The sequence below is a fragment of the Oncorhynchus mykiss genome, chromosome 11, assembly GCF_013265735.2.
Source record: "Oncorhynchus mykiss isolate Arlee chromosome 11, USDA_OmykA_1.1, whole genome shotgun sequence".
In the NCBI taxonomy this organism is placed as follows: Eukaryota; Metazoa; Chordata; class Actinopteri; order Salmoniformes; family Salmonidae; genus Oncorhynchus; species Oncorhynchus mykiss.
In genome coordinates, this window is record NC_048575.1 from 33400335 (window position 1) to 33544513 (window position 144179).

General features: G+C 42.3%; 2 protein-coding genes across 6 annotated transcripts; one reads left to right on the plus strand and one right to left on the minus strand.

Moving 5' to 3' along the window:
* Nucleotides 1–961: 961 nt before the first annotated feature.
* Nucleotides 962–12227, minus strand: LOC110535005 (nucleolar MIF4G domain-containing protein 1-like). The gene is made up of 6 exons (XM_036935325.1): nucleotides 11772–12227; nucleotides 7546–7802; nucleotides 7216–7325; nucleotides 6377–6547; nucleotides 4923–5038; nucleotides 962–2122 (listed from the first exon to the last, which is right to left on the minus strand). The coding sequence occupies exons 3-6, from the start codon at nucleotides 7303–7305 to the stop codon at nucleotides 1954–1956; spliced, it is 546 nt and encodes a 181-aa protein (XP_036791220.1). The 5' UTR covers nucleotides 7306–7325; nucleotides 7546–7802; nucleotides 11772–12227; the 3' UTR covers nucleotides 962–1953.
* LOC110535592 (limb region 1 protein homolog) lies at nucleotides 11371–73556 on the plus strand. 5 transcript variants are annotated; one of them, XM_036935320.1, is made up of 17 exons: nucleotides 11373–11584; nucleotides 21772–21844; nucleotides 30225–30264; nucleotides 31884–32023; nucleotides 33289–33392; nucleotides 44118–44244; nucleotides 45142–45210; nucleotides 45490–45554; nucleotides 46033–46105; nucleotides 52531–52617; nucleotides 53915–53991; nucleotides 54849–54926; nucleotides 58377–58450; nucleotides 58828–58918; nucleotides 59509–59575; nucleotides 63966–64127; nucleotides 70334–73556. In XM_036935320.1, exons 1-17 carry the CDS (start codon nucleotides 11522–11524, stop codon nucleotides 70417–70419), a joined length of 1476 nt encoding a protein of 491 aa, XP_036791215.1. In that variant the 5' UTR covers nucleotides 11373–11521; the 3' UTR covers nucleotides 70420–73556. The 5 variants fall into 5 exon arrangements, with proteins under 5 accessions (XP_036791218.1, XP_036791216.1, XP_036791215.1 ...); XM_036935321.1 differs by lacking the exon at nucleotides 54849–54926 and having other exon boundaries at nucleotides 11372–11584; XM_036935322.1 differs by lacking the exon at nucleotides 31884–32023.
* Nucleotides 73557–144179: the final 70623 nt, after the last annotated feature.

Here is a 144179-nt window from a genome sequence, read left to right on the forward strand (position 1 = left end):
CCCGATGTCACAGGAAGGCCAAAAAGATCATCAAGGACAACAACCACCAGAGCCACTGCCTGTTCACACCGCTACCATCCAGAAGGTGAGGTCAGTACAGGTGCATCAAAGCTGGGACTGAAAAACAGCTTCTATCTCAAGGCCATCAGACTGTTAAACAGCAATCACCAACACAGAGAGGCAGCTGCCTACATAGAGACTCATATCACTGGTCACTTTAATAAATTAATCACTAGTCACTTTAAACAATGTCACTTTAGTAATGTTAACATATCTTACATTACTCATATCATACGTATATACTAAACATTATACCATCTATTGCACCATGCCTATGCCGCTCATCCATATATTTATATGTATACATTCTTATTCCTCCCTTTAGAATTGTGTATTAGGTAGTTGTTGGGGAATTGTTAGATTACTTGTTAGATATTACTGCACTGTCGGAACTAGAAGCACAAGCATTTCACTACACTCGCATTAACATCTGCTAACCATGTGTATGTTACCAATAAAACTTGATTTGAATAAAAACCCAGAGTCATTTCATTCCGATGTGTTAGCCTACACAGAATGTGAATGAACATGATGTTGGGTCTCTTTTACACTGTTGATACATTCAAGGGTAAAAACTTGAAAAGATTGAATAGTGATTCAGTTGGCACTTCTGATAAAAGGTCGTAAACATGGAAGCTTGCTCATGGGAAGAGGTCAACAATGTCACAGAGCGATGCTAATGACGCCGACAACAGATTAGAAAGTGACGTATAAAGTTAGCTATGGACAATCAGATGCCAATGGCATAGCCAAAGCAATTAATTTTGTCCTCAGTCAACAACCTCCTCCTCAAACACAATTCATATCTAAGGTCGTACACAAAGTAAAAGATTAAGACTTACACGACTTATAATTTAATATAGTGAGTACACAATGTCATGCAATTGAGAGGAAGCTGGTTTATCAACTAGGGATTCAAATGTAAAACTTGAATAGACTGCTTTGGTAAAAATGTAACATCAGTATGACCACACACAACTAGTACTTTATTAGGATCCCAATTAGCAGCTGCGAAAGCAGCAGCTACTCTTCCTCAGGTCCACACAAAACGTGACATAATACAGAACATTAGTAGACAAGGTCAGGACTACATAAGTTTAATCCAAATTTCATATGCAGTGGTGATGACGGTCATGTACATTCTGTATGAACTTTGAGACACTGTTTCACACTGCCGCCAGAGAGGATTATTTCATATAACCATTGCGTCCGCCCGGAAAGTGAGCTCGGTTTATTGACATTATGCAAATAAGCTTTCACGAATTCCAGAGACATAACATACAGGAAACACATTCACATGTATCAAGACCCATCAAATCAGATGAATTCAGTATGCAAATGTTCATTATTTCCCCTTATGCACATCTCAAATGTTCACATGATTAATCCTCTATTCATCTGAAACATGCATTTTAGTAGACTGCATACCATTGCTACATGGCAAAAACAGAATAACTTGGCATTCTGTACAAATATATAGACAAAGGCAATTTCCATTACGACAATGAATTCAACTTGATGCATCAGTGTTAACTACACTGGAAATATAATTGTCCACAACGGCATGGCCATTATCATTGCCACTTGATGAAGCCTCTACTTAACGTTGATATTTATAATGTCATAAAAACCATCTCTGTCGTTGTCAATACTGCAATTCATTAAAAAAAAGATGACTTATATGATGACTAAGACCTCCCAGAGGAGCCATTTCCATTGACCTTGGGGCAACAAAAAAAATCACAGTTTAAAAACCCCATAACAAAACAGCATTGCTTCAGTCTTGAAATTAAATTGATGGGTTTGTTCTTTGTAATAAAGACAATTTTCTCCAAACAGGTTGCTTTTGTTCTCCTGGCATTCTCCCAGAGTCCGAATGTGTCTGTGTGTGTTTTACAGTTTGAGTTTGGTTTCTTTGGCCTCGGGGGTGACCTCGGCTTGCTCTGACAGAAGGCCTGTTTGCTCAGCTGGTCCCTGGGGCTGGGCAATCTTCAGTAGGAAGTGACTGATGAACAGCTTCAAGCCCTCCCACAGCATTCCTAGCTTGGGAATTCCCGAAATCCTGACAAGACACAACACAACGGCAGATATTGAGACCAGACTTTTCACATTGTCAACCCTCAGCGGTGTAGTTTTACAGGAGAGCCAAAGGACTCTGGCCAAATATGCTTCATGACTAGGTGAAAGGAGGAGGAATCTGACCCTGATAAAATGTATTCTAAACCAGGGTTCGTCAACAATTGTTTTTCTGGGCTAATAGTCGGCGGGCCAGAACATAATTAGCATATAATATTACCACAACTAATTGGCCTACTTTACAAATTGAACACAATTGAACACATCTGATTATCACATAATAAATTCAGTGAAAATAACTATTTTGATTTGATTATGCTCATAAAATGACCATTGTCTCTATTCAATTATTATTTTTATCTCTTTCTCTGTGCGTTGATTGGTGGGATAACCAGGTCTACGTAGCCTACTTTAGGCTACACTACTCTTCTTAGCGTCAACATTCGCTCAGAACAATTAGCTTCATTGCAAGAGAAAATGTCGCTCTCAAAAAGTATCAAAAGAAAGGTGGATCATAAAAATCGAGGATATGGTAAGATGAACGCATATCTCTGTCCATTTCAGGGAAGAAATATTTTCCCAATGCCAAGCCAGTGTGTCTTATTTGCAATGAAAATGTCACTGCGTGCAAATCATTTAAATCTCAGACGTCATTATGAATCTAAGCATGGAACTGTCGAAGTGGCCTTCCGCCCCAGACGGAGGCCTGACGCAGAAACATTGAAGAGTTAACTGCAAGCTGCACACAAAGCTTTTTTTGGCTGACATTCTGTCATTTAAACGGGTTAAATCTGCAGTTACAAGGAAGAGAGAAAAAAGTGGACATGATGGAAAAACTTGAGGCCTTTACTAGGAAGCTTGAGTTGTTCCATTTGGACTTGTCATCTGGAAGGCTACTGCACCTCAGCACATGAAGAAACGACAGGCAGAGGGACCAGGCCGCAGCATTGTCAAATAGGTGATGGACAATTTCATCAAGCAGCCGAGGGACAACTTCTCCACCAGATTTGAAGAATACAGCATGCCCAAGGGTATCATTGAGTTTGTACTTGATCCTCTCACAGTCCACCCAGGTGGAGAATTCTCCTCCCTTGCTAAGAAAAATTATACCCTTGCTCCCTCCATTGCTAAGAAAACTGACCCTTGTGCCCAAGGAAGCAAAGGTAACCTGCCTAAATGATTACTGCCCTGTGGCACTCACGTCGGTAGCCATGAAGTGCTTTGAAAGGCTGGTCATGTCTCACATCAACAGCATCCTCCCAGACCCATTCCAATTTGCATACTGCCCTAACAGATCCACAGATGATGCAATCTCAATCGCACTCCACACCGCCCTTTCTCACCTGGACAAAAGGAACACCTATGTGAGAATGCTGTTCATCGACTACAGCTCAGCGTTCAACACCATAGTGTCCACGAAGCTCACCACTAAGCTAAGGATTCTGGGACTAAACACCTCCCTCTGCAAATGGATCCTGAACTTCCTGACGGGCCACCCCCAGGTGGTAAGAGAATCAACAACACGTCTGCCACGCTGATCCTCAACACTAGGGGCCCCGCAGGGGTTTGTACTTAGTCCCCTGCTGTATTCCCTGTTCACCCACGACTGTGTGGCCAAACATGACTCCAACACCATCATTAAGTTTGCTGACGACACAACAGTGGTAGGCCTGATCACCGACAACGATGAGACGGCCTATAGGAAGGAGGTCAGAGAACTGGATGTGTGGTGCCAGGACAACAACCTCTCCCTCAATGTGAGCAAGACAATGGAGATGATCGTGGACTACAGCAAAAGGCAGGCCGAACAGGCTTCCATTAACATTGACGAGGCTGTAGTGGAGCGGGTCGAGAGTTTCAAGTTCCTTGGTGTCCACATCACCAACGAACTATCATGGTCCAAACATACCAAGACAGTCGTGAAGAGGGCACGACAAAACCTTTTACCCCTCAGGAGACTGAAAAGATTTGGCATGTGTCCCCAGATCCCCAAAAGGTTCTACAGCTGTAGAACAACATCACCGCCTGTTATGGCAACTGCTCGGCATCTGACCGTAAGGCGCTACAGAGGGTAGTGCAAACGGCCCAGTACATCACTGGGGCCAAGCTTCCTGCCATCCAGGACCTATATAGGCGGTAGGAAGGGCCATTTTTCAATAAGATCTTAATTGGGGGGGGGGGGGGGGGGGGGGATTTACAGGTACAATATACAAGGAAAAGAAACAAAAATAAGTGATCCTCCACCCCCAACCTCCCATCCTATTCCCCCAACCCCACATCCACCCTCCTGGCGACCAGAGAAACCCTCTCCATACCATCCCATACCACCCCTTCCCTGTGGGGCTAATATGAGGTAAAATGTTCAGGTTTCAAACAATTAAGTAGGGCTATATGTTTTCAAAATGTATAAGCCTACTGCCTCCGGCTCAGATTGCAAAGTGGAAGGTGACGTGCTGATAGCCTGCCTACCTTTGCCTATGCACTTGAATGGCGAATGGAGGCACGCTTCAATATGAGTTGAGAAATAGCCGCAATAGAAAGCTGGGATCCTTCTCTATTTAATCGTGGCCATCAAAACTGTTTTTAAACACACGATTGCATTAGCATTGTTGCGCAATGACTGGGCTTATAAAAGCACGTTTCCCTCCAGTAGCAACCAGCTGCTAGGCCCATCCTGTACACAGAAAATAATGTAGTGTCACATACTGAAATTTGTGGCAACGTCTAGCTTTGGTATGAGAGCATATCAGCAGTGCAGAAGGGTAGGGACACAAAACACACCGTACCAGCTTCTCAAAAGGCATCCAGGTAATCCTCGCTGGTCCTGATGACGCAGAAGAGATTTCTCCTTAGGTCTGTTCATTCTCCGTTTCCAGGCCAGGTCTAAGATCTTTAAGCTGAACTGAGTAGACAGGTGAAGGAAAAACGGCATTATGATCAGTAAAACACATTGAAAATGTTATCTAGTTCAGCTCAAATGTAGTGATATACAGTCAGGGTAGGTAGTGCATAAAAAAAGTATAATAATCATTTAAAAACGCTGTTATGAGAAAAGAAAATAACAAATTGTCATTATTTTTTTGATATTTTTTTTTTTTTATAGTTTTTTTTCTGATGGGTGTCCCTATACTGGGATGGTTGAGCTAACGTGCGCTAATGTGATGACATGACAGTTGTAAGTAACAGTCAACTTGTTTGTCTAACGGAGCAAAATCCGTTAGACAAACAATTTCAGCACCCCCACCGCAAAACATCTTCCCGGGGCCATGCCTTAAAATGCACCTCAAACAATTTTCCAAGTTGGATTTTCAAGGAAAATTCAGAGGGAGACCAACAGCTGAGCTGCCTAACCTTCATCAGAGGAAGGGATAGAAAATCATCCGATCGAATGCACCACACTTGGCCTGACAGACACAGCATCCTGGAGCACACAACCGATCAGAGACGAGAGGAATGTTTTACAACCTTTTGGACAATATCAGTGTTAAAATAAAAGCCATGTTTGATCCTTTTGTCAGCCTTGGCCCTACAGCACTGTCACCCGAGAGGTTTACCCTAAAGGACAGATGAATGGACTAAAATCACAAGTAAATGCATTTTCCTTTGCAATTTGCGGTTTAGGCTACTGTTCAATGAACATGAGCATAGACAACACCCCTTTGATGCATTTCATTTATCAAGCTAGAATTTTGTATTGAAGAAACACTTTCCAGTCGTTTCAATTTCAATTGTCATTTCAATTGTTGATATGGGATTTCCTTCAGAACCGTATTCATCACGTGTGTAATAATATTTCACATAATAATATGATTGTGTGCGTGCGTGCATTTGCGCATTTCACTCGCGGTGCATTGGAAGAATTGTAAATCCATTGTGAAAGGCTAGGGAGTTTTGGATGAAATGTAACTGTGGATGCTACACTGGTCTATGGCCGAGCTGAGTTGAGCAGTGTGCCATTTTGTCGGGTGATATGAAATATGTCGCCATCTGAGGCTATCGCTTTTGTATCTTGGCTGCAATGGTTTTTACATCTGGTGAAAATTGTTTGTTAATTTCAGTTAATAGTCTATGTCACTGGTTGTTGGAGCATCACGGTTTATTTGTCAGTAAATCAGGCTTTGATAATAGCCAGTGCCTAGCCAGCCACAGACCTCAACGCACTTCACTTCTCAAATGTTCATATGAAAGAGTTGCAGTAATGATTTGGTGGATCTTTTATGATCTTTTATGGTTCTAGTACCTTTCCTTCTGCAGTTGTCTGTTTTGATGTCATGTTGCCCTGGTCACCTATCATGGGTGCTCTGCTCCACGATGAGCCCACGATCCACCAGCGGCCCACCTGCTCTGCAGCCAAGAGGCTCTCGAAAGAGACCCTCAGCTTCACATCACTGGCCCCTGAACTCTGGTGGATCTGAACACAGCAGTTAAAACATTATTCACATAATGCTCTGGGGTGAAGTTTCACCTAATTACAGATCTAGGCACAGCTTCCCCTTCCCCAATCCCAACCTTAAATGTAAGTGAGGTATATGCTAAACTGACCCTAGATCAGCGTCTAGGGGCAACCTCACCTTACTCCTTCACACTCCACTCATCTGGGTGCTAAAACCTATATTATAAACTGGGTGGTTCAATCCCTGAATGCAGATTGGCTGACAGCCGTGGTATATCAGACCGTATACCACAGGTATGACAAAACCTTTATTTTTACTGCTCTAATTACATTGGTAACCAGTTTATAATAGCAATAAGGCACCTCATGGGTTTGTGGTATATGGCCAATATACCATGGCTAAGGGCTGTATCTAGGCACTCAGCATTGCGTCGTGCATAAGAACAGCCCTTAGCAGTGGAATATTGGCCATTTACCTCACCCCCGTGCCTTATTGCTTAAACATTAACTGTTATGTGAGATTATAGCGCCCCCTGGTGGTTTTAGCTAAAATGTGCAAGTGATATATTCTTGAGGTTGAAACATCAACAATGGATGAATATTTCTTGGCTGAGCAAATAATGGTTTTGAGGTTATGATATGACAGTTTGTTAGTAAGTATTAAGTTAATCAGATCCATATCCCACCAGAGTTCTCTGTAGCTTTTGCAGTCTCTCAACAGGCTCTGGGTCATGGACTGGGACCTTCCTCATATCGTTGTTCTTCAGAGCCATCATGGTCTGCAGCTGAAGCGCACCTAAAGACAGAGATGATATTCAGAAGAGAGTTGGCTTGTTATTCATTTTTGACTGCTAAGGAATGCTAATTGCGAGTTGGTCTGGATAAGAGCTGCTAAATGAGCAAAATGTTAAAAACGACCATGTTCGAAAGCAATACCACCAATAAGGTGCATTTCAGAGTATAGACAGAGGGTGGTGTTGAGAGTGGTGTTGTGTGGTAGCTGTGACAGAGCGTACCCTGTTTTGCGCTGGGCCCCAGAGATGAGCTCTTTCAGAGCCAGGGCATCATCCTTCCGCAGGGCGAAGCCTACATTTTTCAGCATGAACAGAACCAGCTCAATGTCCTTTTTCGGTGAAAGCCCCAACCAGCATCTTCAGGATGTCAAAGGTGAGGAGGGCGTGCTCCACCTGGAAGTTGTAGAGATGTGCCACCATGGCCACCGGGCTCTTCCGTCAAACTTCCACACCACTCTCTCCAAGAAATTAGCCCCCACCTGCAAAATGGTACATTGTGTCAAAGAACAGAAAATAAAGCAAGTCATTGGAACCTTGAATTGCTAGAGGGTATGTGAACATGTGTGTTTCAAGTTTGATTGAGTGTGGTCATTTACTGACAGGTGGGGAGTAAACCTGACTGAAAGAGATAATGCTAATAGAAGGCCAAGGTGTGAACTGCCACTTTCCCATTAATCAAACAGAGGGGTGGTGGGGGGGGGGGGGTAGCTTATAAAGGAACTGGTGACAAGTCACCACTGAGCACGTAAATCAAACAAACCACAAGCTAATGATCATTCACAGGTTAATGGTTACTCCTTTTCTCACACAGACTGTGTTGTTACAAAATACTGTTTTCTTCTTTCTGTGCCCTTGTCAGGGGAGCATACAGGGGTGAACTAAAGGTAAACTAAAGGTCACCAAGAGAGAACAGAGTTCTGGACAACTACACCTGCTACATATCCATTAGGATTCAATCGTAATTCTTAGTTGACTGTAACTAGCTCCCTTATCCCAAATGTCACCTTATTCCCTATATAAGTGCCCTATTTTTGACCAGGGCTCATAGGGCCCACATGTGGTGCTATCCAGCACCTGACACCAACGTAGTTAATTAGGGGAGTTTTGCGGTGGGGGTGCTGAAATCAATACACACTCAACAACGAAAAGGAAACACAAATATCAAACGTTTTAATCAAAATGAAAACGAATTTATTTACAAGTTAAATGTAATGCATATTAACCAGGCTATTAAGACACAGCATAATCACACTTTCTGAACAGCAATGGAGATGATTTACAAGTTTTAGTCTGATATGTGCTTCTTATCTATCAAGGTTTTCAGTATACAGTAAAGGCCTATTACCTAGTTTAAACGAATAATAACAGAGAGAAGATTATTTACAAGCTATATTGTCATGATTATCGATCAAGGTCAGTAAACCCACATTTTGCAGAGTTGAACACGTATTACAAGAGCCAACAAGGCTGATAGGCTAACAATACACAGCATAATCAAGCTTACAGAACAACAATGGAGAACATTATTTACAAGTTATTGGCCTTTATGTGTTGCTTTTCTATCAAGGTTAGCAGTATAGTAGTAGACTGTGAAGGCAATGTGACTGGGAATATGGTTGAGTACAAACACTGTAGTCATTCCCTCAGTAAACCAATCAAACAGGGAAAACGTCAGTACAGAGACAAAGTGGATTCGCAATTCAATGGCTCAGACACAAGATGTATGTGGCAGGGTCGACAGGCAATCACTGATTACAAAGAGAAAACCAGCCATGTCACGGACACCGGCGTCTTGCTCCCGGACAAGCTAAACACCTTCTTCGCCCGCTTTGAGGATAACACAATGCCACCATCCCAAAAACTGCGGGCTCTCGTTCTCCGTGGCCGACGTAAGACATTTAAACGTGTAAACCCTCGCAAGGCTGCTGACCCAGACGGCATCCCTAGCCGCGTCCTCAGAGCATGCGCAGACCAGCTGGCTGGAGCGTTTATGGACAGATTCAGTCTCCCCCTATCTCAGTTTGCTGTCCCTGCTTCAAGATGCCCACCATTGTTCCTGTACCCAAGACAGCAAAGGTAACTGAACTAAATTATTTCTGCCCTGTAGCACTCACTTCTGTCATCATGAAGAGGGAGAGGCTAGTTTGAGAGGCTAGTTAAGGATCATATCACCTCTACCTTACCTTACCTGACACCCTAAACTCCCTTCAATTTGCATACCGCACCAATAGATCCACAGGCGATGCAATCGCCATGGCACCGCACACTGCCCTATCCCATCTGGACCAGAGGATTTCCTATGTAAGAATGCTTTTCATTGACTATAGCTCAGCCTTCAACACCATAGTACCCTCCAAGCTCATCATTAAGCTTGGGCCCTGGATCTGAACCACGCCCTATGCAACTGGGTCCTGGACTTCCTGATGGGCCGCCCCCAGGTGGTGAAGGTAGGAAACAACACCTCCTCTTTGCTGATCCTCAACACAGGGGCCCCACATGGGTGAGTGCTCAGCCCCCTCCTGTACTCCCTGTTCACCCATGACTGCGTGGCCGCAATGACTAGACAGCCTACAGGGAGGAGGTGAGGGCCCTGGCGAAGTGGTGCCAGGAAAATAACCTCTCCCTCAATGTCAACAAAACGAAGGAGCTGATAGTGGATTTCAGGAAACAGCAGAGGGAGCATGCCCCTATCCACATCGAAGGGATCGCATATTTTCTCAAAAATATTTAATTTGTCAGGCCAAGTGATTGACTTGATGCATTTTATGGCATATGTCAAGGCTGGCCTTAGGCTGATTTAAATATGTAAAGGTACAACCATTATCAGCACCATTTGGTTAACATAGGTCTTTAACAGGTATGCCATTCCATCATTGTTTACATTGTGTCTTTGTTTACATTTTATTTCACACAGGAAGCAAACAGGGTAAGCCCCAAAAAACGGTTAAAATGTTTTGTCTTTACAACTGATATTCAACACAACAACAGTACATTAATGTATCATTTTGGAATTAACATGCAGGGCTAAATGCATGTGCCTATAAAACAGTCGCCCTCCAAAACAAACTATATTTGGTTAGTAGAGAGAGACCCTACTGAGTATTTTCCACACAACTTTTCTACCTGTCTCAGCTAGTGTTCTTTCTATAGCCTAACATACCAGTGTCAACATTGTATTTTTTCATTATTGGTGTTATAAAATGTGTTTTATTTGTTATGTTTATGTCTAGCCAAACACCTAGGTACTTATAGATGTCCACATATTCTAGGTCGGAACCATCCAGGGTGGTGATGCTAGTCGGGCATGCGGGTGCAGGCAGCGAACGTTTGAAAAGCATGCATTTGGTTTTACTAGCGTTTAAGAGCAGTTGGAGGCCACGGAAGGAGTGTTGTATGGCATTGAAGCTCGTTTGGAGGTTAGATAGCACAGTGTCCAAGGAAGGGCCAGAGGTATACAAAATGGTGTCGTCTGCGTAGAGGTGGATCAGGGAATCGCCCGCAGCAAGAGCAACATCATTGATATATACAGAGAAAAGAGTCGGCCCGAGAATTGAACGAGTTATCCACATTGTGGTTCTTTGTAGCTCAATTGGTAGAGCATGGCGCTTGTAACACTGGGGCAGTGGTTTCGATTCCTGGGACCACGATACATAAAATTCATTCACGCATTACTGTAAGTCGCTTTGGATAAAAGCGTCTGCTAAATGGCATTTATAAACTGGGTGTTTTGAGCCCTGAATGCTGATTGGCTGACAGCAGTGGTATATCAGACCATATAGCACAGGTATGTCTTTTTACTGCTCTAATTACGTTCGCAACTAGTTTGTAATAGCAATAAGGCACCTCAGGGGTTGTGGTATATGGCCAATATACCACGGCTAAGGCCTGTATCCAGGCACTCCACGTTCCGTCGTGCTTAAGAACAGCCTTTAGCCATGGTATATTGGCCTTATACCACACCACCTCGGACATTATTGCTTAAATATATTATTGCAATGTTTTGAAATGCCGGATTTTATTTTGAAATTTTTGTTACCATACAAAGTGACGTCATCGTTTGTGCTGCTGGCAGAATACTAGTCACAGAAGTGTATGTAGCCTGAGCCGTTTCTTCTGTTGACCATAGACAGGTTTTATGGACGTCAGTTGTACGACTAGCATTCAGTGGGGCAATTGATTTGCATTTGCAATATGAAGAATGGAAGAAGACGATGTTACTATCAGAGAGCAGAATTTCCACAGCCAAGTTCGAGAGTACATTGTAAGTTAATCTCTAGCTAGCTTGCTAGCCAACATTTGATATGTGGCGATGCTGCTTACATTAGGTCAGTCAAACGCAAAGCTAACGTTATTTTGCTAGCAGGCAAGTTGCATATAGCTAGCTACCAATGATAACTAGCGAACGTTCCTCACGTGTAACTGTAATAGTAGCTTTCTGATTAGCTCACCTTTTATTGTAGCTCCACAACAAGGGATAGCCACGTAAAGGGGGGAAAGCTGCGATTTCTGCATCCATTTTGGGTCTTTAAAATTCTTGAAGAGTCAAACTTATGAATACCTCCATGAGTTCATGTGTCTTACCCTCATCAGAACCCCGAACATAAGCTTGTTTTACTCATTTGTTTTGTAAACAAACACTACCATTGTATTCTCAAAACATGCTTACAAGTAAACTATATATATCGGTCAGTCTTAACATCTATATGAATTTGAGTTGTTACATTTCTACAGTCCAATCCATCTATTTACCAAGTCAGTGTCGGGATAGCTGCCTTGCTATTGTTCGAACGACAAATTGCGCCTTTATGTCTCCAAAAAGTTAGCTTGCCTCTGTTGTCATCTTTCTCCTTCCTTCCTTGTTCAGTATTTTTTATTTTATTTAATCTTTATTTAACTAGGCAAGTCAGTTATGAACGAATATTTATTATCTATATTTGTTATTTATTTATTATCTTATTTACAATGACGGCCTAGGAACAGTGGGTTAACTGCCTTGTTCAGGGGCAGAACGACAGATTTGTGCCTTGTCAGCTCAGGATTTGATGCAGTATGCTGGTAGTGGCTACCCAATTAGCTATAGGCAATTCCATGGTAAAGAGTATTTTTCCTTCTAAATGTTACCAAACAAAAATGTAATTTAAAAAGTATATTAACTCTATGCACAAGGCCTAATTTGAACAATTTCTGCTGATAATTTTACAAAAACAAAAACTGCAAGAAAAGTGCAGATGCTCAGTTTGATAACAGAATTTTTGTCAAATCTCCCTCTTTTTTTTTATGTGGCCACGTTTTCCAAACACTCTGTTTGAAATATCTGCTCTGAATTAAGATTCAAAGATGTCTGCAGAAAGAATGGGGTGTCAGCTATGACATGACACCTTGACTTTTGGTTATTGAACTACAGTAAGTGAAGTGGATTTACATCACGGAATTACATCATGGGTTCCTGATCTGTACCCTACAAAAACATGCATAATTATGAATATCATTCTCTTCATGGTGATGTATCCTGAAAGGTAGAAATATTCAATATCCTCCTTTGTATATTTGGGTATTATTCTACACACGGGTTATTATTCTTATTCCCCAAAACAAGACTACATTTGGTTCGTCCGGACCAGACCAAATCTGAACCAATCATCTACATCACAGTACAGCACAATAGAGTTCAGTAAAGTAAATAAGTACAGTACATTATACTGTACTCTAGAGTTCTCTACTGTAATGTACTTTACTCTAATTTTCTTTACTTTACTGTACGGTGCTGTCCAAATGTATGAAACATAGACGCCTATGATTGGTTCAGATTTGGTCTGGCCAGGGCGGACTGACCAAATGTCAACTACTTTTCAACGTCTATGGACGTCCGGTGTTGGTCGGTGTCCAGAGGTTGAGGATACTTGTGACAGTAAATGGAAAGAGGGTAGGTGGTAGGTGTCTGTAAGAGCCGGGAGAGGTGATGAGCTGAGCATAACAGTATGACAGTGGAAGGGAGGACAGTAGCAGGTGACCCAACTGTGGTTTGTGACTACTATGAATTCCCATTCTAGCCAATTAAATTACAGTAATTCCTTGACTGATAAATTGGTAACAGAATTATGAGTTTTGAACACTTAAAGTTGATATCAGTAAAAACACTAACTAATTGGTAGGGCTACCTTTACTTGTTATTTTTATGAACTTTCATTATCCTCCCTCTCTCATGAGAGAGAGAGAGAAATGACAAAATATCTTAAAGATATGTGGGTTTTTGGTAACAGAATGACTAGGCACAAGGGGTTGTTTTCTTTTTGTGTGATTTATTATTTTTCATCAATTTGACATTACACCATTACATAACACTGATAAAAACAGAAACCTAACACCCAACAAGACAGCATCTTTCAACTGTACAGTACCAATCAAAAGTTTTGACAAACCTACTCATTCCAGGGTTTTTCTTAATTTTAATATTTTCTACTTTCATTAGAGGAAACTACTTCCTAACTGAATACTCCGCTACATTACCAGTTTATGTAAGTGACATTACCACATTGTAGAATAATAGTGAGATATCAACACTATGAAATAACACATACGGAATCATTTAGTAACCAAAAAAGTGTTAAACAAATCCAAATTTTCTTCAAAGTAGCCACCCTTTACCTTGATGACAGGTTTGCACACTCTTGGCATTCTCTCAACCAGCTTCATGAGGTAGTCACCTGGAATGCATTTCAATTAACACATGTGCCTTTTAAAAAGTCAATTAGTGGAATTTCTTTCCTTAATGCGTTTAATCCAATCAGTTGTGTTGTGACAAGGTAGAGGTGGTATACAGAAGATAGCCCTATTTGGTAAAATACCATTTTATTATGGCAAGAACAGCTCAAATAAGCAAAGAGAAACGACAGTCCATCATTACTTTAAGACATGAAGATCAGTCAATGCGGAAAATATCAAGAGCGTTGAAAGTTTCTTCAAGTGCAGTTGCAAAAAACATCAGGCGCTATGATGAAACTGGCTCTCATGAGGACCGCCACAGGAAAGGAAGACCCAGAGTTACCTCTGCTGCAGAGGATAAGTTAATTATAGTTAACTGCACCTCAGATTGCAGCCCAAATAAATGCTTCAGAGTTCAAGTAACAGACACATCTCAACATCAACTGTTCGGAGGAGACAGTCAATCAGGCCTTCATGGTCAAAGTGCCGCAAAGAAACCACTGCTAAAGGACACCAAGAATAAGAAGAGACTTGCTTGGGCCAAGGAACACGAGCAATGGACATTAGGCCGGTGGAAATCTGTCCTTTGGTCTGATGAGTCCAAATTTGAGCTTTTTGGTTCCAACCGCCGTGTCTGTGAGATGCAGAGTAGGTGAACGGATAATCTCCGCATGTGTAGTTCCCACTGTGAAGCATGGAGGAGGAGGGGGGGGGGGGGTGTTGTGTTATTTCATCGTTTTTGATGTCTTTACTATTATTCTACAATGTAAAGAAAATAGTAAAAAATAAAGAAAAACCCTTGAATGAGTAGGTGTGTCCAAACTTTTTACTGGTACTGTATATCAGTTGTTTGAATATTAAACAGCAAGTAAAAAATGATATAAAAAAAAGTAACACAACTACACAGCTCCCATAACCCATACATTTGTACTAACTTATACCCTATCTTCTCACACTTCCAGTCCCATATAGTTAAAAAATAAAATTATGTACAAAGCTAAATGTGTTGATATTAGTTGACAGGTGTCTTTACTTCAACATTAATGTGTTTCAACTTATTTCTAATATCTTTCAAGACTTTATGGTAGATGTTGTCGAACACCCCTTTTCTATCGGTTTGACCAGAAAGCCAAGCATTTGCTTATTCCACGTTTTTATGATGGGAAAATGGTTGAGAAATTTCTGCGTAGTTTTTATTTATTTTTATAGACTTTCATTTGACACCGAATTTGACATGCTCCTATGAACTTCCCATGCCGGCGCTCATGGGGCTTTTTACATGGAAATGCCACTATCCACGTTGGCATTCCAATGCTCCCTCCTCCCTTCTAGCACATAGTGCCTAAGTGATTCTACTATGGAATGTGACCACCATTTGTGACCCACATTTTGTTGCTGTCACCGGAGTTATAGCATAGCCTAAACTTTACACAACTAGTGCTGTAGCAGCATATGTACCTTAACATGAGGGATCATAGCTCTGGTCCAGGGCATTAGTTTGCGTTCCTCCACTGCACATTCCTTAGTGGATTAACGCGCAGTAATGCCCTGGACCAGAGCTAGTAGGATGAAGGTTTTTTTTTTCTTAAAAAAAAAAGGTGTGGTCACTATAGTGTCCCCTGTGTTGTGTGAGGTCAAATATCATAGAAGTGTACAATGCTATTTGAGGTGCCGGCAGTGCCCTGCACTCACTCTAAACTAGTCTATGTCATGGGTTGTCTCTGCTGCGATGTCTAACAACATTGACCCTCAAGCAGAAATGAATGCATATTGAAAACGCCTTGACTGTTAAGCTTTATCAGTACATCCACTGAGTCATGCGTATGATGGTAGTAAATGCATGAATCATGCAAAACATCGACCTGGTAGAAGCCGGGCAACAATGCGCTGCCTGTCACGAGGGAATGTGTGTAGAAAGGGGATGTAGGCTAGGATAGTTGGGTTTAAATTATGAGCCTACTGTTAAATAAGTGAGGATTCTAAGGGAGAAAAATAAGAAATAGGCCTAGATACAGTGGAGCAATTTGACGATAAGCAAAGTAGAGTATACTGTTGTCAGTTGATCACCATCAGCCAGCTCAGGGTTCTCCCTCGGTGTCCTGTCACTCCTGGGCACAGTCAGGTATCCACCCAACCTCATATCTGAAGTTTTGTCTGAGGGGGTTAGCTGTGTTGCTGCTGATCAGAGCACTGACCTTTCAGCCGTTTTTCTGGTCTGTTGTCATGTGGTGGCGAAATTGAGTTTTCTTTGTGAAGGGTTTTGAGAGCCAACCTTTGTCTATCATACTTTATAATGATATACAAAGATGTGTCTTGTCTGCCTGTTACTCCTGCTGACTCATGTCTCCTCGTGTTGTATAATGTGGAAACCGGAGATAGGCGAGGGCAAGGTGTTGTTGAATATACGTAGCAAAAGTATCGGCACCCACCCAGGCTATTCTTTCCCTGTAGGAGTGAATCACCTAGACTTGAGAGAGGCCTTTGGGGGGAGGTCTGCCTGTAACCTGATCAAGGCTACATGCATAACTGGTATCCATCCAGCCAGGCCATCCCAACTTCCATCAATCATAGCTGTCTTATGGAAATAACTCTACGTATACAGTACAGTGCCTTGCGAAAGTATTCGGCCCCCTTGAACTTTGCGACCTTTTGCCACATTTCAGGCTTCAAACATAAAGATATAAAACTGTATTTTTTTGTGAAGAATCAACAACAAGTGGGACACAATCATGAAGTGGAACGACATTTATTGGATATTTCAAACATTTTTAACAAATCAAAAACTGAAAAATTGGGCGTGCAAAATTATTCAGCCCCTTTACTTTCAGTGCAGCAAACTCTCTCCAGAAGTTCAGTGAGGATCTCTGAATGATCCAATGTTGACCTAAATGACTAATGATGATAAATACAATCCACCTGTGTGTCAAGTAATCAAGTCTCCGTATAAATGCACCTGCACTGTGATAGTCTCAGAGGTCCGTCAAAAGCGCAGAGAGCATCATGAAGAACAAGGAACACACCAGGCAGGTCCGAGATACTGTTGTGAAGAAGTTTAAAGCCGGATTTGGATACAGAAAGATTTCCCAAGCTTTAAACATCCCAAGGAGCACTGTGCAAGCGATTTAATATTGAAATGGAAGGAGTATCAGACCACTGCAAATCTACCAAGACCTGGCCGTCCCTCTAAACTTTATACACTCATACAAGGAGAAGACTGATCAGAGATGCAGCCAAGAGGCCCATGATCACTCTGGATGAACTGCAGAGATCTACAGCTGAGGTGGGAGACTCTGTCCATAGGACAACAATCAGTTGTATATTGCACAAATCTGGCCTTTATGGAAGAGTGGCAAGAAGAAAGCCATTTCTTAAAGATATCCATAAAAAGTGTTGTTTAAAGTTTGCCACAAGCCACCTGGGAGACACACCAAACATGTGGAAGAAGGTGCTCTGGTCAGATGAAACCAAAATTGAACTTTTTGGCAACAATGCAAAACGTTATGTTTGGCGTAAAAGCAACACAGCTCATCACACCATCCCCACTGTCAAACATGGTGGTGGCAGCATCATGGTTTGGGCCTGCTTTTCTTCAGCAGGGACAGGGAAGATGGTTAAAATTGATGGGAAGATGGATGGAGCCAAATACAGGACCATTCTGGAAGAAAACCTGATGGAGTCTGCAAAAGACCTGAGACTGGGACGGAGATTTGTCTTCCAACAAGACAATGATCCAAAACATAAAGCAAAATCTACAATGGAATGGTTCAAAAATAAACATATCCAGGTGTTAGAATGGCCAAGTCAAAGTCCAGACCTGAATCCAATCGAGAATCTGTGGAAAGAACTGAAAACTGCTGTTCACAAATGCTCTCCATCCAGCCTCACTGAGCTCGAGCTGTTTTGCAAGGAGGAATGGGAAAAAATGTCAGTCTCTCGATGTGCAAAACTGATAGAGACGTACCCCAAGCGATTTACAGCTGTAATCACAGCAAAAGGTGGCGCTACAAAGTATTAACTTAAGGGGGCTGAATAATTTTGCACGCCGAATTTTTCAGTTTTTGATTTGTTAAAGAAGTTTGAAATATCCAATAAATGTCGTTCCACTTCATGATTGTGTCCCACTTGTTGTTGATTCTTCACAAAAAAATACAGTTTTATATCTTTATGTTTGAAACCTGAAATGTGGCAAAAGGTCGCAAAGTTCAAGGGGGCCGAATACTTTCGCAAGGCACTGTACATGATATGCAGTGATGCATATCCCAGCAAACTTGCTGTCATAGACCATGTATCGCATGTCCATAAATTACCAGTGATGCACCGATAAGACATTTTTGACCGATATAAAAAAAATTGCGGGGTTTTAAGCATTCTAGTACAGTTAAATACTTAAACCGCTGCGTCCATGTGTGTGTGTTAAGGCACTGCATCTCAGTGCAAGAGGCGTCACTACAGTCCCTGGTTCAAATCCAGGCTGTATCACATCCGGTCGTGATTGGGAGTTCGATAGTGCGGTGCACAATTGACCCAGCGTTGTCCGGGCCGTCATTGTAAAGAATTTGTTCTTAACTGACTTGCCTAGTTAAATAAAGGTTACACACACCACATTAGAGGTCGGCCGATTAATCAGAATGGCCGATTAATTGGGGCCGATTTCAAGTTTTCACAACAATCGGAAATCGGTATTTTTGGGCGCCGATTTGTATTTTATTTATTTTTAACACCTTTTATTTAATCTTTATTTAACTAGGCAAGTCAGTTAAGAACACATACTTATTTTCAATGACGGCCTAGGAACGGTGGGTTAACTGCCTCGTTCAGGGGCAGAAAGACAAATTTTCACCTTGTCAGCTCGGGGGATCCAATCTTGCAACCTTACAGTTAACTAGTCCAACGCAATAACGACCTGCCTCTCTCTCGTTGCACTCCACAAGGAGACTGCCTGTTACGCAAATGCAGTAAGCCAAGGTAAGTTGCTAGCTAGCATTATACTTATCTTATAAAAAACAATCAATCATAATCACTAGTTAACTACACATGGTTGATGATATTACTAGATATTATCTAGCGTGTCCTGTGTTGCATATAATCTGACTGAGCATACAAGTATCTAAGTATCTGACTGAGCGGTGGTAGGCAGAAGCAGGCGCGTAAAAAATTCATTCAAACAGCACTTTTGTGTGTTTTGCCAGCAGCTCTTCGTTGTACATCAAGCATTGTGCTGTTTATGACTTCAAACCTATCAACTCCCGAGATGAGGCTGGTGTGACCGAAGTGAAATGGCTGGCTAGTTAGCACGCGCTAATAGCGTTTCAAACTTCACTCGCTCTGAGCCTTGGGGTGGTTGTTTCCCTTGCTCTGCATGGGTAACGCTGCTTCGATGTGGTGGCTGTTGTCGTTGTGTTGCTGGTTCGAGCCCAGGGAGGAGCGAGGAGAGGGACGGAAGTTATACTGTTACACTGGCAATACTAAAGTTCCTATAAAAACATCCAATAGTCAACGGTTAATGAAATACAAATGGTATAGAGGGAAATGGTCCTATAATAACTACAACCTAAAACTTCTTACCTGGCAATATTGAAGACTCATGTTAAAAGGAACCACCAGCTTTTCTATGTTCTGAGCAAGGAACTGAAACGTTAGCTTTTTACATGGCACATATTGCACTTTTACGTTCTTCTCCAACACTTTGTTTTTGCATTATTTAAACCAAATTGAACATGTTTCATTATCTACTTGAGGCTAAATTGATTTTATTGATGTATTATATTAAGTTAAAATAGTTGTCATTTACAAATACATTTTTATTTATTTTTTAAATCGGCCGATTAATCGGTATCGGGTCTTTTGGTCCTCCAATAATCGGTATCGGTATCAGCGTTGAAAAATCATAATCGGTCAACCTCTACACCACACTGACCAAAAAATAATTTTGTTGGCATTTACGTATGTCCCGATTACCAGTAAAACATCATCAAAACCTATTTCTTTCACTTACTTGATGTGCTGTTTTGTTTTTCATTTGTTCAGTCGTTTCATTCTCAACCAGGATTTCTATGGAACTCCGTTTGCGTCTTTGCGTGTCAAAAAAGATGCATGTTAAATAACACTATTTGACGTGTCAAATAAGCTTGTTGACCAATCGGGACCTGAATATGACTGCATGTCACATAATAATTTAATGCGTGCATTAATTTTTTTATGTAGTTATTACACATTGATTACACTTTCACTCGTATTTCATATGTCACAACGATTCATCGATACGTATGCTATGATGCTGGTAAAGTTGTCTTGCGCACATACAGTGCTGGTCATAAAAAAAGCTAGCTGGCTAATGGATGCATACAATGTTCTCCCCAAAAACCTAGCAAACGACATCTGTTTCAGTAGTTATATAGTTAGCTAGCTATCATCTAAAATAACCCTAATTTACAAGACCAACAGTTCTTATTTGATTAATGATGGTCGGACCCATCTATGTGAAGCAAGCTATAATGAGGATTAGCCACAATAGTGCACTTCGCGGTTAGCCTTCAAAATAAAAGGATGACATTCTACTATTTGCATTCATTTGCATCCTGTCAATGACATACTTTTATTTGGAAGGCTAACCGCAAAGTCCACTATTGTGGCTAGTCCTTATTGTGGCTAGCTTCACAACATATAACCCGGTCCGGTCGAGCATCACTAGCCAGATTGAGCTAGCTGGCTGCTTATAACGTTAGTTTTGGGTAACAGGGTTAAGTAGCTGGCTAGCAATTTATTTTCATGAACCAAAGTTTAATTTCAATAGGCGAACAACAAGTGGCAAATTAGCTTATACTTATTCACAAGAATTCCTAAATCATTGTTAAGAATAATGAAAATGACTGCAGTGTCTGCTGGTCATTGTTTTCAGGCTGGTTGTATTGGTGCTAGCTAGGTACCAAGCTAAAGCTAGCTAGCTACTCCAGAAGTTGCGGTCAAACAAATTATGCTTTATTACCAACGCGGTATTGTAAATACATCGTTCGTGGCCGGTGTTTGCTTGTTTGCAGACCTTTTTTGTACAGCTTTGACAATCCTTCTGTATATTTTTTGACACGCAAAGACCTAAATGGCGTTCCATAGTATGTATGTATGTCGTGAAGCTAGTAGCAGTGACGCTATTACTGTGTAACTCCGGTAGGGCAACATCTGAAAAATAGCACACTTCATAGTGTGTACGGGTGCCCGACCAGTTGGCGAAAGCGAACATCACCCAGGACAGAGAACGGTTGATTGTCAAGGGCAATGAATTCCATTGTCTTGGCGTTAATGGATTTCGCCTATGAGTTGTCTCGCTGAAATTGTATTACTTGTTCAAGTGGCTGCTCGACTTGACTGCTTGATCCAAACAGCAGACATTGTGGGCTAGGTTAGGAATGCTGTGTAGCGCAAAATTCCGATATGTTCACAGATATATCGTGCATCCCTATAAACTACTGTGGTAATGTCACAGTACCATATCTGTGTCCGGAATGCCACCATATTGCCTATGTAGTGTACTACTTTTAACCTGAGCCCTATGTGCCGTGGTCAAAAGTAGTGCACTAAAAAGGGAATAGGGTGCCATTTGGGATGCAGACCATGTCTACGGGAGGCTAATACATATATATCAAAATGTGTTATGCGTTCACATCAGTATAATGCTAGATATTGTAACATTGATAATTTACATAACACTTCAGCAGTTTTATAATTGTTTCATTATTTTTGCCTTTTCAGATTTGTTTCCTACTGTTTGCAGCACTCTACATTGTGTCGTACTGCATCATCACCAGGTACAAGAGGAAAACAGGTAAGGAGTCTTGTTCTGTTTTTATGGTGGTTGTACTGAAACTACCAACACATATTGTGCTACCAACTTCAAAAACAGTTTCTATGTAATACTTGCACACCTGAGATGCGCACACAGTCCCAGAGTTTTCACAGCAATTATTGCCAAGCTCGACCTTTTGTTCACAGTATGTTTGCACACAGAGGGACCATCACATTGTTTCAAGACAGTTTAGTGGCCAGAGCATGTGAGCGGAGTTGATCGGTTGGAAATCACCCTCATGTTGCTTGCGCTCTGCTTAAAAAAGGGCTCCGCGCTAACACAAAAAAACTGCTGCTTCAAATTCGCTCCATTGATTAAAATCACAATTTAACCAACACTCATTTATTTTTGTGACTACATGAACCTACCATTTGGTATTGAAACCAAACCATATGGATTTGAATGACAAGTATTTGAATAAACATGAAAAGGTGAATGTAAGAAGCGTACATCATTTTCAAATAGGCTACATATCATATTAAACAGCATATAAACACTCTAAATAGGTTTAGGTGTCAAAGGGAACCTAAGAAGGGATGGAAATGAATTATTTAGGCTAGATTATAAAAATTATTTCAAGGCTATAGCCTACAAAGAAATACAAGCATTTGCGAGTGCGACACAATGGGCTGGTAGGGACATAAAGCGCAGAGCATGTAAACAACATTTTGTTGTATTAAATCATTATAGTCTATAAATTGTGCATATAGGCAGTGATTTACTTAGAATTAATACAAATGAAATGAAAAAGGACTTAGTGCCTTTAGAATTCATTTTTGAAAACACAAGTTTGGCCAGTCTGTGGATTCAGGCTCATGCGATGGTGCCTGGAGAGCAGGCCAACAGCAGAGAATATCATCTCCACACTTGCAGAGCCGCTGGGGAAGTTAAACACCCTTTTGGCCACTATTGCCAGGTTGGGCAGAGTTATTTAAAAAAAAATATATATATATATATATATATTCTATAGGTAGGCCTAAAGGTTTGTAGGTAAAATTACCCAAGCAAAACGGAAAGCTCCTGTAACTTGGGAATATGCCAGGCCCATTGGTCCGAAATATATTATGGCCTATTGTGTAGATAATAGAACAAAAACGAAGGTAACGTGTAAGAAGAGGTATTATTATTTGTAGTTTTATAACTAAGTGTGTAATTGTAGCAACGTATTTATCTACCCGCCTCGTTCCTTTTCTTTCGGGATACTTGTCTTTTCAGATTCCACAATGATTCTTTAGTTGTGGACACTACTGTACATCACCACTATCCCGGTCTTGCTCCTGGTCCTCATCTTTGTTTGTCACCTTGATTTAGAACCTGTGTGTTTTATCAGTTTCTGTATGAAAATGACAGTATCTAAAGCAAGGGGCTATAGATAGTAGCATACAAGTGAACAACAAATGCATGCTGGGCCAGGTATGCCCTGAGCACGTGAAATGAGCGCTACTGGAGCGGGCGAGGAGGCCTGCGCTACAGCAATTGGGAATCTCGCTCCAGTCAAATATTAGCCCATATCAGAGGATGTGAGCAGAGCCTCAATTAGTTGGGGTATGGACTCTACAAGGTGTCAAAACGTTCCACAGAGATGCTTGCCCATGTTGACTCCAATGCTTCACACAGTTGTCAAGTTGACTGGATGTCCTTTGGGTGGGAACCTGTTGCGCGTGAAAAACCCCTGCCCAAATGCGAAGTGCCAACGGTAAAGTTTGGTGGAGAAGGAATAATGGTCTGGGGCTGTTTTTCATGGTTCGGGCTAGGCCCCTTAGTTCCAGTGAAGGGAAATCTTAACACTAAAGCATACAGTGACATTCCAGACGATTCTGTTTCTAACTTTAGCAACATTTTGGGTAATTACCTTTCCTGTTTCAGCATGACAATTCCCCCTTGAACAAAACGACGTCCATACACAAGTGGTTTGTCGAGATCAGTGTGGAAGAACTTGACTGGCCTGCACAGAGCCCTGACCTCAACCCCAGGCCTAATGAGCCAGGCCTAATTGCCCAACATCCGTGCCTTACCTCACTAATGCTCTTGTGGCTGAATGGAAGCAAGTACCCACAGCAATGTTCTGGCATCTAGTGGAAAGCCTTCCCAGAAGAATGGAGGCTCTTATAGCGGCAAAGGGGGGACCAAATCCCTATTATTACCCATGATTTTGGATTGAGATGTTCAACGAGCAGGTGTCCACTAGAGGTCGACCGATTATGATTTTTCAACGCCGATACCGATTATTGGAGGACCAAAACAAGCCGATACCGATTAATCGGACGATTTTTATTTATTTATTTGTAATAGTGACAATTGCAACACTGCTGAATGAACACTTATTTTAACTTAATATAATACATCAATAAAATCAACTTAGCCTCAAATAAATAATGAAACATGTTTAAATAATGCAAAAACAAAGTGTTGGAGAAGAAAGTAAAAGTGCGATATGTTCCATATGTTCCATGTAAAATATGTGCCATGTAAGAAAGCTAACGTTTAAGTTCCTTGCTCAGAACATGAGAACATATGAAAGCTGGTGGTTCCTTTTAACTTGAGTCTTCAATGTTCCCAGATAAGAAGTTTTAGATTGTAGTTATTATATGAATTATAGGACTATTTCTCTCTATACCATTTGTATTTCATTAACCTTTGACTATTGGATGTTCTTATAGGCACTATAGTATTGCCAGTTTAACAGTATAGCTTTCTTCCCTCTCCTCGCTCCTACCTGGGCTCGAACCAGGAACACAACGACAACGGCCACCCTCGAAGCATCGTTACCCATCGCTCCACAAAAGCCGCGCGGCCCTTGCAGAGTAAGGGGAACAACCACTCCAAGTCTCAGAGTGAGTGACGTTTGAAAGGCTATTAGCGCGGACCTCGCTAACTAGCTAGCCATTTCACATCGGTTACACGAGCCTAATCTCGGGAGTTGCTGGTAACAGCAACACTCCCGAGTGTGGTAACACACAGAAATACGAGCCTTTGGTCATTAATATGGTCGAATCCGGAAACTATCATCTCGAAAACAAGACGTTTATTCTTTCAGTGAAATGCAGAACCGTTCCGTATTTTATCTAACGGGTGGCATCCATAAGTCTAAATATTCCTGTTACATTGCACAACCTTCAATGTTATGTCATAATTACGTAAAATTCTGGCAAATTAGGCGGCCCAAACTGTTGCATATACACTGACTCTGCGTGCAATGAACGCAAGAGAAGTGACACAATTTCACCTGGTTAATATTGCCTGCTAACCTGGATTTCTTTTAGCTAAATACGCAGGTTTAAAAATATATACTTCTGTCTATTGATTTTAAGAAAGGCATTGATGTTTATGGTTAGGTACACATTGGAGCAACGATACGCACCGCATCGATTTATATGCAACGCAGGACACGCTAGATAAACTAGTAATATCATCGACCATGTGTAGTTAACTAGTGATTATGATTGATTGTTTTTTATAAGATAAGTTTAATGCTAGCTAGCAACTTACCTTGGCTTACTGCATTCGCGTAACAGGCAGTCTTTTCGTGGAGTGCAATGAGGCAGGTGGTTAGTGCATTGGACTAGGTAACTGTAAGGTTGCAGGATTGAATCCCCCGAGCTGACAAGGTAAAAATCTGTCGTTCTGCCCCTGAACGAGGCAGTTAACCAACCGTTCCTAGGCCGTCATTGAAAATAAGAATGTGTTCTTAACTGACTTGCCTAGTTAAATAAAGATGTAAAATAATATTATTTTTAAATTGGCCAAGTCAGTGTCCAAAAACCGATTTCCGATTGTTATGAAAACTTGAAATTTACAGTAATTAATCGTCCGACCTCTAGTGTCCACGTAGTTTTGCTCATGTACCGGTAGTCTATATTAGTGTTTTATTTTACATAAAGTTTTTACAAATATTAGAATTAGACAGAAATAGACAATTAAACTGACCAAAAAAAATTGTTAGATTTAAAGTCGTGTGTTCTTTTGACCAATCAATTGCTCTACATTTTCTAAATGTGTATTTTCCATATATAGACACACCCTGTGTTTTAATAAAACCAACTATATGCATTGAGCTTGTCTGATGCTTTAAGTTTACGGTTTGATGCCGTAAGAGGGTGCCAGAGATCTAGATAACCATAAGAAAGAACTTAACCTGACCCAACTTCTCCTCCCACTCCTGTTGGCTTTTGCAGATTCTGCCAGTACTCTCCTGAAGTTGCCGGTAATAGGCTACACGAGGAGTCGGCAACCCTTTCTCATGTGGAATGCCAATTTATATTTTCTACCGATCTGTATGCCAGTTACGGATTTCATATGCACATTTTTGTGAAATGGTTGCATTTAATGTATTATTTAGTGGGGGCTGTTTTGTTAGTCTTCTTTGCATCTGTTGACATTATTGATCATAGTCTGCTGTTCGAAAAACATATGTGTAATCGCTTTACACCCCTTGCTATATTGTGTGTAAAGAGTTACCTGTCTAAGAGAACACAGAGGGTGTTCTTTAATGAAAGCCTCCAACATAATCCAGGTAGAATCAGGAATTCCCCAGGGCAGCTGTCTAGGCCCCTTACTTTTTTCAATCTTTACCAACATCATGCTGCTGGCGTTGAGTAAAGCAAGTGTGTCTATGTATGCGGATGACTCAACACTATACATGTCAGCTTGCACAGCGACTGAAATGACTGCAACACTTAACAAAGAGCTGCAGTTAGTTTCAATGTGTGGCGAGGAATACATTTGTCCTAAATATTTCAAAAACTAAAAGCATGGGACAAATCATTCACTAAACCCTAAACCTCAAGTAAATCTTGTAATGAATAATGTGGTAATTGAGCAAGTTGAGGAGACTAAACTGCTTGGAGTAACCCTGGATTGAAAACTGTCATGGTCAAAACATATTGATACAACAGTAGTTAGGATGGGGAGAAGTCTGTCCATAAAAGCATTGCTCTGCATTCTTAACAACACTATCAACAAGGCAGGTCCTACAGGCCCTTGTTTTGTCACACCTGGACTGCTGTTCAGTCGTGGGATCAGGTGCCACAAAGAGGGATTTAGGAAAATTGCAATTGGCTCAGAACACGGCAGCATGGCTGGCCCTTAGATGTACACAGAGCTAACATTAATAATATGCATGTCAGCCTCTCCTGGCTCAAATTGGAGAAGAGCTTGACTTCATCACTGCTTGTATTTATGATAGGTACACGTTGAATGTCCCAAGCTGTCAGTTGGAACTACTGGCACACAGCTCAGACACCCATGCATACCCCACAAGACATGCCACCAGAGGTCTCTTCACATTCCCCAAGTCCAGAACAGACTACTGGAGGCGCACAGTACTACATAGAGCCATGACGACATGGAACTCAAGAACTCATGCAAGCACTAAAATTTGATTTAAAAAACAGATAAAAATACACCTTATGGAACAGCAGGGACTGTGAAGCAACACATAGGCACAGACACATGCATACTAACACACAATAACATACTCACTATACACACGTACAAATGGATTTTGTACAGTAGATATGTGGTAGTAGAATAGGGGCCTGAGAGCACACACTTAGTGTGTTGTGAATGTATTGTAATGTTTTTATAATTGTTTTACTGCCTTAATTTAGCTGGACCCCAGGAAGAGTAGCTGCTGCCTTGGCAGCAACTAATGGGGATCCATAATAAATACAGAAAATAACATCTTCATATCCAAATCTATATGATACAAACCTAAAAAGTAATCTCTTTTGCCCCAAAATTGTCTACATAAAGCCAACAAATAAAAACGTTGCAGCCTGCAGGTAGACAATATCCAGATAAATATAAATATCCTATAAATCACATTGGCTTCACATGGCCTGTCTGCAACGAACTTGAAACATTGTATCTACTATTAACTTGGGTCCAGCCATAAAATATTCTGGGCCCTCAGTTTCCAGCGCTAGTGAGCTCCAGACAGACACAGCTCTAGGCTATTTGCGCAAGGGATAAGAAGCAGTGCTTGACTTTGGCAGGAGCTGAGTACCGGCACCTCAAAGTGAAAACAGGTTTTTAGAAATTTTAGCAAATTTATAACTGAAATACTTTATTTACATAAGAATTCAGACCCTTTGATATGAGAGTTGAAATTGAGCTGTTTCCATGGATCATCCTTGATCTTTCTACAACTTGATTGGAGTCCTCCTAAGGTAAATTCAATTGATTGAATACACACCTGTCTGCAGTGCATTTGGGAAGTATTCAGACCCCTTGACTTTTTCCAAATTGAAGCGATTACAGCCTCAAATATTCTTGGGTATGACGCTACAAGCCTGTCACACCTGTGTTTGGGGAGTGTCTCCCAGTCTTCTGTGCGGGATCCTCTCAAGCTCTGTCAGTTTGAATGGATGAGTGTTGCTGCCCAGCTATTTTCAGGTCTCTCCAGAGATGTTCGGGCTCTGGCTGGGCCACTCAAGGACTTTGAGACTTGTCCCGAAGCCACTCCTGCGTTGTCTTGGCTGTGTGCTTAGGGACATTGTCCTGTTGGAAGGTGATCCTTTGCCCCAGCCTGAGGTCCTGAGCGCTTTGGAGCAGGTTTTCATCAAGGATATCTCTGTCCCTTGCTCCGTTCATCTTTCCCTTGATCCTGACTAGTCTCCCAGTCCCTAACGCTGAATAACATCCCCACAGCATGATGCAGCCACCACCATTCTTCACCGTAGGGATGGTGCCAGGTTTCCTCCAGACGTGACTCTTGGCATTCAGGCCAAAGAGCTTAATCTTGGTCCGATAGTCTTTAGGTGACTTTTGGCAAACTCCAGTGGCTGTCATGTGCCTTTTACTGAGGAGTGACTTCCGTTTGGTCACTCTACCATAAATGCCTGATTGGTGGAGTGCTGCAGAGATGGTTGTCCTTCTGGAAGGTTCTTCCTTCTCCACAGAGGAACTCTGGAGCTCTGTCACTATGACCGTCAGGTTCTTAGTCACCTCCCTGACCAAGGCCCTTCTCCCCCGATTGCTCAGTTTGGCCATGCGGCCAGCTCAAGGAAGAGTCTTGGTGGTTCCTAACTTCTTCCATTTAAGAATGATTGAGGCCACTGTGTTCTTGGGGACATTCAATTCTGCAGACATCTTTTTGGTACCCTTCCCCAGATCTGTGCCTCGACACAATCCATTCGTGGAGATCTATGGACAATTCCTTCGACCTCGTGGCTTGGTTTTGCTCTGACATGCACTGTCAACTGTGGGACCTTTATATATAAAATCATTTCCTATCAATTGAATTTACCACAGGTGGACTTCAATCAAGTTGTAAAAACATCTCAAGGATGATCAATGGAAACAGAATGCAACTGAGCTCAATTTCTAGGTATTTCTGTCTTATTTTTAGAAGTCTGCTACAATTTCATTATAGGGTGTTGTGTATAGATTACTTGTGAATACTTTTTGAAGGCCCTCTACCTAGTGAAAATGTATACTGACACAATAAGTATACATTTTGGCCATATACCACAAACCCCCAAGGTGCCTTATTGCTATTATAAACTGGTTACCAACGTAATTACAGCTGGAAATTGAAATGTTCCGTCATGCTCGTGGTATACGGTCTGATATACCACGACTGTCAGCCAATCATCATTCAAGGCTCGAACCACCCAGTTTATACATTTAAATAAACTTCAGATGCATTTTCTGTCCAGCACTGGAAATGCAATCACTCATTTTGATATTTATTCAGAGGGAAAGGTTTCTCTCAAGATCAAAAGTATATGGCTTTCTATGTAATGTTCCCTACGATGAAACTAATATGACCCCCACCCCCACATGAAGTGTGTTGATAGTATAAACAGATGGTTCATGGCCATGGATAGGAATGGGCCTATAGCCAGCCTAACTGCAAGTTTGACTATGTGTAGAATCAAAGTAAAATAATCAGATGTAGTTACGATGAACTCTCTTCCACACCCATTGTTCTTGGACAAGAATAGAACGTCCAGGTCACGCTGGTTTCTCGAAGCTCCTTTTTAAAAGTAGACCACTCCACGTCAAAGATCCTCCTGTGAAATTTTGTGCTCAGAAAATCTAGGCTGTTCTTTTCTCTGCACCCAGGTGGCTACAGTACAGTAGGTACATGTATCACTCCCGAATGGCACCCTATTCCCTACATAGGCCCTATGGACCCTGGTCAAAAGTAGTGCACTGTATAGAGAATAATGTGCCATTTGGGACACGCCCGTAGGAAAAAGGGACTCGCCTAAGCCAAGTGCATTGACGCCTTAACAGTAGTCCAACCCAGGATTTGAACCCGGGCAACATGTATTCCCAAGAGGCCCTTGCTTGTCTCTGTAGGGTTCACTTGCTGTACCTGCTGTGACTTAAGTGGTTTTCTCTCCCTCAGATGACCAGGAGGATGAAGACGCCATCGTCAACAGAATATCGTGAGTGGAACTACTTTCAATAAAGCTGTTAAGAAATAGCCCTACTTCTAGTATCTCATTGTTTCCCGAACCGATCCTCATGCCTCTCAGCCTTTCCACATATTTGTTCTATTCCAACACTAGCACACCTGCATCAACTAGCCAACTAATCAGCAAGTACTGATTAGGTGAATCAGGTGTGCTTGTGTTGGAATAGAACAAATATGTGGAACGGCTGAGCGTCACGCGGACCGCTTTGGGAAACACAGGTGTAGCCTACGTCTTGGTTCGAATGGTTGATGTGGCTTGTCTTTCACATAGCACACACCACTGCACACCGGGCCTAACCAACACAACTCTGGTAGTAAAGCAGAAACAGTAGACCATATGTTTGTGACCCACTTTGTCACTTGTCCTCTTGGGTACAGCTAATGGTGATATTGCAAGGGGGAACAGCTCAGCAAAGTAAATGATGTAGCATTCCACATGAATTTAATTCTCAAGCTATATATCAAAGTGGTGACCTTGTCCACATCCCACGGGGGACAGGAACAGAAGTAGTCCTCTGGCCAGCAGAATCTGGCAAGCTCCACATGCAGGCTAAAGCCCAGGCCCCTGCGCTGCTGGGATGCCAGGTTGGAGGGGAGGGAGGGATATAGATTGACATACAGCTCATAGACATTGAAGTGGCCATCTGCTCCACTAGTATTTAAGTGAAGTGGTCGACTGTCGTGCATCCCAAATGGAACCCTATTCCCCATGTAGTGCGCTACTTTTGACCAGAGCCCCTTTTGACCAGGGCCCGTAGTGCACTATATAGGAGATGGGGTGCCATTTGGGGAGCAGCCTGCTGCACTAAACAACTTAATTCCGTTATTATTAATCCCTGTGACACTGTATAAGAAGATTCTCCATTAATGTGACTTGTATTTGAACACTAATCCTTTAATGACCATTGGACTACAGTTCTACTTGAGTAATCAAATGTATTCAAACGATTCCTAGCCTGCATGAATGTGGGCACTGTATGTGTGGACACAGCTCATGTAGATGCATTTGAATGCTGATGTGTAGAGCTGCGACACTGCCATTCTTATATGAATTAATACTGTAAGACGGGGGTAGGCAACTAGATTCAGCCTCGGGATGATTTTTGTCAGAGCGACGGGTCGGGGGGCCGGAACATAATTATAACAATTTGATCACTGCAAATTGACCACAACTAAGCCCAAAAAGTGATTTTTGTATTTGAAAAGAACAATAATTTAATGCCTTGATTACATTGAGACACGATCACATAAGTGTATTTTTTATTTTATTTATGGAAATACTTTTAGATTTCCTAAATTAAACTCATTTTAGCTGGTGATTTAAAACATATATTTTTATTGTATTTTCCCAAATAAAATATATATTTTTTTAAATCACTCGGGTGCTGGTTTTGGCCCGCGGGCCACCTGTTGCCGACACTGCCTGTAAGATACTGTATGTGTGTAAGTTCTTAACAATTCCTTAACAAGGCTGTGTGATTTCACAGAAAACTGTAGACTTTATTACTAATTCCTCTCTTTCACTGTCTGTGTGTGTGTGTGTGTGTGTGTGTGTGCGCTCTTGCACGTGTGTGTGTGGCTTCCCCACAGACTGTACCTGTGCACCTTCACCCTGGCCATGTCGGGTGGGGCTGTTCTCCTCCTGCCTTTCTCTATCATTAGCAATGAGATCCTGCTCTCCTTCCCCAAAAACTACTACATTCAGTGGCTCAATGGCTCCCTCATCCATGGTCAGTAGTGTCATTCACATTTCACATCTTGTTTGTTTGGTTGAATCCCAGATGGCACCCTTTCCCCTATATAGCGTCCTACTTTTGACCAGGGCCCATAGGGGTCTTGTTGAAAGTAGTGTGCTGTGTAGGGTGTCAATTGGGATGCAAACTGTATGTGGATTTGGTTTTGTTTTGAGTGCTTTCGATGTTGTAGTTCCAGCTTTAGATAAGTAAGTAAGTCTCTTTGGATTTGGTCCACTGACCACACATAACAGAATCACTCCTTTTATACATCCACTCACAAAGATATGTTTCCATCAGACCTGTGCTTCCCAAATGGCACCCTATTCCCTATAAATTGCACCACTTTCAACCAGAGCCCTATGGGCCCTCGTCAAAAGAAGTAAAGGGAATAGGACACAACCTGGTGGTTTGTCAGAGAGTGTTACATTAGTCAAGACCTGATTTTCTATTTGTGAGCATGACTGCAAAGCATGCCTAAACCATCCCAACAGCAGTAGCCACCAGCCCTAGTCCCGGAGGTCTGCAGGGGGTTGTAGGCTTTTGTTCTAGCACTGCACCTGATTCTACACACCTGACTCATGTAATCAACTTATCATTAGCGGAAACGGACGTGGCGTGCTGGCCTGGGACAAAAGTCTTCACACCCATAGCTCTTCAGGAACAGGGTATCAGTAAGCTAACGCCGGAAACTAGATCCCCTAATACTGGTCTTGACAAGAAGGGGGGGGGTTCTCTTCTGCGTTGTTCAACCAAACCCAGTAAATGTGGAGGAGGAGTTAAGCTGGCGTGTCGCCTTGTTAGCATCCAAAAGTGGAAGTCGCGTTGTGTCACAGACTCTCTTTCCATTTCCCTGAAACCTGGAACATCCAGTTGTTGGGGATTCCGCAGAGGATAGGGTATTACAAACATCTTAATTTGCTGTCACAAGGGGGCATCAGAGTCCATGGTTTAGCAGTTGACTGCAGGAATACATGGTGGCCAGTGGGAACAACTGTGCTGTCTATCTATCCAAAGCAACGCTTTCTCGTGAGACAAGACATGTGTCCCAAAATGGCACCCTATTCCCTATATAGCGCACTACCCAGTGCACTATTTTGGGTAGTAGTGCATTTACGTAGGGAATAATGTGGCATTTAGGATGCCTCCTGAGGATAATGTTTTATTGTAAGGTGTGATTTCTGTCATGTTGTATTTTGCTTGGTGACAATCTTGAAAGATTGATTAATTGATCAGGACTAGCTGTAATGTTGCCCTTACAGGCCTGTGGAATCTGGTATCGCTCTTCTCCAATCTCTGCCTCTTCGTCCTGATGCCGTTTGCCTATTTCTTCCTGGAGTCCGAGGGATTTGCTGGATCAAAAAAGGTACAAAACGCATTGGTTTGCTAACAACTTGCTAAAACCTGTGCATTTTTGTTTTACATGCTCTTGTAGTATTGATGAACTCTTGATCTTTCTTGATTTACATCTCCATGTTTTCACACAGCTGTTTATTTAAAATTGTCCACTGTGCCATAGCAGAACTACACCATCTTCATCAATCATTAATCCTAATGATTATGGCTATTGAGTCGATTGTCATAAGCAAAGCATGTTGCAGAGTAGATAGTTTGTCTCTTTTGTTTCTCCGCCTTTCGTTGTCTAAGAATATCTATTCATTCCTGTTTACGTTGTCTGTGTGAGAGTATGTCTAGTGACAACAGCAGGTGCCTGGTCCTTGCCCTCTCTCTGACTCTCATCAGTTGACCGTAACTGCGACCGCAAAAACCTCATTAACCATGAAACAACGACAATCTGGTCTTCGGCATCCGCCACATCCTGACAAGCCGTTCCAATAAGCCAGACGCTGCAAACAGTTCAACACCACGGCATCGGCTGGCGTGATTTAGGGCCTGATCCCCCCCTCTGCTCTAAAATAAAACTTCAAACGGACAACCTAATAATCGAGTTGTAAGCCTCTGCAAACTTCCTCTTTTAATTAATTACCTCTGAAAAGAGGCCGGGGCCCGTGTTTCGCGGGTCCATAAAGACAGAACAACGTGATGGCACAATGGAGCTGAAAAAGCACGGGGAAAGATTTACTTTTAATACACCTCTATCCTGTGTCACAGTTTGAAACCCCTCTGGTTTATGTCCCTCCTGGAAAACTTACATAAAAATGTGTCTGTTACTGTAGTTTACAGCCCCGTTTTTTTTGGGGGGGGGGGGGGGGGGGGTTCAGGCTGCTAATTTGTTTCGTTTGGATTTCTTGTAATGAAGTCCAGGATGGCTAGGAAGTGGAACACACTGGCCTCTATCACTTTAGGCTTTTGTACCCTTTCTTGCTACTGATCATCTATAAATTTGCCGAGAGGAAGCACTGCTTAATGTTGGCTACACATCCCGGTATAGTTGTGTGTATTTGTGGAGAACAGAGGAAAGCACCCTGCCGAGTCACTCAACAGACCGACCACAGGATGACATTTAAAAGCTTGATTTAAGTTTTTATAATGTGATATTATCCCTCGCCCAATAAAAGTATTAAGAGACTTGAGTATTAGATTTCAGGGGTTTATGTGGCCATAATGTTACGCCACTGAAAAGTCCCTTTGACTGCGGAAATGAAGTGAATGATGAATTTAACTGGTAACGGTTTAAGTCAGGCTTTTCATGTGGCTCTGTTTACTTTTGACGAGGGCACTAAAGCTCTCCGAGTTGAATCGAGATTGAAATGTTCTATGCTTTTTTTTATTTTTTATTAGCTCACTCAGACGTTGTGTTGTCCACATGATTAACAGTCTTTCAAATTGTCCAAATTGTGGATGAATCGGAATTACGGCCCAAATGTGGGTATGAACTAACTTTGTTCACCGGCATAAAACACCCCACAATAACCTTACTCTCTCTGACTTTCTTAGCTGAAAAAGATTGATTACTAATGGTTGCAAAATGCTTTTAAAATCATTGCGGAGAAGTGGCAGATTTTAAATGTCATCTTAACGTTGAACGGTTTTGGCTCCTGGTCTTGTTCCAGAAACCCATTTATGCTGCAGACTGTGTGCCAGCCAGTCATCATCTCATGCTTATACAGAGATACTAGACTAGATCTACTTTGTGATGAACGCACCGCCTTTTAGGGCTGGTTGATTTTAGGCTATAGATGGGCCACTGGCCTATCCCTGGCCCATGGTTACATTTTTTGGGGACTCCGTCAGGGTCTGAATTACTGTTGAGTTAGAATAGTAGAATACTACTAATAATTTTCTAAATATGGTAGTGCATCAGTAGTTTTTCTCTTATGTCAGTCACTGACAGTCACTCAATTAGCCCATGTCAGCAAAAAAATGTTTTAGTTTGGTAAGTTAGTCTAGCAGCCAGCTATCTAAACTTATAGTATTTCTAGTCTAATTATCGAAACGGGTGGCCCCAATTGATTTTGTTAGTCACTTTCACTCCGGTTTCATATTAAAAACTGCAAACATTTTCCTCCACCAGTCCACCCTATGGCAAAATTGTGGAATTGCAGGAAATTAGCTGTAAAATGGCAACTTTTTCTCTCCGTCCCATGGCAAAATGTAGAATTGCTGCAAACTTGCTTTACAACTGCTACTTTTTCTCTACGCCCCATGCCAAAATGTGTCGAATTACAGGAAATTAACTCAAATTCAAGTTTCATTCTCTCCGTTGTCAAGAAGGGGGCGTCTTGATGTGTTCAAAAAAAAAATGTGGCCCCCACCCCCATCAAAGCTACCTATCGCTGATTTAAGCTATAATTCAAACCAGGCTTTTTTTCTTCACATTTAGTTTTTTTTGTTTTTATATATTAACTATCAATGATCTATTCATTATCTTTAACGATGAATTATTTTGGTTTTAGCGTATATTAGCATATCCCTCTGTGGAGGGTGAAGGCCCTGTTGTGTATTCACCACCAGTAGATGGCGTGTTTATGATGATGGTCGGTCAGTATCTGTATGATGGACTAGTGGCCTAGGGTCTCTCCTCTGCCTTGGCCTCGCAGCTATCCCAGTCCACCCAGACAACCTCATTTCGAAGGCTTCCAAAAAAAGGACTTCCTCTCCCATTGTGGGCCTAATTCCTCATACATCCCCTCGGCATGAGAAGTCTCCAGTTCATATGGGATAGAAACATCACGTCAACAAAGCTGTTATGAAGTATAGAGTGGCATGCCTTTTTTTGTCTTCCAACCAATATTGAGTACTCTGCGGATCCTCTCCTTTCGCTAGGTTGCGTTCCAAATAGCATCCTATTTCCCATAAAGTGCACTACTGTTTTTTTTTTTTGGTCAAAATTAGTGCACTATATAGGGGACAGGGTGCCATTTGGGACACAAACTTTGTCTGACCCAGAAAATGACCCAGCTATGGGCCAGCAGTTTTCATCTGTTGCTAAAAGAAGCTCCTCATCAATCTAACGCCCTAGGCCAAACCCTTTAATGAAGAAAAGTGTGTGTGTTTATTGTGGAGGGGAAACGTCTGAGCTGAGTAAACCGCCTTGTGTTACTAAGATACTGTTCTTTGTTGGCGCTCCACAATGGAGCCTGGATGTTTATTTCAAATCTCCCTGCACATGTAGACATTTTTCCCAGGCCTTTGCTCTTGCAGGGGTGGCCGGAGAATATAAAGTGGTGTTTACATACCTTCCTTTAAGGTCAGAATGTCTCCATCGAAAGCCCCTCTGTTACAATGTCCATCGCTATGGTAACATATTAGTTTGAGCTGAGAATTTCTTATTTACCTCTGTCTTTCAAATGAATTGATCAGCTCCTAGAGGGACTGCGTTTACATTTTTTTGGATGAAATTGCCTGTTTATTTTATAGCTTGTGTTGTCTTTTGTGGTATTAGACCTCTTTCTGTCGGTTTGGAAAAAAATATGTTATCCCTATACAAGCCTGAGATTGAAGTCCAATGTTAATAGTTTCAAGATAAGTCTTATTCTTTGGTTTGATCCCGGATTTTGGCACAAACATTTTTTAATTCAAGATTTAAAGCTGCAATGTAGAACTTTTTGGGCGACCCGACCAAATCCGTATAGAAATGTGAGTTATAGATCTGTCTTTCTCATTGAAGGCATGTCTAAGAAGCCGTAGATCTGTTCTTTGTGCGCTGCTTCTACGCTTCCTGTTCTTACGTTTCGCTTTGAGTCTTTTAAGTTTTGTTTTTTTTGTACACCAGCTTCAAACAGCTGAAAATATCATATTTTTCTGTTATGGAAAATATATTTCACAGCAGTTTAGATTCTACAATGAATATCTACACAATGATTGCTTGTTTTGTCACATAAATTGAAGTTAGGCGGTATATTCTAATTGCAACCAGGATATGGTGGAGTGATTTCTGCATATTGCACCTTTTTTAAGGGATCCCAACCGGCCGCCAGATAACACTAATATTACTTTTACTTAGTTTGTCGTATGCGTCCGACTTTAATGTATCCAGCCGGCAGTGCCTATTCACACACCTGGACGTATTCCACATTGTGTTGTTACACCCTGAATTAAAAATTGATTACATTGCGTTTTATTTCAATTCTTTGTCAATTGGCCCACACACAATACCGCATAATGTCAAAGTGGATTTATGTTCATTGAATTTTTTTATAAATGAAAAGCTGAAATATCAATAAGTATTCAACCCCTTTGTTGTCGTAAGCCTAAATAAGTTCAGGAGTAAAAATGTGCTTAACAAGTCACATAAGTTGCATGGACTCACTTTGTGTGCAATAATAGTGTTTAATATGATTTTTGAATGACTCCAGCATCTCTGTACCCCACACATACAATTTATATGTAAGGTCCCTCAGTCGAGCAGTGAATTTCAAGCAGAGATTCAACCACGAAGACCAGGGAGGTTTTCCAATGCCTCGCAGAGAAGGGCACCTGGTAAAAAAAAATATTTTGAATATCGCTTTGAGCATGGTGAAGTTATGGTGTATCAATACATCTAGTCACTACAAAGGTACAGGTGTCCTTCCTAATTCGGTTGCAGGAGAGGAAGGAAACCGCTCAGGGATTTCACCATGAGACCAATGGTGACTTTAAAACAATTACAGAGTTTAATGGTTGTGATAGGAGAAAACAACTAAGGATGGACTAACAACATTGTAGTTACTCCACAATACTAGCCTAAATGACAGAGTGAAAGGAAGGAAAGGAAGGAAGTCTTGATGCAACATTTTGAACAGAAATGCAATGGTTCATTGGATCAGTCTAAAACGTTGCACGTACACTGCTGCCATCTAGTGGCCAAAATCTAAATTGCACCTGGGCTGGAATAGTACATTATGGCCTTTCTCTTGCATTTCAAAGATGGTACCGTAAAAATACAAAATAATGTTTTTTTTCTTCTTTGTATTATCTTTTGCCAGATCTATTGTATTCTCCTACATTCCTTTCCACAAACTTCAAAATGTTTCCTCTCAAATGGTACCAAGAATATGCATATCCTTGCTTCAGGGTCTGAGCTACAGACCGTTAGATTTGGGTATGTCATTTTAGGTGAAATTAAATTTAAAAAAGGGGTGGATCCTTGATTTAATGGCCAGCCGGCCTCCAAAAAAGGGAAAATATGCATAGTGTCTAAATAAAACACAATTTTCCACCACCATGCTAGAGTGGCCAATGCTGCTTCCTGATCTTGCGCACCGCGTTCAGCCAGGGGAAACAACCGACTGCTGCAACCTGATTGGCTGACATCCAAAAATTGTGATTTTATTAACACAGGTGACGGTCATTTCCTCTTTGAGGACTTATCAGCCTGACACCTCTTGGTAATGACAACGATATGGAGTCCTTGCAGGGGGACCTCTATACCAGGCGGTGTCAGAGGAAGGCCCTAATAATAAGGCTCCAGCCACCCTAGTCATAGACCTCTTTTCTCTCTGCTACCGCACAGTTAGCAGTACCGGAGCGCCAAGTCTAGGTCCAAAATGCTTCGTAACAGCTTCTACCCCCAAGCCATAAGACTCCTGAACAGGTAATCAAATGGCTACCCAGACTATTTGTGTTGCCCCCCTATTTTTACACTGCTGCTACTCTGTTTATTATCTATCCATAGTCACTAATTCTACCTACATGTACATAATACCTCAACCAACCTGTTCCCCCGCATATTGACTCTGTATCGGTACCACCTGTATATAGCATCGCTTCTGTTATTTTACTGCTGCTCTTTAATTATTAGTATTTTTTACTTATTTAGTTTTTACTATACACTTGTTTTTCTTAACTGCATTGTTGGTTAAGGGTTTGTAAGTAAGCATTTCACTGTATGGTCTGTTGCATTCGGCGCATGTGACAAATACATTTTTATTTGAATAAACTCGAGGAAAACATCAAAAGTAGCATCTGAATCCTCTTCCTCCCTGTAAATCCCCTTTTCTGACTCGTGTCTAATGTTTTGGCCATGGGAGCTTGGGAGCGAATGGCTCAGGTTAATTTAAAGGCTTTACATTTAAAACTTAAAAAGGGGAGTGCTAGTGAAGCATAAGTTTCACGGCATTGTTTTTTTCCTCTCGTCGTACAAGGCGGACGTAAATCGAATGATTGGGCTATGACGTGAAGCAAACGGTTTCCCACGCGCCCACTGCTGTGTCGTTGGGGCGAATCTTTAGAAGTTTAGTTTGCGGCAGCTTTACAGGGGGAAGCTTTCCAGTCCCCTCCAGACCAGCGACTCCCTCTCTGTTTTCTGTCTCTGACACGGCCGGGGCTGAAGGACGGGACTGAAGGGTACGCTAATAAGGGCCCTTTGCATCTGGCGTCTCTTTAGCAAGCATAGGCAGGGAAGTGGACTGGCTGGGAGTGGTGGATTGGGGTCGGCCCCCTCCCTCCATCCCTCTATCCCTCTGTCCCTCCATCCCACACGCTCCTGTCGGGGAGGGGAGCGATGGGCAGTGGGATGATCTCTGCCACTGTGCGCTGACCTGCTGCAGATTAATGGGGCTGGAGGGAAGGAAGCGCTCCCCCCCGCTACAGAGACCCCATGTCTGGTTCTCTGTGGCGCTCAACCTCTCCCATGCATCCCATGCTATTCTTTATTCTATCCATCACTATAGTCCCTATCCTCCTTCCTTATTCTATTCCTCTCCTGTCCCCCTCTCTCTGTCTCTCTGCAACTCTGCCCCGCCCCTTCTTTACCTTCCTCTGTTTTCTCCCTCTCCTCACTCGTTTGCTCATACCTCGTTTTCTCCCTCTCGCTGTCCCATCTCATTTCCCATCACTCTCTCTTTCTCTTTTCCCCTCTCTCTTTCTCTGCCCTGGGGATGCGAAGGGAATAGCACACCATGCCACAATGACATTCAGCACTGATGAAACACTGCATGTGCACCCCTTTTGGGCCCTGGTCAAAGTAGTGCACTATGTAAGGAATAGGGGGCCATTGGAGATGCTGACGCTGTCTAGCTCTGCTTCCCCAAGGACACGCATGGGGATGCATGTATCCATCCAGATATTTAGTTTCTGATCCTACAGAGTAAGAGGGTGGCATTGCGCCATTCAGTGTTGGTATTAGGGCAACCAGTGATTCAGTGTAGAGGTCTTCACAGGTCCAAAAAGTTGGATCCGAAAGGAACTGACCTCTGGATTTCCTACAAGAACCCTAAACGGACCCGGTAAAAAATTTAAAAAAAAAGAGACAATAAAATATATCAGCTAAGTTTCCCTCTGGTTAATGTATTGGTTTAGGCATGCTATAAGTCAGCAACTTCCTCTAACCTAAAAGCTATAGTCTTTATGCAGAGCCGTGGTCAGGTCCACTAGGGTATATCCACTGTAAGGTAGTTAGACCTGTAAGGCAGCTAGCAGCTAGCCCCACGCTCGACAGCGGTGCGGTGTGAGGATCTGGGAAGCTGAATAGTGGTGTACACATTTAGAATGGCAAGAATAGAAACATTCAGCTCGGGCTGGCGCTCTGCTCTGGATGCCATGGCGCTCTCCCTTGCCTATTTTTAAACGAGTTTTAACTACGTTTTCCACGTTTTGATGATTGTGGCGACTGTCTGCAGTGCTTACCATTCTAATGAAAAAACACATCTTCAGTACTTAAGAAAATAATTATGCTAATTTGTTATGAAAGAGCAACAAGGAGAATGCAGTGTATAAGTAATGGAATATGTTATGTGATACTTGATTAATTGAAAGCTTGCAATTCAGACCCTCTGCTTTCCATCACTTGGTCAACCTTTGTCTGACACTCCACATAAATAATATTAGGGGAGGTGACAGGCATTGCCTTTGCCCTAAATGATCTGAATGGGTAATGATTTGAGTCTTATAAATGATCGAGAGGCCTGGCCTAGAGGGAATACACCTTCAGCATGGCATGGGCTGCTGGTTAAGGTGGACCGAGGCACCCTAGCAGAGCCACCTCCTGCAGCAGGCCATGCAAGGTTCTATCCATCCCAGAGCCTCCTTAAGAGTGTGTGTGTGTGTGGGGGATGTGACAGAAGTCCCTGAAAGCATTCCTCTCTCACCTCTTTCGAGATGCGTTCAGACATTCAACTGCTCTCCTCTTCTCCTCCACCATCTATCTCTCCCCCTCCCTCTCTCCATCTCTCTCTGCATTGAGAGCTCCCTATTGGCCAGTTCAGCTCTGATGTGAGCTGCTAGACTGCAGCATCACAGTAGTTATGTACTCAGGATGAACTGAACACATTGGAGGATAGAGGTTTCAGTAAGCAGGTCAGGATAAAGGGCCTGTCATTAAACCATTTTAGAGCCGTGCACTATTTAGGGAATAGGGTGCCATTTGAGACGAAGACATATTCCCTCAGTATACCACATGAGATGCTTCTCTAGATATGAGGTTTTATAAGGTCTACTGAGGGAATGTCTTTGTCTCAAATGGCACCCTATTCCCAAAATAGTGTACAACTTTTTTTTGCCAGGGTCCATAGGGCTATATAGAGATTAGGGTGCCATTTGGGATGCAGACTACGTACAGTATATTCAAAACTCCTTTCCTCACTTTAGAGAATCAGTAGGCCTGCCTGCTGAGGTGCAGCAGATCGTACCAGACATGGCCACAATGGGGCGCTCTAGACTACTCCCACTGCTGTGCTAGAAAATTCTACACCGGTACCTTCTATCTAACCTACATGTGGGGGGGGATACGTCAGTAATATGACAGTCTGTGTGTCCCCCAAATGGCTCCCTATGTTGTGCAGTGCTTTTGACATAGTGCACTATATAGGGAATGCGCTGCCATTTGGGACACGAGCTTAGATTCAACAGCTCCACTGTATGTGTGGAGAGATTGTGTGTTTGCAGAATGTGATTGATGATGGCGTTTGAGATCATTGGTAAGTTAAGTGTTCAGTGTGTGAGATGTGGGCTCAATGTTGAGTTCAGACTTTTAAAAAGCAGTTACATTACATGAGGATCACTTTCAAACAGAGGATCACTGCACTATGTATTTATTTGATTGAACCTTTATTTAACTAGGCTAGTCAGTTAGGAACAATTTCTTACTTACAATTACAGCCTACTAGCAACCTTTTGGTTACTGGCCAAGCGCTCTAACCACTAGGCTACCTGCAGCCCCATATATATATATATATATATATATATATATATACATACACACCTGGCCATAAACAAATTCCACACACCAGTTAGCGGATCACCATTTACCTAGTAACAAATTGATCATAGATGCCCAATTTGAGGCTAACCCACAAGCCCTGTGTAAGTCATGCTCTGCAGCCTATTCCTATAGTGCCAGACAGTATCTCCTCTACAGTGTTGTAAAACAGAGGTTGCGTCCCAAATGGCACCCTATCCCCTTTAAACGACACTACTTTTGACCAGACCCCTATAGGCCCTGGTCAAAAGTAGTGCACTAGATAAGGAATATGGTGCCATTTGGAAGGCAGCCACTGTTTTCGCGTTCGTGTAGAGCCTGTCCGCCTCCACTGGCGGCGCGGGGGGTAAATGGACTCTTGTGTGAACAGGTAGAGAAGACTTTATTAACCACTCAGCAGTCTGTGACCCGGAAAACCCAAATTACCACAACTCCTGTCTGCGCTGGGCCGCAGGGCCATGGGCGCGTTAAGAGCCCCCTAATCGTCCCCAGATGTAACGGGAGGCCTGCTCTTAATCTACACACAGGAGCGAGGCTTCACTTCAACTTGTTTTTTTATTTAACCGGACCCGACTCTGAGTCTGGATAGGCCCCTTTTAATATACTGTTGTAGAAGGTGCTTTAACATGGTCTTCTCTGGGATCAGTTAAGTATGCGTGGGGCTGTAAATATGGATCTGGGGATGCGTCCCAAACAGCCCCCTATTCCCTGAATGGTGCACTACTTTTGATCAGGCACCTATGAGCCCTGGTCAAAAGTAGTGCACTACATAGGGGTTATGGTGCCATTTTGGGACGTTCCCTGAATGTAAAGCAATGGCGTTTTATTAAAAGTAGAGTGCAGCATTAGTTTGGGTGATTTTATAGAGAAGGCACTGTAGTAGCTACATTTTGATATTTGAAGTAACGTATTGAGGCTGCAGCAACACTGGTTGTGGGGAGACTGCAGTGTCTGTGGTTTCACTTTATGAACCAAGATTGCATCCCAAATGGCACCCTATTCAATAGTGCACCGCTTTTGACCAGGGCCCATACCAGCTCAGTGGCCTTGTGGGTAGTGTCTGACCTGAGATTGCAGGGTTGGGGTTTTGACCCCAGTCAAGTCATACCACAGACCCCAAAAATGGGACCCCAATGCCTCTCTGCTTGGCACTCAGCATTAAGGTTAAGGATTGGGGTACCAATCTGTCGAACGCTACAGAAACAGGAGATTGGCCCATAGGGCAGGACGAGCCTTTCTAGCTCGTGCAAGGCTACCTACTTGTTTAACATAGGACTCTGGTCATGGGCTCTGGCCATTTGGAACTGGGCCCAAGTGATTCATTCAACTGATGTCATTTTTTTAGAATGAGCTTGTTTTGCTGACCCTTCTTAGCCTTACTCAATTCCTAGGCAGTGTGAATAGCCTTAGGAGAACTTGGCAAAAATCACAGCTTTGTATGAATAAAAACGGTAACATGGCTCTTTTTGTTCATCACTTCTCTCTCCTCCATCTGTGTGTGTTTTCTCACAGGGCATTAAGTCACGGGTTCTAGAGACCTTTGTGATGCTCTTCCTCCTCGGACTGCTCATCCTAGGAATAGTCTGGGTGGCGTCCGCGCTCATCGACAATGACGCAGCCAGTATGGAGTCACTCTATGGTAAGGCTATGGGGATTTTGTGTGTCACAAATGGCACGCTATTCCCTATTTAGTGCACTACATTTGACCAGAGCTATATGGGCCTTAGTCAAAAGTAGTGGACTATGTAGGGAATAGGGTGGCATTTTGGATGCAACCTCTGTTTTCTAGCTGTGTGGTTTGGTGTACTGTACCAATCAAAAGTTTGGTCACAGCTAATTATTCATGGGTTTTTCTTTATTTTTATTTTTACAATTTTCTACATTGTAGAATAATAGTGAAGACATCAAAACTGTGAAATAACACATGGAGTTATGTAGTAACCAAAAGTGTTAAACAAATCAAAATATATTTTATATTTGAGATTCTTCAAAGTAGCCACCCTTTGGTGATATACAGAAGATAGCCCTATTTGGTCAAATGACAAGAACAGCTCAAATAAGCAAAGAAAAATGACAGTCTATCATTACTTTAAGACATGAAGGTCAGTCAATCTGGAAAATGACAAGAACTTCCACTCAACCTTAACCCAAATGAGATCGTTTGGTATGAGTTGGACTGCAAAGTGAAGGAAAAGCAGCCAACAAGTGCTCAGCATATGTGGCTCTCCTTCAAGACTGTTCGAAAAGCATTCCAGGTGAAGGTGGTTGAGAGAATGTCATGAGTGTGCAAAGCTGTCATCATGGCAAACGGTGGCTACTTTGAAGAATCTAAAATATATTTAGATTTGTTTAACACTTTTTGTGGTTACTACATGATTCCGTATGTGTTATTTCAAACTGTTGATGTCTTCACTATTCTACAATGTAGAAAATAGTAAAAATAAAGAAAAACCCTTGAATGGGTAGGTGTGTCCGAACTTTTGACTGATACTGTATTTGTTCAGCTTTAACTAACATTTCATCCCTTTTCCTTCAGATCTCTGGGAGTTCTACTTACCATACCTCTACTCCTGTATATCTCTGATGGGGGGACTGCTCCTCCTGAGTGAGTATTGTTGTTGAATCAATAGGAGCATAATCAATGGAATATGTGCAAATTGAATATTATCTTGATTGATGTGCGGCAGGTTCAGTAACACTTTTGATAGGGGCCTAAACTGTACAAGTGTACCAAGTTTCATGCTTTTAAGAAAAAGTGTATGGGGTGGGGGTGGGGGGATCACATATGGCTTGGACTGGGTCATTTGTGTTGTAATCCCTAGGTCCCTAATATGCTGGAACTGTTTTGGTTGTGTCTCGCCACTTGTAACTTCTTCATCCCCAGTGTGTACTCCTGTGGGCCTGTCCAGAATGTTCACAGTCATGGGCCAGTTACTAGTCAAACCAACCGTGAGTGCTAACTTCCATTCCATGCTCTACCTCAAACGCCTTCATTGTGTTTTATAAGCGCCAGATGCCAGCCAAATAGCTGGCATACTAACCCTCATATGACTGGCTACCTAATTGACTTTAGCAAATTGCAGTACAGCAGATGCCACATTCAATTTTAAAGTGCACAAATGTTTTTGGGGGAGCATGCCCCTCCACTGCCTGGCTCCTTTTTTTTTATTACGCTGGCTACTTCAGATTTTTGGGAACACATTGCTACATGTATTTATGTGTACTGTAAATATTTTAGTGACTTTATACGTTTGACCGACATGGACTTCTAGCTTCTCCTCTGTCTGACTCTGAAATGGGTCATTTCTGCTATTAACATGTGCGACTTGTGGACACGAGGACTACAAACATGTCACCAACTCATCCACCCATCTGTTACTCTCCGGCCCCACTTCGGACCTTATTATAACCCATTTTGTCCCCTCAGATCCTGGAGGACCTAGATGAGCAGATTTACTGCGTTACTTTGCAAGAGGAAGGCCTTCAGAGGAGATTGAACGGTACGTTGTCAGTAGATCCTCGGCCAAAATTGTGCCCTATTTATATTTAGTGCGCTACTTTTGACCAGAGCTAGGGCTGTGAGGAAGCCAAATGACAACGTTCACTGTAATGACCGTTTGAATAGCGAAAACGACACACATTTTCTCTTATCAGCTCCTGACTACATGTGCTGCCATAGAAATGGAATGAATAGAAGTTCAATGTTTCCCCTATATGCATTTAGAATGCGCATCGCCGCTGCACACACACATTTTTTTTAAAATTAATTTTCCGGTTTGGAAAAGGCTTTCAGTGTAACCTTAAATGACTAAAACCATACTGAAAGTATGTAAAATAGATACTTTAACATTTTTATTTAACCTTTAGTCATGTAAGATCAAATTCTAACTTACCATGACTGCCTATTGGGGAACAGTGGGTTAACTGCCTTGTTCAGGGGCAGAACGACAGATTTTTACCTTGTCAGCTCGGGGATTCGATCCAGCAACCTTTCGGTTACTGGCCCAAAGCCCTAACCACTAGGCTACCTGCCGCCCCTTTACCCATATATTTTTTTATAATATAATCTTTGAGAACTACAAAACCTAATAAATGCAAGCTAGCCAGTCAAGGAGAGGAAAAAAATAAGAATTTAGGAGTGTTTTTGGCATGGCTGGATTACTGACGCAGGGCACATGCCCAGAGGACCCGATTGGGGGCCAAAGGGGTTTTGTTATAATGTTTGAGCATAAGAACACAATGGCAAAACACGCCCATTACCCGACCCCAACAGGACCATCATCTATCCCTCTTTTCGATCCAGAAAAACCTTCTCTGTTGGCTAAAACAAGCAGACGACATCAAAATTTGAAAAAGGGCGAGATTTGGCTGTGAGCCAATGGGGTAACCGAAGTAACCACAAGTTGTTTTCCTCACAGGCGGGCAGGGCCGAGATGTTCTATTTTTGTACCGACTGGGACTATGAGTTTACCTGTCAAATTACCAGAGTTAGAGGTTCCAAGCCTGTTCTATTCATTCTATTTCTATGGGTGCTACTGCTATAGGGTGGGGTGCGTTGCCTAGGCAACCAAAGACTTGTTTGCTACAACGCCTTGTTTGTTTTAGCAAGGAGCAATAAAGTTTCATCACGTTGTTAAGAGTCCATGTTACCACAGAAAGGGACTCAACCGCACAAATGCCCGGCCATCCTAGCTTCAGTCATCTGTTCGTCCCCCCCATGACCGTCTGTTATACGGTAATTGTGCCAGCCCTAACCAGAGTTCTATGGTAATGCGCTATAGGGAATAGAGTGCCATTTCGGACACAGACCAGGAAATGTGTTGGCACATTACAAGGAGATGACTGCACAATAGCAGAGGTGCATAAAGATGGCGGCCCCCATGCACTTACCACAAACTCCTAGTTTTTGCTCAGTGCACTATATTGTACGTTGCTCTCCATTACTCTTTTTTTGTATGGTCGTTAGCAAAGCTCAACTTCAAGACGCCGGCAATTTGGCATTTATTGGCACATTGAACCATATCGCACACTATAGTTTTAAAACTCAGTAGATAGTGCTAAAACTGATGTCCTGTCGTCTTTATGCACGTTCGCCATTGGGTCGTGATGGAGCGCTCCTGCACTGGAACCAATTAGCATTGACAAATCAGCCTCCCCACTCCACTCCACCCCTCTTTTTCTCGTTCTCATTTGCTCCCTTCTCTCTCTCGTCCCCTCTCTCCCTCTCTTCCCCCAACAACTCTCTCTCTTTCCCTGTCCTCTCTCTCTCCCCCTCTTTTTCTCTCTCGCTTTTTCTCTCTCGTTCTCTTTTTCTCTTTCTTTCCCTCCCTCGCTTTCTTTCCCTCCCTCGCTCGCTCTCTCTTTCACTTTTTCTAAAGGACAAGCTGCAGCTGCCATTGTCAGAGACCATAAATTACATTGGTGGAGAGTTTTAGAGTCAATTTAAGAACACGGCACACTGCCTTCCACTGGCACTACTGGCCAGGCGATTTCCTCATTTGATCTCTGGCCCCAGACTAGTAATGACAGGCCCCTCATTAGGAGGGAATTGAAATGGTCTTGAAGAGTAGCTATGTCTCAAATGGAACATAGGGCTCTGGTCAAAAACAGTGCACTGTGTAGGGAACAGGGTGCCATTTGGGACGCAGACTGTATTTATTTCTGATGGTGGTGTAGTAGATGTTGGTGAAACATGTTGATAGACTACTACTAACTTGGCCAGGGATGGGCAACTGGTGGCGGCCCCCCTTTTTTGTAGGCCCGTGGATCAATTTCCCAAGACCCCAGAAAATGGTTTTTAAAAAATAATAATTTTGGCACTCAGTCGGGATCTCAACTTATTGTTGAATGTTAGAATAGTAGAATACACAAGGTGCCATTTCGAAATTTGGTTGTGCATCAGCAGTTTTTCACTCAATTAGCCCATGTCAGCTAAACATTTTTAGATTGGTAAATTAGTCTAGCAGCCAGCTATCTAAACGTACATTACCGACAGGGTTATCATTGATTTCGTTAGTCGCTCTCACTCATATCATGCTAGAGACTGCAAACATGTCTCTCCACCAAATGTGTAGAACTGCAGGAAATAAGCTGTAAAATTGCACATTTTTTCTCTCCACCCCATGTCAAAATGTGTAGATGTGCAGCATTATTGCTTTACAACTGCAAAATCTTCTCTACTCCCCATGGTTAAAAGGAAATTAAATCAAACTAAAAATAAATGTTATTTGCTATCAAGAGGGCCACTAAAATGTTTTACTTGCAACATACACTATTTGTCAACCTTTTATCTACCTACGGTCACTGTTCCCAAATTCCTTCTTTTAGTGTTGAAGAATCCCACAAAGCAGGAAGTATTTGGGGCGCCCGCCAAACATACTTTAATATCAAGTGAAGCACGCAACAAAGTGTACAGATGCAAGTAAATAAAGAGGATGAGTGTCTTTACAAACCAGGGAGGTACGGAAGATTGCTTGTGCTGATAGCGCTGTTTTCAAACGCTACGCCGGTGCTCCTCTCAATAGGTCTGCTATTGAGCTGTTTGGTTTCCTAGGGCTTATGCCAAATGCTGGTGCTTTGAACACCTGATAAAATAAGTGTAATCTGTTCCTTATCACCGGGACGAGGGTTTGATGTCGCCGTGAGTTGAACACAATAACCCCACTCCACGACTTCTCCAGTCCACCGGGGCGGCGCGGCCTAACTCCACCGCTCTCCCGTGGTGGAGAGAGCGAGAGCTGGGGAGAATAGCTATCGCTCAGACGCTAAGTAGCGAGATCCGTGTCGCCTTATCGGGAATCCCAGGAATGTTTTTTTTTTTTCTTTTCACCACACACACACTTGGGTGTAACTCGAAGAGTATGAGTGGAGGGTGAGGTTCCCTCTGATCTTTTCGAGAAGGAGGAAGAGGTTCAGGGATAGTTCACACGACACACTCCACAAGCGCCCAATGTCCTCCTCGCTTGGCTTGTGTCCTCTGCATCCCTCGCCTGCCCGGCCGTAGATTAGACCTGTCTCATTACGCTTTGTTTATGTTTGCTGTTTTGGATTAACGAGACCGATCAATGGATTGGACTGATGTATATTTACTTTTCAGGGTTTTGAGTTTGCATCTCTTCTCTGTGCAATTACATCCCAAATAGCATTTAGGATTTGGTTGTTTGCTTTAGATGAGCAGGAGCGGTGGGTTATTCCGGCTGAGTGGCCGTGTGTGTGTGTGTGTGTGTGTTTACTCTGCGAGAGGTTTGATAGGACCATATGAACCGCAAGGAGACGCGCAGTGACACGCTCATTACAATATCAGTTCTGGCTACACTAGCCAGTGATGGGGAGCAAGCTTGTCCTTTTGAAAATGCACAGTGTTGCATGATTCATCTGCATATGTAATTCGCGTCAGGAGAATTGACATTATGCATAGTTTTACATTGGCCTGACAGAATGTGTCCTGAGCCCCCTCCACCAGGTGTCCCTGTTTGTTTGCTATGCTGTAGCCTATTTCATTGAAAGTCTAGCTATGTCCCCGTTGTCTCTCCTTCCTCCCAAAGTATGCACTTGTTCACATCCCTTGACTGAAAGGAAATGACTGGTATAAGAAATATGGCCGAAACATTTAGCCCATGCCTCCACCAATCCAATGATTTTAGATTTGTGGGAAGGAGTGAACAAATGCACACTTCAGGAGAAAAGGAGATATTATTGGGACGTGTTCTTTTGTTAAGTTACTGCAGTTTGGTGCATTGAGATAAATTTAAGTGTGTTGGTCATTTTAGGAAACGGATTATGCAAAGTTAGGCTCCATTTGATATTGTCCAATGTCACAAAATGTCTTCATAATGGATTAAGATATCCAATTATCTCTCTTTTGACGTTTTTTTCCCCCCTATACTTCTGGCCTTTTCTGAAAAGTGTCAATGCCTGGGTCTCTGTAGTTCACGGCGTTCTATAGTGAGTGACAGGGATGGTTTCGATTTTTGACCTTATGCCACATCTTCAGACGCAGTAGCTAATTAGGTGAGAGGGCAACGTAACAATGGCCCTATGCTAAAGGCCTTGCACCAGAGCTAGTCCAGTATTCCAACTCCAGTCCAGGGTTGTGTCCAAAAGCAGGAGCTCTGGATGAAAAAAGTGCACTATATAGGGAATAGGGTGCCATTTGGGATGCAGCTCAGACATGAGCTAAGCTGCTGTCTTAATTGAGGCTCGCTAGCCCCTCTGGTTCCCTCTGTGTGTTTCGCGGCAGCAGCAGCGTGCTCTGGTCCAGATGCTATGCGGCACGATGACCTTGCCAACGCCTCCGTCCGTCGCCTCCGCATGCTGCTTAGCATAATGTTAGGTGACGTAATCGCTAAACTATGGTGAAGGTTGGAGAGGAGAAGTTTCATTATTTTCGGCAGCAGTAGCAGCGTCGGTACGTGCAGGAACTCTGGAACTTTTTGGGGGACTGCTGTCTCCTCTGCTGCCAGTACCTTAATATATCTTGCTTTTGCTTGAAGGATGTCACTTCTTCAAATGCTATTGTTCACTTTTCCTTTATCGTCTGCATTGTTGTTGTTTTTTATCATGTAATGATTTTGTTCTTGGTTGGTGGTCAGATAATTTGATGTTCCTAATAATAGTCATGGCTAGTTGGATCTTTTTGTAAATATTATTTTTATTTCACCTTTATTTGACCAGGTAGGCCAGTTGAGAACAAGTTCTCATTTACAACTGCGACCTGGCTTGAAATTGATTTAGAGTCGGTGTCATAATAGGATTACTGTGATAAGGTGATGGCTGAGGATTTTGTTTTGCATACGTTCTCCAGATAGATGAGATGTCTTGTGGCTGAACAGTCACGGTGCCCCTCAGGACTCGATGTTGGGTCCGACTCAATTCTCAAATCACGTCCTGTTGAACTGCTCGTGACATTTCCTGTTGCATTGCGACTGCATTTGGTTTGAGGGTTCAAAGTTTCCCCAACTGCGTTCCTGGGACAGGTATTAGGCAGGGCACAGACAGGATCCACTCTGGTTTTTTTTTCCCCTAAACCTACTCTATCCTTTTTTTCTCTTTCTCGTTGTATCCCAAAGCCCATCCAGACAGGGTGTGTCATAATAGTTGGGGGGGGGGGGGAGAAATATTTGATCAAAGTGATTGGTTCTTCACCCCTGTAACAAAGATGAAAGATCATCTTTTTATTGCACGCTAGTAACAGTGTGACACTGAACTAATTAGTCTTGATCTGCCAATCACCCCAGGGGATGCAAATGGATACTCTTCCACTTGGCTTTGAGGGCTCCAACCTGTACGTCAAGGCTGGAAGGAAAACAGAGTAAAACAGATCAATTAGCCTTAAATGAGCTGCCCTTGTGGTTTTCCTGGAGAATCCCTCGCTGTCTTCTCCCTAGCCCCGGGAACCAGTTGGAGCATGCACCCGTTCGCTCACTAGACAGCATTGACACAGGAGATTATTTTTTACTTGTTTGAGAGACCACATTGTTATGTACAAAGCAGGATTACCCGTTCAGATGGGATTTCTTAATAAAATAGGAGAAATGCCATAAAGGTTGAGGGTTGAAAATACAGAGGTAGTCATGCTTTTTTATTAGAGGCTTTAGTGCAACCTTTCTGGAGAAAGAACTGCACCTACGTGAGCAGTGACTGAAAATGCTTTATTTACCTGTTAAAGGGAGACTTGCCATGACTATTAATTATTGTTGAACATTAATCATGTGTAGCTAATCGAACTGTCTGTTTAGCCTCCCTGTTTTTACCGAATTAACAAATATACCTTTTCAGTTATTTGGCAGATACTTGGCAGTCGAATCACAATGACTACGTGGTGCGAGAGTGAGTGAGTAAAGTGTAAAGGTAAGTTAAAAGCTTGATAAAATGCCATTCCTGAGACCCTTATTTGATGTTTCCCCCCCCCCCCTCTTGTCCGCAGGGTCGACATCTCACTCTCATTCCCAAGGAAGTGCTCATCGACTCAACAAAGAATTGGACATCGTCCGAGATCAGAGGAATAAACTGGGTGAGTTGTTGGTGCCGCATTATGCTTTCTCGAATTATAATATGTATGGACAGATGCTGTCTTTCGGGACTTTGAATTTTCCATTGAAACATATGCAAAGAGGTAGGCTTTTCAGATATTGCTGAGAGCCAGCGAGCCTTTCTTTTCCCCCTCGGTCTTATTTCTTAATTTGGACACGTCCCAAAGCATTTCTGCCCGATAATTATTATTTTCCATCCTTTTTAGGATATTATAAATGAGGTACAATGGGTGCGCGCCAAGGCTTCTGGGGGTTGGGAGGGGGAGATGAGGCCACAAAGGCACTTAGGATATTGGACAAGATGCAAACTTTATATTGTGCCCAGCCTTTTAGTGATGTCATTAATTTAGCAGGAGGGTGCATATAGAGTGCGCCTTGGCAAACGTCACAGGCCGCCCAGCCTGGCACAAAGGGAGGGAGAGAGATGGGGGGGGGGGTGAGAGAAGGATGGAGGGCGAGAGAGAAGGATGGAGGGCAAGTCAGTCAAGCTAGTCGTAAGGACACTGGACCACATTATTGTAATGTCCTTTCTGAAATCCCTTTATATCACATGTCCTTTACTGTCCTTGGCCCATGCTGTGGTGTACTCTTCCGTCAGTCTTCAGAAGCTATCAATGCTGACATAATACTATTATAAGGCAGATTCTCAATGTGTAGAACGATTTAAACGATAGAGACCTATTCTCTGCAACCACCTATTTGTGTCAGAGCAAGAAGGCAGATCGGTAGCGGCACTGTCTGTCATCCTTTAACAGGTAGACCTATAAATCAAGTTGTTCATTTTAATCTCAGTTTTCTGTTTCATCTGTTCTCCGTTATTGTTTCTATATAGCGAAGATAGACTAATTAAAGAGGAAGACTGATTTATGGTCTCTCTGATGAGAGAGCAGATAATGTTGGTGCCCACACTCACGATATGTTTTACCAAACCAAGTTGTACTAACTCTAGAAATAAACCCTGAAGCCATGAGGTTTCACGACTCACTTTTGATATACTAATGAAACAGTTTAGGAAAACAGTCTTTAATATCGTAAGTGATTCACTCTATTGATTTGAGGTATTGGTCGTATTTGCCTAAATGGTTAGAATCCCAAACTCAATGAATGTGGTGGTTTCCCAACTCAGACCTCTCTCCCCATCTCTTTCTTTGTCTTTCTTTCTCATCCCCTCTTTCTCGCTCTGTCCCCCTACCCACCCTCTCTCTCTCTCTCTCTCTCTCTCTCTCTCTCTCTCTCTCTCTCTCTCTCTCTCCTACCTTCCCTTCTTCCCTCCCCTAGAGAGGAGGAAGAAAGCCTCTGCATGGGAAAAGAACCTGCTCTACCCCATTGTGATGTTAATACTACTCACAGGGACGGTGAGTATTCAGATTGATACTACTGCAGCCAGTCACTCCCACTAAAGCCCCCCCCCCCCTGTTTCCCAATGGCATATGAAGCATAAAGCCTTGGTGGCTGCTGGGGAGTTTTCCCTGGTCAGCTTAGTTTGTAATCTCAAATAGCACCCTATTCTCTATGTAGTGCACTCCTTTTGTCCATGGCACCCTATCGTTTGTCCGGCCATGTTAATGTTAAGACTTCTATGAATGGTGGGTGGAGGAGTCGAGCGCAGAGAGCAGGTAGTTCCGTACGTGGGATCTTTTATTCCAATGACAGCGGAAAAACGGACATGCAAAACACAAGGGCGCATGAAACAACCCGTCCAAACAAACAGGACTAAAACTGTCCGGAAAAATGGAGATCACAATAATCAACCAACACCATTAAACAGAGAACAAGCCCGCGGGCCTAGTGCTCTTAAATAGCCTACAAACAAAACTAAACTCAAAACAGGTGTAACCAATTAGACCCAACTAACTGAAACAAAAGGAAAGGGAATCGATGGCAGCTAGTAGAGTAGGCGACGACGGGCGACGATGAGCCCCGCCCGAACAGGAAGAGGCACCATCTTCGGCGGGATTCGTGACAGTTAAAGAAAAGGCTCCGCTAAATAGTCACACCGCTGAAGCAGTTGGTCTTTCGATTGAATCCATCCATGTGGAGTAATCTGCCTCTTTTAACATGCTCCTGTTGTACAGCTGCAGTGTGGAACTGCTTACAGAATACGTTTGCAGAGTACAGAGAAACAAACCCATGATTAGTTCCGTCTTGTCTTTGATTTGATCTTTTTAGCTAAATCCCTCTGTTTCTCAACTCTCCTCCTCCTCCTCTCTAGACCATCTCAGTCCTACTGGTGGCGCTGAATATCCTCTATCTGCTGGTGGATGAGACTGCCATGCCAAAGGGATCAGAGGTAGGCTATAATGGCGAGAGAGACTTACTTCCTGTTCCCCTTATGAACAGATTCACATCAGAGGCCGTTTCTTTTTTATACAAGCCCTAACGCACGCACACACAGGTAAATCCGGAGCGAGGCAGCTACTGAACTAGACCGCTGCGAAGGTGCTTGGCAGTCGTCGGGGATATAAATCAAATTCCGGATATGCTCAGGTGCATGTTGGAAAGAAAGCTCTGGGCCAGATGTTTATCATAGCAGAGCTGGCCTGGATGCCTTTTTTGTCGTGCTGCTGCTCATTGAAAGTCATTTCACAGCGGCATGCAGATGAAGTGTGTGATGTCCGCAGCAGGTGAAATAAGCTGCTTTACCCTCTGTGTGTGTGGGGGGGGGGGGGGGGGGGTTCAGTCAGTAGCTCTGTGTGGACCAGGCAGACCAGGTGAACTCCTGTTATGAGTCTGACTGGAGAACCTAATACTCTTGCATGTAATGTACTTCCTTAATCTCTTTATCTCGTTTCATCTGCTACAACCGAAGTGTGTGTGTGTGTACGCGCGTTCGCTCGTCTCTTGTGTGTTTGTGTGTGTTTTCCTTTCGTATGACTAAGGCAACAAAAGGTATCTTCTTTCTGCCTAATTTCTCAGCTCGTCTTACGGGCGACCGTCCGCCCTCCTTCTCGACATTCCAATTGAGGAGATATTTTCTTTGGCATGACGCATTGCAGAAAATCCCCCAAATTATGCTTGTCATGCAGCTTGATTCCTGCCTCCCGCCTCCCCCTGACAGCCACAGCCCAGCTAAATGGTTTACGCGTTTGATGAGCTGGAAGGATGCCACGCCTCTGATCTCACATTGCTAAGGCGACTGGGGGGGGGGGGGGCATTCGTGTGTCCTAACAGTCAATCATTACGGATATCATACCCATCTAACCAACTTAACAGGGATGGCTGGTGCATCGCAATGCCCTCTCAGCTACTATGCACTCTCTGAGAGAGGAGCGAGGGGGCCGAGAGAGAGGGGGAGAGGAGAGGGAGCAAGGGAGGGAGGGATGACTGGGCCAGGTAGGTGAGAAAGGGAGAGAGAAGGGAAAGCGAGGGAGAGGGCCAATGGGCTCCAGACTGTGGGGAAAGTCAAATGAGGCCCATTCCAGATAGAGCTGTAGGGCTGGGAGCAGAACAGAGCAATGGAGAGGAACTGTAGATGTTTGTTTATCCCTCCCTCCCACACAACACTGCATGGCACTCAGCATACTCAGTACTACAGGGCTACTGCTGCTCCAACCTCCAGCCTCCTCCATCTCTCTCTCTCTGACTCACAGCCAGACAGGAGGGGAGGAGAGGAGGTGCACCAGTCAGAGGACAGGGCTTTTTACAGCTTGATGAACAGGCGTTAAGAGGACTTACAACCGTGTTATTGCCAGCTCATCCCCTGTAGGTGCTGATCTTGGGTCAATTTGGCATTTTACCCCGCTAATGGTTAAGGTTAGGATTGGAGGATGGGAAGCTGATCCTAGATCTGTACCTAGGGGATCCTCTGCACCTTTGACTGATGACATTCGGTTCCTTCTCAATCTGTGGCTTTGCAAAACAAAGAAATGATAAGGGGGGGGGGGATCCACGGTGAGTATTTTTTTTCTTCTGTTATTATCCGTCACTGAAACTATGTGAGGTACATCAAAGCGTGACGGAGGAGGACGGGACACGCCTGAAGGGCCTGGCTGGGTGTGACGCTCTCCACACGATCCCAGAAGCAACAGACACGGTGTGTCTGAATGAGCCAGGCTGCGAGGAACACCAACCCTAGCAGCCCTCCACCCCGCCACTGGAATGAAAAGGAGACCAGATTGAAAGGTGGCTTAATGAGAAAGCTGCCACACGCCCACCCACCTGTCACTTTAACATGTTAATATCTTCCCAAAATGGCAGAAACGTAACACTGAAGAGTTGACCTTTCCCATGACATGGACACATGCATTACACAACCCCTCCCACTCCAGTATTAATAAATGGCATCAGATGCTGTGTGCTAATTCGCTGAGAGAGAGGGCTCTACAGAGACCGTTGCAGAAAAAGGTGTGAAACTATACTTTCCTTTTTAGTTTCTCTTTCTTTGCCGTGTGTGTGTGTTTGTGCAAAGTGACCTGTACAAGTGTGTTTTTGTCAGTATTAATGCAGCTGGAGCTAGCTCCTAGATATTGACGACCGGTGCCGTTTTTTAACTTGACAGAAGTGCAACCCTCTGTACAACGTGTCCCTGTGCTGCTGTGCCATAGCATGGATCTCTCCAACAGAGAGCATGCGTCCCAAATGGCATCCTGTTCCCTTTTCTAGCGCTCCACTTTTGAACAGGGCCAATGGGGCCTGGCTCAAAAGTAGTGCACTGTATAGGGAATACCGGGTGCCGTTTGGGACGCGGGCCTACGTCTTCCTCTGCTGCGAGTCGCTCCAACACAGAGCAAGCAGGTCACTGATCCTCTTTTGGATTGAAGTGAAAAGTAGTTCATGTAAACAGCTAGGGTGCCAAGTCTTACAAAAGCAAATGTTTATCACTCAAACAAAACACAGATGCCGAGACTATTGGCGTAATATATAGATGTCTCTTTTCCCCGCACGAACTTCAATTGGGCAGGGCAGAAAACATCTGGCGTGTTTGCCGAAGCGTTTTTTAATTTATTTTTATTTGTTATTGGCATGCATTCACGTTCTCCACTTTTTACCGTAAGCACTTCTGTGCCTTGCTGCTTGTCTCAACACCTGTTTGCATATGGTGTGATGGACAGTGATTTGAAAAGGGAGTCTTTTCTCTCTTTCATCTCTTTCCATCCATTACTGAGCCGGTTGGAGTCTGTGTTGAAAGGGAAACTTCGACTTGTGCCGAGTTTTAGGTAGGCTAGTGGTTAAGAGTGTTGGGCAAGTAACTGAAAGGTTGCTGGTTCGAATCCCAGGGCCGATTTTAGGTGAAAATCTGTTGATGTGCCCATGAGCAAGGCACTTAACCCTAATTGCTCCTGTAAGTCACTCTGGATAAGAGCGTCTGCTAAATGACCAACCTGTAATGTAAATGTTTTAACTTTTCTTTCTGTAATCACATACTTACAGATTACAGAACCTAGCTAAGTTTTTAACTTTTGTCATATAAAATCATTATATTCAGGATTTATTGGCACTGTTAAAAAAACAAACTCTTTTGGTGTTCTTCTGATGACACATAGACAAATGAGAGATCCTCTTTTTGAATGTTGATTTGATTTGTGGTCTAGCCTTTTGGCCTCTGGAACACATACCACTGCAGAATGGGGTTGAATCGAGCCCACTGCTATTTCAGCACACTCTGTCTCCTCCTATATTTCCTCTCCTTGTCTCCTTTCCTGTCCTGGTCTCTATCCACAATAAATCAAGAGGAGTGCGACTGCCCCCCTTCCTTAACAAGACAACAACCACAAAACCCCCTCTTCCTCTGTCATTCCAGGATCGGGGGCTTGGGAACACCTCGCTGTCCACGTTTGGACTGGTCCAGGCTGTCGTCGACATCATCCTCATGTTGTATCCTTTCAATGATCCCTCTGCTCTGGGGCCATATGAAGTGTCTGAGTAGGAGTTACCGATCTAGGATCAAGTCCTCTGTCCATGTATTATTTTTTTATTGGGATAAAAAAAAATGCAAGACTGATCCTATTTCAGCAGTCCTACTCTGTGACATTTGATACATATGGCCCTTGCTCCATGGTGATACGAATGACATTCCCAGGGCCAGTGGTGTTTACTTACTTAAGACCTTGCTTAGTCTGACATTTTCCGGGACATTCTGTTATGTTTCGTCACATTCTTCCTTGGTGAAAAGGTGCCAACTGGCCACTTAAAATGTCAACAAATGTCCGAATCAAGACGCTTTGGATTTCCTGTCCTTGATTCCGCACCAGCTACTTGATGGTGTCCTCAGTTGTCGGCTTCTACAGCTTGCGAGTGTTTGAAGGCCTCACTCCCAGGAAAGACGACACGACCATGACAACGGTAAATGCACACACACAGCGGTGATGATATATTGAGACCTTGTGTTTCATCCTCTTCCGCCCCCCGCCTCAGTCCTCCGTCTGAATGGTTCAGTTCATCTCCCACCCAATATTTGTTTGTGAGTTGCGTAAACATGGACGTTGCGTAAACAAGCGCTTCTTTTCTTGTACATCAGTGAGGGGTGGGTGGGGGTGGTTGTGTGGGGAGGGGGGGGGGGGCTGGTTGTGTGCTCTGTTTGGCTCACGGGGGCAGCCATTCACTTAGTAATGAGCGGGGGGAACGGTGAGGCTTGTTAACGAGCCATGGCGACTCAGTGAAAGGACTTGAAAGCCACAAAAGAGCAGAATCTGGTAATGAGCATCTTCAGAACTACTAATTGCACAATATGTGTGGAATCCATTTACTGTGAAGAGGTATGTGCGCGTGCACATCTGTGTGTGTGTGTGTACACACAGTGTCTTGTTAAGGTAATCACGCCCTCAGTTCTCACACTCAATGGTTTCATCATGGCCTATCTATATGTTAATGGTTTTCATCAGTTAAGGTTCTATACCTGCTGACTCTAACTCTCTGCGACTCCCTCCATGTAGATCATTGGTTGCTGTGTGTCCATCCTGGTGCTGAGTTCAGCCCTGCCAGTCATGTCCAGAACACTTGGTGAGTCTCTCCTAGCTTTTATCCATATTTTATAATTTTCTGTCCCAAATGGCACTCTATTCCCTATGAGCCCTGGTCAAAGTAGTGCACTACATAGGGAATATGGTGCCATTTTAGATGCTACCTTTGTGAAATTCATAGATGTCAAAATCAATCTATTGGATTGAACATGTAGTAGATGGAATGAATAGGTGAGCACTGATGTTCGGTGAACATTTCGGGAGTGCTTTTGTGAGAAACTAGTTGGAGGGCAGAGATGGAGGGAGGCAAGGTGAAGCCCCCCCCCCCCCCCCCCCCCCCCACTCACAGACCGTTAAGGTTAACAAGTTAAATTCCTTCATAGTTTGCCATAGCGATTTAAGAAGAGAATGGAGCAAGAGTGGGAGAAAATGACATGATAGCAGCGGCATAACAATGGCACTAATAAACACGCAGGGAGCAGACACAGCTGTTCAAATAGCACCATCGTGTGTGTGTGTGTGTGTGTGTGTGTGTGTGTGTGTTGGCTTACAGTGAGTCATAGAGAGCTTTACAAAATACCACAGGTTCTGCTCTGTGACACTGAATAGATGAAAAGGAATAAATGAATGCCCCCCCCCTCAGCCAAAGGAGAAAGACGTGGGGAGAGGGAGTGTGTATGCTTGTGTAATGTGTGTGTCAATGTTATGGGAGAGGTAAACTCTTTTAGTGTTACCGTTCTGCTATTTTGTGAAGATATTAACATGGCAAACATTGTGTGTGTGTGTGTAAACCAGAGAGCATGATTGATGTAGCAAAATAAGTCAGATTACTTGGGTTTCAACTGTTTGAAAAATAATTTAAAATACTTTATATGTACCTGTTTGTGCTTGCCTGGCTTAATAAACCAATAGAAAAACTGTAAACCCTGCCCATCTTGCACTCAAGCAAATGCTCAAAGTATTTGAACGCATGTCTGAGAGAAATAAACTGCACAGAGTTGAGGGAATGTAGGAGATTCTGGGGTTAATGTTACCCGCTGCTTGTACAGTAGTCCTGTCGGCCATGTTTTATTTAAGCTTCTCTTGAAGGAGGGCCATGGGACCTGTAATGCTACTGAAATGGGAGTGCTCGTTTCTCAGTGGCAGCAACGTCGGGGTTAGTTAGGGTGCAGACAAGGGTAAAAGTCCAATGAACACACTTTATTTGGGGGGGCTAAAAGAGGCTAGGCTTTACAGGTGGACCAGTTATCGAAGTGTGTGTGTTTTGAAAGCATCAGAGTGGTATAGGATGCATCCCAAATGGCACCGTATTCCCTACATAGTGCACTACTTTAAACCATGGGGGACATTTGGGGGACCCCACCCCCATCGCTCCCACCGAGAAGTTATTTTTCTCCCCTGCATGTTTGCGTAAATTTCGTCTGCAGTGTCCCCAAAAAACACAGTAAGATACTGCAGCAGAGAGGACTTGGGTCACTACTGTCAGCCTGGCTGCTGTTCCTGGGATAATACACGGTGGCTGGGCTCTGCTCAAATGTAGTGCTCTATATAGGGTATAGGGTGCCATTTGGGATACACTCTATCAGAGTATAAACCATCTCAGAAAATGATCATTTATTACATAGATGCAATTCTAGATAGTCATTTATCGTTCCTTATCTGAAGTTGAATTAATACATAGGCCACCATTCTCGCAAATTAGTGGATGAATGATCAGAATGAATCAGCAAATGTAATCACCCACAACGGCTTCCATCTTACTTGGAATGGATTGTGAGACATGTTGGATATCACTTGGCCCACATACACACAGTGATACATAATGATACATTCTGCAAATGGTGATGAGAAAAACTGGCTGAAGTGAATCGGGTGATCGGAGGAAGACAGGTTCTTCTATGAAAGGTTACGTCATCTCTAGACACACGACATATAGGCAGCATCCCAAATGGCACCGTATTCCCTACAAAGTGCACTTCCTTTGACCAGAGCCCTATGGGCCCTTGGGACATAAGCATAGTTTCCCCTTCTGCTAACGGAGCCATTCCAAAGGCCCCCAAAAACTTTACTTCCCAACAGCTCCAAAAACCAAACCAAGATCAAAATGTTTTGCATTAGAAATTAATTAGGCTTGACCGGTGTGGCAAGGTGTATTGACTGCCATCTCTCCAACCTCTCTGCCTCTCTTTTACAAGCAACTTGTTTCAAGGCCCTTGATGCTTGCCAACTGCTTAGAGGCTGTAAATACATATTTCCAGACACCAAATTGATTGCCACGCAGCAGTTTCGCAGGCATTACCGAAGGGGGGGGGGGGGGGGGGAATCCAAGAACATTACCTCACACTGTGAGCTATGCCAGTTTATGAATTGCGAAATTTGATCAAGACCGCTGAAGTGACTGGTTGGTTCATGTATTGATATTGGGTAGGCTTGTCGTGGTTTTACTTCGAAAGGTGGGCTGCATGCACTGTTATTTAGTTCACACGGGTAGAGAACATTGAAAGCACAGGAACGAATGAGTTCCACTGCTTCGGACTATAAGAGTGAAGACTATTTACTACTGACGTGTTTTAATCCACCTCAGGGTAGGTTATCCTGTCACTTTTTTGAGAACATTTCTTTTGACGGCAGCAAAACCCTCGACTACTGAGATGAGTCTGGGTTTGCGTCCCAAATGGCACCCTATTCCCTTGCGTAGTGCACTTCTTCTGGCCAGGGCTCTAGTCAAAAGTAGTGCACTATGTAGGGAATAAGGTGCCATTCGGGAACGAGATGTTATTGTACTGGCCGGGGCTGGTGGAACATTCTGGAAGGTTCTAGAAGAAGCAGCAGCCCATGGTAAATAAATAGGAAAACAATAGGGTGTTGACGCCTCTGCATGCAGCGTGTGATCTGCCATGACAGATGCTTTGAAATTGGAAAACCCGCTCAGGTCTGGCGGAGTCCCAGCGTGGCTGTAAAAGGCTCTGGCCCCACTAGAGAAACGAGGGATTAGCAACTCTGTTCCGTCTCTGTCAATGCTAGAGAGATGGATAGGTGGAGCAGTGGAGACAACCTCCCAATGCATTGAAACTGTTTGCAGCACGTCTCCGCATTAGTTCCTCCTCAGTAACTGCAGAAGTGTGCGTAGCTAAATAGAGGACAGGATGAGGTGGCTACTGGGCCATATTGAAGTAGCTTTTGTGAAGTTCTGATGAATTTCCGACATTGTTTTGTTTACGATGTGTGTGATTCATACGAAGCATACACTGAGACAAGACATGGAGTGAATGGCTCTGACTGGCCTGAAACTGAGGATTCCCTTGTTTCTGCTTGTTTACTGTACTTCAGAACAGTTGACTCAGGTGTATGTGCAGGTGACTATGGTCCCATTGATACCCATGTTGCCTGGGGGTGTGGCTCATTTCTGTATTTTTTTTTGTTCCACTCGATTTTTGCACGCTAACAAATTGTCTATACAGTCCCACTAACAAAACACTTTCCTATGAAAGGAATATTAGTAATCTGCCAAATGTCAGACAATGAAGATGACTTTATCTCAGGAAGAGCGGCATTGGCCGCTAAATCATTTATATAAAGGGTTCGGCTATTTTGGTTTTATTTTCCGTCCGTCCTGGATCCGGCAATGCCTGAGCATCTTAGAATACAGTGTACATCAAATGGTTTTTGGGTATAAGCGCTTCTTTCAATTTGGCCTTTCTTGCCTGTTGAAAGAGTCAGGCTATTGAAGAGACGCTTTTCAAAGTGCCTCAACTGCCGACAGAACAGACATTCTTAAATAGTTAATTCACTGAAGCAGTAGTGGAAAGGGAAGGGTTTGTGATTATTAACACAACTCTTGTCTTGCCAAAGGTGTTTGGAAAAAGGAACTTGTAGACTTAGTGCCTGTCATTGGGAAATAATCCAAGCTCACTTTTTCTCTCCAGGTTTTTTGTAACATTTTTGTGCCCCATGTTTGTATCGATTGCTCTTGGTTTTCAGTCCACAGTGTCAGATCATGTAATGCTGCTGGTCACTGCCTCAATGGCAATCAGAGAATATTGATATGCCTACATTACTTAGACCACGGGGGCTGCTGAGGGGCTCATAATAATGGCTGGAATGGAGTAAATGGAATGGTATCAAACCCAAGGAAACCATGTGTTTGAGTTCGTTATCGTTGCATCGATTCCGTTCCAGCCATTCCTATGAGGCCATCCTGCCCAATTAAATTGCCACCAAACTCCCATGACTTAGATAATTCAACCAGGGGTTAGAGCTGGTGTCAGTGTTGTGAAATGATCCGTGCTTGAAGTAAAATAAAAACATAATAAACTATGGTCCGGTATTTCTAAATGATCATGATATAGTTCTATTCATTGTTTTGTGTTGTAATCCACTCAAATAGCAAAATATTGAATCTGCTGTTCTTTTATTTAACATCTTCACAGGTATCACCAGGTTTGACCTTCTCGGAGACTTCGGCAGATTCAATTGGCTGGGAAACTTCTATATCGTCCTATCGTACAACTTGCTGTTTGCCGTGGTAACTACTCTCTGCCTAGTCCGGAAGTTTACCTCAGCGGTCCGAGAGGAACTCTTGAAAGCATTAGGTAACATTTTTATATTCACATACTCATGTTCATTTCAAACAAAGCTGGAAATGACGTTATTACTGGTTCATTGAGTTACCGACATTCTTAAAGAATGCATTGCTATATACAATAATAAAGCCTTATCATAGATTACTACAGACAACGAGGACAATCAGAGAATATTGTTTTCAACAATTGATGAAAGCGCACTCTGTGCGTTTGAAATCCTCCACCTGTACAGTCTTTTAGATTTGAGTACTGCTTTTAATACCTTTGACTATAAGATATTGGTCAAACTGGCATTTAATATGGAGTTGGTCCCCCCTTTGCTGCTATAACAGCCACCTCTATTCTGGGAAGGCTTTCCACTATATGTTGGAACATTGCTGCGGGGACTTGCTTCCATTCAGCCACGAGCATTAGTAAGGTTGTGCATTGATGTTGGGCGTTTAGGCCTGGCTCGCAATCGGCGGTTTAATTCATCCCAAAGGTGTTCGATGGGGTTGAGGTTAGGGGTCTGTGCAGGCCAGTCAAGTTCTTCCACACCGACTTCCACACCGATCTCGACAAACCATTTCTGTATGGTATAATAATGCTAATATCGGTGTCATGACGTGAATGGGATTTGTTCCACAAATGCTAAAACTTTAGTGCCAGAGAAATTAAACCAAAGCATCTATTGCAGTCATACCTCATATATTGTAAGCAAACCCAATATGTAATTTGGGTGAACTATCCCTTTAAAGCCAGGTAATCAAATCAAATTAAATTGTATTGGTCACATACACAAGTTTAGTAGATGTTATTGCAGGTGTAGTGAAATGCTTGTGTTTCTAGCTCCAACAGTGCAGTAATATCTAACAAGTTCACAACAATAGACACAATACACACAAATCTAAAGTAAAGGAATGGAATTAAGAATCTATAAATATTTGGATGAGCAATGTCGGAGCGGCATAGACTAATACACTTTAGAATAGAATACAGTATATACAGTGGGGCAAAAAAGTATTTAGTCAGCCACCAATTGTGCAAGTTCTCCCACTTAAAAGGCCTGTAATTTACATCATAGGTACACTTCAACTATGACAGACAAAATGAAAAAAAAAAATACCAGAAAATCACATTGTAGGATTTTTAATGAATTTATTTGCAAATTATGGTGGAAAATAAGTATTTGGTCAATAACAAAAGTTTATCTCAATACTTTGTTATATACCCTTTGTTGGCAATGACAGAGGTCATGGGCGGAGCACTCACCCTTGTGGGGCCCCTGCAAATTTGAAGTGGGTCTAGAGTGTCAGGTAAGGTAGAGGTGATATGTTCCTTGACTCTCAAAGCACTTCATGATGACAGAAGTGAGTGCTACAGGGCAATAGTAATTTAGTTCAGTTACCTTTGCCTTCTTGGGTACAGGAAAAATGGTGGCCATCTTGATGAAGCATGTGGGGACAGCAGACTGGGATAGGGAGATATTGAATATGTCCGTAAACACTCCAGCCAGCTGGTCTGCACATGCTCTGAGGACGCGGATAGGAATGTCGTCTGGGCCGGCAGCCTTGCTGTTACGTGTGCTCCCTCTCCGTCCTCTAGGTCACCAGGCTGCTCGTTAGGCCGCACACCTGTCACCAGCGTTACGCGCAAAATGACACTCACCTGGACTCCATCACCTCCTTGATTACCTGCCCTTTGTATGTCACTCCCTTTGGTTTCTTCCCCAGTCGTCAATGTTCCTGTTTCTTGTCTGTGCGCTGTTCATGTTTCTTGTTTTGTTCATTTATTAATTAAATGTATTCACTCCCTGAACTTGCTTCCCGACTCTCAGCGTACATCGTTACACTTGCGAGGGTTAACACGCTTCAATGTCTTACTCAAGTCGGCCACGGAGAAGGAGAGCCCACAATCCTTGGGAGTGGCCGCGTCGGTGGCACTGTGTTTTCTGGAAAGCTGCTGAAAAAGGTGTTTTAGCTTATCTGGAAGCAAGACGTCGGGTGTCCGCGACGTGGCTGGTTTTCCCTTTGTAGTCCGTAATTGTCTGTAGCTCCTGCCACATACATCTCGTGTCTGAGTTGTTGAATTGCGAGTCTACTTTGTCTCTGTACTGTTGTTTTGCCTGTTTGATTGCCTTACTGAGGGAATAACTACACCTTGCCATGGTTAAATGTGGTGGTTCGCGCTTTCAGTTTTGCGTGAATGCTGCCATGGTTTCTGGTTTGGGCAGGTTTTAATAGTCACAGTGGGTACAACATCTCCTATACATTTCCTGAAAAACTCAGTCACCTTTTCCATGTATTCGTTGATATTATTCTGCGGCCACCTGGAACATTTCCCAGTCCACACGATCAAAACAATCTTGAAGCATGGGATTCCGATTGGTCAGACCAGCGTTGAATAGTCCGTAGCACGAGTACTTCTTGTTTGAGATTCTGCCTATAGGAAGGGAGGAGCAAAATGGAGTTGTGATCAGATTTGCCGAAGGGAGGGCATTGGAGGGCTTTGTAGGCATTGCGAAAAGTTGAGTAGCAGTTGTCCGACGTTTTTTCTGAGTTAGTGCAACATAAACATTGGTAAACTTCAGTAGCGTTATTCTCAGATTAGTTTTGTTAAAATCCCCGGCTACAATAAATGCGGCCTCAGGATAAGCGGTTTCCAATTGGCATAGAGTCCAGTGTAGTTATTTGAGAGCCGTCGTGGTATCGGCTTGAGGGGGAATATACACGGCTGTGACTATAACCGAAGACCATTATCTTGGGGGGTAATATTGTTGGTATTTGATTGAGGTGTTCTAGGTCGGGTGAACAAAAGGAATTGAGTTTCTGTATGTTATCACAATCACACCATGAGTAGTTAATTTTGAAACATACACACCCGCCCTTCCTTTTCTGTCTGCGCGATGAACTGAGAACCCAACTGGCTGAACGGACTCAGACAGTATGTCCCGAGAGAGCTATGTTTCCATGAAACAGAGTATGTTACAATCCTTGATATATCTCTGGAAGGAGATCCTCGCCCTGAGCTCGTCTACTTTATTATACAGAGACTGAACATTAGCGAGTAATATATTCGGAAGCGCTGGGTGGTGTGCGCACCTCCTGAGTCGGACTAGGAGTTCGTTCCGAATACTACTTCTTTGCCTGCTGTGTTTTCGATCAGCCTCTGGAATCAGATAAATTGCCCTGGGGGGTATGAACAAAGGACCAATTCGGGAATGTCGTATTCCTGGTGGTAATGCTGGTGACTTACATACGGGTGTATGTAATAACACAAAACTAATTCTGGGCTATTAATGTAAGAAATAACACATAAATAAACTAAATACACCAAAGTTGCTTTGGCGCTAGAAGCACGGCTGCCCTATCTATCGGCGCCATCTCATCTCAAGGCTTTTCACCCAGTGCTGCCAACTCTCACGCATTGAGACACACATTTGACCCTCTTCACACAACACACCTTTTATTTCTCACACATTGAAAAAAATCTACTGCTTTTCTTTTCTAATTAATCCACTCCATTCATTGTGGTTTCTTTTCAACTGTGCCTCCAAATCATTTTGAAATCAGAGCATATGCGCCTGCAATTCTATATCATGAGCATTGGGACCACGTCAGCTTCACTCGGGAGATCCATAATTTTCCTGCCACACTGTGAACCGTAGCAGATTGAAGCTTGTGATTGGTTTAGTAAGGTTCCGGACCCAAGGAGATTGGATGCGTGTTTGTAAAGAAACTCCCCTCAAGATTAGAGTGGAGCAGGCAGCCCTGGCAGACTGGACAGGCACGTTCGTTCTCCGTTTAACAAAGTTCATGAACTCAATTGTCAAAACTGGAACTTGTAGCGTTATTCTGTATACAATTGTCAACAAATGAATTTGCTGTCACTCCTCTCCCACTCACAGAATGCTTCCTTTTGACAGCATGTGATAAAGTCATCTACTACTAGTGATTGAATCCACCAATTGCAGCCCCAGGTCTATAGGCTACGTTATTCACCTCGTTTGGTCATTGGTAATTCAGCACTAGGTTCATTAGGCTGTAACAATGAAAAGGCAGCATTCAGCAGGAAGTTTGGTGGAGTGACCTGATACAACTGTATTATGAACCATATTTTGCCCCAACAGATTGTGAACCCAAATGTGTAACTGGTTCTAGTGGGAGGACAATATATTAAAATATCATTTGAGTTGGGTGTAGGGGAAGATTTAAGTGATGTCATCTTGTCTTCAGGCGATTTTATCTGTTTTAATTTATTTGGTCTTTCACATTAGCTGATGTGAATTGTTCTAATGATTTACATCTCCTATAATGGGCTAATATATAGACTAATTAGTGAGCTATGTGAAAATATGTAGAATTGCCGGAAATTAGCTTTAAAACGTTTTGTAGTACAGCAGACTAAAGACTGGGCATTCAGGTCAAAAAGCCAAGCTGCTTGGTTGCAGGTCTCTAAAGTGCAACAAAATATTTTGCTGTGACCAGGAATTTCATTTTTGGACCACTGTGCGACTATGAAAAATATATCCCAGATAATTGTTGTAATGAAAAGGTTTCGCTGTGTGGTTGTTTCCGAGTGCACTAGAGCACTATACGCTTTTTGTATGTATGGAACTTTTCTGGGATCTTTTTATTTCAGCTCATGAAACACTTTACATGTTGCGTTTTTCTATTTTTGTTCAGTATAGTTTCTAGCGCACAACATGTGCTTCAAAAGTAGCTCGAATTCATATAGGCCCAATATAGGCTGCATCTCAATCAATTAAAAAAATATATACCGATATTTTCCAAAATGTCTCCTTCCTTTAAAAAATAAAACAATTGTGTTAGTTGGGAGCACCAGTGCTACCAATGAAAAATGTTACTTTGGAGCCCTGCTCGGTCGAGACCGTTTCCCGCGGTAGAGGTGCCTCTTTACAATGACGTGATAAAACGTTGAAACAAAGTTACCACTGGTTGTAGCAAGGGTTTGTAGTAAACGGCTATCATGAAATACATGCACCAGAAACAGGGAAGTACTGTATCAGCAAGCTAAGTTGGCTATTAACTGCAGCAGTATAGCTAGCTAGCTAGCCCCTTGGCAGAAGACCGAACGTCTGCATACTTATGATTGGCAAAGATTTCACCATGTTGAATCTTGGAATCTTCAGCAGCCGACATGAGACCTTCTAATAAAACCAGACCATTCAGATCACCAAGCTGCTTCGAATGTTTGATCTCGATATTGAGTTCATTTTACCGGCCAAATGCATTGTATGCAGCCGGCAATACACTCGTGGACCGGTTCGTGCCGAAAACATTCTCCATTCAGGCTGCAAAGGCTTCGATTTCCTCAATTTTATTTAACGACGAGAAGGGGGAAAATATGCGTACTTTCTTTATGAAACACTTATTTTCCTCCACCATGCTAGAGTGGCTAATGCCTAGGAATGCTACTTCCTGATGTTGCACCTCGCGTTCAGCCAATGGTAAACAACAGACTGCTGCAACCTGATTGGCTGAACGCGATACACAATATCTGGGATTAGCATTTAGCTGCTCTAGCATATTACATCGATCTACCAGCCTTTGGGATGCATATTGCTTTGTCTTTTTATCTATTTTGTGTTATTTTATTATGTACAGCGCATTGAGTCACTGTATTTGTATGAATTGTCCCAAATGAATAGTTGTATTATAATAATTACATTATTATTACGCTTTATGCTCCGATTGAACCAAATGAATGCTGTATGATTGAATATCGTCAAATTTTTACCATAGTTATTTGCACTGACGAGAAGTAAACTTTGAGGTTTTTGTTCATTTCAGTAATAATCAACACTAATTACAAAGAAGTCAGTCTCCCTATGACTTATTATCATAACTCTTAGCCCCTGCAGACTTGGAACCGGTTATCTGGGTCTTTGCTCCAACTCAGGCAGTAAGACTACTGTGGCTGCAGCCAGAGAGATGTATAGCCTAGTGTTGATTCCTGTCACACACACACCTCGAGTGACAAAGTGGGGAAATGACGGCAAAATCCAATGTGCCTTAGGACTGATATGTGACAGTGAATATTATGAGGCGAAGGGGGGACGTCTCTCAAGCTTGTTGTGACAGACCCAGGATGTCTGATGTAGAAAATGTCAGACGAAGGCAGTGGGAGGCAGTTTATTTTTTCCCATTCCTCGTCTTGAAGGTTAACTGTGTTTATTTTAATTACATTTCTGCCCCTTATCTCTTCCTGGCCAGGTCTGGATAAATTACAACTGTCAAACAGCCCCACAGACCCGGAGTCTGGGAAGCTCTCGGCCAACGGGCATCAGAAGACTCTGTAAAAGAGACAACCGACACACACACACACCTAACGGCAGCCAAAGGGAGATTTTGATAGTACCGAACTCCACAGCAGAAGGTGAAAGGGATTGAGTCTGTGGAAGCGACTTAGTATACTCCCACAGTGTCTGACGGGCTTTGCGAACTGAGAAGAAACTGCAATTTAGCTTCGTGACATTCCTTCCTCGTGGATGGATGGATGCAGGACAGGGACTGATTTGAGCCCTCTGACAGACTGCCGTCTTCACAACAGTGACCTTGATGTTGACCTCAACAGTGACTGTGACCATGGGCCATAGCCGATTTCTTTTCCCTCAGCACCAACTTTCTTCTCTCTCTTTGTCTATTCTTATCTCATTCTACCCTCTACCCTTTTGTGGAGCACTCCCGTCCTGTAGGTTTTCACTCCAACTCTAATCTATCACACTTGATTCTAATAATTAGCTGGTTGATAAGCTGAATAAGGTTAGTTACAACTGGGGTTGGAGCGAAAGGGTAGCTCTCCAGGAACAGGGTTGGAGAGCTCTGCTCTAACCAATCTCATTCTAACCTCTTGTGTTTCGCGCTTGCCTAATCACTTCTTATCTGTTATTTTCTCCCCCATAACCTAACCATTGCACTATGCCGTATTGTCTTGGAAGATGCAATGTAACCTTTTGACTTGTGGCCATTTTTACACTTACGTCTACACCCTGTTCTATTTCCAACACAGTTTAAAATACATGTTAGTTATAAAATGCAGCTCAGGGTTATTTGGAGAGAGAGAGAGAGAAAAAATGCCGTCTCACCAAAGTATAATGAGAAGACAATTCCATTTCAGAATTAGAAAGTACATGTGATGTGGCCGTGGGGGCATTCACAATGGATTACCTGTATTGTGGTGGTCTCCAACAGTCATCTATTTCAGTTTGTCATGTAATGTATGTTATATGTGTGAAGTATGGATGGCTACTGGTTTAATAAGTGGACATTTTTATTTGTTAATGTCAGAAGATATGTGAAAGATGACGCCGTTCTATGATAGACTTGCTTTGAAAGCACCTTGCATGGAAAATAAATCGTACTTATTTTTATTTTTTTTTTACCTTTATTTAACTAGGCAAGTCAGTTAAGAACAAATTCTTATTTTCAATGACGGCCTAGGAACAGTGGGTTAACTGCCTGTTCAGGGGCAGAACGACAGATTTGTACCTTGTCAGCTCGGGGGTTTGAACTTGCAACCTTCCGGTTAGTAGTCCAACGCTCTAACCACTAGGTTACCCTGTTGCCCCGCCTCTTAGCCATTTGACACGTCATACCCAGTTGCTTTGCTTGTCCTCACAGGTGCCTGTGTATTACCACTTCTTTGCCGGTACATTTAGTACCCGTTCACCACAGTGGCCACACCGGAGCTCCATTGACACAGAAAGAATGGGGTGGCACTGTGGAGGCGTGACTAGCCAAGCCTTCCATCTTTCTGGTTGTCGCAGGCCAGTTGTGAATGTGTAACAATGTGCTCTTTTTTATTTCCCTTTACTCGTAGTCTGTAGGCCTACTGTGCTTTTTAATTTCATAAAAGATGTAGTTAATTATTTTGTATTGATTTAATGAATGTTGTTTTCGGTGCTGTCGATTTCGATCACTCTAGAGATGGGAAAAATGATGTCTTTTTTTGGGGTCCCAAAGAGCAAAGATCGCAGCTTTCAGAGTTTGATCCTGTGGGTGAATGTCCTAAAAAGGTTGTGTGTTGGTAAACTTGATCTCGATCTCCCCAAATAACTATTAAGCTATTTTAAAATGTATCTTATTTCACCTGGCATGAAGCTTTGTTGAACTTCTTCCTATGGTTAATGTTGTATTTGTACATACCATTTATGTTTCATACCTCTCTTGCATTATTTGGATGTAAATAGTGGGCTGCCGTTAAGCCTCAAGTATTTGTTGTAAATAAGTCTACAGAAGCTCTTTTTGGACTGTGACACTACTTGTCACTAGAAGCACCTTTTTATGCCTTAGCTAGCAGGAGGAATTCACCACTGTCTTTATAGGAGGCTCCTATTTGTGTGTGTGCTCACGTGTAGGTATGTTTGTTTAAAAAAAAAGACAACTTTACTGTGAACACCTTGTCTCTGGATTTCAATTGCAAACCAGTTTGAACTTCTTCATTGTCCTTTGCGGTGAATGTAGTATATAATCTCCCCTTAACACAAATAGCCATAGTGGGCTTCCAAAAATTACCAGATAACCTGAGCACTTGTGAAAAGGGAAGGTGATGGGCCCCAATAATTAATGTGTCATAGACTGTTTTTATGATGTGTTTGATGTGTTTTCATTGTGACTTGTCATGATGCAAATGGCAGGAGATACGATTAACATATTTTATTAAAATATGCATTTGAGACTTGTTTTTTACAGGGACTGTTTTATTTTTAAAAAGGAATGTATATTATACAGTAATAGTTTGGATGAAATTTAGGCTCACCTTAGGTTCTGGAGTTCGCAGTGCCAAGCCTTGTACTGTGTTCTGTCCCCTCATTAAAATGCAAGATTATGAGTGATCCAATTTCACATCTCAGGTTGATTTGGTAATGCTGATGATAAATGATACTGTGAAAATCCAGAATTGAAAAAAAAAATCACTAACCAAAACCCATTACTACTGTGGCTAATAACGTCTGTTTTGTGTTTCCTTGATGACTGTGACCCCCTTTGTGTTCCTCTCACCCTCAACTATCAGTTTTATTAATTTAATAAATATATATTTTTATTGCTATTTCAGACAATGTTTATGCTGCATGTATTATTGGTTGAAGAAGTACACCAGTGATCACAATCTATTACAATCTGACTTTTCCATTTAGTTTCTGTGGAGGACACAGTCGAGGCTCGTTCCAACCTAAGGGAACACTTTTGATTGCCTTGCAGTTTTTTTTCTCCACTCGCAGAGGGTTTGAAATGTTGAGGGGTGGCCTGTACTGTCGGTGGAGTAGCTGGTAGTTTTGTCTGTCTGTTTGATTTTCTGTGTCTGCATGTAATTTCCTGCCCATTTATGTGAATGTATATATATTTTTTTACCTTGTTCTTTTCTGAGTTGCTATATATGTATGTGTGTTGTTGTTTTACGATGTTGGTTTGTTTGCAAATAAAACAATGAAAATCATGTTTATGTTGACGTTTTGCTTTTTAATTTCACATTTACATTTGTGGCGTACGTCACAGGCTTCTTTTTGAGATGTAAGGGCACACTTGGCAAAAGTAAGCTTGCTGTTACCATGGCACTATCTGGCTGTATGAACTCCTGGCAAGTCACAGTGGTAACACAGTATTCCGGGTTTGAACCGCCAGAGGAATGGGAACTTGAGTAATAAATGCACTTTATTGGTGTGGATGCCTGAAAGAGATACTTGCATTTGTCTTTTGATGATGCATTTAAAGTATTTTAATAAAACAACAGGAATAACTTACTGTTTTACTGCACATTTGATTCCTTGTGTCCTTTACAGTCGACAAACGCAACATGTAAGGCCTGCTGGAAGCGCTCAATTTAAACCATTTTGAGAAATTATACGATTTCTGTGAAAATGCTTTTAATTTAGATTCTGGAGGTGCTGTAGAAACATCTTCACTACATATACACTGAGTATTCAAAACATTAAGACCACCTGCTCTTTCAATGACTGACCAGGTGAATACAGGTGAAAGCTATGATCCCTTATTGATGTCACCTGTTAAATAAATAAGTGTAGATGAAGGGGAGAAGACCGGTTAAAAAATAGTTTTTAAGTCTTGAGACAATTGTGACATCGATTGTGTATTTGTGCTATTCAGAGGGTGAATGGGAAAGACAAAATATTTAAGTGCCTTTTGAATGGGGTATGGTAGTAGGTGCCAGGCACACCAGTTTGTGTCAAGAACTGCAACACAGCTAGTTTTTCCAGCTCACTGTTTCCCATGTGTATCAAGAATGATCCACCACCCAAAGGACATCCAGAAAACTTGACTCAACTGTGGGCAGCACTGAAGTCAACATGGGCCACCATCCCTGAGCCTGTTCTGAGGGAGGGTGCAGCTCAATATAAGGAAGGTGTTCTTAATTTTTTGTGCGTTCAGTATGTACAGTCGTGGCCAAAGGATATATAAATAAATAATAGAAATGTACATTTTCACAAAGTCTACTACCTCAGTTCGTATGATGGCAATTTGCATATACTCCAGAATGTTATGAAGATTGATCAGATGAATTGCAATTAATTGCAAAGTCCCTCTTTGCCATGCAAATGAACTGAATCGCCAAAAAACATTTCCACTGCATTTCAGCCCTGCCACAAAAGGACCAGCTGACATGTCAGTGATTCTCTCGTTAACACAGGTGTGAGTGTTGACGAGGACAAGGCTAGAGATCACTCTGTCATGCTGACTGAGTTCGAATAACAGACTGGAAGCTTCAAAAGGAGGGTGGTGCTTGGAATCATTATTCTTCCTCTGTCAATCATGGTTACCTGCAAGGAAACATGTGCCGTCATCATTGCTTTGCACAAAAAGGGCTTCATAGGCGAGGATATTGCTGCCAGTAAGATTGCACCTAAATCAACCATTTATCGGATCATCAAGAACTTCAAGGAGAGCGGTTCAATTGTTGTGAAGAAGGCTTCAGGGCGCCCAAGAAAGTCCTGCAAGCGCCAGGACCGTCTCCTAAAGTTGATTCAGCTGCGGGATCTAGGGCACCACCAGTATAGAGCTTGCTCAGGAATGGCAGCAGGCAGGTGTGAGTGCATCTGCACGCACAGTGAGGCGAAGACTTTTGGAGGATGCCCTGGTGTCAAGAAGGGCAGCAAAGAAGCCACTTCTCTCCAGGAAAAACACCAAGGACAGACTGATATTCTGCAAAAGGTACAGGGATTGGACTGCTGAGGACTGGGGCAAAGTCATTTTCTCTGATGAATGCCCTTTCCAATTGTTTGGGGCATGAAATAGTAGAGATAATTATTAATTTCAGCTTTTATTTCTTACATTACATTCCCAGTGGGTCGGAAGTTTACATACACTCAATAAGTATTTGGGAGCATTGCCTTTAAATTGTTTAACTTGGGTCAAACGTTTCGGGTAGCCTTCTACAAGCTTCCCACAATAATTTGGGTGAATTTTGGCCCATTCCTCCTGACAGAGCTTGTGTGACTCAGGTTTGTAGGCCTCCTTGCTTGCATACGCTTTTTCAGTTCTGCTGTTGCAGTTATACCGATGCAGTTTCAAACCATAGTCTTGATTTTTTTATGTCGGTTTTGGAGCAGTAGCTTCTTCCTTGCTGAGCGGCCTTTCAGGTTATGTCGATATAGGACTCGTTTTACTGTGCATATAGATACTTTTGTACCTGTTTCCTCCAGCATCTCAAGGTCCTTAGCTGTTGTTCTGGGATTGATTTGCACTTTTCGCACCAAAGTACGTTCATCTCTAGGAGACAGAACGCGTCCTTCCTGAGCAGTATGACGGCTGCGTGGTCCCATTGTGTTTATACTTGCGTACTATTGTTTGTACAGATGAACGTGGTACCTTCAGACGTTTTGAAATTGATCCCAAGGATGAACCAGACTTTTGGAGGTCTCCAATTTTGTTCCTGAGGTCTTAGCTGATTTCTTTGGATTTTTCCATGATGTCAAGCAAAGAGGCACTGAGTTTGAAGGTAGGCCTTGAAATACATCCACAGGTACACCTCCAATTGACTCAGATGATGTCAATTAGCCTATCAGAAGCTTCTAAAGCCATGACATCATTTTCTGGAATTTTCCAATCTGTTTACAGGCACAGTCAACTTAGTGTATGTAAACTTCTGACCCACTGTAATTGTGATACAGTGAATTATAAGTAAAATAATCTGTCTGTAAACAATTGCTGGAAAAATTACTCGTGTCATGCACAAAGTAGATGTCCTAACCGACTTGCCAAAACTATAGTTTGTTTACAAGAACTTTGTGGAGTGGTTGAAAAACGATTTTGAATGACTCAAACCTAAGTATATGTAAACTAATGACTTCAACTGTAGGTGTTCCTTTTGTTCTGGTGTGAAAGGGCAGTGTGGAGTGCAATAGAGATTGCATCATCTGTGGATCTGTTGGGGCGGTATGCAAATTGGAGTGAGTCTAGGGTTTCTGGGATAATAGTGATGTGAGCCATGACCATCCTTTCAAAGCGCTTTATGGCTACAGGTGTGAATGCTACAGGTCAGTAGTCGTTTAGGTAGGTTACCTTAATGTTCATGGGCACAGGGACTATGGTGGTCTTTTAGCTCATCTGGTAGGCTCGTGTCACTGGGCACCTCTCGGCTGTGCTTCCCTTTGTAGTCTGTAATAGTTTGCAAGCCCTGCCACATCCGATGAGGGTCAGAGCCAGTGTAGTACGATTCAATCTTAGTCCTGTATTGACGCTTTGCCTGTTTGATGGTTCGTCGGAGGGCATAGCGGGATTTCTTATAAGCTTCTGGGTTAGAGTCCCCCTCCATGAAAGCAGCAGCTCTACCCTTTAGCTCAGTGCAGTTGTTGGCTGTAATCCATGGCATCTGGTTCGGGTATGTATGTACAGTCACCGTGGGGACGATGTCATCGATGCACTTATTGATGAAGCCAGTGACTGATGTGGTGTACTCATCAATGCCATCAGACGAATCCTGGAACATGTTCCAGTCTGTGCTAGAAAAACAGTCTTTTGTCTTAGCATCTGCTTCATCTGACCCCTTTTTTATTGAATGGGTCACTGGTGCTTCCTGCTTTCATTTTTGCTTGTAAGCAGGAATCAGGAGGATAGAATTATGGTCATATTTGCCCAATGGCAATGGCATATCGCTCCAGAATGCTGTGTTAGCTATGCTGGTTAAGTGTGCCTTGAATTCTAAATAAATCACAGACAGTGTCACCAGCAAAGCACCCCCACACCATAACACCTCCTCCTTCGTGCTTCATGGTGGGAACCACACATGCAGAGATACTCCGTTCACCTTCTCTGCGTCTCACAAAGACGCAGCGTTTGGAACCAAAGATCTCAAATTTGGACTCATCAGACCATAGGACATATTTTCACTGGTCTAATGTTGAATGCTCGTGTTTCTTGGCCCAAGCAAATATCTTCTTATAATTGTTGAAGGCATGATCCATACAGTCTCATCTGAACAGTGGATGTTAAGATGTGCCACAATAAAGGTGGTTCAGACGGGGCGATGAAAGCCCTAGCGTGCATTATAAGACTCACTCAGTTTTTTGTAAACACAGAGAATTATTAGCCCAAGCAAGTCTCTTCTTATTATTGGTGTCCTTTAGAAGTGATTTCTTTTCAGCAATTCGACCATGAAGGCCTGATTCATACAGTCTCCTCTGAACAGTTGATGTTGAGATGTGTCTGTTACTCAAACTCTGTGAAGCATTTATTTGGGCTGCAATTTCTGAGGCTGGTAACTGATCCTCTGCAGCAGAGGTAACTCTGGGTCTTCCTTTCCTCTGGCGGTCCTCGTGAGAGCCAGTTTCATTATAGGGCTTGATGGTTTTTAAGACTGCACTTGAAGAAGTTCTTGAAATTTTCTGAATTGACTGACCTTCATGCCTTAAAGTAATGATGGACTGTCGTTTCTCTTTGCTTATTTGAGCTGTTTAGGGCCATCTTCTGTATACCACCCCTACCTTATCACAACACAACTGATTGGCTCAAATGCATTAAGGAAATAAATTCCTCAAATTAACTTTTAACATGGCACACCTGTTAATTGAAATGCATTCCAGGTCATGAAGTCGTTTGCGAGAATGCCAAGAGAATGCAAAGCTGTCATCAAGGCAAAGGGTGACTACTTTGAAGAATCCCAAATATAAAATATATTTTGATTTGGTTACTACATGATTCCATATGTGTTATTTCATAGTTTTGATGTCTTCACTATTATTCTACAATGTAGAAAATACTCCAAATAAAGACAAACCCTTGAATGAGTAGGTGTGTCCAAACTTTTGGTTGGTACTGTGTGTGCGTGCGTGTGCGTGTTGAAGTTACATCCAACCAGTATTTTGTTCTATCCTCCCTGCGTCTGTCCCTAGTCTGGGGATGCGGTGAGGCAAATGGGACACTCCCGTGTCACTCTCTGGATGACCTGTGCCAGACAGGGCTGTTACCTGAAGGGACGGACCAGCATTCCAAAATAAGACTTCAAGTCTTCAATAAATTCCCACAACACGTTACCACACCACCACATACTGTTGGGGTCAATTCCATGTCGATTAAGGAAGGGAACTCACATTTTCCTCAAAGCCTAGGAACATTTTGGGGAATTAGAATGTCAGTCTACTTCCTGAATTGACAATGGCGAATGTGAATAAAAATGTCTGAATTCAGATATCACAAACTACGTTGTGTTACATGGTTCAATGTGCCTATAAATCAGCACAAGCTACTTTTCCCATTATTCAATTAAGAGTAACGGAGAGCAATGTACAATATGTCAAACTTAACAAAACGAGGAATTTGTGTTAAGTGCAAGGGGGCCACCATATTAATGCACCTCCGCTATTGAAATGGAATTGACCCCAACCTTGCTACCACACATTTATAAGGGTTATCTTCTCTCACAAAAGCCTCTTTACACAGCCCTGTTCAGTGGACATTATCTGGTTTAGTGCGTCACACAAGCTTGATTATTTGGCCGTGTGTCTCTGGGATACCGTTGGGGGACAGGTGTCTGCTGCAACTCCACCAATGATTAACTCTGAGACGGCTTCCTTTATTCAGAAACGGTCAACACTCCCGAGGCTTAAGCGCTTGATAATGAGCTTTGCGACATTTATAGTGTTTACCTTCATGAGGAAGGTGCACTGTGTGCGATTAACACCCCGAGTTCACCGTTTGATTCTCTCTGTGCAGAGTCAAGGTTGAGCAACACCTGTTGCCCTGCGCACAACCTTTTAACACAAGATAAAGAAACATACCCTTTTTTACCTTCTGTGGGATTGTGGGAAACTACATTGGCTGGCATTAAAAATACCTATATACAACAGAGCCTATGGAAGAGCAAGTCTAGATCTCTTTCCATTTCGAACCACAGTGCAGATGGTACAGACGAGGCGACGAATGCATTATAAGACTCAGTTTTTTGTAAACACAGAATTATTTCCATCATTCACTTGGAAAAGTGAATGATCATATCTCTGGGAGATTTGACTTTGTAGCAGCTGCCTCTCCTGGACAAGCGTTAGCATGTTGAATGAATGGCATGGCTACAGGGAGAATTAGACCAGGTTTAGAACTTTATGAGATTCTCTTTGATGGCGCACTATGGTATTTGTATGGTGAGTTTTCCCACAGTAGGGTTTGCACAATTCCTGTAACTTTCCCAAGATTCCCAGGTTTTCCAGAAATCCCGCTTGGAGATTTTCCCGGAAAACCTGGGAATTTTGGGAATGTTCCAGGAATTTTGCAACACTTTTCCACATTCAGGGCCCAAATCTTATCCTGTATTTTATTCGAGTCATCCATCTGCGGCTCTGAGATGTGCTCTCTCTTAAACTGATGGAACACTCTTCAGCTCGATGACACAACTCGTCGATATCCTTCAGGAAAGCCTCCACATCTGTGTGGCGGTATTGGACAAAGCTGTCATTCAACTCCTGCAACTAATTGGAAACCATTTAGTTGTACCAAGGGGCGTCCTTCAATTGGACACCAAATAGAGTTCTGTTTTTATCTCAGATTTGATTGCTGCTATATTGTAATGCTTGAAGCCTGCTGACAAAGTCAAGTTGCTAAACAGGCCAGATTAACACCGGCACGTCTCAGACTTACATGGAACATTTATGGAAACCAGTAATAGGATAGCTGGTGTTGGGAAACGGACACACACAAGCCATCCCTCAGGCTGCCCCACCGAGCTCGCTCATGTCACAGTGACATCACAAGTGCTTTATTGCTGGGCTTTTAGCACGAGTTAAACAACTGTTAACCATTCAGATGAGGTTTTATGAGCTGACTTTTCTACATCGAATCCAAAAAACATGGACCCTGGTGAACTTTGCCTTGTCTCACCACAGAGGACAGGAAAAGGGATGGAGCGAGGGGGGGAGAGAAAGGGGCTAGAGGGTGCCGCGTTATCTCACTGCAATCCATTTTTGATGTCACCAGTTATCCTCCTTAATGTGTTGACTTAGGGTCGTACGTCAAAAAGGTACAAATGGAAAGCTGGTCATCGCAGTCGGCTGATAAGAATGTGAAAACTGGTAGAACGTCTTAAAGGCTTTGCTGCCTTGGAGCAACTGGGCCTATAGGGCTCTGGTCAAAAGTAGTGCACTAAATAGGGAATAGGGTGCCATTTGGGACTCGACCTGTCTCTGTGTGATGGAGGATGCCCTACTCTATCTCAGAATCTTCTAGGAGCCGCCAATCCCCATCCTTGACGTGGCCGTCACTGGCACCAGGATGGGACCCTGGACGGGGCAAATGAGTTCCAACAGAGTTAATGAGACCAATATAAGGTCTGCTCGGTGTTTAAGTGACATTCTAAGGCAGGGTTTATAGGTGATGGACCTCTCCGAGTGCATTACAAGTTGGGCGTAATCAACGGGTCTCTCCGAATCCATAGAGGCACGCTGATTGATTACATAGAGCCCTAGAGAGAGAAGTGATTGGCGGCTCCTAGAGGATTCTAGGATAGAGTAGGACATCCTACATCCCACAGAGACACTTTTGACCAGAGCCCTATTTTATTTTATTTGTATTATATATATATTTTTTTACCTTTATTTAACTAGGCAAGTCAGTTAAGAACAAATTATTTTTTACAATGACGGCCTACCTCAGTATATTTGCTACTCAAGTTTTAACTTGTATGTTTGATGGAAATATGGCATAACTAGTGAACAACTGTGCCGACCGGTAAAGGTAGAACCAAATGTAGTGAAAAGCTCAAAAGTAGCCGTGGTCAGTGTTTTCTATTCAGCCATGTCTCTGCAAACCTCTGCAAACCTGCACTCCAGTCAGAGGTAAGTAAGTAAAATGGAGGGGGAGATTTCAGTCTCACTAGGTGGCAATCTTCCCTTTTCCAGGGAGCCACAGACTAGAGAAGGCAGAGTGGCCTTAATGTCGGTAGGCCCCCTTCCAGTTGCTAGATCCCGCAACCAGCCAGCCAAAGCTGAAAGGACTAACCCTTTAGAATGTGTATTCTTTCCTCAGATCAAAGTGAAATCCAATGGAATATTTTCCTTCTTAAAGTGGGACAGTGAAAAAAGCCAATGCAAATGACAACCAGGGAACCTGCCCCCGATGTGCAAAAAAACAAACAATGGGGGCAAAACACACAGACAAACACTTGCTTTTGTATTGACCCTGGAATGTCCAGACTGTTTGACCAAAACACACACTCTCCATAATTAGTTTACAAACAGTGTATGATTCACACGGCATCAAAGGCTCTCTGGAGCTGCTTAGAGAGTTCAGTTCCCCCTTACTCTGCCCTCCACCTCCACTGAGGCCCATGTCCACTCCACACTGACCTGTGATCAGATCGGCTGTCTGTCCATCAATCACAGCAACCTAAAGTCCACCACTGCTAAATAGGTGAGGAATGTCTGGCGGGTGAGTTTCAGGGAGAATGCTGACTTAGGACACATCCCAAATGGCACCCTATTACCTTTATAGGGCACTACTTTTGACCAGGACCCATAGAGCTCTGATCAAAAGCAGTGCACTACATAGGGAATAGGGTGCCATTTGCGACACATACTTATAGGAGTAGGGAAAAGCCTCAGCAATGTGACCTGGCGGTCACCAGTTGACAGACTCACCAGATAAGTGTTTTGAGCCGTCATTGGCATTGTTCAGTATATAGTAGGGTCGTTCAACGAAATGAGTGCCTTTTGTGTAACTTTGATATTTTAAGTTGAAATTGTGCACCAGTATTGCATTTTAAAAGCCTGTTATATTAAATGAAGTGCACTTTAATAAAGACCTCATGGAGAACTCAATAAATCTGCTTTTTTATACACAGTACCAGTCAAAAGTCTACTCATCTACTCATTCAAGCGTTTTTCTTTATTTTTTACTATTTTCTACATTTTAGAAGACATCCAATCATTTAGAAGACATCAAAACTATGAAATAACACATATGGAATCATGTAGTAACCAAAAAAGTGTTAAACAAATCAAAATACATATCATATTTTAGATTCTTCAAAGTAGCCACCCTTTGCCTTGATGACAGCTTTGCACACTCTTGTATTCAACCATATTCCCAGTCACCTTTCCATGGTTAAATGCGGTGGTTCGTGCTTTCAGTTTTGCGCGAATGCAGCCATCTATCCACTGTCTCTGGTTAGGGTAGGTTCTAATAGTCACAGTAGGTACAACATCTCTTATACACTTCCTTATAAACTCACTCACCGAATCAGAGTATACGTCAATATTATTCTCTGAGATCCCGGGTGGCGCAGTGGTAAAGGGCGCTGTACTTTCCCATCTTGAGATGGGAAAATGTGTTTTTAATGAATTTGAACATGTGATCTTTATGGCACAATGGTAAAATCTGGTGAAATTAAACTTACATTTAAAAAAAAATTAAGTTACACTTAAGAAAAGGCACCAAATTGGTGTAACAACCCAGTAAATAGAGGGAAACATGCAGTCCAATCTCTGGAGAAGTTAACCTGATGGCACACCTCTCTTTGAAGAGGCGAGCTCCATCGTGAATTTCTGGTCTCATACTGCTCCTTCCTGTAAAGAGGACAGAATGTCCTACCTGAAAACCTCTCAAAGGCCGGCATACTGGCTCTGTGAAACACATGGGAACTGGACGTCCAAACCTAGACACATAATGAATATCATTAGTGCTGATTGTTGAATATTATACACACAATTATAAATTATGAACACACGTGTGTATATATATATATATATATATATATATATATATAGTTATATTTAAATTAATAATCTTCAGCCTTATAATTAGATTAGATATTTGGTTTGTTTGTTTGTTTGGTCTTATCCAACTGATATACCCTCTGCATTTTACAGATTGAATGACTTTTGAAATAATTGTGGCATGCAGTCTCCTGGGGATGCTGGAGCATATGTATAGTTTTTCACATCTCTCTAAGTGTTTCTGGTGAGCCCTGTGAGAGGTGTGTGTGTGTGTGTGTGTGTGTGTGTGTGTGTGTGTGTGTGTGTGTGTGTGTGTGTGTGTACGTGTGTGTGTGTGCGTGTGTGTGTGCGTGTGTGTGTACGTGTGTGTGTGTACGCGTGTGTGTACGTGTGTGTGCTATTTCTCAGGGGGCAGTGGGAGTCAGCGAGCCCCTGCTGGGAGGGCTGGGACCTGGGACTGCAGTCTCCTCTCCTCTGCTCCACCTGCCACAGAGTATTTTGTTGTCTGCTCTCACAAGGAGATTGAGGAGTCAGTAGCTCCAGCTAAGGGGCTTGGGACACACAAACCAGTGTACTCCGAGCTCTAGAGGGCAGGGGAGCCATATTGATTTCCCATTGTTTTTGGCCTGACCAACATACTACAGTGCCTTGCGAAAGTATTCGGCCCTCTTGAACTTTGCGACCTTTTGCCACATTTCAGGCTTCAAACATAAAGATATAAAACTGTATTTTTTTGTGAAGAATCAACAACAAGTGGGACACAATCATGAAGTGGAACGACATTTATTGGATATTTCAAACTTTTTTAACAAATCAAAAACTGAAAAATTGGGCGTGCAAAATTATTCAGCCCCCTTAAGTTAATACTTTGTAGCGCCACCTTTTCCTGCGATTACAGCTGTAAGTCGCTTGGGGTATGTCTCTATCAGTTTTGCACATCGAGAGACTGAAATGTTTTCCCATTCCTCCTTGCAAAACAGCTCCAGCTCAGTGAGGTTGGATGGAGAGCATTTGTGAACAGCAGTTTTCAGTTCTTTCCACAGATTCTCGATTGGATTCAGGTCTGGACTTTGACTTGGCCATTCTAACACCTGGATATGTTTATTTTTGAACCATTCCATTGTAGATTTTGCTTTATGTTTTGGATCATTGTCTTGTTGGAAGACAAATCTCCGCCCCAGTCTCAGGTCTTTTGCAGACTCCATCAGGTTTTCTTCCAGAATGGTCCTGTATTTGGCTCCATCCATCTTCCCATCAATTTTAACCATCTTCCCTGTCCCTGCTGAAGAAAAGCAGGCCCAAACCATGATGCTGCCACCACCATGTTTGACAGTGGGGATGGTGTGTTCAGCTGTGTTGCTTTTACGCCAAACATAACGTTTTGCATTGTTGCCAAAAAGTTCAATTTTGGTTTCATCTGACCAGAGCACCTTCTTCCACATGTTTGGTGTGTCTCCCAGGTGACTTGTGGCAAACTTTAAACAACACTTTTTATAGATATCTTTAAGAAATGGCTTTCTTCTTGCCACTCTTCCATAAAGGCCAGATTTGTGCAATATACGACTGATTGTTGTCCTATGGACAGAGTTTCCCACCTCAGCTGTAGATCTCTGCAGTTCATCCAGAGTGATCATGGGCCTCTTGGCTGCATCTCTGATCAGTCTTCTCCTTGTATGAGCTGAAAGTTTAGAGGGACGGCCAGGTCTTGGTAGATTTGCAGTGGTCTGATACTCCTTCCATTTCAATATTATCGCTTGCACAGTGCTCCTTGGGATGTTTAAAGCTTGGGAAATCTTTTTGTATCCAAATCCGGCTTTAAACTTCTTCACAACAGTATCTCGGACCTGCCTGGTGTGTTCCTTGTTCTTCATGATGCTCTCTGCGCTTTTAACGGACCTCTGAGACTATCACAGTGCAGGTGCATTTATACGGAGACTTGATTACACACAGGTGGATTGTATTTATCATCATTAGTCATTTAGGTCAACATTGGATCATTCAGAGATCCTCACTGAACTTCTGGAGAGAGTTTGCTGCACTGAAAGTAAAGGGGCTGAATAATTTTGCACGCCCAATTTTTCAGTTTTTGATTTGTTAAAAAAGTTTGAAATATCCAATAAATGTCGTTCCACTTCATGATTGTGTCCAACTAGTTGTTGATTCTTCACAAAAAAATACAGTTTTATATCTTTATGTTTGAAGCCTGAAATGTGGCAAAAGGTCGCAAAGTTCAAGGGGGCCGAATACTTTCGCAAGGCACTGTATATCACCAGTGAAAGGGCTCACTGCAGTGCTCAGTCTATATCTATATATACATGGTATGGTCTGTATTTGGTGTTAGTACAGTGTTAAATAGCTGAAAGCACAATCTGCAATAATTTAAATTGTATAAAATAAGGAAGCATTTTAGAATACAGGAAATAAGACAATTTCAAATAATTGCACTGTTTCACTAATAACAAACACATTTAACATGTTTTTGTCAAACACATCAACAAGTCAACAAAGATTAACTTTTGTCACTTTCCAGGCTCTAATTAAAAATGTTCCCTCCAGTCAAACTAATATTTACACAGGCATGTATGGCAACTGTGCTTTGTGAGGCAGTCTACTCTAGCCCGCATTCTTGAGATTGGCATCTTAAAAGGGGATCAGAAAGATGTAAGACTGAATGCCCCTCACAGTAACACACTGATTGCTACATCATCGTGTCACAGTTGAGTTCCAAGGCAGTATGGGAAATTTGTACAGTTGTCTACACAGATTAGAAAATACAAGAACCAGAGGGAGGGGTAGAGAGGGTGTTGGGGAGTTGGGGGGGGGGCTGCCCTAGGGGAGGGTGAGGAACGTTGAAAACGTTCAAAAAGGGTCCTCTAACTGACTCTGACTGAGAATTAACACCAGGTATTGTGTATGGAGGAATACCCGAGTCTATAGGCGAAACTCCTCCCTGCAGATCACACAGGGCTGCTTGGAGTCTCTCTTGTGAATAGACCTCGACTTGACCCAACTCCATTCATCCACCATCAGTCTCCTGGCCGGGGATTCCACCAAACTACAAATATCTGGTCTGGAGAGGCAGACAACGGCACAATATCAAACAGCAAGTGAAACATTCAAATAGCTCTGTAGTAGCCTAAGCACCGAAATGCAGATTTGATTTCACAATGAGACTTCCTAGTTCAGAAGTGTTGTTGAACTAGTTCCCCAGTTCCCAACTGACTACTGTAAAGTAAATGTAATTGATTGCTAGATTTTTTTGGGGCTACCTAGCACATACTATTTCTCCTCTGGTCCATTGTGTGACTGGGGACGACGAGAACCTTTCTGATTCACAGTTCCTTTCACATGGTTTCTTTTGCAGTGGGTGTCTGTGGAGGCTATTCTGCACCATCTTGCCTTCACAGCGTCACACAGTGACAAATTCCGAAACAGTAAGTTTTCTATGATATGGTCTTGAAGAGCAATTGTGGTGATCGCCAACTTGCCACTGGTTGCTTTTGAGTTCAAGCCCTGTTTAATGAGAGAACCCCCTCTTGAACTGTGATAGTGAAGTTTGCATCTATTTTAGAATGAATAAATAAGACAGAGTTTTTTTTTAAAGAACTTGTATTCACATAGCCTAATTTTAGCATTCATATAAAGACTTTTAAAATCTGACATTTGATGTGATAGACTGCATCCAGTTTGTTGAGTAGAGTGTTGGAGGCTATTTTATAGATGACATCACCGAAGTCGAGGATCGGTAGGATGGTCAGTTTTCCGTGGGTATGTTTGGCAGCATGAGTGAAGGATGCTTTGTTGCGATATAGGAAGCCAATTCTAGATTGAATTTTGGATTGGAGATGCTTAATGTGAGTCTGGAAGGAGAGTTTACAGTCTAATCAGACACCCGGGTATTTGTAGTTGTCCACGTATTCTAAGTCAGAGCCGTCCAGAGTAGTGATGCTGGACGGGCGAGCAGGAGCGGGCAGCGATCGATTGAAAAGCATGCATTTAGTTTTACTTGCATTTAAGAGCAGTTGGAGGCCACGGAAAGAGAGTTGTATGGCATTGAAGCTCGCCTGGAGTTTAGTTAACACAGTGTCCAAGGAGGGGCCAGAAGTATACAGAATGGTGTCGTCTGCGTAGAGGTGGATCAGAGAATCATCAGCAGCAAGAGCAACATCATTGATGTATACAGAAAAGAGAGTCGGCCCGAGAATTGAACCCTGTGGCACACCCATAGAGACTGTCAGAGGTCCAGACAACAGGCCCTCCGATTTGACACACTGAACTCTATCAGAGAAGTAGTTGGTAAACCAGGCGAGGCAATCATTTGAGAAACCAAGGCTGTCGAGTCTGCCAATATTGTCAAGAGATGTAACTGAATACATTACCAAAAAAGATCAGTCTATGTCATAGAGATAAATAGTGGACTCTAATGCCAAAAAGCCTGTTTTAGCATGTGCAGCGCCATTGATGATTTTCACAATTTTTAAGTAGTCAGCTGGGTGGGATCTCCTATGGGTTAAGGAAGGATCACATCATTCCATCCAGGTCACCAGGAGGGTTTATACCTGTTCAAACAACACACTCTAGGTGGCAGTATGCACCTTTTCAGTTTGTTTGTATGCCCCCTTTCAGTTAGTAGAATAAGAAAATGGACTACTTCAAAATGGAAATGGCCTCAAAGACAGCATAATGGACAGATATATTGATGCGATGTCTATCTAAGTCTATGGTATATGTTGGGACGGATTTACTCACCGAGCTGTCGTCAGAGCTGGAGATGAACAAAGCTTAGCTGCTCATACCTATGCTGTGAGCTAAGGAATCCCTCTCAGGTCCCCCAACATGGACAATTGTACACACAAACATAAATGAGTTCCTAACAATCTTTTTCTGTAGGGTTGATGAAAGTTAGCCTTATTTCTCACACACTGTGGGGTTGGTATGTGTCTTTTAAAATGCTTTGTGGCTCTGATTGACTTTGATGTGCTGGGACAGAATCAGTGAAAACAGATGGCTGAGGAGAGGGCCCAACGATGAGGCTTGTCAATCTGGGGAGCCCTCTAAGAAAACAAAACCAGGAGCCCGCTCAGGGAGAGGAGGGAAGCCCTGCGCTTCTCAAGAGGCTGGCACATTCTTGAGATTAGAGAAAGAAAAACGCAGACCACTGCCGTTAATGCCTCAGACAAAGGCGTGGAACAAATTATTAGTTAAGAATTCAAGCCTTGAGCCCCTATCAAAAGACTGCCGTCCAAAATGCCAGACTAGGGCCCTCGCTTGTGTTTTTAAGTAAATAATCATGGTTAAAAGATATGGCAAAGATGGGGCTCAAGTCCTTCATAAAGCTCTGCATTCTTCCAACTGTCATCAGAATGGATTTCCGAACATTTCAGAACTTTTATTTTCAACAGGGAGACTGTTTATCTTTTTCTTTATAAATACCATGTTAAAGAGCCTTTTATTTAACTTTCTTCCCTCCCAGCCTCTTTACCTGATCTGTGGTATTTTGAAAAGAAAAACTCACCTTGCAAAAACGTGCAAAAAGCTGACGACTGAAGAAAAGGTGGTCTGTAGTGGTAAAGGGTTGAAAGAGAGCCCTTTGCTGTACCCCTTTGCAAATTGTGTGAGCCAACGACAACTTGAATATGATAGAAAAAATAATCCCACAATTTATCTATGCTGAAAAAGACATGCAGGGTATCAACATCATTTGATTAGCAACATGCCCAGATGCCAGGAACACAAACAAAACATGTTATAATGCTTGATATGATATCACATGTTTATTCAATCACTGATATACAATTATAAGGGTAAATAAAATAATATTTAAGAATATTCACTGAAAGGATGACAAAAAAATCTGCTTTATACAGCTATTCTCTCATATACCACTGTGAAATAATCAGTTTGATACAATTTGTTTTACATCGTTGTTGATTAAAGGCAGGTGACCCATGATTTTGATATCAACTTTTCATTTTAGTCTTGTCAATCCGAATTGCCTCTCTAAAGGAAGCAGTCTTCTCCTTTTCACATATTTTGACCTTGGACTTGACCCCTTTCACTGGTATGTATCCACATGGTCACACAGCCTTTTACCAACCTCCATTTTCCTCTCTATAAACGGGGTCTCTCTTTAATAAAACATAAGCCTTGTGCTTACTTGGATGGACAATGCATTGAACAGTGATACAGTACTATATCTGATGAGTATAGCTGGACCGAACTATTTGATATGCAGGGAAATTGAAAGTTGACAGTTGAAATATATTTCTTTATAAAATACTTTATTTAACCAGGTAGGCCAGTTGAGAACAAGTTCTCATTTACAACTGCGACCTGGCCAAGATAAAGCAAAGCAGTGCGACAAAAACAACAACACGGAGTTACACATAAACAAATGTACAGTCAATAACACAATAGAAAAATCTATGTGCAGTGTATGCAAATGTAGAAAAGTAGGAAGGAAAGCAATAAATATGCCATAGAGGCGAAATAATTACAATTTAGCATTAATACTGGAGTGATAGATGTGCAGATGATGTGCAGGTAGAGATACTGGGGTGCAAAAGAGCAAAAGGGTAAGTAATAATATGTGGACGAGGTAGTTGTGTGTGCTATTTACAGATTGGCTGTGTATAGGTACAGTGATCGGTAAGCAGGGGCCTGGAAGGAAAGGCGGCCAAAGGAGGAATTGGCTTTGGTGGTGACCAGTGGAATATACCTGCTGGAGCGCGTGCTACGGGTGGGTGAAGCTATGGTATCCAGTGAGCTGAGATAAGGTGGGGCTCTACCTAGCAAAGACTTATAGATGACCTGGAGCCAGTGGGTTTTGCGACGGATATGTAGTGAGGGCCAGCCAACGAGAGCGTACAGGTCGCAGTGGTGGGTAGTATATGGGGCTTTGGTGACAAAACGGATGGCACTGTGATAGACGACATCCAGTTTGCTGAGTAGAGTGCTGGGGGCTATTTTGTAAATGACATCGCCAAAGTCAAAGTCAAGGATGGATAGGATGGTCAGTTTTACGATGGTATGTTTGGCAGCATGAGTGAAGGAATACAGGGAATGACTTGCAGTTTTTGCCATATGATGATTTAATTTTCATATTGCAATCAATATGTAATGTAATGTCTAGACTGGAGTGTGATATATCACCATTTCAGGCCACTGTGTCAGTCTGTGGTAATAAAACTGTTCTGGATCCATACATCACACTGTGATATAAGGCATTGTTTTCAAATGAATAATTGGTCAGAGATTACATTTCTGGGGGAGAGAGGCCAGGCCATAATGGCTAATTAACAATTATGTCAAACACTGCAGATGACCTAGTAGACCAATCACTTTGATAGGGGACAGTGGAGAGGACAGAAATCAAATCATTTTACGACTCCCCTATAACGGTTTCCTAATATGACTTTAATCACCTTATGGTGAATAGGAATCCATCCCCTGGTTATCTGAGAAGGAACCAATCAAAGATGGAAGACAGAAAGGCTATACTATTTGCTGTAATCTCCTGTGTCGTTGGCTCGTTGCTGACTAAGTTGGCTATAAAAAAAAAACATGGCCATCATTATAGCATTTCCTATGTGTTTCGAAGAGATGGAGCTCCTAATGATTAGACTTGTCCTTTGTAAATGAAATACAAATCACAGATAGCTTTTGGTTTTCCTTCATTTACTAAGTGCTACATTACGTCATACTTTGGACCTAACAATGGATTTCCCATAACTCTTTGCGCAGTTGAAATGACGAACAGGCTCACATATCACCAAATGTGCCAGCGCTTATTAGCACTTGAGAAGTTATCGATCGACCATTTTGATTCATCTCTGGCGGGGGCCTTGGTGGCTCTCGGGGTTGTTCTCAGGCCCTCTGGTAGAACTTGTTTCCACTTTTCCTTCTCAATTAGCTTCAGTTTGTGCTGACTGCTGTGACTGAACCCTGGCAAGACGACATCCACTGCAGTGCCCTAGTGCCAGGAGAAGAGTTATAGGAACTAACTCGACCTCTGTGGCCTGTTTCTGTTCTATTAGTCTGGATGAGACAACTACCACTGCAGGTTATGCAAATAGCATTATATATGCCCCAAAACTGTACCAAGTTTCATGCTTTTATGATATTTTCACATAACCCTGGGCTATATGGAGAGTTGGTAGGCTATACGTGATGGGTACCTATTCATCATAGGTACAATTATGTTGAGTATGTGGAGCATTTACCAATGAATTGATAAACTACAGGTGTTGTATCTGTTGTCGCAGAAAAAAATGACATACATTTACATAAATTAATTGAAAACCTGCAGCTCTCTTTCTCTCACTAGATCTCACGCCAAAAACTATAGTCTACTTTAGCCTATCAAAACACATTTCCCGTTAGAAATGAGCACCTTTTTTTATAGTCCAATCCTCCTGCTGCGGGATTATTTTAATCCTGAGACGAAACTGGTCAAATTAAGATCCCACATCTGTAAAGATACCTAATATGACAATGGAAGAAGACAACATGAAAGCAACCGCCAGCCATTGCACAAATAAGCGAATTAGAAATACAAACTTGTTGATGAGCTGAGCTAAATGTGCAAAGTGGATTTCACAGTGGATGTCACAGCTGTCACCAGTAATTCCTGTCACGCATGTTAGGCCATCTCTCTCCATAATGGACAATAATTGAGCAGAATCCATCACTGTGGCCAAAAATAGACTCACATAATGGCCTTAAATGGTGCTTTAGGACGGAATTATTCGAGAAAATCTGACCAACCCTGCTGTGTCTGAAAGGCATTGAAACTTCCATACGGGGGTTTTGTACTTATCCTTGACTGCATGCTGATTACATACATGGCACATAGAAATGATTCAAATTATACCTTTAGCACTGAGATCCATTGGTCCAATCCTAAAAAAAACATTGTGAGCACAGTGAACTGTTCTTAGTTATGGAGTGACTTTGGAAATAAGCGTTATAACATTTGGAATAGACATGACATATGTATATAATATGTCTTACGCAAAAGTAAATGACCATTTAGAGATCATGTAATTTACAGCAATGTTTTCACCATAGAGATCCTATTATCTATATGTACTTCTATGGTTTTCACACCCTACCTAAGGGGGGGGCATATTGAATGGTGGAGGTGTGAGGTGAAAATACTGCAGGTTGTTTGTTGTAGTTTCTTTGCATACTCGTTAATATTGCCAACCACTCCTCAAAGAAAAGGTAATTAACTGATTTTATATTAAAAAGCGCCAGAATTAAAAACTAAGCCTGGAGACTTCCTTCAAAATACACCATAAATCAGTAGCTATTTCATCTGAGTGAGTGAGTGAGTGAGGGATGGAGGGAGGGAGGGAGCCTCAAGTTTGCCTGTGCTGTGCTTGGTGGAATGTGTTTTGTGGTGAGTCTTGTAAAGGCCAAGTTCTTTGGGCAATAAGAATAAATATCCCAACCACTCTCTAGAATTACCACATAACTGAGGACTTTCCGCGTCTGCAGTACAGGACCCCACTGTCTCCTCTACAGTGCTTGTATGAATACATGTTCAGGTGATGAGAGCTTACAACATGGTAGAGATGTTCTTGTGCCAGTCAAAAAAACACAGGGTTTCTGAACTGCTCAAAACAACAACAACAACGGTGCACTTTTTAAGAAGGTACTTGAGGTTTGTGGTTAGATGTACATTTTCAAATAGACTGACAGATCGCGGCACGTGACTTGAATGTTTTGTGTTTTCTGGTCTTCTGTGTTACTGTGCTTACTCCGGAAAACGCAAATGTCTTTAGGTAAAAGGTGTTTTTGTGGCAGGTGTACCTTTGCTGCCAGTGCCACCACAAGTGAACTCAATGCTACCACATTTCCCATTATACATGACAAGATATTTTGGCATTGGTTACACTTTCGTGCCAATGCAGCACACAGGATTAACCTCTCCCAAACATTTCCCTCACTCAAAAAATCAAAATGGTTTGATTGTCAAAAGCCAAGCCCATCATAAAAAACAACAACATAAAACCCCCAAAGTCTAAATGACACATGTTGCTTAACCATTCAGGAGGCAAGTCCTTCACCACAGCTTTAATACTTCAAAGCATGTTGAGGTTGTGCCAAATGCAAGCAGTCTTTTGGCCTCGTGTTGTAATTTCAAACAGCGATGAAAGGTAAAGTAGCAACACCAACCTATTTACTTATTTATCAATGCGCCAAAGGTACAGCGCGTTGTTTTCTCGTTTCCGTTATCTGTCCGATCACACGTCCCCCCCACCCCTCCCTTCTATCATGTGATTAATGATTATCTATGAACCTCAACCTAGGTTTGTGGTGTAGTGAGGCCGAGATATAATGACTTGTCTAGAGATCAGTTACGTTTTCAAAAAAGGATGTGTAGAGCAGGGCTCTCCAAAACCTGTTCTTGCAGAACTACCATCCTTTTCGCTCCAACCCTAATCTAGCGCACCTGATTCTAATAATTAGCTGGTTGATAAGCGGAATCAGGTTCGTTACAGCTGGGGTTGGAGCGGAAACCCACAGGAGGTTAGCTCTCCAGGAACTGGGTTTAGAGAACCCTGGTCTAGATCCTTCCCCGTCATTACACAATAAAGAATGGTCCACCAGCCAACTTGAAACACCTGTGGGAAGCATTGGAGTTAACATGGGTCAGCATCCCTGTGGAACGCTTTGGGCACCTTGTAGAGTCCAGGCCCTGACGAATTGAGGCTGTTCTGAAGGGAAAAAAGGAGAAGGGACGGGGGGGGGGGGGGGGGGGGGGGGGTGCAACTCAATATTTGGAAGGTGTCCTTAATGTTTTGTACACTCATTCTAATATGTAGTGAACCACTTTTAATTCAGTTTGTGAACAGGACATGAGTTGGCAATATAATGATAATATAGTCTTGTTTTATTCTCGCAAACCTGGTTTATACCTCTTTGGTCACATTTATGTTTAGGAGGTCAAAGAAGGTTGAAGTTCATTGGTCAGTTATGGTCACATGAATGAGTAACGACACCCGAGAATGCCTAGGCTTTAGCTCAGTAGGCTAACATGACCATTAGTCAAATCCAAAACTTGAGTTCGATCTCCAGTCAGTTGCACATACAGTATGTCATTATATGTCTTTGATCTACAATGTATACTCTCTGCAATTTGTTCCTCCTTAACAGTGTTCATAATAGGGCAGACTTCTTTCAATCTCTAGCAGGACTTGTTGCAATCTGTACTTGTGTTCCAACTTAGTGAGTATTTCAGTCATGTAACTGTCCATCTACAGTATTAATAAGTATTACTAAGTAGTCAATAGACTTCTTAATGTCATTCTGATTACTGGTCAGGTGTTAGGATGTGCCCCTAGCATCAACAAAGCATCCTCACTAAAAATTCAAGAAGATGTCACGCTAATATGCCACTATGGCGCTAAAGGCTAAATGTATGAATTAATAAAGCAACTGTATGTTTGAGAACATGGCTGGGGTCCCTTCTAGGCTTACGAAATGTTCCATTGGATTAGCCTTTCGCCTCATTGACATAGATACATTGACATCCTCGAACTCGACTGTTCCTGAAACGTTCAGACTACGTTCAGACTCTGAATGCCCACTATACTGTTATTATGTGCCGTGTCAGATAGCATTTTCTGTTCGCTCACTCACTCACATGTGAAGGGACATTACCGTGTGATCGAATTGGAGAGGTGACAGCTCATTGGCTGTTTGCCTGCTCTATCTTCCTTTGCCAAAGTAAACAGGTGAGCTTCTCATCTCTTCACACCTCCCCAGCTCCAGCTCTATGACAGCTTGATCAAGCACATGGAACACAACCAAAATTAAGCAAATGTACCTTTTTTACTATTTCAAGTTACCTGGTTTCACACATGAAACATCACCAATTTTATATAACGTACCCCAGTAACTTGTAGAATTAATTTTAGCTGGCGTAGCCAGCCACCATTCGCTCCCCTATTGGTTCTGCGTCCTGAAACACTAGCTAGCCAGGCTATATGTAGCTCTAGCACTTGACCAGATTGGACTTTTTTTCAGGTGTCCTCTGACAAAGATAATAACTTCTGTTTGAAGTGTATTCCAAAAAAGAAAAAGAGAATCGTGCTGGGGGCTGGTCTAATGGTAGTGCTGCCACCTTCGAGCCCCTGTAGACATTGGTTTGATCCCCTGCTTCGCCACTCACGTTCTCTCTCTCTCCTCTATCTATGAAGCTATCCTAAATCTGAAAAATGTATATTAGAGAAAAAGATATGTCATCCTTCAGTCCGGCAGAGGACCGGTCCTTAAAGGTGGAAAGGTGAAATGGAAGATCAAGGCCGTGACGTGCAGTGTGTTTACATTCTTCTCTGATGTCCCACTCAACATCTCCCGCTTGACGCCGTAAATCAATATTAGATGAGATGAAGTGACGAGGAACTTATGAAATTCAAACATGTCCTGTGATGTATCTCCCAATTCACTTGACCTTTCGATTGGGTCAATTGGGCTACGACAGTCAAGCTGCACAGGTTCTGATGATGAGGTGTTGTGTTTCCCCCCCCCCCCCCAACGTTTGTCAGAAGCTTTGCCTGGGAAACAGTCTGTCACAGCTGTCTGATGCAAATCAAGGATGTCATGGGAACAATTATTCCCCATTCTGGCCATTGATGAACTGACGGTTTTGAACGGCCAATCTTTTCAAGTCAATGAATGAACTGAGGCTAAGTAAGTTACGTAAGGCTTCACAAGCTGTTGTTTTAAAAAGCTTGCTGCATACATTTTGAAGAACATGTAACATGGCAACCCCGGCTGAGTAGTCTCCCCTCCACACACACACACACACACACACACACACACACTACACATTACACACTACACACAACGCACTCATGCTGCACCACTGACTTCAAAAGAGACGTGGAGATAAAACAAAATGTATCTCAGACACATCAAGCCTCCCATGCCCTTTAAAGCTTAATTATACCTGTTGGAGTGATGAGAGACACATCACAGAACCCAGTGATTAATAAACAAACGCTGCATCCCATAAAGCTTCCGACAAGTCCCTGCTCATCGCCCTGCACCACTCACAGTCTGGGCTGCTCATGTGGAGTGTACATATCAAAGTGCATCCAACCCCTAAAAATACGTTTAGACCAACACCGGTCTGGGTTTACCCCCCCAGACCTCTCTACAGCTGACTCTTCCACCTGTCTAATTGAAGGCCGATGAGGCCGGTGAGAGCATCATCCCGACATGTGCGCAGAGCCCTAGCCTCAGTCCAGCTTTCATCTTTCACTCCCGGTGCCGCGATCACTCGACTCACACGACTGGGGCTTTGTACCCGCCGACTGGGTAGGTGTCACGTTTGCAGGGTTTTGTAAACAAACACACCTTTTGTGGAGGAATATGTCCAGAGATGAAGTTACTAACTGCTTTAGATCGGCCTGTGTTGCTGAAATAACATGAGGAAGAAGTGGGTGACCCGAGGCTGAGGTCATATTAGATTGCCCTTTGAAAGGCTAACGTGTGGAGTGAATTTAGAAGGTTCAGCTGGCATAGCTCTACATGCACATGTGCACATGTACATACAAGTAAAGGTGCACACCAGACCTGGGTTCAAATACTATTTTAAATATCTCATGTACGTTCCCATACATTCAAAGTAAGTATTCAGATACATTTTATTTGAAAAGACAAGTAGTTGAATATGTTAATGTTTTTGCAAATGCACTTGGAAAGTATTTGAAAGATTCAAATACACTGACTCAAATACACTCCCAAGCATTTAACCCAGGTTTTTGAAATAGTATTTGAAATAAGTATTTGAACATACTGTCAAATACAAATTTGTTTTTTACAAATAACCATTCAAATGCTCAAATAAAAGTACTTGTTTTGGGCTGTGTATTTGAAAATGCTCAATTACACAGAAAAAGTATTTTAAAGGTACTCAAATACACATGTATTTGAACCCAGGTCACAAACACACACACACACACACACACACACACACACACACACACACACACACACACACACACACACACACACACACACACACACACACACACACACACACACACACACACACACACACACACACACACACACACACACACACACTTCCCTATAGGTTCTCTTCAGGGTTATAATGACTGTGTCACCTGATAAGAACTTCTTTGTCCTCAATGAAGGTGTCTTTTCTCATGCCTTACACATCCATAGAGGTGCCAACTTTGTACCTGACGTTTGAGAATGGGCTTTGTTATTGATCACTGAAAACACTCTCACCTGACCTGAAGTAAATTATCAACATCAACAACAATGAGGAAATAGTCAGCTATCACCACGGTACTACAAATACCTGGACAAACCTGGACACCTTAACATCACAAAACGTTCACCATGAAAGATTGCTTTCTTTACATAAAGATTATTGGCATTAATTTAAAACAAATGTTCAAGTAAACTATTTCAACATCTTAATGCTTAAGAGATGTCTAAACCTGATAGAACTAAAAGTTTGTGCTGTCATGCCATGGTACACAAAGAATGATGACAATTGACCATTGTTTGAGTTGTTGCAGTGTTTCGACATGGTTTAAGCCCCTCTCCAGTCAGCGTGTTATTACACTGTTGGTGGTGAATGTTTCTTGCTTAAAGCTGATTTAGCCAACCGAGTGTGATGCAGGCAACAATTTTCTATTGTTTTCCCACTTTTTATCCACCAGTTTGCCTAATTGAAAATAAACACGCTTGATTTGCTTTCCTAGAAGGATAGGATACATGATACTTTGATGACATACATTTTCTAAGGAGATAGGTGGACTGTATGCATATACTGTAGATCCTATTAAATTAGTGTCGTTCCAAGTTCCTAATTCTATGACTGTATGTCTGTCAACCTTGGAGAGTTGCTGTGTAAGGTTTGAATGAGGGAGGGAGGGAGGGAGGGGGGAGGGAGGGAGGGAGGCAGGGAGGGAGGGAGGGAGGGAAGATGGGAGTGAGGGAGGTAATCACTACCAGCTCATAGAACATCTACCTTGCAAGCCTGGATACAGACTCTGCAATGGTCAAAGCCCCTCTCTGCAGCCGCATGTCCAGAGAGGATTATCTGAGCAAGCTGGGGTATTCTGTCACCCCTTTCTCAACAGAAGTGGAGGGTTGAGACCCAACTATGGGATCAGGCTTTAGTGTCCGGCCAAAGACCCACAAAGAGAGGACATAAAGTGGCCTCTTGAGTAGGCTGATCAATATAGGAAGCCAAACAAAAGACATTCCTTGCATGTCTTAGATATTTCACTAGATAAAAAAAAAAAGAAAATAAATGAATCTCTACATGGCGTCATTGTCATTAGACACCACAAATGAATGAAGACTGTTCTCACCTTGAAGGTTGCTTTGCTACGTATTTTAGCGCCACAGAGTTAATTACAACAATTTATAAAGAGAGGGCGTTCCAAATATCTAATATCCTTGGTCAAAACACAATTGGTATATGCCTATTATGTTAATGATAGCTGAAAAAAACGGTTTCTTACCAGTTTAAGATGCTGTAGTTCCAACCGAGCTGGAGTAGGCGTACTGTATGCTGCCTGGGATAAGATCACGGCCAACACAGGTGAGTTGGATCATACGTAAATGAAACGTAAATGATTTAATATCATTTTGCCAAAATACATTGTTTTCAATGCTCCTAGGCTTCCTTGTGATTGTGTAATTTCCCCCCTTTGTGTTTGGGACCTTCAGATTTCCCATACTGTGCATTGCTGAGATATGATATAGGCTAAGCCTACTTATTAAGTGTCATGTGACTGTTTTTGTCATAGGATATTTGGGGCGATTATGAGTTTCTGCTTGTTGCACTGCAGTGGCATGGTGATGGAGTGGGTGCAAATCAAAAGGAAGCAACAGACACAAGAAGTGTGGTAAAAGTATAAATGATTGTACCTTATCATTGATTTAACTAATGATGAGTGCTCAAAGTGCAACAATAGTCATTTTGCCATAAAACTGTCAGCGGTTAATCAGTCCGTTAAGTGTTTTCCTCCTTCAAAATGTAAGATTTATTAAACAGTTCATGAGCACAAGCTTGAACTTGCTCAGTTCGTCTGCCATGTACACAAAGCTAGTCTTCATTTTTAAGAAGATGTTTCACGTCCTTGCTTTTATTACTTTTACATTGTTTACGTTCACACAGCCTGTGACTGTTTCAAAAGTACATGGTAGATGATACGGGTAGAGGTGACAGCGTTTAACAATTTACACTAGTATGCCCTTTTGGAGCCAGATGGAATGACAGTTTATATTTTCAAGTTTTTTCTCTTCTTTTTTTTGGTATTTGGGGTCTGTATATTCTGTCTGAGCTCCCCAGGCAGTGTCTTGTGTAGCCAAGACTTGCACATGAAATGCCTAAGGACGTCTGAGGCCTGCTGGTACATCTGCCAACAATAGGAATTTCCCTGGTTTACACAACTCAGCCAGAGAGGTTATCTCTGAAGACTCAGCCTCATTAACCACATTTCCATCCACAGTTTTTATGCGTGTTAAGTCATAGTATAAAAAAAATCAAGGCAGCTGTGATGGAAACAGGAAGTTTCTGTAGAATTGTATAAATGCAGAGAAGTCATTTGTTTGTTCAACGTAGTGGGATCTTTTTGTGTCAGTAAAATTAATAATGCAAGAACTGGTGGTAGAAAAATGCCTTTATGCACAAATATTGATATAATAACCAACATATCGAAGTAAACTTAGAGTCACATGATGATATGGTGTGTGGACCTCCCACTACGATTTAGAAAACCATGCGATGGTGGTGCTTTCAAGACAACTGGGATGTCAGTGATCTTCAGGTCAGAAAGTCAGAGTTATAGAAAGAGTCTCCGACTTGGAATTCCGAGTTGGATGACTGTTAAAAAGAACATCTCAGTCGGAGAGTTCCTAGTTTTCTTGAACATGGCATTAGGCTACAGATTAAATCAATGATGATGTACTTCACAGGATGGTGAAAGTGCACGGGGATGAGCTTGATACTCCTTTTCAAAAAATATCGAGGGGCTTAGTCTGGTGACATGATGATCGATGCTTGACTGCCGTTTGACAAATAATCATATTCTGAGTAACACCCCCCCCCCCCCCACTAAGCCAAGCCTCCAATATAATTTCCCAGTGTGCCTTGCCTTTTCAAGTAGAAATGTAGAGTAACCACCCATGACTGTATTTGTTAGTGACAGAGACATGGTTGTTGAGTTCATTCCTTTTCAGGCCTGTGGCCTTCACCAAGCGAGTTCCTAGGCAAATGTTATTATAAATTAACACTGTATGACAATAAATTGAATATCTTATGAGGCCTTATTTTGAGGCCTAGCTTTACCCTACTACAGCAGCCTGAAACTCTGGGTTTACAGGTGACATCAGGCCTACAAATAGGGCTGCAAAAGTCCGGTAACTTTTCCAAAATTCCCATATTTTCCAAAAATCCTTGTTTAAGGATATCCAGGAATCTTCCAACTAGGATTTCTGGAAATCCTGGGCAATTTACCATAATTTTGCCATCCTATGCTGGCTTGCAAAGTAATGTGTAATTCCTATTGGAATCCAGCCAGAGTTCGGATATTCAACAGTGAATTATTATTCACCTGCATTCATAATGACTGTCGGGTTTAGAAAAATGTATGTTATGTATCTTTGTGTAGCATGAGATTCATCAATCATTTAATGTGCAGTTGAAGTCGGAAGTTTACGTACACCTACGTACAAGTTTACGTAGCCTTCTACAAGCTTCCCACAATAAGTTGGGTGAATTTTGGCCCATTCCTTCTGACAGAGCTGGTGTAACTGAGTCAGGTTTGTAGGCCTCCTTGCTCGCACAAAGCTTTTTCAGTTCTGCCCACAACATTTCTATGGGATTGAGGTCAGGGCTTTGTAATGGCCACTCCAATACCTTGACTTTGTTGTCCTTAAGCAATTTTGCTTCAACTTTGGAAGTATTCTTGGGGTCATTGTCCATTTGGAAGACCCATTTGCGACCAAACTTCCTGACTGATGTCTTGAGATGTTGCTTCAATATATCCACATAATTTTCCTACCTCATGATGCCATCTATTTTGTGAAGTGAACCAGTCCCTCCTGCAGCAAAGCACCCCCACAACATGATGCTGCCACCCCCGTGCTTCATGGTTGGGATGGTGTTCTTCGGCTTGCAGGCCTCCCCCTTTTTCCTCCAAACATAACGATGGTCGTTGTGGCCAAACAGTTCTATTTTTGTTTCATTAGACCAGAGGACATTTCTCAAAAAAGTACGATCTTTGGCCCCATGTGCAGTTGCAAACCGTAGTCTGGCTATTTTATGTCGGTTTTGGAGCAGTGGCTTCTTCCTTGCTGAGCGGCCTTTCAGGTTATGTCGATATAGGACTCGTGGATACAGATGTTTTTGTACTTGTTTCCTCCAGCATCTTCTGAAGCTCATTTGCTGTTGTTCTGGGATTGATTTGCACTTTTCGCACCAAAGTACGTTCATCTCTAGGAGACAGAACGCGTCTCCTTCCTGTGCGGTATGACGGCTGCGTGGTCCCGTGGTGTTTATACGTGCGTACTATTGTTTGTTCAGATGAACGTGGTACCTTCAGGCATTGAGAAAGTGCTCCCAAGGATGAACTAGACTCGTGGAGGTCTACAATTATTTTCCTGAGGTCTTGGCTGATTTCTTTTGATTTTCCCATGATGTCAAGCAAAGAGGCACTGAGTTTGAAGGTAGGCCTTGAAATACATCCACAGGTACACCTCCAATTGACTCAAATGATGTCAATTAGCCTAACAGAAGCTTCTAAAGCCATTAATTTTCAAATCTGTTTACAGGCACAGTCAACTTAGTGTATGTAAACTTCTGACCCACTGGAATTGTGATACAGTGAAATAATCTGTCTGTAAAGAATTGTTGGAAAAATAACTTGTGTCATGCACAAAGTAGATGTCATAACCGACTTTCCAAAACTATAGATTGTTAACAAGAAATTTGTGGAGTGGTTGAAATACGAGTTTTAATGACTCCAACCTAAGTGTATGTAAACTTCCAACTTCAACTGTACATGCAAAAATACAGATATCAAAAACAAATAAACCCGCATTAGAGCATGCTGGGGAAAAAGTTGATTTGTTATCATCATTTACAAAAATAGAGGTGATGTGACTCCTCATTTAGTTTTGAGTCAGTACCACGTAAACATTTTAAGAAATAATTACTTTTCATTGACTTTCAGTTCAACTTACTAGAAGTATTTTAGTTAATCTCGCCCTGGGGTTTACAGTGTGTGATATAAACCTCAACAATCACTCAAAACTGTTTAAACAAACATTTGGTGTATTCAATCACATCAAAACACCGTAGTGTTACAAAGTTCGATCAACCCCAACATTAATCGGGAAAAGTGTAAGCTAGCCACTTTATGTAACCACATAGAGTTCAAAATCTGTTAAGTGTACAGGTGAAAAGTGAGTCATTTCATCAAATATAGCCCACAAGATGGGTCTCTCTCAACTGACACCTTAATTATCCTATAACCTCTTATTACACAGAGTAAACATAATAAAATCCCACTTTAAAGATTATGAGATCAATTAGAATTTCACCTAATATTTATAATGATGTATTAAATTATTGTTTTTGCTCTCGGTGCTCGCTCCTAGTGCCCTGGCTTTGCCCCTTTGAAGTCAGTCAATATTCTGCTGTTTAATGTGGTCGTGGGGGATTCTCATATTGCTCTCTTACTGTATTCAGCTTGACTTAAATACATAGTGAGCACTGTAATTTTTTCACAAGTGCAGGCACCATTTGCTTTAAATACAGTATCAACGTTTCAAATCGTTAGGAAAACTATCTCATTTAAAATATTACCTTTTAATATTCAGTAAAATGTTTTTTAAAAAACCAAGTACACCAGCTATGGTTTCTGTCATGGCCTGGAATCATATCATTAAAATGTGTAATCATAGATTTTGTGAATGAAACTACACACTGTTGAGTCAAAATACCATTTAGGAAATACTTATTTTAGGCCTGGTAGCCTCCAGGTTAGAACGTGTATAGTAGAATCGTGATGTCTCGCCTTCAGCTCGCCTTCAAAATATTGTTTTAACAATAAGATACACACCATTCTGTATTCAAAGCAAGACATAGCATGAATAAGGAAATGGCGTCTGAGACTTCTATATTTTATCCATACCTTGTTGTAGCCCTGCTAGGTGTTGAATGAGTGCAGCCCTGGTCGGTAGGCTGCTGGGTTCAGAGCATGAGGACTCTCTCTCCTCCTCCATTATGATGTGGTGTAGTGTTATGAGAACAGGACAGATCTTGAGGCGCTTGCTTTCACTTCAGGGATGGTGCGTATACAGAGCAGGCCGACAGCTGGTCCTCAGCAAACTGGTCCCGTTGACCTCAACCCCACTGTCCGACGCTCCTTGCCTCGAAAACAAGAAAAGGTCCCTTGGAATTCCAGGGAGATGATCTATTTTGTCTCTGTCGGTCGGTCTGTTCATTTTAATTACGTATGTGCATGTATTTCACTGAAGCTTTCAACGTCAGTAGGTGAGCGAATTCAATGAAATCTGGAGTGATGGGAATTTTTCACGAGTTAAATAGTCTTTCACAGGTCTTTGACAACTAGAAAATATACTTTATAACAATAATATAACAATATGACAAAAATACAGACATGCCTAGATTCATTTGTGTGATAACTCGTGAAAGATTCCCATCACTCCAGATTTCATTGAATTCGCTCACCTAGAATGACAGTGTCACTGAGCATCTCGCAGTTGCACAGTCAGTGAACCGCTAGTGTGGCTTGATTAAGTCGCTTCTACTTGAAAATAGCATTCTAGCACTCAAGTTAGATTCAGTAAGTTGTAATAAGAGCCCTGTCTGGGTGAGGGATTTGAACTTCTACGGTGAGACAGGGAAAGAAAAGACTAGCAATTTTGAAAATTATTGCTTTAGACAGCCCAAAGCTATAGTTTTGTACTTTCTTGTTCATATCTTCAACCTGTTTCCTGTAACTTTATGACTATGAGGTGAGAGTGCATTTTGATTAGTTCTGCACTCCTTCGTGTGTGTTGTTTTGCCTTCCACAACAAATGAAATGAGAAATGATAGCAAGAATCATTGTGCAGCAATTATAATTTCCAGTTAAAGACTTGTAATAGTAGATTGCAGGTACAAATTGCTGAAGTTCTGTTATTGTGTTGAATTCATGTGGAGTACTCAGTGATATTCTGGGTTTGGGGATGGATGCAAGACGACTCGTTGATGAGGTGATAATGTCCTGCATTGATGACATGTTTTACGACCCTGGAGAGTTAGATCTGTGCTGTCATCGAAAACAATGTCTGAGTCTGCACTTACTTATCCAGTGATTAATAGTTATAAATAGTTATGTTGATCCCTTGTTATTATTTTTGATGTAATGAGTGGCTTTGTATAGACAGACCTGTCTTCTCTATTGAATCTTCTCTGTTGAATAATGGCCATTTAGCAAAGTGCCATGAGTTACAGTAATGCCAGCCAATTGGCTTTGACTAATTGTATCTTAGGTTTTCTTTTCTTACCTTTCTTCCATGCCTCTGAAACTGTGGTAAGGATAATGTCACTGTGGAATTCCTCAAAACTCAATAACATAAATGCGTAATGCAGTATGTAGCAATAATAATGTAATTTTTTACTTTAACATTTTTTTTTACTTGAGAAGATGATTAATTAGTGGATCTTAGAGTTATGTTTGGGTACAGTATAATATTTAATACACAATAGAGCTATGTGTAATAGTTTTGAATTGTCACTTCAGAAAATGTCCTTAATACATCTACATTAATAGTGGAATGATAGTTTTTCATAATTGCTTCTGTGTATCACAGGTGTCCATGAATGGTTTTTACCATTTTCTGTTATCCATGGAATGACTTCCTATCTCCAGATGCTTTCCTTAATAAGTCATCTTAACAAACATTTCCTGTCTCCTGATACACATCTGACGAGACTCAACATAGAGTGGTGGTGAGACATGCTTCAGATAGCTGAGTAAAAAAATGCCACGTGGTTGGTGAGTTACGCAGCTTTAAGAATCATGTTTGCTTTGCCAGTTGCAGTATTTCTCTCTGTTTTAGGGGGCATTTTACGACTACGGAGCTCTAGAAGGAAATTCACATTTGTCTCTCCTTTTCTGGTTTTCATGAATATCACAGCCGTATACTCTGAGGGTCAAGGAACAAACACAACATTTAACTGAACAGAAGCTTCCCATGGTTCATTCTTAACAGAAATAGCTTTCCTTGAAATGGCAACATTTTAAATCATGCATTTCAGAGCAGAAAATAATTTCTCTAAGGCACAAACAAAAAGCAACTTTGAGGTAAAAATACATTTTCTGGAAGAATCTTAAGTACAAATATACATACCATATATTTTTGTAAGCATTATAATTCAAAACATGAAAAGTATTTCGAGATTCAGGTCAAAATCTTGTTTCAGGAATAAATTCTGAATATTTCAGAATTAAGGCTAACTATTTCGAGAATAAAGAATATTTTTGGATTTAAGTTTTACATTTTGTTTTTTTATAAAGTCTACATTTTTTTGTTGGAATAAAGACAAAATATTTATTTTTACAATAAAATCAAAATATACAGAACGCTAAAAATCCATACGACACATAGCGTTGGGACCTACATTTAGAGTTACCCTTCTGTATGTACCATGGTCATTCTGATGCCTTCTCACAATCCAGACAAGCTCCATTTGCTGCCTTTTCTTTTGCCGTACAGTAACATCTGACTCCAAAATAAGGGTTCTTGGAGTTAGTCATTCTCTTCCTCCAGCCAGTGTTGAGCTGACACTATATTTACAACTAGAGCTGCGTATCCAGGGCCTTTAGTGCTCACAGTCTCGATTCCACCACACCCCTATTTTTGAAGATATGCGTTCTCATTCGAAAATACAGTTAAATGCACTCGTGTCTGTGGTGCTTGATTTCTCCCATCTGTGTGCGTCCTGAAAGTTCCCATTGGTGCCGGGGTAGCTGACCTTTCTGAATGTTACATTATATATGAAACGTTTATAGCGAAATACATATAGGCTTTTGCACACTGTTTGAGCAAATTCGTTTTCTAGATGTTCAAAGATATTTTTGAACCATTGGCTTTTTCATGCCCAGCTTTGCACAAAAATGTATAATGTTTTACCTGATTGTAGTATTAGCCTTGCAGTATTGTTCTTATTGTGAATCAGTCTCTTATCTTTCTTCCCAGTACATTAAATGATTTGAACTTGGAATTGCTTGTTTCACTTGTGTGTGACTATTCTTTTCCAAACAATCATTCTGAGGATCTACTTTACATCATGCTTCTACAGTGATTCTTGAAGTCCTCTCTCTCTCTCTCTCTCTCTCTCTCTCTCTCTCTCTCTCTCTCTCTCTCTCTCTCTCTCTCTCTCTCTCTCTCTCTCTCTCTCTCTCTCTCTCTCTCAATTCAATTTAAGGGGCTTTATTGGCATATGTTTATATTGTCAAAGGGAGTGAAGTAGATAATAAACAAAAGTGAAATAAACAATAAAAAATTAACAGTAAACATTACACTCCAAAAAGTTCCAAAAGAATAAAGACATTTAAAATGTTATATTATGTCTATATACAGTGTTTTAATGATGTGCAAATAGTTAAAGTACAAAAAGGAAAATAAATAAACATAAATATAGGTTTTTATTTACAATGGTGTTTGTTCTTTACTGGTTGCCCTTTTCTTGTGGCAACAGCTTGCTGCTGTGATTGGACACTGGGGTATTTCACCCAATAGATAGGGGAGTTTATCAAAAATGGATTTGTTTTCGAATTCTTTGTGGGTCTGTGTAATCTGAGGGAAATGTGTGTCTCTATGGTCAAATATTTGGCAGGAGGTTAGGAAGTGCAGCTCAGTTTCCACCTCATTTTGTGGGCAGCGTGCACATAGCCTGTCTTCTCTTGAGAGCCATGTCTGCCTACGGTGGCCTTTCTCAATAGCAAGGCTATGCTCACTGAGTAGTCAACAATTTCCTTAAGTTTGGGTCAGTCACAGTGGTCAGGTATTCTGCCACTGTGTACTCTCTGTTTAGGGCCAAATAGCATTCTAGTTTGCTCTGTTTTGAATTCTTTCCAATGTGTCAAGTAATTATATTTTCGTTTTTTCATGATTTGGTTGGGTCTAATTGTGTTGTTGTCCTGGAGCTCTCTGTCACTTTCTCTCTCTGGAATTGCAGATTTACAGTATAACATTCACCTCTGCAATATTGTTTTATTTTTTAACCTTTATTTAACTAGGCAAGTCAGTTAAGAACAAATTCTTATTTTCAATGACGGCCTAGGAACAGTGGCAAAGCACTGTTCAGGGGCAGAACGACAGATTTGTACCTTGTCAGCTCGGGGATTTGAACTTGCAACCTTCCGGTTATTAGTCCAACGCTCTAACCACTAGGCTACCCTGCCGCCCCAATATGGCCAATGTTGTGAGATAAACAAGCGTCTAGCAATTGCATACTTTGGACCACTGTTTATCCTTGCAGTGTGGCATATTTTACATTCCTTACAACATTTGAATCTGCTTTGCTTTTTTCATGGACATAAGGGAAACAATGCAGGATAAGCTGTTCAGGTCAGCTCTGTGGTTTGTTTTCCATGCCAGTTCTTGGGATTTAAAGCCGAACTGACCAACATGTTGTACACACTGTGCAGAAAGAGACTCGTCTCAAACTCTCTCCCCTTCTCTGTGCTCTCTGTCTCACACACATAGATTAGTGTGTGCTCACACACATGCACGCACACACACACACACACACGCACGCACACACACACACACACACACACACACACACACACACTCTTGCGTGTCTGTTCACCTCCAATGAGAGATGCATACAAGGCTTGACACCGGTTTTCCCTTGACCGTTGATTATGCTCTACCGAGATCCCTCATGACTCCATCCCACTCACCAATCTTATTTGTTATCGTTCTCCATCAGTAAATATTTCCGTTAATTAATATCTGGGAAAGCAAGAGGCCAGCTCATAGAACAAATGCTGATTAAAAGAACACATTTCCCCATCTATTGTAGCCATCTACAAAGAGAAGCCCTCTGCATCTCTATGGCTGAGTCACTACAGAGGATTGGGCCCCATTCATGTTTTTCCCATGTTGCAATTTACTCACTGAATTAGGCCTAAACCAAAAAAGTGTTTCAATACCAATTATCATCTGGCAACGAGGAAAGGGGGTCTGACCGGGGTGGGGGGGTGAGCTACTTAAGCCTTTTCACTAGTGTTGCCTTGTTTCCCCCGTTCCTCTCCTTGAGAGAGTAATGTGTTTCCACACACAAAGGGAGGATCTTCAGAGATATGCCAAGAGTCTGGAGAGTGTGTTTGCTGGACCTGTGAAGAGTGCTCTTTAGGAGGCTTTGGGGACAATGGTGTATGGGCACCGGCAGAGGTTTACTTTGTCCACACCAAGCATTTCACACGCACCCTGGGCAACAGCCGGTCTGGGCTAAGGCGACAACATTAGTCTGAGTTATTGAAAAGTTGTATTTTTTTTTCTCAAAGCCCCCTTTTTATCTTTGTCATCCAATCAGGGCTGTGGTGTTGGAGCGAGCTCTGTTCGGCCGGGCCTTCTTTTTTAAATTGAATTTAGACCACTATACTATGCTGTCTGTCCATAATTAACTATGTTGTCACCTACAGGGTGTTTCCTCTCCTTTCATTCTCCCGCCCTCAAAAAACTATGTTCTGATGAAATATTTTGAGAGGATGCACAGTTATCATGATCCTTGCGCTAATATAGTTTTACTATAACTTTTCGGAGTTGTTATTACTACTGCCATATTACTTCTAAGGGTGTGTTGCTGACCTCTGCATCATGAAATCTCTTGGCTTCTCATACAGACAGTACATATTGTATCAGACTGACTGTGCTATTTATCTGTGGCAGAGTAGACATACACTGCCTCAGGGTATTCTGTGTCAGATTAAAAGTACAAGTGAATCCTCTCTCTCTCACCTGCACCTCTGGGAAACGGAAGTTTTCTCTGAGATTTATTTTGTCCCCCTTTGGTTTTTATAACTCAGATGTCTGCAGGTGAGGCATTAGGATCTAAAAGCTTTTGATTGTTCAGCTTTAGGTGTGCAGACATTTTGGTATAATTCTTACTCCTATAGCATATCTGAATCCTCGGCATCGTCATCCACAAGATTTGCGATGCACAAAATCATCTTTGTTGCATTACGAGAACGGTGAGTTCTGCCTAACCTGGTAGATGAACCCCTCTCTGTTACAGGGCATGTATATAACCAATCAGAAGGTACATATTTTTGATTCACAGTATTTGTTTTTTTTGTGTTCACTGTGATATTCACAGCGTTCCATCCGGATCCTCAGGAATTTCCCTGACTCATTCCACCAAGAGGGAAAAGGGGTTTCCTTAAGGAGAATGATGCCACATCTGGATGACATATTCAGCATTGGCTGGGTTTGGCACTCATGTGTCCCTCGCACCGGTACAGTGTGCAGTATGGCAAGCATTCTCCTCGCCGTGTCAGCCTTTCTATCGACCCATTGCCCATGCATTTATATATCTCGTTTGGTGCTCCTTATAACAGATTGCATAATTCCAAGTGCCCTCGGAACTAAAGCGGCCACACAGGGCAAATACCTCCATGCACAGATCTTATGCAATTCCTTTATCCTTTTTTTTTCCAACTCCAATGCATATAAAGTATGAATGAACACCACATGCCTATGGAAATCATCCACCGTGGTACCTTTTGCTTCCAGACTACATGCATGCCCTCTAGGTTATCAACAGACGACGACACAAAAGGATGAGCGTCGCTAAACGGCCAATCTGCAGTTGCTACATCCATTTTTGGACGCATACATTAATGACATATACTATGCGACCCGTAAATTGTCTCATTAGCTTATCCATGCTGGATAGGGACAACTGTCACACCCCACTGGGCACGCACGGGTTAAATCGATCAATGAAATCCAATTGAACCAACATGGAATAGACTTTGAATTTATGTCCGTGCCCAGTGAGACCCCATCAGAAACCCCAAAATATACGTTTGTTTTACTCCAATGTTTGTAAACCTAATTTAAACATTGTCAATGTAAAATAACACGGTGTAGTCTCAAAACTCTATTGTTTTTGTTGCAAAACAGAGGCGGGATGTCAGCTTTGTTATTGTTCCAACTGCGGATTTGCCCTTTAAGCCAGGCCCAATGCATCTTCATTATAGCTGAAATGTTCTATCTCTCCCCGTACTCTTCTGCCAGCCCTTTTCCATTTGCCCGGCCGCATTGTTCATATCTCAATGCAGAGGTTCAGACAGCGGTTGCTATAGCAATAGCCGTCTTTGACAAGGGCCCAGGCGAATCTCCTGATTGAAGAAAATGGTACCTTGTGGAGAATTTCTGCCCTTAAGAGGTTGCAGTGGCTCAGAAATATCTCCCCCCTGTTAACTGACATCCCTATTACTATAAGTGAGCAGTTTGGTAGAATGGAGAGTTGAAATGGAAAGTCAGCAGAAATTATATTGGCTTGACCTTCAGAATTGTATTTTGTTCACCTACAATACTTTGCTATTGTTCCTGCAATTATGCAATTACAGCATGGGAAAAAAGTTTGTCCGTAGGTATTTTAAGCAACTGGTTAAAAGAGAAGGAAAAGTCTAGGACAAATTGTTGAGTGGTCATTGTCTTTAACAATGTATTTTGCCTCTCTGGAGAGACAGATTTGAAGTATATTTGGCTACAGATGTTCTATTAAAAGAAGTTGTGCTGCATTCCCTGCTTCAGTTCAGTCCAGCTTCACGACTCGCTTGTTCTTTTATAGAAACACTCTCCCTGTTGGGAGTGCTACCTTGGTTAAATACAGGAATTCAATTATTCAGTAGAGTTGGTCTTTTAATGGCATTAACCTCAAAAGCTTGACTATAAGTACTGTGACAAAAAACAATTATAATATCCAATTAGATGCACAAGTAGATTACGTACAACCGATAAGGGATGCACAAGGGCAAATCATCTTTTGATTCATCTTTGATTCAGGCAAATCATCTTTGATTTTCCACTTGAAAACCACTGAATCACAGACGCGTGTATTGGACTGTCTGCATACCCACTGTATAAGGAGACATACTTTTGAAACACAGTCTGTACTTGTCAGTATTTTTATGGGTTAATAAGATTTGATAAATAAAAGATGAATTCCTCTTCGGGGCGCTTTGCTAACACGTTGTATTGCTGAAAACACCAGTTTTCTGTCAGATCTAATCGAAGTCCGTTTTGACACATTTCCATGCTGGATAGGGATAAAAATATACACTACATTAGAAATAATATTTGCTTGGGTGGTGTTCTTATTGTGACTAACTCGTACGTTTTTTCCCGAATACGGTGATTACATTTTTGTGATCAGCTTCTATTTCAGTTAAAGCCCCTTCAAATCTTTGCTGACTCAGTTATATCACAGCTCAGTTTGATTTATGCATAATTATGAGGTGGCCTGAGAGCAGGCCAAATGGGATCATCATGATTATCATCATTATTTTCCCAGATATGTTGTATTATTTTGACTTCTGAGGTCAGAGGTTCTGACCTCTGAGGTCAGAGCATCAGTTCTCTCTTGGGGAACATGCTTTCCTTTGAAATAGTTTGATTGTGCTACTGACATCTAGTTAGCGCGCTTAAATCGTAGAGTGCTAAGTGCTCTTCGCTGGTCTCAGAAAGGGCTGGGGTGTGCTCACTCATCAAACATAATAGTTGTTTAGGAATAGTGTCTGAACCATGCAATCCTTTTATGAATGGTTTCTCATCTCTAGATGTGGGAGTTCCTTCACACACAAACTGTGAATAAATCAATTCCTCTTATCCCTTGGGAAAAGTGTCACATCTAGCCTCGACTTTATCAAGAAGAGCACGTGGACTTCCCTGTCATGGTTAGAGCTCATTTGCTCTCCTATAACAGATAGTGTTCTGTCATTGGAGTTCTTCAAAGGATGAAAATCTATGTTAGAGAATACATCCGTTTGGTACCTCTAATTACTAGCTTTCAACTGCATTGTTTTGAACAAGCAACCTGTTGACTGTTGTTGTGTGAAATGTCTTATCTGAAGGAGGAACTAGTGAAAAAAAAAAGTCAATAGTGGTATAGGAATCAAAATGATAAAGAGTCTATTGGCAGTCATTTCTTTGTATATTTACCTTGACAAACACAGCTTAATCATTTACACTGTGCCATAGAAAAACCTTTCCACTGACATGCTGTTCTAAGGAACCAAGCCCACACCTATGCATCAATCATTTAAAAACCCCATAAAATCCTTTGTTATGTAGGCAAGTCTAAAAGGGTTTGGTGATAGGGACAGCCCAAGAACAATACTGTCTTAGGCCAGGACAGATATCTGGCATTTTTTTCGAGCTAATATTCTGATTAAATATACATTTTTTTTTCACTGTGGGAATGGCATTCCACTGAGCTCATAATAACCCATTGGTGTTACAGTGTTATTGAGACTGGATGGATCTGCTGAGCACTCAGGAGAATGGTGTTAACCGAGGAACGTGACTGGGAACGTGACTGGGAACGTGACTGGGGGCGGCAGGTAGCCTCGCGGTTAAAGCGTTGGACTAGTAACTGAAAGGTTGCTAGATTGAATCCCCTGAGCTGACAAGGTGAAAATCTGTTGTTCTGCCCCTGAACAAGGCAGTTAACCCACTGTTCCTAGGCTGTCATTGAAAATAAGAATTTGTCCTTAACTGCCTTGCCTAGTTTAATAAAGGTAAAATAAAATAAAAATAAAAAAGGTAGGCCTACATAGTCTACATACAATGTTTGACGTAGTTTTCAGCTGACAAACCAATAGTCTCCTCCAAAGCTATGGAGATAGATTTCTGTCAAAATGTTGTAAAATCCTCACAAACATTTATAGATGCACAATTGAGAGCATCCTGTCGGGCTGTATCACCGCCTGGTACGGCAACTGCACCGCCCACAACCGCAAGGCTCTCCAGAGGGTGGTGCGGTCTGCGCAACGCATCACCGGGGGGGGGCAAACTACCTGCCCTCCAGGACACCTACACCACCAGATGTCACAGGAAGTCCAGAAAGATCATCAAGGACAACAACCACCCGAGCCACTGCCTGTTCATCCCGCTATCATCCAGAAGGCGAGGTCAGTGCAGGTTCATCAAAGCTGGGACCGAGAGACTGAAAAACAGCTTCTATCTCAAGGCCATCAGACTGTTAAACAGCCATCACTAACACAGAGAGGCTGCTGCCTACATACAGGCTTGAAATCATTGGCCACTTTAATAAATGGATCAATAGTCACTTTAATAATGTTTACATATCTTGCATCACTCATCTCATATGTATATACTGTATTTTATACCATCCGTTGCATCTTGTCTAGGCTGCTCTGTTATTGCTCCTCATACAGTTATATGTATATATTCTTATTCCACTCCTTTACTTAGATTTGTGTGTATCAAATATTTGTTGTTGAATTGTTAGATTGGATGTTAGATATCGCTGCACTGTCGGAACTAGAAGCACAATAATTTCGCTACACTTGCAATAACATCTGCTAACCGTGCGCATGTGACCATTAACATTTGATTTGATTTTGATTTGACGAATGAGTAACAATGTGAATTTTGACAGAACTCTATCGCCATACTATGCTGTGATTAGGAGATCCAACACTCTTATGCATAGCTTCGGCAGAAACAATTGTCTGGTAAAACATAACAGTGACATAAACATTCTGAGAAGGCCAGCTTTTACACTGACCACATTCTAGGGATGTGCGCACGGTTAATTGATTACTGGAAAATCCAAAAGGATGTCAGTATTGGATGACTTGCAAGAGTATTCTTGCTTCTTTTTAGAAAACAGTTACAGGCCTATTTTAACCATGAAAAGGCATTTGTCTGAATGAAATAAAATGATCCATGTGACATTGCTACATACAAGTATATACCATGACATTTGACATTCTTAACTGAATAAAACAACACACTTTTGTATATAGTTTTTATGAAGCACGCCCCATAAAAGAGACATAGCGGTAGCCTGCACATGTTTCACACTTGTAGCTTGTTGTTGTCGGGCAATCAAAGTGGCACTACAGCCATATGTAGCCTAGAATGCGGAGTAGGATATTTCTAGTCAATGCAAAATGGAATAAAAAATTACACAATTAAGTTATCTTAATGAGAAGGAGTAGACTATGAGCAACCAACAGGTAGGTTGTTGTTTAACCTGAATGGAGTTGTTGTAGACAATTAGCCTGGAAAGCTAGCTAGTTGACTAACCTAGTGCAGCTAGAGTCTTTACCTCAATTTGAAGTAGTCAATACAGGCACTACCAGATGGTACAACAGATAACATATGGCAGCAAAACGTTTGTCTCATGAGCACGAGAATGACTACTTTCTCTCTACCTCCCGTCACCAGGCCCTGCCCTTCCCCGACCTGCTGTGGCTCTCCTGAGTCGCTCAGCAAACAGGTGCTGTTGAGAAAAAAAATATTTTGACTATCCAGATTTCCCCCCCCCCAAAAATCATGATATTATTCAAATAGTGAAAATATGTAAAATGCCCCATCCCTACTACATTATAAATCTAAAAGCATTGGATTGGTGGAGACATGGGCTAGTGGGACTTTCCATCGGTCATTTCCTTTCAAATCAATGTACACTTTCTGAGGAAGGAGAGATAATTGGGATGTAGCGTGAGTCTGAAGAGGCATTATGGGTAGTGGTCTTCCGGTCAACTCTTCCTGAACCCTAAGATACTGGTCTCACAATGGGGTGGCAGGTAGCCTAGTGGTTAGCGCATTGGGCCAGTTACCGAAAAGTTGCTGGTTCGAATCCCCGAGCTGACCAGGTAAATATCTGTCATTTTGCCCATGATCAAAGCAGTTAACCCACTGTTACCTGGGTGCCGAAGACGTGGATGTTGATTATGGCAACGCCTCCACAACTCTCTGATTCAGAGGGGTTGGGTTATATGTGGAAGACACATTTCAGTTGAATGCATTAAGTTGTACAACTGACTAGGTATCCCCCTTTCCCTTAATGTATGGAATGACAGATTTTTTACCTTGTCAGCTCAGGAATTTTATCCAGCAACTTTTCGGTTACTGGCCCAATGCGCTAACCACTAGGCTGCCTATCGCCCCATTGTGAGACCAGTATTTTAGGGTTCAGGAAGAGTTGACTGGAAGACCACTACCCATAATGCCTCTTCAGACCCACGCTACGTCCCAATTATCTCACTGTCCAATCAACATATATGATGCTGTTGCTGTCTTTAAATCAAGAGACTTGAAGGCTTTTTTCTTTAGTAGCACACTTAGTTCACAGGGTTCAGGTGTGACATTTCATACCCAAACAAGAGGTATAAACACCACCAATCGCATGACCGATGTTTTGAGTGAGCGTGTGCACGTGGAGCTCTTAGTAGTCCTTGTGAAATATCCTGATATATAAGCCCCACTGCCAGACCACATAATTAGCTTTTGACCTACATTTCTCCCAGGCTTTTCGTGTGTAGGGCGCGGGTCAGTTTCCCTGGGATTAAGTCTTGCCATTTCAAGGCAATTATTTTATTCTCACGACCACAACTGTGACTTTCAAGAAGACCAAGTACGTAAGCTTCCTTTTCACAGCTAACTGTTTATGGTTGTGTGCGTTGTCTCGCATCAGATGGCGTCATTCTAAAGAGACACGCAGTTGCCAGGACCCATCTCAGAGTGGGAGAGGCAAAGTGAGAGGGTTTACTCCGCCCAAAATCTGTCCATGTTAAGCAGATCATGAATTATTAAGAAAGTGCAGAGTTTGTACAGGGGTCAATAAGAGAGTGTTGAATTTAGTCAAGATAAAAATGAATTGCTATTTTGATATGTGAGGCTTACTTGATCGAATAGAAGTTTTGTAATGCTTAGGTTTTTATGAGTGTACTGATATAAGTGTGATGTACATGAATCCTGGAAACTTTGAGCATTTTTTTTTTATATTGGAGTTGTCCCTGTTGAAATTGGAGACGGTCTATGCATATTCATGAGGCTAGAATTTCATCTCACTCTCCATTGAGTACAGAAGGTTGATGTCAACACCCCTCATCGAATATTCAAAAAAGTATTCAAATTACAAGATGTTTCCACCATAAGCACCTTAATATGGGAGGACGCTGGTGGTAATGGTTGAAGTGGGGTAAGTGGAATGGTTTCAAATACATGGTTTCAAATGCCATTCCATTCGCTCTCTTCCAGCCATTTTTATGAGCCATCCTCCCCTCTGCAGCCTCCACTGGTATCCACCAATCCAAAGGGGAATAGGCGGGAGCAAAATGACAGCCCGCTGTTCCGCTCTGTTCCACCCATTGTTAGGGCGGAGACACAAGCATCTCTTCATTATATACAGTATCTCTGGCCATCTGTGTAACCAAACGTGGAACTCAATCTAAAAAAATCTGGACATAGCTCATCAGCCTAATTCTAGCCAACAAGGTGAAAAATCTGTCAATGTGCCCTTGAGCAAGGCACTTAACCCTATTTTGCTCCAGGTGCGCCGTACTACTATGTTTGACCCTGTAAAGCAACACATTTCACTGCACCTTCACTACATGACCAAATGTACAGTGCATTTGGAAAGTATTCAGACCGCTTGACTTTTTCCACATTTTGTTACATGAAAGCCTTATTCGAAAATGTATTCAATTCATTTGATTCCTCATCAATCTAGACACAATACCCCATAATGACAAAGTGAAAACAGGTTTTAAATTTGTTTTACAAATTAAAAACAGAAATACCTTTTTTTACGTAAGTATTCAGACCCTTTGCTATGAGACTTCGAAATTGAGCTCAGGTGCATCCTGTTTCCATTGATCATTCTTGAGATGTTTCTACAACTTGATTGGAGTCCACCTGTGGTAAATTCAATTGATTGGATAGGATTTGGAAAGGCACACACCTGTCCATATAAGGTCCCACAGTTGACAGTGCATGTCAGAACAAAAACCAAGCCATGAGGTTGAAGGAATTGTCAGTAGAGCTCCAAGACAAGATTGTGTCAAGGCACAGATCTGGGGAAGGGTACCAAAACATTTCTGGGGCATTGAAGGTCCCAAAGAACACAGTTCCCTCCATCATTCTTAAATGGAACCACCAAGACTTGTTAGATCTGGCCAAACTGAGCAATTGGGAGAGAAGAACCCGATAGTCCCTCTGACAGAGCTCCAGAGTTCCTCTGTGGAGATGGGAGAACCTCCCAGAAAGACAACCATCTCTGCAGCACTCCACCAATCAGGCCTTTATGGTAGAGTGGCCAGACGGAAGCCACTCCTCAGTGGCCGACCACTTGGAGTTTGCCAAAAGGCAGCATAAAGGACTCTCTGACCATAAGAAACAAGATTCTCTGGTCTGATGAAACCAAGATTGAACTCATTGGCCTGAATACCAAGCGTCACGTGTTGAGGAAACCTGGCATCATTGAAGCATGGTGGTGCTATCGTGCTATGGGATGTTTTTCACCTTTAGGGACTGGGAGACTAGTCAGGGTCGATGGAAAGATGAACGAAGCAAAGTACAGAGAGATCTTTGACGAAAGCCTGCTCCAGAGTGCTCAGGACTTCAGACTGGGCTGAAGGTCCACCTTCCAACAGGACAACGACCCTGTCATTGTCAGACAAGTCTCTGAATGTCCTTGAGTGGCCCAGCCAAAGCCCGGACTTGAACCCGATCAAACATCTCTGGAGAGACCTGAAAATGGCTGACAACAACGCTCCCCATCCAACCTGGCAGAGCTTGAGAGGATCTGCAGAGAAGAATGGGAGAAACTCACTAAATCAAGGTTGCCAAGCCTGTAGCATCATACCCAAGAAGACTCGAGGCTGTAATTGCTGCCAAAGCTGCTTCAACAAAGTACTGAGTAAACGGTCTGAATACTTATGTAAATGTGATATCTCAGTTGTTGTTTTTTTATACATTTGTGAACATTTCTAAAAACCGGTTTTTGCTTTGTAATTATGGGGTATTCTGTGTAGATTGATGAGGAAGAAAAACAATTTAATCCATTTTAGAATAAAGCTGTAATGTAAAAATGTGGAAAAAGTCAAGGGGTCTGAATACTTTCCAAATGCACCGTATATGTTAATTGCATGCAAATAAAGGTTGCTTCACTACCACGCCCAAAACGGAGGCACAATCATGGACTCAGATTCACAGGTGGTCACATTAAAACACAACCTCTCAACACAGAGGTTGAAACATTCTTAACCGATGGGCACTACATCAACCTACAAATTGTTTTGTTATCTCTGGAGAAAATAGAACATCTATGTTGCACAGTAGGCTTAATATCACTATCGCTTACCAATCTCATGGTTTATTTTAGGGATGAGGAGACCTTTTGTGATTCCTTAGTAAAAGGGAGTTATGAAACCTGAAGAGACACATTCAACTGATCATATTCACTGTTTCAAACATCGACTGCTGCACAAGTGTGTGAATTGTCTTTATTTGTCTTTTTACTGCAATAAACTTGGTGGTTTCTTTAACACAAAAGGTCGCTGTTATGCCTGAAATCGACTCAAAACCAACGAGGAAGTCTGCAGTGTTGGTTTGAGAGTGGTTGTATGAAACCAATCGATATGTCAAGCAAAGATCTCAACCGCGCCAACCCGCTATTCATTTCTATTCAGTTTGACTCGTCGTGAGTTCGTCATCTGAACCGTGCGGTAGTCTAGCCAGCTATCTAAACCCTGTAGTAATCATGGATGATTTACTGACCGGGCAAGCAAAGCACATGCTCAGGGGCCCTGACCTCCAGGGTGCTCACATTGATTTTGTTAGTCACTCTCATTCCGATAACATATAAATATTCAATGCGAAAATATATACGAGTCAAGGTATTGACACATATACACTAACTATACAAAAGATTAAGGACAACTGCTCTTTCCATGACATAGACTGACCAGGTGAATCCAGGTGAAATCTATGACCCCTTATTGATGTCACTTGTTAAATCCACTTGAATCAGTGTAGAGGAAGGGGAGGAGAGGTTAAAGAAGGATTTTGAAGCCTTGAGACATTTGAGACTCTCCCCCTCCCTCCGTCGCCTTCTCCCTCTCTCCCCCTCCTTCCCCCACTTTCACCATTCTCTCTCTCTCCCTCCTCCCCCCTCCAATCTATCTCTCTCCTTCTTTTCCTTCCTCCCCCCCTCTTATATCCTTCCCCCCCTCTTCTATCCCACCTCTACAGACAGGATATTGACACATAGATAGTCTGTCTGTATATTGACTCTCTCTCTCTCCCCTCCTCCTATCTCTCCCCCCTTCAGCCCTCCTCCCGCTCTCTATTCTCCTCCCTCCTTTCCCTCCCTCACCTTCCTCCTCTCTCTCCCTCTTCTGTCCCACCTCCACCTCTTTCTCCTCAGATCCACAGACAGGATACCCTTACGGGAAAATAACATGATTTCACGTAAATTTCCATATGTGACATGTCAAATCAAAATCAAATCACATTTTATTTGTCACATGCACCGAATACAACAGGTGTGGTAGACCTTACAGTGAAATGCTTACTTACAAGCCCTTAACCAACAATGCAGTTTTAAGAAAACACCCCAAAAAGTAAGAGATAAGAATAGCAAATAATTAAAGAGCAGCAGTAAATAACAATAGCTGGGCTTTATACAGGGGGTACCGGTACAGAGTCAATGTGTCAATGTGCAGGGGCACCGGTGTTGAAGTAATTGAGGTAATTAGGTACATGTAGGTAGAGTTATTAAGTAGCTATGCATAGATAATAACAGGGGGTAGCAGCAGCATGGGGGGGGGGGGGCAATGCAAATAGTCTGGGTAGCATTTTGATTAGCTGCTCAGGAGTCTTATGGCTTGGGGGTAGAAGCTGTTTAGAAGCCTCTTGGACCTAGACTGGCGCTCCGGTACCGCTTGCCGTGCAGTAGCAGAGAGAACAGTCTATGCCTAGGGTGGCTGGAGTCTTTCTTAGGGCCTTCCTCTGACACCACCTGGTATAGAGGTCTTCGATGGCAGGAAGCTTGGCCCCAGCTGGGCCGTACGCACTACCCTCTGTAGTGCCTTGCGGTCGGAGTTCGAGTAGTTGCCATACCAGGCAGTGATGCAACCCGTCAGGATGCTCTCGATGGTGCTGCTGTAAAACCTTTTGAGGATCTGAGGACCCATGCCAAATATTTTCAGTCTCCTGAGGGGGAATAGGTTTTGTTGTGCCCTCTTCACAACTGTCTGGGTGTGCTTGGACCATGTTAGTTTGTTGGTGATGTGGACGCCAAGGAACTTGAAGTTCTCAACCAACCTGCTCCACTACAGCCCGTCGATGAGAATGGGAGCGTGCTCGGTCCTCCTTTTTCTGTAGTCCACAAGCATCTCCTTTGTCTTGATCACGTTGATGGAGAGGTTGTTTTTTTGCACCACACAATCAGGTCTCTTCCATAAAGGCCAGATTTGTGCAATATACGACTGATTGTTGTCCTATGGACAGAGTCTCCCACCTCAGCTGTAGATCTCTGCAGTTCATCCAGAGTGATCATGGGCCTGTTGGCTGCATCTCTGATCAGTCTTCTCCTTGTATGAGCTGAAAGTTTAGAGGGACGGCCAGGTCTTGGTAGATTTGCAGTGGTCTGATACTCCTTCCATTTCAATATTATCGCTTGCACAGTGCTCCTTGGGATGTTTAAAGCTTGGGAAATCTTTTTGTATCCAAATCCGGCTTTAAACTTCTTCACAACAGTATCTCGGACCTGCCTGGTGTGTTCCTTGTTCTTCATGATGCGCTCTGCGCTTTTAACGGACCTCTGAGACTATCACAGTGCAGGTGCATTTATACGGAGACTTGATTACACACAGGTGGATTGTATTTATCATCATTAGTCATTTAGGTCAACATTGGATCATTCAGAGATCCTCACTGAACTTCTGGAGAGAGTTTGCTGCACTGAAAGTAAAGGGGCTGAATAATTTTGCATGCCCAATTTTTCTGTTTTTGATTTGTTAAAAAAGTTTGAAATATCCAATAAATGTCATTCCACTTCATGATTGTGTCCCACTTGTTGTTGATTCTTCACAAAAAAATACAGTTTTATATCTTTATGTTTGAAGCCTGAAATGTGGCAAAAGGTCGCAAAGTTCAAGGGGGCCGAATACTTTCGAAAGGCACTGTATATACTAGGCAGTGTCAGAGGAAGGCCCCAAAAATTGTCCAGTCCCCCAAGCCATAGACTGTTCTCTCTGCTACCGCACGGCAAGCGATACCGGAGGGCCAAGTCTAGGTCCAAAAAGGCTCCTTAAGAGCTTCGACCCGCAAGCCATAAGACTGTTTGAACAATTAATCAAACGGCCACCTGGACTATTTGCATTGACCCCCACCCCTCATTGTTTTATACCCCTGCCTACATGTACAAATTATCTCAATTACCTTGACTAACCTGTACCGCCGCACATTGACTCAGTACTGATACCCCCTGTATATAACCTTGTTGTTGTTATTGTGTTACTTTTTAAAAAACTTTAGTTTATTTAGTAAATATTTTCTTAACTCTACTTTCTTAAAACTGCATTGTTGGTTTAAGGGCTTGTAAGTAAGTATTTCACTGTAAGGCCTTACAGTGTTGTATTCGGCGCATGTGACAAATAAAATTGGATTCGATTTTTGTCTCGTTCTGGTTGGTTCTGGGGACATCCCCGAGGATGTTTTTTAGGACGTTCTTGCGACGTTGTGTCATGGTCCCTGGATCTATATATCTATATATGGGTATTAGCATACCCAATGCGGTGGCCAATCAGATTTCAGTGGGGGCCGTGGCAACCCTGAGTCTACGCTCTGGACACTCCACTGCTTGAACACCATTGAAAACCTGTGGTTTGAATTGAAGAGAGCAATAAGCACAGACAAAGGTTATCAAAGATCTGGAATGATTCTTTCTGTATGGAAGAATAGTCTAATATCCCTTCAAATATGGTCTCCAATCTCATTAAACATTTTAGAAAAAGGCTCCGTGTCCTTATCCTCGCAAGGGAAGAGTGATAGAATATTGAAAGCAGAATCATTTTGACCCTCATCTTTTTTTGATTTTTTCAAATGACTTGTTAAACAAAATCTATTTCTCTGAGCAAATTAATATATACACTGCTCAAAAAAATAAAGGGAACACTTAAACAACACAATGTAACTCCAAGTCAATCACACTTCTGTGAAATCAAACTGTCCACTTAGGAAGCAACACTGATTGACAATACATTTCACATGCTGTTGTGCAAATGGAATAGACAACAGGTGGAAATTATAGGCATTTAGCAAGACACTCCCAATAAAGGAGTGGTTCTGCAGGTGGGGACTACAGACCACTTCTCAGTTCCTATGCTTCCTGGCTGATGTTTTGGTCACTTTTGAATGCTGGCAGAGCCCTGCAAAGTGACCTCCAGCAGGCCACAAATGTGCATGTGTCTGCTCAAACGGTCAGAAACAGACTTCATGAGGGTGGTATGAGGGCCCGATGTCCACAGGTGGGGGTTGTGCTTACAGCCCAACACCGTGCAGGACATTTGGCATTTGCCAGAGAACACCAAGATTGGCAAATTCGCCATTGGCGCTCTGTGCTCTTCACAGATGAAAGCAGGTTCACGCTGAGCACATGTGACAGACGTGACAGAGTCTGGAGACGCCGTGGAGAACATTCTGCTGCCTGCAACATCCTCCAGCATGACCGGTTTGGCGGTGGGTCAGTCATGGTGTGGTGTGGGGTGGCATTTCTTTGGGGGGCCGCACAGCCCTCCATGTGCTCGCCAGAGGTAGCCTGACTGCCATTAGGTACCGAGATGAGATCCTCAGACCCCTTGTGAGACCATATGCTGGCGCGGTTGGCCCTGGGTTCCTCCTAATGTGGCTGGAGTGTGTCAGCATTGATGCTATGGACTAGCCCGCCCGTTCCCCAGACCTGAATCCAATTGAGCACATCTGGGACATCATGTCTCGCTCCATCCGCCATGTTGCACCACAGACTGGCCAGGAGTTGGCGGATGCTTTAGTCCAGGTCTGGGAGGAGATCCCTCAGGAGACCATCCTCCACCTCATCAGGAGCATGCCCAGGCGTTGTAGGGAGGTCATACAGGCACGTGGAGACCACACACACTACTGAGCCTCATTTTGACTTGTTTTAAGGACATTACATCAAAGTTGGATCAGCCTGTAGTGTGGTTTTCCACTTTAATTTTGAGTGTGACTCCAAATCCAGACCTCCATGGGTTGATACATTTGATTTCCATTGATAATTTTTGTGTGATTTTGTTGTCAGCACATTCAACTATGTAAAGAAAAAAGTATTTAATAAGAATATTTCATTCATTCAGATCTAGGATGTGTTAGTGTTCCCTTTATTTTTTTGAGCAGTATACACACACACACACACACACACACACACACACACACACACACACACACACACACACACACACACACACACACACACACACACACACACACACACACACACACACTACTGGTCAAAAGTTTTAGAGCACCTACTCATTCCAGGGTTTTTCTTTATTTAGACTATTTTCTACATTGTAGAATAATAGTGAAGACATCAAAACAATGAAATAATACATATGGAATCATGTAGTAACCAAAAAATATGTTAAACAAAATATATTTTATATTTGAGATTCTTCAAAGTTGCCTTTATGACAGCTTTGCACACTCTTGGTAATCTCTCAACCAGCTTCATGAGGTAGTCACCTGGAATGCATTTCAAATAAGAGGTGTGCCTTGTTAAGAGTTAATTTGTGGAATTTCTTTCCTTTTTAATGCATTTATGCCAATCAGTTTTGTTGTGACATGGTAGCAGTGGTAAACAGAAAATAGCCCTATCTGGTAAAAGACCATGTCCGTATAATGGCAAGAACAGCTCAAATAAGCAAAGAGAAATGACAGTCCATCATTCATTTTTGACATTAAGGTCAGTCAATGCGGAAAAATCTTTCTTGAAGTGCTCTCATGAGGACCGCTACAGGAAAGGAAGACCCTGAGTTACCTCTACTGCAGAGGATAAGTTCATTAGAGTTACCAGCCTCAGATATTACAGCCCAAAGAAATGCTTCAAAGAGAAACAGACACATCTCAACATCAACTGTTCAGAGGAGACTGCGTGAATCAGGCCTTCACGGTTTAATTGCAGCAAAGAAACCACTACTAAAGGACACCAATAATAAGAAGAGACTTGCATGGGCCAAGAAACACGAGCAATGGACATCAGACCGGTGGAAATCTGTCCTTTGATCTGATGAGTCCCAATTTGAGATTTTTAGTTCCAATCGCCATGTCTTTGTGAGACGCGGAGTAGGTGAACGGATGATCTCCGCATGTATGGTTCCCACCGTGAAGCATGGAGGAGGAGGTGTGATGGTGTGGGGGTGCTTTGCTGGTGACACTGTCAGTGATTTATTTAGAATTCAAGGCACACTTAACCAGCAAATATAGCTCAGTATTTGTATTATTTTTATACAGTCATATATTGGAAGGACTGACCCACTGGGCACAGACATCAATCCACTTAGATTCAATGTAATTTAATTGAAGTGACGTGGAAACAATGTTGATTCAACCACTGTGTGCCCAGTGGGGACTGGCCATTCCCTCATGACTTAAGCTCAAATTTGACTAATAACTGCTGTCTGAGATCGAATAACTAGACATTCAGTCAACACAACCCACTCTGTAGTTTCTTAAAAAAACAGCTACTGGTTGTTGATATTCTGCATTCAAATGTACCTTCTTCTTGACCCACAATCAAGCATTGTCAAAAGCAAGGAGGCATTTCTGCCTCTGGCCATATCAACATACTCAAAAGGCTGTGTCTGTTTTGGGAGAGTTCCTTGATATAGCAAGAGACCGCTAGGAAAACCACAACATTTTGACAAGCTTTCTGACATTGGAGAAATGTGTATCAGTGCTTGCATACATAGCGTGATAGTTACAATAGCACAGTCACAGTTTTCTATCCACTTAGCATAATGATTTATTGGGGTGAGAGTTCATGTGGGCAACAATGATAAACTGTGTCATCCCAATCAAAATGTCCGTGGATTGCAGATTAGTTCAATAACAATACGATTAGCTGGTCACTAGATCAGTATAAATCGTTTTCTGTATGGATGGGGAAATGTCCAAGCAATGTGGAGTGGATGGAGGCGTCGATTGGTCCGTTGGGCATAGGGATGGGGCCACAGGCTCGTATGCTGTGCAGGAACCCTGGGCTACTTATCAGGGAGTTCTCACCATAGGAAAATAGAGGATTTTCCAAAAAGACAAAGTAATTCGCCCATCTTTTGTATCAAATCCAACAAGAGCTACTCAGCCCTTGATTTCATTATCAGTTGGATTTACACTAATCCCTCTCCAAGTGGAGTTGCCTCTTGTCAGGTCTCTATCCCTGGGTGTCAAAAAAAGCTGAATGGAGAAAGTGGGCGTCCACTATTTAGTTCGGGGTGGGGGGCGGCTTGGAGATGATGCGTGTTCATGATCATCCTCAAGACTGTTTTTATTTCCCACTTTATGGGAAACGTCAGAGTAATCCCCTCAGGATTCCCCCCTCAAGAGTTCTTTGGCCGCCATAAGCCACACATTCAACAGGCAAAACCCAACAAGGGCTCTATAGAGACTGCTGGTATTAGAGGATGATTGGTGGGGTTTTAATCTGCTCTTGTGGCTAACCTTTCCCCAAAAAAATGAACCTACAGGGAAGCAAGCCGTGGGATTGGTGGACTGGTGACATCTTTGCTTATGTACATCAGGCCCAGGTCTCTCTAATAGATGTTGTGATTTATAATACTGTAGTTATTTACTCCTTTCAGATCCAAATCGTCTCCAATGTCTACCCTTTTAAGGTCACTAATTCTGACTGTCTGCATTATGAGAAGAAAGGAACCTCAATGTGGGTAGCATAACATTGACAATGAATTAGGCGACATGAATGCATGAGCATGTCTCCTTTTCTTTGCAAATATTCATGTCACATTGCACACATTGGTGGATTATGGGGGTAGCTTAAAGAGCTTAAAATGAGTTCCTTTTGTATGTGATCAAGTCTGAGCAGTGTGCCATGTAATGAACTGCTGAAAAGCAACGGGTCTTGTCACAGCACCTCTCTCCCTATACTTTCAAGGTCTCCGGTACTGTCTGAATAGCCTTACACCCTGATTACAGACCAGCCAATAGGAGTTACCATGGAAATGGCACTCAGGTCACCGTCTTTGTATGCATTAGATTCTTGGGCAAACTACTTAGGTCATATATGTAAGACATTTGCTAGTTTAACATTATGCCAGCTTGTAGTTGCTCAGATTCAGACAATGCCAATTTACTCGGAAATATGAAATGTGTCTCTTACATGTACCCTCATTATATGCACCAATTGTCTCAGAATCCAGACAACTAGCTTCATAAATGAAATACATGTTCATGAAATTCTCGAGACAACATATCAGATGAGAAGATGGATGTTCCATCATCAGTTTAGCGAAAGCGTTTAGTCTTTAGTCTGTGTTCGGGCTCTTGAAGACATGAGGCCTTCGGTCCTTGGGTTTGTAGATGTAATCCCTGTATTCATTATTTGCATTCCAGACAGCATGAGTATTTTCCTCAGGTCTATACAATGCGTCACAAAGACACTAAAGAACACAAAAACATGTCATCGTTGAGAGATCCCTATAAGTCATCACCAACCACGCTTAACGTAATCTCGAATTTGGAATTTCTCTGTTTGAAGTTGGCTGTGGGAGAGAAACGTTGAGGGACAATTATCTTGTATGTCCTTAAGAGGTCTGTCGTTTTGTAGGACAGCTTCAACACAAGAGATCAGAGAAGTGAAGTATATACAGAATTACTATCTGAGGGCTCTTTAGATCCAAGGTATTACCAACTGTCTAGTCAGCGTGTCATGTCTTAAACATCATTTTACTGCGCCTATCAACCAACCAATATTCTCCAATGAAGACCCCTTATCATTTTGCAAGTATAAACAAGGTCTTAAGTGTCCAGTGCAGATGAATGCGGTGCTAAATGAATTTGAAGTCATTTATTTTGTGTGTCGACAAAAGCAACCAGGTTTGTACTGGTTTCCATAGCTGATGGAAGATCTTTGGGCTCCAGTGTTTGCCCAGGTGTTAGTCTTCCTAACTGAGACAGCAAAGGGCTTGTCCAGGTCTTCAACCTACATGTCTACACATGTCAATGTATTGATGGTATGGATAACCTTTTTAGTACCTCTGACATCTTTATATTACATAGATGGCCAAAAGTGTTATAAAGCCTGAGTGTGAAACAAATAGTGAAAATCGTGGAAATGATTTCATTCCTACTTAATGTTGACACAAGCTGCTGTAACAAAATCAGTTTGAGACCAGAAAGATTAGAGTCGAACAAATAATTAACTTTAAAATTGTATATACAATCACAATGCCCTACACCCTTAAAATTAAAGGTACAAGTTGGAAACAAATAAGGTTATTGAGAGCGATGCCATAGGGCACGTGCCAAACTCATTCCACGGAGGGCCGAGTGTCTGTGGGTTTTCGCTCCACCCTTGTACTTGATTGATGAATTAAGGTCACTAATTAGTAAGGAACTCCCCTCACCTGGTTGTGTAGGTCTTAATTGAAAGGGAAAAAAACGGCAGACATTCGGCCATACGTGGAATGAGTTTGACACCTCCGCCATAGGGTAACTATTTTAGGGTCTCTGAAGAACCATATAAAACCCAGAAATGTTTCAGCCCTCTAGGACCGGAAATGAAAAGCCCTGCTGTAGTGTTTTGAGCTTATTTGCATATGTCCTAGGGAGCCTTTCGAGTGGATTTTACCAGTACCACCCATGACTGTGTTTGCTAGTGACAGAGTCTTAAGTGAATATGCTGTCATTAAAATCCAGTTCTTTAAGGCAATACATTTTTCATAAGGCTTTTTTTGAGGGCCTAGTTTGAACCTAATGCAGGGGCCTAAAACTCAAGTCACATTATGCTGGCCTGCAAAGTTATGTGTAATTCTTATTGGAATTGTTGGATATCCAACATGTGGAATTGTTATTCACCTGCAACCTGCATTCAGAATGACTGCCAGGGTTGGGAAGACTAAGATATGACACTACCTTAAATATCTAAACCAGAACCACCATGTCAGTAAGTCCAAGTAACATATTGGAATTGTTTAAAAAAAATTATGTTATTTACAGTATATTTGAGTAGCATAAGATTAATTAAATCAATCAATGTACATGCAAAAATATAGATATTGAAACCAACAATTGTAGAAATCAACCTGCAATAGAGCATGCTGGGAAATATGATAATGAAGGGTTTTGGTTCAACTCTGGCTATTAACACCAACACTGGTGTACTTTTACACCACTTTTGAATCAACACTAAAAATGTTACACTGAAAAATCAACACTAGTTGAAACTTGTCTGTGTGCTATCTGCAGGCTTCCATACAATTTTGGGAACCTTTTAAAATTCTGAAGAACCTTAGTTGCCACGTCAAAGTCCCCACACTTAACTCAAAGGTTCTTTATTGGACAAAAGTTCTCCAAGGAACCTTAAGAGCTGAGGAAGAACCATTTAAGAACCTCATATTTTTTTCAGTGTACGCAAAAGTAAAACTCTGAAAGATCTGATGCTTGACTTGAATGGTGTTTAAGTTTTGTGCAAATTCTTTTACTAGCTCAGCGGCATTACTCTTCCCGAACAACATTAATCATCAAGCCCAGAATTCACCTTGCAAAATATGATTGCATTGTACGCATCTGGAGTAAAAGTTTATATTTGCTCAGGTGTGTCAAAAGGCATCTCCTGAGGCGCTTGGCAACATCGTTGAGGAATTTCTGATAGATAAATATAGACGCAGAGAAGCAGCTAAAACCGTTTTGGAACACTTCATATGACATGGGCGTGTTAATGAAATGTGCTCTAACAGTCTGTCTAAGGTCAAGTCCCTGTGTCCCGTGGTGAAGGGGCCATCCAAGGTTTGGATCCTGTCACTCAGGTACTTTGTCTGTAGTCGTGAGGACTGTTCGGACTGATCGCTGCACAGCTGACAGATACAGTCCGGCTGGATCTACACTGAACCAAAAATATAAACACAACATTAAAAGTGTTGGTCCCATGTTTCATGAGCTGAAATAAATCATCCCAGAAATGTATTTAAAATTTGGTGCACAAATTTGTTTACATCCCTGTTAGTGAGCATTTATTACCAGTACCACCCATGACTGTGTTTGCTAGTGACAGAATTGTTAAATTCATGATTTGTTTTTTGTCCTTCGGGCTTCACCAAGTGAGATCTTAAGTGAATATGTTGCCATTAAAATGAAATTATTTAAGGCGTTACATATTTCATAAGGACTTCTTTTGAGGGTCTAGTTTTGTTTACATTCCTATTAGTGAGCATTTCTCCTTTTCCAAGATAATTCATCCACCTGACAGGTGTGGCAAATCAAGAAGCTGATTAAACAGCATGATCATTCTTCAGGTGCACCTTGTGCTGGGGACAGTAAAATACCAATCTAAAATGTGCAGTTTTGTCACACAACGCAATGCCACAGATGTCTCGAGTTGAGGGAGCGTGTCATTGGCATGCTGACTGCAGGAATGTCCACCAGAGCTGTTGCCAGAGAATTGAATGTTGATTTATCTACCTATAAGCCGCCTCCAATGTCGTTTTAGAGAATTTGGCAGTACATCCAACAGGCCTCAAAATGGCATACCATGTGTAACCACGCCAGCCCAGGACCTCCACATCCGGCGTCTTCATCTACTGGATCATCTGAAACCAGCCACCTGGACAGCTGATGAAACTGAGGGTTTGAACAACCCAAGAATTTCTGCACAAACTGACAGAAACCGTCTCAGGGAAGCTCAACTGCGTGCTCGTTGTTCTCACCAGGGTCTGGACCTGACTGCAGTTCAGCATTGTAATTAACTTCAGTGGGCCACTGGCACACTGGAGAAGTGTGCTCTTCATGAATGAATCCCCATTTTGACTGTACATGGCAGACAGCGTGCATGGCGTTGTGTGGGCGAGCATTTTGCTGATGTCAATGTTGTGAACAAAGTGCCCCATGGTGGCGGTGGGGTTATGGTATGGGCAGGGATAAACTACGGACAACGAACACAGTTGCATTTTATCAATGCCAATTTGAATGCACATAGATAGCGTCACGAGATCCTATTGTCGTGCCATTCATCAGCCGCCACTACCTAATTTTTCAGCATAAGCATAATGCACAGCCCCATGTCGTAAGGATTTGTACACAATTCCTGGAAGCAAAAAATGTCCCTGTTCTTCCATGGCTGCATACTCACCAGACATGTCACCCATTGAGCATGCTTTGATTTGATTTGATTTGATCGACGTCTGCAACAGCGTCTTCCACTTCCCGGCAATATCTAGCAACTTCGCACAGCCAGTGAAGAGTAGGACAACATTCCACAGGCCACAATCAACAGCCTGATCAACTCTACGCGAAGGAGATGTGCCTCGCTGCATGAGGCAAATGGTGATCACACCAGATACTGGCTGGTTTATTGCTCCATGCCCCTACTTGTGACCAGATGCATATCTGTATTCCCAGTCATGTGACATCCATAGATTAGGGCCTGATTTATTTATTTCAATTGACTGATTTCCTTATATGAACTGTAACTCAGTTAAATCTTTGAAATTGTTGCATTTATATTGTTGTTCAGTGTATAAGTTATATCTCACTGTCATAAAGCAGAGACAACAACAACCATGCCTAACCTTAAAGGAAAGATTCATCCATTTTGAATGTTATATCATCTTTGTGCATCTCTAAGCGATGTTCTATTGATTCCCGGGGTCATTTCATGTTTTCATACGTATTCATCGTTCAAGCAAGCAGAAATACAGCCAAGTTTGATGAGTATTGCATCATATGAGGCATCAGGGGTATTCAATGATGCAAAATGCACCATACCAACTGTATTTCTGCCTGATTGAACGGTGAATCGCTCAGATGCACACAAAAACATGAAATTATCCCTGGAATCGATAGAACATCGCTCTGAGTTGCACAAATACAAAATAATATTTCCTTTAACTCCAACCTTAATTTACCCCTTATCCTGTCCTTAGCTGTTCAGTAAGCAAGGCCTACATTTTCCTTTCCCCTCCAAACCTCTAATGTTAATTCACATCCACAGTTTTCTTCGATAGCATTACACTCTTAGAAATAAGGGGACAGCGGGGTTTTTTTCAGAACAAAAAGTGGCATAGGTGTTGGGCGTGGCAGGGGGCATGATAATGGCCATAGTCGGCCCCTCGTGACCCTGAATTTTCTCTGCACAGAAAATGTTGCATTTTCAAGCCAATTTCCTGCAATTCTACACATTTCTACACAAGCTTTAAGCAACATATATTTTTTAATTACACTGTTTGGACATGGGCATCCCAAAAGAAAGCTTTCGCAGCCCGCCCAAGGATTCTTTTTAATTATTATTTTTTTACCGCATTTTTCTCCCCAATTTCATGATTACAATCTTGTCTCATTGCTGCAACTCCCCAACAGGCTCGGGAGAGGCGAAGGTCGAGTCATGCGTCCTCCAAAAACATGACCCGCCAAGCTGCGCTTCTTAACACCCGCCCGCGCTTAACCCGGAAGCCAACTGCACCAATGTGTTGGAGGAAACACTGTTCAGCTGACAACTGAAGTCAGTCTGCAGGCGCCCGGCCCGCCACAAGAATGCGATGAGTCAGTGAAGGGGAAAGGGTGATACCTAGTCAGTTGTACAACTGAATGCATTTAACCCCTCCGAATCAGAGAGGTGCGGGGGGCTGCCTTAAATCGACGTCCACGTCTTCGGCGCCTGGGGACAGTGGGTTAACTGCCTTGCTCAGGGGCAGAAAGACAGATTTTTGTCCTTGTCAGCTCTGGGATTCGATCAAGCAACCTTTCGGTTACTGGCCCAAAGCTCTAACCCTAGAAGCCGACCTGGCCAAACCCACCCCTAACCCGGACAGAGCTGAGCTAATTGAGCGCCGCCCTATGGGACTCTATGTCACGAGATCGAACACCAGGCTGTAGTGACGCTGCAAAACACTGCGATGCAGTGTCTTAGACTGCTGCACCACTCAGGAGGCCTCCACCCAAGAATTTCAATGGCAGATAAATCCCTGTACAGTTAGGGCACAGTGTTGGTCCCTGGGGGTACACAAAACGTTAAAAATATACATAACGTACCTTCAGAGGCACTCATATGTTCTGACATGGTACTGTTCGATACCTGTATGGATAATCTACACTGAAAAAAATGTAAGTTTCTTAAATGGTTTTTCCTCAGCTCTTAAGGCTCTTTGGAGAACTCTTGCCCGATAAAGAACCTTTGAGTTAAGTCTACGGTTCTTCAGAATTCGAAAAGATTCTTTGAACGTATGGAAGCCTGCAGATGTTCCTTTCAAAGCACACAGCAAATTGGCCAGTGTTAACTAGTATGATTTTTCAGTGGAACATTTCTATTGTTTATTCAAGAGTTAAATTAACACTGTAAAGAGTTAAATTAACATTCAGTGGTGTAAAACAAAAACAGTGTAGGTGTTGATAACCAGAGTTGAACCAAAACCACACCCATCATTATCATATTTCCCAGCGTGCTCTATTACAGGTTGATATTTTAAATTGTTGGTTTCAATATCTATATTTTTGCATGTACATTGATGAATTAATCTCATGTTACTAAAATATAAATAACATTCATTTTTCTAAGCTATTCCAATCGGTTACTTGGATTTATTGCTCCTGTTACTGAAATGATGGTTCCAGTTTAGATGTTTAAGGTAGTCTCACATGTTACTCTTCCCAACCCTGGCTGCACTCAGAATACAGTCTGCAGGGGATTGATGTATACAGTACATGTGTAGATGACGAGTATGTGTCTGTGTGAAAAGCAAGGTGGCTATCTTTTAGTTTCCATAATATTCTAAAGCGTTTCTGATGACGAGGAGTATGAAGGATCGGACCAATGCGCAGCGTGGTAAGTGTTCATGTTATTTATTGGAAAAGAAACACTAAACAAAATAACAAAGATAGTGAACCGAAAACAAAACAAGGTGCAGCAACACAAAACAGAAAACAACTACCCACAACCCATAGTGGGAAAACAGGCTGCCTAAGTATGGTCCTCAATCAGAGACAACGATTGACCGCTGCCTCTGATTGGGAACCATACCAGGCCAAAAGCAGAAATACAAAACATAGAAAAAAAACATAGAATTCCCACCCCAACTCACACCCTGACCAAGTTAAAACAGAGACATAAAAAAAGGAACTAAGGTCAGGACGTGACAGTTTCAAGAAAGTTAGAATCTTCATGATCTATTTTAGTCTCTGAAACCAGATGGTTTTGTGCAGCAATGATAATCTATAGTTCAGTATATTCTATCAGTTAAGTCTTCATTAATAATCTGTCCGTTGTTATTTTATATTTTAGAATTTAACATACATTTTCTAAACTTATCAGTCCAGTCAGTTAGTTAGATTTATTGCACCCCGTTACTGAAATGGTTGTTTCAGTTAATATGGTTTAGATCACAGGGGGTCAAAGTTATTCCACAAAGGGCCGGGTGTGTGAGGGTTTTCTCACCGCCCTTATATTTAATTGATGAATTAAGGTCAACAATTAGTAAAGAACTCCCTTCACCTGGTTGTCTAGGGCTTAATTGAAAGGAAAAAACAAAAACCTGCATGTACTAGCCCTCTATGGAATGAGTTTGACACCCGTAGTTTAGGTAGTCTCCTTTATCAATGTTCCTAACCTTGACAGTCATTCTGAATGCAGGTTGTGGGTGAATACAAATTCCAACTGTTGGATATATTAACTCCAAAATAAATTACATTTAATAATATTGTATTTGTCACATGCGCCGAATACAACAAAATTTAAAAAAGCAGTCGCTGAATATCCCTTTTTGCATGGTGAAGTTATTAATTTCAGTTTGGATGGTGTATCAATACACCCAATCACTACAAAGATACAGGCATACTTCCTAACTGAGTTGCCAGAGAGGAAGAAAATGCTCAGCGATTTCCCCATGAGGCCAATGGTGACTTTTAAACATTTACAGAGTTCAATGGCTTTGATAGGAGAAAACTGAGGATGGATCAACAACAGTGTAGTTACTCCACAATACTAATCTAAATTAAAATATATATATATTCCAAAACATGCATCCTGTTTGCAACAAGGCACATAAGTAATACTGCAAAAAATATGGCTAATAAAAGCGTTATGTTTGGGGCATATCCAACACAACAAGTCACGGAGTACCACTCTTCATATTTTCAAGCATGGTGGTGGCTGCATCATGTTATGGGTGTGCTTGTCATCGGCAAGGACTAGGGATTTTTGGGGGGATAAAAAGAAACAGAATACAGCTATAAGCACGGACAAAATCCCAGAGAAAAACCTGGTTCAGTCTGCTTTCCATCTGACACTGGGAGATGAATTCACCTTTCAGGAGGATAATAGCCTAAAACACAAGGCCAAATCTATATTGGAGGTGCTTACCAAGATGACATTGAATGGTCCTAAATGGTCTAGTTACAGTTTTGACTTAAATCGCATTACAAAATCTATGGCAAGACTTGAAAATGTCTGTCTAGCAATGATCAACAATCAACTTGACAGAGCTTGAAGAATTTTAGTCTTAGATATTAGTCATTTAGCAGGTGCTCTTATCAGAGTGACTTACAGTTTCATCTTAAGATGGCTAGATGGGAAAACCACATATCACAGTCATAGAAAGTACATTTTTCCTCTAACATAGCTATCAGTAGAGTCAGAGCTAGAAGGGGAGCGGGTGTCAAATTCAAGTGCTTGTTCATTACTATCATTTTTTTAAATGTGGGGGTGGGGTCGAGGTGAGGAGGAGGATTATTTAAGATACTGTTTGAAGAGGTAGGGTTTCAGATGTTTTCGGAAGATGGGCAGGGACTGCTGTCCTAGCTTCAGGGGGAAGCTGGTTCCACCATTGGGGTGGTGGAACCCCGTAGAGGTGGGAGGGCCAAGGGAACTGATGTGGCAGAACGGAGTGCTCGGGTTGGGGTGTAGGTTTTGAGCATAGCCTGAAGGTAGGGAGGGGTAGTTCCTCTTGCTGTTCCATAGGTAAACGCTATCGTCTTGTAGTGGATGTGAGCTTCGACTGGAAGTCAGTGGAGTGTGTGGAGGAGCGAGGTGACATGAGAGAACTTGGGAAGGTTGAAAACTCTTACCCAGATGCTCTTCTGTGTGTCTCTTCTGAGGGCTGGGCGTCTAAGGCTCTTCACACTCTTAGATGCAATCCAAGAGTGTGAAGAGCCTTAGACGCCCAGCCCTCAGAGGGTGGAGAGGAAGATCTGATGGTTCACGGTGTTGAAGGAAGTGGATAGATCTAGGAGGATGAGAACAGAGGAGAAAGAGTCAGCTTTGGCAGTGTGGAGAGCCTCCGTGACACACAGAAGAGCAGTCTCGGTTGAGTGACCAATCTTGAAGCCTGACTGGTTAGGGTTAAGAAGATTGTTCTGAGAGAGATAACGAGAAAGTTGATCAAAGACAGCACGTTCAAGTGTTTTGGAAAGAAAATAATGAAGGGATAGAAGTTTATAGTGCTTCACAGCACTATAAACTTCACAGTGCAATCCGTTTTGTCACCAAAGCCCCATATACTACCCACCATTGCGACCTGTACGCTCTCGTTGGCTGGCCCTCGCTTCATACTCGTCGCCAAACCTACTGGCTCCATGTCATCTACAAGACCCTGCTAGGTAAAGTCCCCCCTTATCTCAGCTCGCTGGTCACCATTGCATCTCCCACCTGTAGCACACGCTCCAGCAGGTATATCTCTCTAGTCACCCCCAAAACCAATTATTTCTTTGGCCGCCTCTCCTTCCAGTTCTCTGCTGCCAATGACTGGAACGAACTACAAAAATCTCTGAAACTGGAAACACTTATCTCCCTCACTAGCTTTAAGCACCAACTGTCAGAGCAGCTCACAGATTACTGCACCTGTACATAGCCCACCTATAATTTAGCCCAAACAACTACCTCTTTCCCTACTGTATTTTATTTATTTATTTATTTTGCTCCTTTGCACCCCATTATTTGTATTTCTACTTTGCACATTCTCCCATTGCAAATCTACCATTCCAGTGTTTTACTTGCTATATTGTATTTACTTTGCCACCATGGCCTTTTTGCCTTTACCTCCCTTATCTCACCTCATTTGCTCACATCGTATATAGACTTGTTTATACTGTATTATTGACTGTATGTTTGTTTTACTCCATGTGTAACTCTGTGTCGTTGTATGTGTCGAACTGCTTTGCTTTATCTTGGCCAGGTCGCAATTGTAAATGAGAACTTGTTCTCAACTTGCCTACCTGGTTAAATAAAGGTGAAATAAATAAAAAATAAATACAAATAGTTTGATGTCAGATGAGTCAAGTGTTGGTTTCTTGAGGAGGGGAGCAACTCGGGCCATTTTGAAGTCAGAGGGTATGCAGCTAGTGGTCAGGGATGAGTTGATGAGGGACGTGAGGAATGGGAGAAGATCTCCAGAGATGGTCTGGAGAGGGGAGGAGGGATGGGGTTGAGCGGAAGGTTGTTGGGTGGCCAGACCTCACTAGTCACAGCATGTCATCCAGAGAGAGAGGAGAGAAAGAGGTCAAGGTGTAGGATAGTTATGTGTGAGTGAGACCAGTGGACTCAATAGGCTGAGTGAATGAGTAGTGGATGTCGTCAACCTTTTTTTCAAAGTGGTTGACAAAGTCGTCCGCAGAGAGGGAGGAGGGAGAGGGAGGGGGTGGAGGATTAAGGAGGGAGGAGAATGTGGAAAAGAGTTTCCTAGGGTTAGAGGCAGAAGCTTGAAAGGTAGAAAGTGGCTTTAGAAAGGTAGAAAGTGGCTTTAGCAGTGGCTACAGAGCAAGAGAAGGTAGAGAGGAGGGAGTGGAAGGATGATAGGTCCTCTGGAAGTTTAGTTTTCCTCCATTTTCGCTCAGCTGCCCGCAGCCCTGTTCTGTAAGCTCGCAATGTCATGCAGCCACAAAGCAGGAGGTGAGGGCTGAGCCGGCCTGGAGGAAAAGGGACAGTGCGAGTCATAGGATGCGGAAAGGGAGGAGAGTAGGGTCGAAGAGGCAGAATCAGGTGACAGGAGAAGGATTTAGCAGAAGGGAAAGATGATAGGATAGAAGAGGAGAGAGAAGTGGGAGAGAGAGAGTGAAGATTGTGACGGCGCATGATCATCTGGGTAAGTGCTGAGTGGTTAGGGTTGGAGGGAAGGGAGACAGAAAAACGAAACAAAGTAGAGACCTGGAGGAGGGTTGCAGTGAAATCAGTAGGTGAGCAGCTTCTAGTATAAATGAGGGCACGTATATTGCTGCCCTGTGAGTTGGAGGGGATTGGGAAAGGGTGAGGCCAAAAGAGGCAAGGATGGGAAAGAGAGAGTTGGAAAGAAATGAATCGAAGGCAGACATCGGGAGGTTGAAGTCGGCAAGTACGAAGAGTGGTGAGCCATCGTCAGGAAATTAGCTTATCACAGTGTCAAGCTCATTGAGGAACTCTCCAAGGACACCCGGTGGACGATAGATTACAATAATGTTACGCTTGAGTGGACAAGTGACAGTGACAGCATGGAATTCACAAATAAGGAGATGGACAGGTGAGAAAGGGAGAAAAGATCAAATCTCCACTTAGGAGAAATGGGTAGACCTGTGGCACCACCGCGACGACCAGATGCTCTCAGACTATAAGAGAAAACATAGTCAGATGAAGAGAGAGCAGCTGGAGTAGCAGTGTTTGTCTCCGTCAGAGCCACAATATCAAGGGACTGTCATTATGGGGCATTGTGTGGAGATTGATGAGGAAAACAAACAATTGAATACTTTTTAGAATAAGGCTGTAACGCAACAAAATGTGGAAAAAGTGAAGGGGTCTGAATACTTTTCCGAATGCACTGTACTTACCACTCCTGGAGATATCAGGAGTCCTCTAACTATAGAATGAAGCGTAATGATGGACAAATGTACAATCCAGGTGTGCAAACTCTTAGAGACTTACCCCCAAAAAACTCACAGCTGTAATCGCCGCTAAAGGTGCTTCTACAAAGTATTGACTCAGCGGTGTGAATACTTATGTCAATTAGATATTTCCTTCTTTTATTTTCAGTAAATGTGCAAACATTTCTAAAAACACGTTTTCACTTTGTCATTATGGGATATCGTGTGTAGGGGTAAGAACAAAAATCTATTGAATCCATTTTGAATTCAGGCTTTAACACAACAAAATGTGGAAGGGGTATGACATTTTTCTTAAGTCACTTGATCTACTAAAGGTACAAAGGAAGTACCTTACAGTGTACTATGACAAGCGTTGGTACCCCTTTAAGAACAGAGTGTACTTAGGCATAGCAGGGCATGGTCTACCCATTGTAGCTAAATGCTAAAGAAAGTATATTGCTTGTCTAAATTAAATGAGCATGATATACATGTTTTACAATGATATTAGTGTAATAACACTCATAAACAACAGTTTGCAGTGATGTTTTACAGGAATTGAATGCATACTACATTACAGGTACAGTGAATTCAAAAGGTATTCAGACCCATTGACTTTTTCCACATTTTGTTCCATTACTGCCTTATAAATCATTTCCCCCCTCATCAATCTACACACAAATCCCATTATGACAAATCAAAAACAGTTTTTCAGAAAAAACTGAAATATCACATTTGCATAAGTATTCAGACCATTTACTCAGTACTTTGTTGAAGCACCATTGGCAGCGATTACAGCCTAGAGCCTTCTTGGCTACAAGCTTGGCACATCTCTATTTGGGGAGTTTCTCCCATTCTCCTCTGCAGATTCTCGGTTGGATGGGGAGGATCACTGTACAGCTATTTTCAGGTCTCTCCAGAGATGTTAGATCAGGTTCAAGTCCGGGCTCTGGCTGGGCCACTCAAGGACATTCAAAGACGTGTCCCGAATCCACTCCTGTTGTCTTGGCTTTGTGCTTAAGGTCGTTGTCCTGTTGGAAGGGAAACCTTCGCCTCAGTCTGAGGTCCTGAGTGCTCTGTACAGGTTTTCTCTCTGCACTTTGCACGGTTCATCTTTCCCTCGATCCTGACGAGTCTCCCAGTCCCCGAAAAACATCCCCACAGCATGATACTGCCACCACCATGCTTCACCGTAGGGATGGTGCCAGGTTTCCTCCAGATGTGACGCTTTGCACTCAGGCCAAAGAGTTCAATCTTGGTTTCATCAGACCAGATAATCTTGTTTCTCATGGTCTGAGTTCTTTAGGTGCCTTTTGGCAAAGTCCAAGTGGGCTGTCATGTGCCTTTTACTGAGGAGTGGCTTCCATCTGGCCACTCTACCATAAAGGCCTGATTGGTAGAGTGCTGCAGAGATGGTTGTCCTTATGGAAGATTCTCCCATCTCCACAGAGGTACTCTGGAGCTCTGTCAGAGTGACCATCGGGTTCTTGGTCACCTCCCTGACCAAGGCCCTTGTCCCTCGATTGCTCAGTTTGGCCGGGCGGCCAGCTCTAGGTAGAGTCTTGGTGGTTTTTAGAATGACGGAGGCCACTGTGTTTTTGGGGACCTTCAATGCTGTATACATTATTTTGTACCCTTCCCCATGTCTGTGCCTCGACACAATCCTGTCTCGGAGCTCTACGGACAATTCCTTCAACTGTCAAAAATGTCTCAACCTGTTTTCGCTTTGTCATTATGGGGCATTGTGTGTAGATTGACGAGGAACATTCTTATTTGATTAATTTTGGAATAAGGCTGTAATGTAACAACATGCGGAAAAGGGGAAGAGGTCTGAATACTTTCCGAATGCACTGTAAATCAAAGGTGCTTCAACTCATCTTCACTGCTTAGTATTAGGGAGTGTCAGTTACACTATTCTGTCCGTTGGTTTTCCTATGATGTATTCAGCCTTTTGAAAAACATTGATATTGCACCAGAGATCATGTGCTTGCATGCTGTTCCTGCAAGTTTATATTTGTCCCCATACTTGACTCTTGGAAGTTGATATTAGAATTGATTTTTTGTCAAAGTTAAAAGATTAAAAAAAATCTTCATCGCTATGGCTTTACAAAACAAAAGATTGAGCAAATAATTGTTCACCAGATGAACGCGGTACAATTAGAAGCCTCTGCCAGTTTGGCTTAAGTTTTGTTTTTCTAAGCCTCCAACATAACAGTGTGCCCTGCCGTCAGCACCTTGAGTAAGTAAAACCCCTTCTTTATGAACTACCCTGGTAGATATTTGCTTTGCGAAGCTCTGCGAGAAGAAAAGAGAGGGGATGCTGCAGTGAATAACTTTTAAAACACTGTGTTCCAATGAAAAGCAGCAGACATAAAAGAGCATGAGAAATGATTTGAAAGTCGTTTTTTCAACCCCTTCTAACTCTATGAAAAAGGCTGCCGATGGGATCTGAATCGCTCCTTTCCAAAAGACTTGGCCAGGTGATTCATTACAGGGCTCTGTCAAAAGGCGCTTTCCACAACATGAGACGAACAATGACAGTGTGATTGCATTGAGAGAAGCTCTGATTGAAAGCTATCGGCCGTATTCTATTCTACATTCTACCCCGGAGAATGCAGTTTGCATTCCCAGAGAAGGCGACCCACTAACAGATGAAAACGGAATATCTTAACCACTGCGAGGGTGTCAAGAGAGCTGTTTCAGGAGGTGTTGCATAACAAGAGCTTCCCGGTTTTAAATTAACCATAACAATTTAACAGCCCCTTAAACCTGAATAGAGGAGCTGGCAGTCAGATTGATTGGAGAGTAAGTAACACTCAAGGTAGTAGATGTGTTTCAGTGTCACTAAGATCTCAGCTGGGGAGTGGAGCTGAACAGATTGTGGATGACTGCCAGATCTCTTGATCACACATTCATATCTGGTTCACAACTACAAACAGAGTTCACGGGGAAAAAATACTTACCTGGCTAAGAAGTTGTAGTCTATTGCACTCTGTTGAAGATTTTGCACAACAGGCAGTGCTAGCAAATTCAACTGTAACTGACAATGTCCGTTTTAATGCCAGCCTCTAGGCATTACGTCATAACACTTTATCGTACGTATTTTCAGACATTGTAAATGTACATTTACAAACATGTAATTTTACATTTTTACATATTTTCTTTCTTAGCCAGACCTGTGCCACTCATGAGGTATGTATAATATGTAGGCTAGGGCCTGACCCACACATATCCACAACAGGCCTCACTCCTGCCTTTACCCCAGTGCTCTGCTCCACAGCACTCCACGTGAGAGCAGAATAAATATCACCTTAGATACTGTTTACATTTAGGGCCGAGGACTACCATTACCTTCCCATCAATATCAGCACTTACAGGCCGTAATACAGTGAGACAGGCCTCCAACCTGTAATTTTCATAGGCCCTAATTCATGGTGAAAGAAAAATAATAGCAGAGGGTATTCAACTAAACAATGATGATACTTACAGATAATTGCCAGAGATGACTAGTATAGTTACTGCTAGGTAATCCTCAATCTATCATTTCCATGGGAAAATACAGACTAAACTATGAGCCGTTTTACGAGTCATTTCACAGTCCAGCGCCCTCAGAAGGAGGAATGAATTTGCGGTGTCAAAGTACCCAATCCAGTTTTAATAGAACTTTCTATTTAACATAACTGAATAGAACTTTCTATATAATAGAATATGACATAACGTTCTATAACAAAAAAATAGAAAGTTCTACAAAAAAAAGTAATCTAACGGTCTATTTAATAGAACTTAATAGAACTTTCTATTTCTATTTAAAAGAACGTGATGGCATATATTCAAACAAATAGATAAATGTCCCGTTACGTAAAATTGTTTACTCGTGACAAAACCAGGGACACTTGAGGTGCACACAGCATTGCGTTATGCATGTAGATGTTGAGTGAGAGGAGTTGCATTTCCTCTTCTTGCCCCCAGAGGGACAGAGAGAGAGATGCAGACATGCTCACCCATATTTTGCTGTCCCAGTGAATACAGTAGTTATTGAATTGAATATTATCCAAGTCATTAATCCACATGAGTAACTAATTGGATCGGAGAGCTGCAGCAGACGTGACATGTATGTACAGTATTTGAGGGAGTACTTACAGTAGTTCAAATCACTCCTCCCATCAGACCGCTGTGGAATTCAGGATACACTTGAACTGAATCCAGAGCCCGAATGGTCGCCAGCAGAAAGACAATCCTCCTTCTCCCAGGTTAGCTGGCTGCGACCCTTGATGCAAATATGCTGCAGGCTCTGACAAAGTGCACAGGAATGTCTGATTGATCCCAAGTGTGGATCTGCCAATTGATTACAACTCAGATAAGAGAGGCTGATTTATAAAGAGATGTACATATCACTTTTTTATTACATATTTCCGTTCCAATAAAACGTTTAGGCTGCAGATGGTTTAGCATGATGGATTGTAGCTAGCTGAGTGATTTCCACCTTGGTCGAGAGAAGGTGTGGCCTCCGGCTGGTGTTGCAGTGCTTTTTTGGAAGACAATGCTATCGGCCTATCAATAGGGCCCAATTTGTATCTGATACAATGCATATAGCCAATTTAATGCCAGAGGTTTAGGCATGAACATAATAAATGTTATGCGTCCTGTAGCGTTGCAGCTAAAGGCAAATAGACAGAGATGCAGTTTCCTTGACCCGAATTCATTAAATGTTGTCCCCTCCTTTACTGTCATCAATTATCATAATGAAATTAGTCAGGATAATAATGTGAGTTTGTGTTGCAGGTTATTCTTTCTTCAGCAGGGTAAGTGCACTGTGGCTGTGCAGCACGGTGTTATCAAATGAACATTAACATGTTCTACTCAAATAGTTTGTCTACCAACCACACATAAATGTACTTCTTCATTCAAAGATTTTCTTAAATGATCAATGCATGCACGTTCAAAGTATGAGAATGTATGTAAAGCAACTGTATTTGTTGTACATCCTCATTAATATAGCACTGCAAAACCATTATGAAAGTAAATATTTCGGTCTAGTCTCTCGCGATAGAAGAAAACACGTTACCTCTGTCGGAAGACTGGGATCTGTCAGATAACGAGGAACAATTCTATTGGTGCACTGGTTTTGTGTCACTGGTTATTTGGATGAATCTCGAACTGTGGGGGTGCACCTACACCTGGCATCTTTTGTAAATGTTGTGGACTATCAAAGAGGAAGCGCTCTGGTTCCGTCACTCGCACTAGTTCAACATCTCCAAAATTAGTTAAATAAAAAACAGAACTAAACTGAGCATTTGGTCTCGTGAAATCTGGTTCTGGGTTTCCAAGATTATATTCAGGCTAATCCTCAAGAACATTTAGAAAAATAAAAGTACTCCAAATCCTCAATGGGTGCAAAACAATGAGTTAGCTACATCATTTCCATTGACAATATTCAGTGATTTGCCCAGGCATAACATTCATTATTGAGACAAACTTTAAAGGCATCTAATCTCCCTTTTCCACAGTCAGATGTGCAAACGGCAGATAGGGAAAATGTGACAAGCCGGCTCGATTTGGTCTTATGTAGCAACATTTGAAATGGTGTTTTTTACATTGGATAAAAGTAAAGACTCAGAGCTAGAAAATGCTATACCAAACACTACCGTTGAGGAACAATGGGAAAGTTATTCTGCTTTGAAAGTTGATAAACTCTTCACTTTTGAGAAAATGGCCCTTGAATGTTTTGGTACACCTACTGGAGAGCTCTTATTTGTCTACAACCATTC

Excerpts from the sequence above, each read along its gene's own strand:
- LOC110535592 (XM_036935320.1), top strand. The coding sequence starts at position 11,522 with ATGGAAGAAGACGATGTTACTATCAGAGAGCAGAATTTCCACAGCCAA. Across the intron at positions 45,555-46,032 it reads AGTTACTAGTCAAACCAACC|ATCCTGGAGGACCTAGATGA; the intron begins GTGAGTGCTAAC and ends TTGTCCCCTCAG. Across the intron at positions 53,992-54,848 it reads TAATACTACTCACAGGGACG|ACCATCTCAGTCCTACTGGT; the intron begins GTGAGTATTCAG and ends CCTCCTCTCTAG.
- LOC110535005 (XM_036935325.1), bottom strand. The coding sequence starts at position 7,305 with ATGATGGCTCTGAAGAACAACGATATGAGGAAGGTCCCAGTCCATGAC. Across the intron at positions 5,039-6,376 it reads AGACAACTGCAGAAGGAAAG|TTCAGCTTAAAGATCTTAGA; the intron begins GTACTAGAACCA and ends CTGTCTACTCAG. Across the intron at positions 2,123-4,922 it reads GGATGCCTTTTGAGAAGCTG|GATTTCGGGAATTCCCAAGC; the intron begins GTACGGTGTGTT and ends GTGTCTTGTCAG.